Genomic DNA, 144,179 nt, shown 5'->3' on the forward strand with positions numbered 1-144,179 from the left:
GGCGGAAGAATACTCAGTTTCGGCCAATGTCGAACGCTCTAAAAGATAGGAGACGAGGTACTGGCGGAAGTAAAGCTGTGAGGACGGGGCGTGAGTCATGCTTGGGTAGCTCAGTTGGTAGAGACCTTGCCCGCAAAAGGCAAAGGTCCCGAGTTCGAGTCTCGGTTCGGCACACAGTTTTAATCTGCCAGGAAGTTTTATATTCCACAATTCTCAACTTCCGACACTTTTCACCAACGCTTTAAGTTAGTGACTTAATCATGCAGACAAGCAGGGAATACTGTTCGAGAGTGTCTCATATTTATCATAATTCAATAGAGTCATGATCTGATGCCCTTGCCAGTCCCTTTATTATTAATACTAATGTTGGTAAGCTAACGTGTAATTGCTCATATCCTGGCACCTTACAACGTAACTGGTCTAAGAGGTTGATAATAACTGCCTAGATGGTTGACATCTATTATGATATGTTGCCGCAGACAGCGTGCAAGAACGAACTGCGTTCATCACAGACTTTCCATACAACATGAGTATGTCGGCTTTTCCTGCTTGGTAAATCCCATAGTCCACTCACGACCTGCTGCTAGGACTGTCACACATTAACTGACTAGAAAGTTGAAATACACTCGGGGAACACATAAGCAAACAGTAAGCAAACGTAACAACATCGTACCTAGCACTACCCAGGTTGAATGGCACAAAAAGTCGTCGGTGTGCGAACTCTCCAAAATACGGTATCTCGTAAACAACTCGCACTAGACTCCTGCAACAGACACTGCTAACATTCTGATTTACCCTAATTTTAGTTTGCTAATGTCAATAGCAATTGTTCCATTTGCACAAAAAATACACATTCCAAGCATTATTGTAATCTGATGTAACTCTTCAGGTTTTCCCGGCGATCTACTGACATCTTGGGTTGTCGGGTGTTCTGCAGCATATCTGTGTCGTTCTTGCACGATATTTCGGTAACGTAGCTCGTAACCTTCATCAGGTCGCACCTGCAATCTGTTTACTGGCTATCAATACGAGCTCCTGGCTACCAATCCATTCTGTGAAAATGTGTATGTAGATTGAAGATGGCGATGTGATTCAAATGGGATTCGACAAATAAAGCAAAGAATATAGCAGATTTTGGCGGAATATAGTGACATTTTCATGGTTCCGGACGTCAGTCGGTAGAAACGGAACTTTGTTGTCCTTCTGTCTGTCTGTCCGACTGTTAAAACCCTTTTTCTCAGGAACGAGTAGACGTATTTACATCGCATACGGTCCCATCACGGTGTAAGAAGTTGAAGCTTTGAAGTCAATGCAGCCAAAAAATACGGCTATTTATGTCACATATTTGATATTAGCAAAAGCATTCATCAAAATCTATAGAGTACTTGCCGTTGACCTAGAATCATGAAATTTGGCAAGAAGCAAGGTTTCACAATACAAGTAAAGGAAAAAATCCCAAAATTGTTAATTTGTAATAGTATTACACGAAAAAATATTTCTTTTGTCATTTGATATCCGACGTCGAACTTGAAATTAAAACAGTCAATAGTTCCGCACTCAGGCTGGCTGGGTCGCAATGGTGAAAGTCAAACATCAGGCAAGAAATGAATTTATGGCTCGTATGACGAGTTTCCAAATTTATCCGTCATCAGATGTCCAGAAGCGAATGCTGCATTTAGATATGGCGTTTCAAGTTGTATCTGAAACAAACATTCGCAAACTAGCATGTCCTTAAAACCAATGAATTAATTCCGAAATGCGTCATATGAGCAATAAAGACATTCCTTACCTGCTGACTCTTGACTTTCACCACTGCGACCAGTCAGCCTGAACGCAGAAATATTGATTATTATAATACTGTGTGACTTACGGCAGATAAATATTATTCAAAATAAAACATTCTCGAGAATCTTGGAAACCCAGGGACCTATATAGTGCCAGAATCAATGTCGATACAGGCAAAAATGGTCGAGGCTGTCGATTCTCCTAATGGATGAACGGTTTGAGTTTGTACGGAACCGTCAGTGCGCGAGTCTTAGTCACATCAGGCCTTGGTTGGGAAAAAAAAAAAAAAAAAAAAAAAAAAAAAAAAAAAAAAAAAAAAAAGAGAAGAAGCTTTAGAATACTGCTCTCGCAAAACATTTCCTTGTTTACCACGTAATCTTAATAACAAGAGATAAACAAAAAGTTAAGCAACCCACACATGGGTAGTCACAAAGTTTAAATTATCACCTCCAAACAGTAAAGTTACACACTGTCTTGTTTGTTTGTAGTTGCGTGTATGCTGCCCTATTAGACACTGAAATACCGGCACCGCAGTACGATAGTACGCCGCTACCACGTGGCGCAGTCAGTCTCCACTGTACCATTTTGTTTTGGCTCGCCGGCCGTGGTGGCCGAGCGGTTCTAGGCGCTTCAGTCCGGAACCGCGCGACTGCTACGGTCGCAGGTTCGAATCCTGCCTCGGAAATGGACGTGTGTGATGTCCTTAGGTTAGTTAGGTTTAAGTAGTTCTAAGTTCTAGGGGACTGATGACCTCAGATGTTAAGTCCCATAGTTCTCAGAGCCATTTGAACCATTTTTTTGTTTTGGATCCTTTAGCGGCGTGCTGCGGTACTGCGCATCAGGGCTGCGGTCCCGTATCTGCAAACAAACAAGTAGCTGTGTCAATTTACTTTTTCGATGTGATCATCAAAAATTTATGGCTACTCCTCATATAGTCAAATGGTTCAAATGGCTCTGAGCACTATGGGACTCAACTGCTGAGATCATAAGTCCCCTAGAACTTAGAACTACTTAAACCTAACTAACCTAAGGACATCACACGCATCCATGCCCGAGGTAGGATTCGAACCTGCGACCGTAACGGTCGCGGTTCCAGACTGAAGCGCCTAGAATCGCTCGGCCACTTCGGCCGGCACCTCATATAGTCAAATTATCAGCGACAGGTTTAGGTGAAGCAAGAGTTATATGTTGTTTACTCTGTTTTCTTTCGGATACAGTTATTTAGCCGGCCGGTGTGGCCAAGCGGTTAAAAGCGCTACAGTCTGAAATCGCGTGACCGCTACGGTCGCAGGTTCGAATCCTGCCTCGGGCATGGATGTGTGTGATGTCCTTAGGTTAGTTAGGTTTAAGTAGTTCTAAGTTCTAGGGGACTGATGACCTTAGAAGTTAAGTCCCATAGTGCTCAGAGCCATTTGGACAGTTATTTATAAACTAGTAAACCAATAATCTTTAAAAAAATTAAAAGAAATAAATGAAGGTTCACCCTCTATTTATATTGCTTCATTTCTCATTTCTGACACAGAAACACACATGTGCACGTACACCCCCCCTCCCCCCCCCCCCAAACACACACACATACATACAAACAAACACACACACACTGATAGATTTTGTCAGGACTGTGACTATACTGCTGCCTTTGTATTATGTTCTTTGCGTTTTCCCACCAGTCTGTCTGAAAAAGTGGGTCAAAGGCCCTCCACAACTGCTCGAGTTGTTGAACTCTTAGATAAATGGTTAGCATGTTAAACGTCGTAGGTCCTGAACATAACATTTTACACTAAGATGCACTAAATTTTAACTGTTTACTGCAGAATGACATAGGTGTTTATTACGGTGGGAATTGCCATTTTCACTGATCTGCAGATGTTGAACTACTAATTGTTCCAGTCTGCTCGCTGTCTGGTCCTCTGGTACTGTGAGTAAAATGAAAAATGGCTCTAACCACTATGGGACTTAACATCAGTCCCTTAGACCTAGAACTACTTAAACCTAACTAACCTAAGGGCGTCACACGCATCCATGCCCGAGGCAGGATTCGAACCTGTGACCGTAGCAGCAGCGTGGTTGCAGACTGAAGCGCCTAGAACCGCTCGGTTACAACGGCCAGCATTGTATCTGGCTCACGTCATCTGCAGTTATTGTGAGCTTCTCGCTTTCTTCGACTGTGGGTGGCGACACCTTGGGTAGTGTGAGTCTCCCGCCCACATCAGCTGTAGGTGGCGATGCCTCAGTACGGTGAGCCTCTCGCTCATATCGGCTGCAGGTCAATGATGCCTCTCTCGTGCTCAGTACTGGGATGATTCCACTGATTTTCCAAACACCTATTCCTGTACTCTGTGTCCCTTCCCTCTACACCACTTACCGATATGACCCCACACCTGGCGCAAGTTTGTCTTCTGCTCCGTGGGCCACTTGTAGAATTCCAACACTGTTGGAGACAAGCTGTAAGTGCTGCAGCCTATGGTACTCGGTGAGCATATTTTCAGGAAGCAGGGTAGAAATTTTATTTCCCTTGTTAATGAACATAGAAGACTCCTGTGGCACTACCACGAAATCCGACTTCCCACCAGTTTCCCATCTACTGCTGTTAGTGTATCCCTATAGCGACGGCGAGTGCTGAGGCTAGAAAATCGGCCCATGTCCGACGTCCGGCGACATGCGATACAGAGACGGTGTCGTTTGGGTACTGCTGTTCCCTACTTCGTCCTGTGTTGATGTGCTCCCGTTTATATGGCTCGTAGGCCGTCGCAAGGATGTTTCAAGAACAATCTGTGATGCTCTAGGTGGAGCTGGTCACGTACGCAGTACGCTTTCATTACCACATTAGGCTAGGTCTGGAAAATTGCCCCAGAGCTGCCCAAGTCTTTGCTTCCTGCGGGTTACATAGCCCTGTCTATGGAACTTCACATGGCGCCGCGAGGTCGTCTCTGGTTGTTATCGCTGCCAAACACCGAGGCAACGCTTCCTGCCCATAGCCGGCTTCGGCGCTGCTCCAGTGGAGTAATTCTCAAGTGTTCTGATGAATATATCTGACGGGATTGAGATTCACAACACTGGAAATAGTTCCTTCATTTGAATGTAGAAACCTTCATTCTAAAGAAACAGTTCGAGATATATTCTGTTATTTCAGCTGGTTCAGTGTTATCACTACTTGGTTGTACAGATATGTCCATGCCGGTAGCCTTCGAATCTAGTATTGCTGCGCTACTATCGGAACGATGTCTCCGTGTATCTACAGAAACTATTTCCGACGCTGCGATCGAGCTGGGAGCACACGCAGCCGTTCCTCGCTTGTGTACAGCGAGCCTTATATTAATGAATTTCCCTATCTGCGGCCCATATCGTCGATAGAATGATTACCCATTACAGTGTGCTCAACTTTCCTTACCATGTCACGTGCTCGTAATGTCGACAGGAGGAAGTCATAGGCATTCCCGCGGTGGGGACTGGTCAGACTGCTTGCCCATCAGTGGGTTTCGTGGAAAGAAGCGAAATTTTGAAATAAGGAAGTCTGAAAAGAAATCTTACAGAAATCAGACGCATTTTTCCGTCCAATTCTAGAAACAATGTCGGCTTATGATCGATGGTGAATTGATAGAAATTGAAATAAATACACTCCTGGAAATTGAAATAAGAACACCGTGAATTCATTGTCCCAGGAAGGGGAAACTTTATTGACACATTCCTGGGGTCAGATACATCACATGATCACACTGACAGAACCACAGGCACATAGACACAGGCAACAGAGCATGCACAATGTCGGCACTAGTACAGTGTATATCCACCTTTCGCAGCAATGCAGGCTGCTATTCTCCCATGGAGACGATCGTAGAGATGCTGGATGTAGTCCTGTGGAACGGCTTGCCATGCCATTTCCACCTGGCGCCTCAGTTGGACCAGCGTTCGTGCTGGACGTGCAGACCGCGTGAGACGACGCTTCATCCAGTCCCAAACATGCTCAATGGGGGACAGATCCGGAGATCTTGCTGGCCAGGGTAGTTGACTTACACCTTCTAGAGCACGTTGGGTGGCACGGGATACATGCGGACGTGCATTGTCCTGTTGGAACAGCAAGTTCCCTTGCCGGTCTAGGAATGGTAGAACGATGGGTTCGATGACGGTTTGGATGTACCGTGCACTATTCAGTGTCCCCTCGACGATCACCAGTGGTGTACGACCAGTGTAGGAGATCGCTCCCCACACCATGATGCCGGGTGTTGGCCCTGTGTGCCTCGGTCGTATGCAGTCCTGATTGTGGCGCTCACCTGCACGGCGCCAAACACGCATACGACCTTCATTGGCACCAACGCAGAAGCGACTCTCATCGCTGAAGACGACACGTCTCCATTCGTCCCTCCATTCACGCCTGTCGCGACACCACTGGAGGCGGGCTGCACGATGTTGGGGCGTGAGCGGAAGACGGCCTAACGGTGTGCGGAACCGTAGCCCAGCTTCATGGAGACGGTTGCGAATGGTCCTCGCCGATACCCCAGGAGCAACAGTGTCCCTAATTTGCTGGGAAGTGGCGGTGCGGTCCCCTACGGCACTGCGTAGGATCCTACGGTCTTGGCGTGCATCCGTGCGTCGCTGCGGTCCGGTCCCAGGTCGACGGGCACGTGCACCTTCCGCCGACCACTGGCGACAACATCGATGTACTGTGGAGACCTCACGCCCTACGTGTTGAGCAATTCGGCGGTACGTCCACCCGGCCTCCCGCATGCCCACTATACGCCCTCGCTCAAAGTCCGTCAACTGCACATACGGTTCACGTCCACGCTGTCGCGGCATACTACCAGTGTTAAAGACTGCGATGGAGCTCCGTATGCCACGGCAAACAGGCTGACACTGACGGCGGCGGTGCACAAATGCTGCGCAGCTAACGCCATTCGACGGCCAACACCGCGGTTCCTGGTGTGTCCGCTGTGCCGTGCGTGTGATCATTGCTTGTATAGCCCTCTCGCAGTGTCCGGAGCAAGTATGGTGGGTCTGACACACCGGTGTCAATGTGTTCTTTTTTCCATTTCCAGGAGAGTATATTTTCCAACTTTACATGCCGTCTACATTACTTATCTTCATCGCAAGTCCGAATACGGGTTTTTGTTCGTATGTTAGTGTGCATCGGATAGTAAGATATGGCGTATTCCTATTGGTCTAACCTCGTCTTTCTTTGACTATATGCTGCAGGTTCCCGAGTATTCTGATTAACGTGGACCCAAGTCTGCACCTACAGCGAAAAACGTTAAATAGTGTATTCTCAACGAAAATATTCGCTTCAATTACAACATACTAGTGACCAATCCCTGCTTTGCATATGTAGCACTAGATGTATACCACTGGATGGCGTATTATATACAGAAACCTTCCTCATGAATGTTTCTTTATTAGTGAGACTCCTATCAAAAAGCCGGCCGCGGTGGCCGTGCGGTTCTAGGTGCTGCAGTCCGGAACCGCGGGACTGCTACGGTCGCAAGTTCGAATCCTGCCTCGGGCATGGATGCGTGTGATGTCCTTAGGTTAGTTAGGTTTAAGTAGTTCTAAGTTCTAGGAGACTGATGACCTAAGATGTTAAGTCCCATAGTGCTCAGAGCCATTTGAACCATTTTGAATCCTATCCAAATGCCTACAGTAATTTCTCAGATTAGCTATCACATATAGCTAGAAAAACACGGTGGGGACTTTATTTTATAATATTTTTAGAGGATACTCACAAACCTTCCTCTCGTGAATCTATGTGTCCACCTCTTTCTCCCTCTGTCCAACCTTTCACCTTTCCATGTCTCTTCCTCTACGCTCGTTTTGTCCATTTTTCCACCTCCCCTCTCTCACCATCTCTTCCTCACCCTCCCTCTGACCATATCTTCCTCCCCCTCCCTCTTTCCACTTCTGCCTCTTCCTTTTCCACCTGCCCACTACCCCTCTACACCTTCTGCCTGCTTCATGCATCTACACCTCCTCCACTCTCTTTGCCCATTCCCTGCACCCCTCTTTCCATCTTCTCCTCTATCCATTTCGTCCTCTCCCCAGCCATGGTCATCGGCACACATAGGTCATACAACACAGTTCAATAAAGTAGGCCATTACTTCACTCAATACTTGCCTGTCATGCAGAGAAGGCTACATATCAGGTGCTTGAAAATCATTTATTCACCCCTGACATATGGACCACCATGCAGAACAGGTCGATAAAGATGCTGATACTACTCTGACACAACACATTTGTCATGCAGGGCAGCCTACATGTTGTGGCCCTGAAAACCGTTTCTTTCCACTGACATGTAGACTGCTCAGCAGGCCAATACTGTTCCCAAACAACATGACTGTCTAGCTGGGTAGCCTATAGGCAAGCACTTGGAAAAAATGCATTTTTGCTCGTATCTCCACTCCTATTTGAGCTAGGAGGTTATAAACATAATGCTGATACTCACAAGGCCTGCTGTTTCTGCGCCAAATTTGGTTGAAATCGAACCATGGGACTGGGAAGAGATCCTGGACATTAACACATACACAGCCCACTACACTCACGATGTGTCCACGATCATATCGTACATGTGGTTCACTCTGAATCCCAGTACCATGCCAATGGTCAGTACAAGGTTTGGCAACATTCCTTCTCTTTGTGATAACTTAATCTGCCTTGGGAACATGTAACAGTGTGTACATTTACACATAATATTTATGTGTGATATTTTTTCATACCTTCATGTTGACCAACAAGGATCATGTAAAAACTTCAATTCCTCTTCCTTCTCTGATATTCAGTACTTTATCAGTACTCCTTCATCTCCTCCCAGTATTGCTTTTTCTTTTCTTTTTTTCATATTGCTCCTGATTTATTTCTTCTGTCTTGAAAGCCTTCTAAGTCTACTCATGGTATTCTGTCCTCTAATAATTCCTTTATGTTATTTTCGATTCTTTCTAGCTGTTTTCTTATTTCTGTTATCTGTGTCATTGTTGACCACTGTTCCTGAAATATAAGAATATTTGTTTCATTAGCCTTTTCTCTGTTGTTCCTTAGGGGTGTCCGAAAATATTAACCATCACTTTATGTTTGCTACTAATACTTTCTTTATACTTAGTAGATCACTCTTATAACTTCTCATTTTTCAACATCTGTACTTTATTTTTTTTAATAATTTGCCTTTCACGCATCTCTATGCTGTCCAGCTAATAATTCATTGTTAAGTGTTCTCATGCATAAAAACATTTTGGTCTTACAACTGTAGTACAGTATTTTACTTCTGTTTGTCTAGAATTGGTAGTTATTTTTAGTTAAGTTGGATGCTGTTTCCATTTTATTAACTCTTACAACTATGGTAAATTTTTCTACTCCATCGTGGTAGAAATTATTCTTAAGAAGCTCCAGAAAGGTTCAAAATCATGAAATGTTCAATTTTTAGTTTTTTGCATTTTAAAAATCTACAAACTTCCCCCTTTCAATTCATACATAATTTATTCACTCCATAATACAACTATTTTTAAAATATTTTTGAAATATATTCTGCATAGGCGTGACCTACTTTGGCCCTGTTAAACTGCTGTCAAATGTTGTTCTCCTGAATCTATTTGCACATCATGTACATTTTAGTGCTGTGATAGAAAATAAGTGTTACAAAATAAATGTTGTATCTGACCTGTGATAGTTCGATATCTATTGCTCGCTCAATTAGTGTGTTTGTCTTGTTTATTCACTCTTTTTTAATCGTGAAAATATTGGTAGTGAATTCTGTTTATTGAAGTTTTTTTGAAGGATAAACAGGGTAAACGTAAAGTGACTAGAAATCCTTTTCAGGAAAGGAGAAATGTTGGATAGCCAAAGGTAGGTGTTATTATCGTAAACAATAAAGTTGATAACCTTGCTGGTACACCTGCCCATTCCAACGAAAGTGAGAAAGAAAGTACTTTGTAGAGGAAGCTTGGTTCAGTTAGTTAAAAGTATAAATGTTTTATGGGGGAATCGGATGTGAATGAAATATTTCATATGTCAGTTCTCAAGGGAATTTTTGCAAATTGTGTAAGATTTATTCACTGTAGTGAATATTCAGTGTAGTGAAAGCAGTCTGGAACTCTCTATAAGAAACAGTCCGACTGATTAGCTGGGTGGTAACATGCTCGCCTCCGATGCAAGCTGGCCCGGGTTCGATTCCCGGCCAGCTTGGAGATTTTCTCCGCTCGGGAACTGGGTATTGTCGTCATCATCATTTCATCCTCATCACTGGCGCGCAAGTCGCCCAATGTGGCGTCAACTGAGATAAGACTTGTACCTGGCGGCCGAATTTCCCTGGATGGGGCCACCCGGCCAACGATGCCATTTGCTCATTTCATTTAGTGAAATCAGAACTTGCCAGCGAAATGGAATTGAACTGTGGTAAGTGTTCATGCATGCCCAACTCCAAAGGAAGAAAATGGTAGCAAAATCTATGAATATTAGATTTGTTTATGCCTTGTGTACAATTGGTAAGGGTGCTACTGCAGATGCAATTTTCTGTGGCGTGGTGAATCTCCCAAATCCACCAACGAAGTTTACGAAGTTAATAATTTATAGGGTTTGCATAGAATCTATGAAAAAAGCTGTGGAACTTGACTGCAGCATTCGATGGTACCTGGCATAACTGAGGACACACATCTCTTCATGTTGTAGTACCTGCCACCAGTATGCATACAGAGAAAGTTTTAGATGTAGCAGTAATATGTAAATATCCTAGGTGGCCACAAAGAAAATGATGGTGCACTTGAAACTAATTGTACAGCTAATTATAGTGACAATAGTGGAGGAATGGAAGTGACTGGTATTTCTAGTACATTTCAACGTCCTATTGAGTGTGATAAAGTGCGATATGTGAATTGCTTTGGTGACGGTGGTTCTAAAACTTTCAAACATAGTCAAGAACTGAAGTCCTATGGTGATGATGTTGTAGTGCACAAATCTGAGTGTGTTGGACACTAATAGAAACGAATGGGATAAAGACTATGGCGACTGATAGCTTCTTACGAAAAACAAAAACCCGTGATGGTAAAGGGTTCGAAGGGAAGGGAAGGTTAACTGACGAACTACAGAACAAGTATGGAATGGCTATTAGGCAAAAAAAGACACAGTGTCGATGAAATGAAGAAGGCTGTTTGGGCTCTTTTCTTTGATACTTTTTCAATCAATAAAAGTCCCCATCATTACCTGTGTCCAAAAGGAGAAAACTGTTGGTGTAAGTACAACAAGGAATTGATAACTGGTGAGGTGTACGCTCATAAACATAGTCTGCCTGATGCGGTAATGGAGGTGAGCAAATCTGTTTTCAGGGACTTAACAGCACCTGAACTGTTGAAAAAGTTTGTTCATGGAAGAGCTCAAAAGCCCAACGAAAGTGTAAATTGTACTATATAATCAATAATCGCTAAGACTGTGTCTGTTGAAGTTGAAACACTTCACTTTGGTTGTGTATGGCTCTGAGCACTAAGGGACTTAACAGCTATGGTCATCAGTCCCCTAGAACTTAGAAGTACTTAAACCTAACTAACCTAAGGACATCACACAACACCCAGTCATCATGAGGCAGAGAAATTGTGTATGTAGCTGTTGCCACTTTAGATCATGGCAATGTTGTAAGGTGCTGAGAATTTGGACATATGGGAACAAAGATAGGTTTCAACATGGTGCGAACGATGCTTGCATTAGACAAGTAACGTCTTCAGGCTGTTGACAGGGCTGTAAATAGCCTAGAAATACAGGGTGTTACAAAAAGGTAAGGCCAAACTTTCAGGAAACATTCCTCACACACTAATAAAGAAAAGATGTTATGTGGACATGTGTCCGGAAACGCTTAATTTCCGTGTTAGAGCTCATTTTAGTTTCGTCCACCTACGCTCAATGGAGCACGTTATCATGATTTCATACGGGATACTCTACCTGTGTTGCTAGAACATGTGCCTTTACAAGTACGACACAACATGTGGTTCATGCACGATGGAGCTCCTGCACGTTTCAGTCGAAGTGTTCGTACGCTTCTCAACAACAGATTCGGTGACCGATGAATTGGTAGAGGCGGACTAATTCCATGGCCTCCACGCTCTCCTGACCTCAACCCTCTTGACTTTCATTTATGGGGGCATTTGAAAGCTCTTGTCTACGCAACCCCGGTACCAAATGTAGAGACTCTTCGTGCTCGTATTGTGGACGGCTGTGATACAATACCCCATTCTCCAGGGCTGCATCAGCGCATCAGGGATTCCATGCGACGGAGGGTGGATGCATGTATCCTCGCTAACGGAAGACATTTCGAACATTTCCTGTAACAAAGTGTTTGACGTCACGCTGGTACGTACTGTTGCTGTGTGTTTCCATTCCATGATTAATGTGATTTGAAGAGAAGTAATAAAATGAGCTCTAACATGGAAAGTAAACGTTTCCGGACACATGTCCACATAAAATATTTTCTTTCTTTGTGTGTGAGGAATGATTCCTGAAAGTTTGGCCGTACATTTTTGTAACACCCTGTATAAGCCAGAGTAAACAGGAGGAGGCGAAAGAGGAAGCTAGAGGAGGAGTTTACAGAAGATGAAGATATCCTCCTGCGGACTTGGTTGGTTTGGTTTGGTCGTTCGGGGAAGTAGACCAGACAGCGTGGTCATCGGTCTCATCGGATTAGGGAAGGATGGGGAAGGAAGTCGGCCGTGCCCTTTCAGAGGAACCATCCCGGCATTTGCCTGGAGTGATTTAGGGAAATCACGGAAAACCTAAATCAGGATGGCCGGACGCGGGTTGGAACCATCGTCCTCCCGAATGCGAGTCCAGTGTCTAACCACTGCGCCACCTCGCTCGGTGCGGACTTGGAATGCACTAAAAAGGTAATCCAAACTTCGTTTCTCGATTCCCAAAAGTTTTATTTTTTCTTACAGATTTCATGTTTTATCAGGATCTATCAAACCAAATTCCTTCAAATTTTTAGGAAATGTTACGCAGTCCCTTCTTCTTAATACAGCCTTTTTTCCAAAAACGTGTACAGTGTAGAATTCATAAACAAAAATGGCGCAAAACTAGTGAATTTTCGTTACAATAGAAAAAATTATTTCTAACAACTGAATTCAAATTTTTAAAAATCCCTGTGTTAAGTTGTATCCAGTACTCCAATAAAAAAACCTCTAAAATTTCAACTTCCTGGCTCAAATACTTTCTGAGAAAACGTGTAATTTATAAGCGCTTTTGTAACATTGGAAAAAAGGGCTTTCCGGAGACCTTAAGAAAAATATTATATGCGTTTCCCCGTTTCCGAGTTATTTAGCAATGACGTTAGCCAGTAAGGTCGTCGTACACGCAAATTCAAGCTGTCTACTAGAGACAGCATCGCGAGATCTGTTTTTCACTTGGTTTCAAAAAATGTGTGAAATCTTATGGGATTTAACTACTAAGGTCATCAGTCCCTAAGCTTACACACTACTTAACCTAAATTATCCTAAGGAGAAACATACACACACATGCCCGAGGGAGGACTCGAACCTCCGCAGGGACCAGCAGCACAGTCCATGACTGCAGCGCCTTAGACCGCTCAGCTAATCCCGCGCGACACACTTGGTTTCCTCAAGACGAAAAAGCGTAGCTTTTGTTCAGTAGTTTAAATTTATCTCTTCAGAAAAAGGCTCATTTTAACTGGTAATGAGCATTTGAAGAAGTGGCAACTTGCGGATCTACAGATAAGAGGGCGTTACTTCCTTTTAGCTCCTGAAAGTGCTTGAATTTTCGCCCGCAACGACCTGTTTGACTAGCTTCATTCCTAAATAACTCTGAAACGAGGCGACGAACCGAAATTTTTTAGTAAGGATTAGTTATCAGCACAATCTCCGCTGCAACACTCTAACAAACTTTTTAGACTGTTTCTGACCACCCTGTATAAAATAGATAACAATGCGTATATTACACACTCATAATTAGTACGTAATTATATAGGCAAACCTCCTATGTGAATCACTCTGTCGATTAGTGAAAACCGCATCAAAATCCCTACAGTAGTTCCTGAGATTAGCTTTCACACACAGAGAGCAAAACGTTGCGCGGCCTTTAATCTGCGATATGTGGATAAAATTTGGGGCTACTTTTCTGTTTTTTTTCCAAAAATCGTTGAGCTGCGCTCTACACTGTAACTCGAGAATCATGAGGTTCTGTGTCATTAACTGCAATTATAGTTGTTTAGCTTGGAAACAAAGGAAGAATGCTGAATAGGAATCATTTGTGGCCTATCCGTTCTTCATATTCCTCATTACATCACTTTTATTTATTTTTGGCTTCGTGAGATTTGACTAGAGCTGTTTGAAGCCGGTGAACGGCTAACTCGGGGAAAGCACCGAGCTACGTCAGTGCCACGCGCAGAGAGAATCCTCACAAAAACACGGGATGCGGTAGCCGGGCGGAAGAGACAACAGGCCTTCATAAGCGACCGCGTCCTCGTTTTCAGTTGGTCGTCGGGCGCGCTCTGTTGTTTCTAATTAGGACGTCTTCCGTCTTAATACCGGCGCCGCCCTTTTGTTTAGAAAGCCGGCGCACAAAAGCAGGGACGGGTCCGGCGGCCCCCGGGACGCTGCGCCTCGGCTAAATACACAACACCCTTTCTGCGCGGCCGACGAATGAGACGCGCGGGCCGCTCATTGTTTGTCACTTCTGGAGGCGCCTCTGCGGGAAAACAGGAGGGCCGCCTGGATCCACTCAAGTGATGGATCAGGCGGAAGTGGACGCGCGGGAGGGGCGGCCGAAGAAAGCAGCTGTCCTTTCTCTCCATCACGGGCAACAAAACGACTGTCGTCTTAGCGGTGTGCTTCTCTCCTGTGAAGACAGCAGGAGCACAGCCGCGCAAAGGCATTGTCTCCATAGACCATTGTCTTCATGGAGAGAGACGGTCAAGAAAATTCCTGTCCTCATTTTTCTTCCCGTTTTTGGATGATTCGGTAATCAGTCAGACCTTTATTTATATACTTTCCTGTCACAGCTGCATACATGCTCCTTACTGTTGACTAGTTTCGAAAGAGTCCGTTCATTTTTGAACCACTGCCTTTGTCTTTATCGTGTGATTGTAAAAGAATTATTGTGTAATATGCAAAGTAATTCGAAGTCCTTGTGTCGAGCGCCTAGGGATGATATATCACACAATGGGAAACAACTTTGGTTGGAGACAAAATCTTCGCTGACTCTTCTCGTAGACTCTAGTCTTTTTTTCACTCGTTTTTCTCCCAAGATGCGACAGAAGGTAAGCACTTACAAGGGAACCTCCCCATCGCAACCCCCTCAGATTTAGTTACAAGTTGGCACAGTGGATAGGCCTTGAAAAACTGAACACAGATCAATCGAGAAAACAGGAAGAAGTTGTGTGGAACTATGAAAAGAATAAGCAAAATATACAAACTGAGTAGTCCATGCGCAAGATAAGCAACATCAAGGAATGGGTGAACTCAGGAGCGCTGTGGTCCCGTGGTTAGCGTCAGCAGCTCAAGTCTTCCCTCGAGTGAAAAGTTTATTTTCTTTTTTTTCGCAAAGTTATGATCTGTCCGTTCGTCCATTGACGTCTCTGTTCACTGTAATAAGTTTAGTGTCTGTGTTTTGCGACCGCACCGCAAAACCGTGCGATTAGTAGCCGAAAGGACGTGCCTCTCCAATGGGAACCGAAAACATTTGATCGCAGGGTCATAGGTCAACCGATTCCTCCACAGGAAAACACTTTTGATATATTTTATACGACACTGGTCACGGCATGTGCGTCATATGACAGGAATATGTTGTCGACTCACCTAATTTGTACACTTGGCGAATGTGTAAAAAGATTCTTCTACCTTGCCCGATTTAGGTTTTCTTGTGGATGTGATAATCACTTCCAAAAAAGTCATAAAAACATAAATGCAACAAATGAATGCAACAGTTTCAAAGTCGCACAGTTTTCCCTGTGCTCTGTCAAAACATATGTTTTTAACGTTTTCAAATTTTTCCGTGTGTAGACCGTCAAATACTGCATATGTCCAAGCAAATCTGAACATGTCCAGGAATTTTGGAGAGCGAAGTTGATTATGTGTGAGTGCCTGAACTTTGATAATAGTCTGAAAATAAAAAATTAATCATTTCACTCGAGGGAAAACTTGAACCAAGGGCCTCTCGTTCCGCAGCTGCTCACGCTAACCACGGGACCACAGCGCTCCTGAGTTCACCCATTCCTTGATGTTGCTTATCTTGCGCATGGACTACTCAGTTTGTATATTTTGCTTATTCTTTTCATAGTTCCACACAACTTCTTCCTGTTTTCTCGATTGATCTGTGTTCAGTTTTTCAAGGCCTATCCACTGTGCCAACTTATAACTAAATCGAGGGGGGTGCGGTGGAGAGGTTCCCTTGTTAGTGGTGTGCGTATGAATGTATGTTGACTTTTACGCCTGAAAGACGGTAGGTCGATCAAAATTAAATTTCATGATTCACTTCTAAAATAAGCTCACTACACAAAATATTTGTCATCTCAGTGCCCACGCACAGATGAATCCTTAAGAGGGGACGTCATGAAAAACACACACTATTCAAAAGATGGACCATATCAACAGTTTTGAAGATACGACAATGAAATTTTATACGATGCCTTCCATGAAATTAACACATTTTGGTTTATATATATTTACTTTTTATGCAACTTAAAAATTTTATTTTCAAAAAGATAACATATGCACATTTTTCTCAGGAACTATTCAAGAGATTGTTCTGTGTTCTGGGTTTAATCTCTTTGCATACAGGAAGCTTCTCTCACGATCTTTTTGAATAAATCGAATAGGAGAATTTTAATAATTATTTAATTATAATTCGACAAGTAAACTAGAAAATTGATGCCAAATTCCAGGCACTTAGCCTCATGTCTCAGCTTACACCTATAATTCCCAAATTTATTCTTGAGACAACATTTATTGGGTTTATAGAAATAAGCGTACAAAATTCCATAGTTCTAGCCTTCATAGATTCTGAGAAAAGAGATGTATAAACTTTAGGAAACATAAATTTCACGAAATGCAATTCAAAGTGCAACCTAACGTTTTTCCTTATGTCACCTCTTCAGAAGTCCTCAGATTTGTACTCAGGGTTCTCTTTCCCTTCAAGGTTCCTCTTCTAGTTTCATGTTTTCTGCCTTCTTTCCTTTACCAAGTCTTCAACTGACTTTTCAGCTGCAGAGAAGCACTGTAAGTATATTTTTCTCAAGATGTCTTGAGTGAAATTTTCTCTCTTAAAGTCCATTCTCTCTAATACATTCATCCCCTCTACATTCCCTTCATTAAATTCTGACAACTGTAGCAGATGGAAATATGGTTTTTGTGCATCGTTTCTACACGAGTGAATTTAGCGAATCATTTGGATTCTGTCTTTTGCATGAACACACATTTTTAGAAGTGAAGGATCGGCCATAAACCTGTAAGTAGACTGGACAACATCCAGGATACGATTTGGAAGCCTCTACTTGTCAATACAGCAACTGTTATCCCTCCGAGCATGTACACATTTACAGAAGCTAATGTGGCACAGATGATGTATGGGATGTTCATCTATTGACACCAAATGGAAATATGTAGGTTATATTGAACTCTTGATATCACTTACACTGGATAGATTCGATGTCTGATAGCCTTGTTATAATCATATTCTTTGTAAGTCAGTTGTGTCCACCAATTTCCTTTCCCTCTTTCAACTTTTTGCCCTTCGTGTCTTTGACTAGTTTCCTGAGTCTACAGCCCGTTCTCTCCTGTATTTGTCCAATTCTTTCAAGTTTCTCAAGCAAAAGTTTGCTTCAAAGTAATCCACGGAATTGTTTCTCACCGAGCTAGTGCTGAAGTGTTGATTCAAAAAATGGGCGTCGCAGGAAGGTCGTGTCACAAATTTAATTACTTTTCAAACACTTGGGATATTTCATCATTTCAACTTTGGGTACTTATTGCCCATGAGTTCTAATAATAAAAAAAATTGAAAACTGACATTTTCGATCAATTACATGAGCGCTCCTCCTTAAGCATTTATAGATGGCGCAGTGATGGAATCAGCCGCGCGCAGAGGCCGCGCGGTTAGAGGCACCATGTCACGGATTGCGCTGCCCCTTCTGCCGAAGGTTCGAGTTCTCCTTCGGGCATGGACGTGTATGTTGTTCTTAACATAAGTAAGTTTAAGTAGTGTGTAAGTCTAGGGACCGATGACCTCAGCAGTTTGGTCCCTTAGAAATTCACACACATTTCATGGAGTTACGTGCTCGACCGTGCGCGCACAACCTCTACGTGAACATAAGACAGAGGTGATTAGCGAGACTTTTACGTTTCAAGCAGACATCGCAGTAAAGATGGGTAAATGTAATGATGTTAAAGAGTGCCAAAAAGGTACAGTCATGTTCGACCGTGCCCACGGCCATTTTGTCTGTTAAGTTGCTGGATTTGTTGGTGTTTCGTGGCGGACTGTTCAATGTATATACACGCAGTGGTTTAACACAAGTGACCACGTAAAATGTCATCAGAATTGTAGTGGGGAAATGGTCCTAACTGTGAGAGTTCGTAGAGGCGTTTCACGGTTTGTGATTCATAATCGCTTCAAAATACGATAGGAATTGTTGTAGGCAGTGAATTAAGGCCCATCCTAATCTGTTAACGAGAGAACATTGCGACGGAAGCGGCAAGCAATACACATTTGGAGTTAGTCTCCTCACGAGAAGCAATTGTCCACACAGGCACATAAAGCAACAACGGATAAGTCCATCCGGCTGGAACATTATATGACTGATTTTCTAGACACTTCCCCACCCTGTCACATCTTGACTGGCCTGCAAAATCACCTGACCCGAGCATTATAGAAAATCTGTGGCACATGTTCGAACAGCGGGTAAAACGTCAACATCAACATCCTCGTAATCTGGTAGAACAGCGCGATCGAATTATCACCGAGAGGATTAACCTGGATGCAACGTGCCTGCACAACCTTGTGGGCTCACTTCTAACCGAATCCAAGCGGTTCTCAAGTCCAGGAGAGGAATTACACGGTATTGGTTCAAATGGCTCTGAGCACTATGGGACTTAACATCTGAGATCATCAGTCCCCTACAACTTAGAACTACTTAAACCGAACTAACCTAAGGACTTCACACACATCCATGCCCGAGGAAGGATTCGAACCTGCGACCGTAGCGGCCGCGTGGTTCCAGACTGAAGCGCCTAGAGCAGCTCGGCCAATCCGGCCGGCTTACGGTATTAAATTAAGCTTGTGATGACGCTTTTGATTGTCCAGGACATAATGACACATGCTGGAGTGCCCTTCGGCGAGAATTTCAACAAACTAATTAGTTGTATTAGTAACATTTATTTATAATCTTTTGTCCTATCAAATGCTATAAAAAATTCAGGGACGCCACACGCGTTTGAATGAAGAACGAATCTCAAAAGCTTAATGCAATGAACCACATAAACTTAAGAATCTAGAGAAATAGTTAAGTAATAAATGGAGGGAAGGCCACGGCTGAATTAAGAAAGCGAAACAGTTTGGTGGCTTCAAAAATCACGGCACACTACCTCGCAAACCAGTTTCATTAAACGAGTGACAGGAGTGACCATGCAGCTCAGACAGAATAAGAAAGGGAAAGAAGAAGATTGACAATATTTGACTAGGCTCGGTTTCCCGTTTGAAAGTTCCCGAGATTATCTATGTTGAAAGCCATCCCTAACCCTTCAGAAGTACGTCCATTGCTCCGTATTGCGCAGTTCTTGCAGTGGGTGACTCGCGGATTACAGGATCCGGCGTCGGGATATGAATGCAACTCTCGCCTCCGCCTCCTGCGCCGGCGGCGTAAGCGAATTTCGTGCGTCCGCAGTCTGCTTCCATCGACACCCACTCATATGTCCAAGAGGGAATAGCCCTCAGATTCGCTCCCACCTATGGCAGAAAGTGCACCCAAAAACTAAGCTTCCAGATAAAGGACGGTATCAAATTTCCGCTCCGAAGAATGTAAATAAATGTCAAGCTTGTTTTCTGATCGCCCGAGCTCGGTGAAGATACTATTAAACCCTGAAAGCTCCGTAGCTTGGATTTCTCCGTCCAAGGATTCAAAAACAGCGTTAACTGGCGCCTACCCATACGACTCCCACAACTGAAGGTAAAGTTCGCGTCATAGTTCCACCCTTCAGTACTGTCCGCCGTTGTGTCTGGGTGAAGGGCAGGCACTTGCTACCTGCAAGGGTGACTGCCACGCAGCGTTTGAAGCCGACTGCACTTTCCTTAGGAGCATGCCTGGATGCCATCACCAAACCAGCCACCATCCGGACAATGGAATCACTTTCCAATTAATCCCGCACAACAGAACCCAGGGAATCGAGGCGTTGTCCCAGAAAAGCTACCCCTGAGTAACACATGCACTGTTGGAGTCTTAACTGCAAGGTAAAGACGTCAAAAGAAACTCGTGGCCACTCACTTATTGATCGAAAACGAAATTTAAACTAAAAGGAAAACAAAATCGCATAAACTAGACTGTGTTTTATATCAGTATGGAAAGGTGTAATGACCAGCAGTCTATTGCTCTTGGAATAACAATATTTAGGAATGTACAACTGTATCTTAACGACAAACATGAATACTAACAACAATATACAGTTTAACCATGAAAGAATTAATTTTATCTTCAAAGGAAAAAGAAATCTCTTATATTGGGTGTGATTGTGTATGCAACATTGTGTTGTAATATTACATACTATCTGCGCAATGTGTCTTGGACGCTTACCATACCGTTTAGCCCAGGTTGAAGCAGAGTGGTCGGAAATCTCATTCTGGAAACATCCTCCAGGCTGTGGCTAAGCCATGTCTCCGCAATGTCCTTTCTTCCAGAAGTGCTAGTCCTTCAAGGTTCGCAGGAGAGTTTCTGTGAAGTTTGGAAGGTAGGAGACGAGGTACTAGCAGAAGTAAAGCTGTGAGGACGTGGGCTAAGTCGTGCTTGGGAGCTCAGTTGGAGCCAGCATGGTAGCTCAACATGTTCGGTCAGAGGGTTAGCTACCCTCTGTTATAAAAAAAAACTGAGTTACTGGATCAACGACAACTTGAATGGGTGTCATGTACAACGTACATTCGTAAGTACCAAAATAATTACAGTACCGGCAGAACAGAAGCTGTGAGGAGGGTCGTGAATCGTGCTACGGTAGCTCAGATGGTAGGCCACCTGCCCGCGAAAGGCAAAGGTCTCGAGTTCGAGTCTCGGTCCGACACACAGTTTTAATCTCCAGGAAGTTTCATATCGGCGCACACATTCTGGAAGAACGTTTTTCTTTTATTTTTGGAGTAGTTACAATGAGTATGAGCCATGCTACGGCTCACGTTGGTGCTGTTTGTAGGTTTCTGTTGGAGGCCGGGCGGTATCGTTTAGTTGACATGATTGTGGTTGTTTGTCTTTTTCTCGTGTTGACTGACGCCACTTGGTTTCGCAAGCGTTGCCTGTCCTCTAGTGGCAGCAGCGGCGGTTATTGATGTGTAGTAACTGTGGCCCTATCTTTGGTGCCACGTCGTGGTTCTTCCGGGTTGTTTCTGTGTGCACTTCGCTTGGGGACTGAGGAGGAGCCAGGTCCGCGCAATGCAAGAACACGCTGAGACCGGCACGCATGGACTGCTGGATGGAAGGGATGTGGTCATGAGGGTGCACGACCTCGTCGTAAACCAGATACTGTAGGCTTTAAGATGAGTGCATTTCAATTCAAATAGAGAAACCTCCACCATTGTGACATCTCGCGATTCTCCAGTGACTTGGGTTCGTGTTGCTGCTCGTAGTGTCGCCAAGGCGAAGAGCAGCGAGTGGAGTGCTTGAGGAAAGGGGATCTGATTAGCTTTCCCCAACTTCTTATTACTATTTACTGCGTTCAGCTTGTTAAAATTTGTTAAGTTCAACCAGTGGTATTTTTCCTGCCTGGTGGCCGCTAACGCCCCAGTTACCTGCCCTGGTGGTTAGTATATGTAAAGGCAGTGTACGTTTCCTCGCCTTGCCGCTGCTGTCCGGTAAGGCGTGTAGTTTTGAAGCTTTCTTGATTGTAGGCTGTTTGTGATTCTTCTTTTTTCGTTCCGGGCGCTCTAAGCAAAGTATGCTGGGGGCTTAGTGTAGTCCGCCAGTTCTGGCTTTGGCGTATTGTTCCTTTCTTGCATGTGGTTTATTGGACGTCAGGTAGCTTCAGCAAGATTATCATTAGTCATTCGTTAGACTGCCACTAGTGTGAGTTACCATCTTGTGAAGTGAATGCAACTCTTGGTTTCCTATCTCATCGCTCGCGAAAGTGTTTGTTGCCGGACCTTTCAGAGGTCGATTCCTGGAGCACCGTATGTGACAGGCCCTTGTGTTTTATTATTGTGTTTTTTTATTATTGTATTATCAAGTTACCATCATTTGTCCCAATTGTTTGGGGATAAGGTGCTTGTTCTTTTGAATTAACGCCGGCCGAAGTAGCCGTGCGGTTAAAGGCGCTGCAGTCTGGAACCGCAAGACCGCTACGGTCGCAGGTTCGAATCCTGCCTCGGGCATGGATGTTTGTGATGTCCTTAGGTTAGTTAGGTTTAACTAGTTCTAAGTTCTAGGGGACTAATGATCTTAGCAGTTGAGTCCCATAGTGCTCAGAGCCATTTGAACCATTTTTTGAATTAACCTTGTTATTATATTTGCTGTTTTATTGTATGTTCTAAATTTTTTTAATATAATTGCCACTCTTGGCGTTACAGCAACTTAAACGGTTGTGCTACCAAGTTTATAATCATTTTATCTCACCTGTTTGGTGATCAGTTGCCTGTCTTTTAAATTAACTTTTGCTACTGCATTGCTGTTTGACAGTATGTTTGTTAATTTTTTTAAATAATTGACGCTCTTAGCGTTTAAGGTCTTCAGACGTGAAATAATTCTTAATTTATTTCCAGTAAGGCCTTCAGCCGTGAAACAATTCTTAATTTATTGCCATTAAGGCCCTCAGCCGTGAGCATGGTTACTTGTTTTAAAATCCTAATCTGGCAATTGCATTTTAGCAGTGAGTTTTAAGATTGTTGGTGATTTGTCTTTAATATTTTAATAACTGTAATTGCAAGTTACAACAAGTTTAAACATTCTTAATTTATGCCCATTAATGCTTTCAGCAGTGAAACAATTCTTAAATTATTGCCATTATTTTAATTTGTTGTTGATTTTAAATGTACTGTGTGTGATAAAAAAAAGCCAACCAATAGTAACTGATTACGGCCCCGTCCACAATCATAACCGAATCCTGCCTTCGTTGACTACCAGGTTTCAGAGTAGTCGCCATCTTGTTGGAGGGAATGCGAGTGGCTGAAGTTCGGTTACTTCACCGAACGGTTCTTAAAACGAATTGCAGAGTACTAGCTGCAACTACATGACGTGTAAGAAGGTAGGCACGGAGACGAGCGCAGTTTGTTTCTATGGTGTCACCGCCAGACACCACACTTGCTAGGTGGTAGCCTTTAAATCGGCCGCGGTCCCTTAGTATACGTCGGACCCGCGTGTCGCCACTATCAGTGATTGCAGACCGAGCGCCGCCACACGGCAGGTCTAGAGAGACTTCCTAGCACTCGCCCCAGTTGTACAGCCGACTTTGCTAGCGATGGTTCACTGACAAATTACGTTCTCATTTGCCGAGACGATAGTTAGCATAGCCTTCAGCTACGTCATTTGCTACGACCTAGCAAGGCGCCATTATCATTTGCTATTTATCTTGTGATACATGTACCGTCAGACCGATGTTCACCAATTATGGATTAAAGTTAAGTATTCCAGAAGCTACGTACCTTTTTTGCTAGTCTCTATTCCTTTAACTGTTCCAGCCCTCACGCCAGCCTGCGTGAGCTTAAACGCGTGCCCTTCGGCCTCCCGTCCTAGTGGATTGGCTGTCTTGCCAGTCCACAAAAGTTTCCATGTTCTAAAAACATTCTAACATTCAGAAGACCAGTCAGACATACCATCTTCTCCTCTAAGACGTGAAATGAACAAAGGAGTAGCGTACCTCGTTCGAGACGCATGTTAGAGTATCATTTTTCTTCCTGCAAAAACTTACTAATTGCTTCTAAATGTTGCTAAATCGGTTTTATGACTGTCATGTTAAGATTTGTTCTAAACACTCTACAATTTTCTGGAAAAAACAAGTGCTTAAAATTCCAACTTAGACCGGTGCCCTGCCGAAGTTGGTTGCTGTAGGCAAATTTTGTATATGTTCTCGTTGTGCGCACAGTGTTACAGTTAGGTTTTACAAGTAATTTGCATAATAAGGAAGGCCTTGCAACAGTTCGAACGGCAAATGGATGACTTTTGTCACGTTACATACTTAAAATTTATAATCACAATCTGCAGCGTTTCTCCCCCCAAACCACACCACCAACCTCCCCGAAAAGGAAAAAGAAACGCACATAAGAGCCCAGTAGACCAATTAAATTCCTTGATGAACAGTGATTTAATGGGCTTTAATGAAGCGTACTATTGTGCGTTGAACGTATATCAAAATTCTGGAAGAAATGCTTGTTATTCATTGTTACTGTGGAAGGCGCGGAGCTGTTTCTAGAAGTGGTGTCTACAATGACGCACAGAGATTCCTGCTGACATATCTCTTCTTTTACTGCCCTCATTACTTCGTACGTTCATGGCGTTCAGTTATGCCACAACAACTGCAGCACACTCTAAACCAGAAAAAGAGCAACGACCGAGCGAGGTCTCTTAGTGGTTAGCACACTGAACTCGCATTCGGGAGGACGACGGTTCAAATACGCGTCTGGACATCCTGATTTAGGTTTTCCGTGATTGCCCTAAATCGCTTCAGGCAAAGGCGGGATGATTCCTTTGAAAGGGCACGGCCGACTTCCTTCCCCATCCTTGTCTAATCCGATGGGAGCGATGACCTCGCCGTTTGGTTAAAAAAAATGTTCAAATGTGTGTGAAATCTTATGGGACTTAACTGCTAAGGTCATCAGTCCCTAAGCTTACACACTACTTAACCTAAATGATCCTAATGACAAACAAACACACCCATGCCCGAGGGAGGACTCGAACCTCCTCCGGGACCAGCCGCACAGTCCATGACTGCAGCGCCCTAAACCGGCCGTTTGGTCCCTTCCTCCAAATCAACCAAGCAAAGAGCAACGTTGCAAACTAACGGTAGATGTCATTGAGACAGTACTCGCAGACATCGCTTACTGAATCTTGTGCGAAAATGCCAAGAAATTCAAAAGCGTCTAGACCAAATGGAATGCTGAACGTAGGACGATTCAGCACCTTGAAAAAAACACAGTGAATGACCATACTGTGAGTTGCTACAGTCGTAAAATGTTCCTCCAAGAAGGTCTATTGACTACTGTATGTGACGAGACAATGCCAATCTACAGACAGCACTGACGAACCTGATCTACGTTACGCACGGTCCAATCACATTAATGTGACCACTGCCTGCATTCGACGTTAGCTGGAATCAGAACTCACAGAAGAAAGGTGGCAGCCCAAGCAATGGGGAATACATAAAGTGTGTCCGGGGGACACGGAAAACACTACAGTGGTTGTAGTAACGCAGAAAAGGAGCATTTTGTCTGCCGTCAAAAGGGCGTTTGATTGGCTTTCGGGCAAAGGGTGAAAGCATTTCCGAAACGGCTAAGTTTGTAAACCGTTCACGTGCCACTATGATCGAAGTAACCCGTTCCATGGCAAAATGGCGCTATTCAAAACCGGCGCAGAGGCAACTGAGGTGCACCGCCGGCCACAAAATAGTTCAAATGGCTCTATGTACCATGGGACTTAACATCTGAGGTCATCAGTCCCCTAGACTAGAACTATTTAAACCTAACTAACCTAAGGTCATCACACTCATCCATGCCCGAGGCAGGATTCGAACCTGCGACCGTAGCAGCAGCTCGGTTCCGGGCTGAAGCGCCTAGAACCGCCGGCACCGCGGGCCACAGTTGATGGGGGTGGACGACGTCTGTGGGGATAAGTTTGGGCAAGTAAACAGTTGAAATGAACCATGGTGCTACCAACAGTGTCTCTTCAATGACAGTTCAGCGAAAGTTGCTGCTATGGGCCTCCACAGCAGACGCCTGGTTCATGCAGCCATGCCGATTGCTGTTCATCAGCGACAAAGGCTGCAATCTATACGCCAGTGCCGCAACTGGACGTCCAATGAGTGGCGACAGGTGGTCTTTTTAGATGTATCTCGTTGTATGTTCCACTGGATTGAACGGCTGAAAGCGAATACCCTGCAACAATCGTCGGAAAGGTCCAGGCTGAAGGAGGGAGCGTTATGGTCTGGTGAATGTTTTCGTGGCGTTCCCTGGATACACTCGTTATTCCGAAAGGCACAGTAGATGAATACAATTATACATCTACTCTTGGGAACCATGCAATTTCTTTATTCTCGGCACAATGGCATCTACCAGCAGGACAATACAATGTGTCACAAAGTTAGCAGTTTATGTACGTGGTTCGAAGAGCACCAGTATGAGTTTACCTCACTCTCCTGGACATCAAGCTCGCCGGATGTAAACCCAATCAAGAATCTATGGGTCCATCTCTATCGTGCTGTTTGCGCTGTGGATCCTCAGCCGAGTAACCTAGTGCAGCTGTCCACCTCAGTGGAGTCGATGGTTCCAAATCCCTGTCGGTACCTTGATCTCCATTGACTCTCTGTAGATCCTCAACTGAGTAACCTAGTGCAGCTGTCCACCTCAGTAGAGTTGATGGTTCCGCATCCCTGTCGGTACCTTGATCTCCATTGACCCTCTTTGGATGATCAACCGAGTAACCTAGCGCAGCTGTCCACCTCAGTGGAGTCGATTGTTCTACATCCGTGTCAGTACCTTGATCCCCATTGACTCTCTTCCTACAAGCCTCGCAGCAGTCTGTGCTGGAAAAGGTGGTAATCCAGGCTTTTAACAGGTGTTAACATTAATGTGGCTGGATAATGTATTTCTAACTTGTTTAAGAAGATTCCTGGTTTCATGTCTATCTAGATACGAACTTACAAGTTTTCAGTTTCGAGTATCAGGAACAACTTGTTGAGCACATGCGATCCTCGTTGTCACTGGATGGTGTGCGGTCACAGTACGGACTTTCATTTTCGTTTCCTCGCGCAATATTAGTGAATGATTGCAGGTTAACGCCAGTGATAGTCAGGTCGCCCATAAGTTGGGTTGATACTGTATTTTGTCATGCATGTACGAAAACTCTGGATAGGATGGAAATACGACCGTGCAAAATGGTTCAAATGGCTCTGAGCACTATGGGACTCAACATCTGTGGTCATCAGTCCCCTAGAACTCGGAACTACTTAAACCTAACTAAGCTAAGGACATCACACACATCCATGCCCGAGACAGGATTCGAACCTGCGACCGTAGCGGTCACGCGGGTTCCAGACTGACGCGCCTAGAACCGCACGGCCACACCGGCCGGTTACGACCGTGCAATCTGGGGACGTCGTTGCTGATGTCGCTCGTACCAAACCAGTGTTCGCAATGCTTCGTCAGTGGTAGGGTCCGAAATATTTAATGCCTAGCAGCACACTTACTCATTTCGGCGCAATTCTGACCAAACGGGTATGATTATGGAGGTATCATACGACGTCTTATCATGCTACACCCTCAGGCTATAGCTGTTTCCCATTCTTAAGTAATTAATTAATTAGGGTTGGATAATAAGTGTTTATACTGTGATAAATTATTGTGTCGGACTTGCTAACAAACCGTTATTTGCATATTGTTGCATGTGGAGGGCTACATTGACCATCTCATAACGAGAATGTCCAGCACACCTTAAGTTCCCTGATTCACCATTAAGAGATTTGATTATCTCTTGTCTTGTAAAGTTGTCTCTATGTCCCATAATGTCTTCTCCACTGATAATGTGTCCTAACATGCATACAATCGAGTGTTAAAAACTGAGTGGCAAGGCTGCGTTAATGAATATTTCGAAATAATGGGATGCGACTATGATTTTTTAAGAGAAAAAATAAAAAAATAATCTTTAGAGTCAATCTACCAGAAAGTTCGCGGATTCTAGTCATCACATATCAAGCACCGATTCAACTCCATAAATCTATCTCCACACGAATTCAATGACGGAAGCCACATACTAGCGAATTCGCATATAAATGTTTTCCGAGACACTTTACATCTACATCTACATGATTACTCTGCAATTCACATTTAAGTGCTTGGCAGAGGGTTCATCGAACCACAATAATACTATCTCTCTACCATTCCACTCCCGAACAGGGCGCGGGAAAAACGAACACCTAAACCTTTCTGTGCGAGCTCTGATTTCTCTTATTTTATTTTGATGATCATTCCTACCTATGTAGGTTGGGCTCAACAAAATATTTTCGCATTCGGAAGAGAAAGTTGGTGACTGAAATTTCGTAAATAGATCTCGCCGCGACGAAAAACGTCTTTGCTTTATGACTTCCATCCCAACTCGCGTATCATATCTGCCACACTCTCTCCCCTATTACGTGATAATACAAAACGAGCTGCCCTTTTTTGCACCCTTTCGATGTCCTCCGTCAATCTCACCTGGTAAGGATCTCACACCGCGCAGCAATATTATAACAGAGGACGAACGAGTGTAGTGTATGAAGTGTTGGCAGAAGAGCCAACACCGTGTTGCTAGAGGAAGCCAAAATACACGCGTTTAAGCTCACGCAGACTGGCGTGAGGTCTGGAACAGTTAAAGGAGTTGAGTCTAATAAATAAAGTACGAAGCTCTTGGAATACTTAACTTTAATCCACAATTGGAGAACATCGCTCTTGTTGATACATGAATTATAATCTCAATATAAACTGGTAATGGCGCCTTGCTAGGTCGTAGCAAATGACGTAGCTGAAGGCTAAGCTAACTATCGTCTCGGCAAATGAGAGCGTATTTGTCAGTGTAGCATCGCTAGCAAAGTCGTCTGTAGAACTGGGGCGAGTGCTAGGACGTCTCTAGACCTGCCGTGTGGTGGCGCTCGGTCTGCAATCACTGACAGTGGCGACACGCGGGTCCCGCGTATACTAATGAACCGCGGCCGATTTAAAGGCTACCACCTAGCAAGTGTGGTGTCTGGTGGTGACACCACAGTGTAAGCTGTCTCTTTAGTGGACTTGTTGCATCTTCTAAGTGTCGTGCCAATGAAACGCAACCTTTGGCTCGCCTTCCCCCCAATATTATCTTTGTGGTCTTTCCAACTGAAGTTGTTCGTAATTTTAACACCCAGGTACTTAGTTGAATTGACAGCCTTGAGAACTTTGAAACAAATCGGTCAACTGGAGTCTGCCAGTAACTGACTGACTGTTTTAATGTTGTGTTTCTTACACTACACTGTTCAGGTAGTTTAGAAACACCTCTGTGAAGCAATGTTTGAGCAATTGCAGTTGTTACAAAGTAAAGAGTTTCTCACCCCTTCTTAGATTTTCGTATCACCGTGTCCCGACTGAGTGTGGACGCTTTTCTTCCTTTAGCCCAGTCGGGACCACACTTTTGTACACTTTTCATAAAAGGTTGATAACGCCTGCAAGGTTGGAGAAGTTGATCCCTTAGAAATACAGCGACTTTCGTGGCGTGTGTGGCGAATCAGCGCCACGACGAAGCGAGACGCTATTGTGAGAGATGACGTCCTGTTTTGTCCGCCCGGGAACGAGACAGTTATAAATCCAGGAAGTGTTTTCGTAATACGGCCGGCGAAACACGGTTGCTTGTCCAGGCGCTTACCGGAAGAGTGGGACGCAAAGTTCTCAATTAATTAATGGTCAGATATCACTTCGTAGTGTAAATAACGCGTAGAACCATCACAACTGTTGTGATAATTATAAGAAATATTAAATAACTTAATTTGTTAAATATTCTGATTCGCTGAACAATCTAATGTATTCTGAGTAGTTATAACCAGTAAACAGACCCGTTTGAACTTTTAATCACTAACTCAATTTTAGATGCTTAATATCAGAACTTGTAAAGCACATATACCGGCCCCTGAAAGCTGGTTACGAACTACCTAGTAAATGTTTCCAGAGGCTGATTATGATTTAATTTGAACACTGTAAAATACTTACTCCCATTGAGTATATGTTGTCAGCACGAATACCGGTCGAATGCTGTCTGCTGATTTACTGACCCAGCTTCAGTGTGTCACACCTGCCTGCACATGGCGCATTTCTGATTGATCTGCAGCTGGCCGCGGCACTGCAGTCGTCATGGCTCCACATCCCTGTCGGTACCTTCCGGAACATCATTGACTCACTTGCTGCACGTCTTGCAGCGGTTCGAGCAGAAAAAAGTTGGTTATTCGGGCTTTTGGAGGAGTTCACATTAGTAGGACTGGACAGTGTATTTGTAGCACGTAATTTAAAATACGAAAACAATTACATATATACTCCAACTGCAAACGACGTTATCCTACTTGTAGTCAGCAAAGTTGTGGTTGTGTCGCAGAAAGCGATATTCCATCTCACGACGATGGAAAAATTTGACGAATCGGATTCTACTCTTCAGACTTGGGAGTGCTCCGGTACGTGAACTAGCGCGTTGTGGTGTCGCAAAATATGACCAGCTCCGCACCTGCGTTGCGTTTCCTGTTCCACGCGAAGACGGCTTAATGTTCTAACAGGAATGGGAGGGGTAATAGATAATTGCCTTTAAAATAAAGAATTTGAGTAAAAGTTTTAGAACCAAGTCGGCCAACTACACTTGTACGCTACTGTGGAAACGACTTTAGGAGATATCAAGTCAACTGACAGGATGCCACCCTCATTTGCGATGACGATAACATGCCTTTAACCAATATCCTGGAAATGAAATCGAATTAAGACGCTGAATGTCTGGAATAATGCTGCATCCAAAAAATTTATCTCAGTACCAGGTATGATTTTGATTGAGCATACGCTAATATGTCTTTATGTTGCAGGAACTTCAACTGAAAACATTTGTATAACGTTAACTTCTGTGCACTACCTCTTATCCGTTTTTCTTTTTTACTTATAGTTTAACACAGTCCTACACAGAGGTGACTCAGTGTATCTGAAGTAGTCATTGCTAGAAAAACATGAGCGGCCTTGCTCGAGGAAATCTCCATTCATTCAGCTGACGTCTCAGTGAAAGAACCGAACATTGTGTCCAGGTCCGCAATGCGACTTCGACCAAATACTAGTCCAGTATTAAGTAGACTGTTTGATCTATCGGAGCCGTTTACGGCAGTATGTGGATTCTAGTGCCTTTCCTTTTAGAAGCTGCTTGCCTTTGTTTGCCCGCATTCTGATGCACAGTCACGCAAAAAACCGAGACTAGGAGAGCTATCGATGACGTCACAATTCCAGCTCAGACTCGGCTACTACGCACGAGTGATTCTCATCTTGGTGGCGACTTACTGGAGCCAGCGGTTCCCCCTGTAGCGGGATATCCCATGCGCCACCGCAATCCGTTTCGAACTTTTTCCTTCTCACGCAACTAACCATGAGATATGAATGTTGTATAAGACGCTGTATTTAAATCATACGAATGCTATACGAATGATTTTATTTTACTCAAACGCTGAAAATGGCACGTCAGCTATGCATGGACAACTAAATTTCATAGAGAGGGGAAAGCTTCTCTCCACAGATAAACACGGATTTAGAAAGCATCGCTCATGAGAACTTCAGCTTGCTCATTTCTCACACGATACCCTCCGAAGCATGGACGAAGATCAACAGATTTCACATTTCTACATTACCGAAAATCGTTTGAAACTGTGTCACACTGTAGACTATCAGAAGATACGGAATAGGTTTTCAGTTATGCGAGTTGTTCGAAGGCTTCTTAAGTAACAGAAACCAGTACGTTGTACTGGACGCGAGTATACATCAGAGGTAAAATATAATGCTTTCCTTAACACATTTCTCATGTTCTTTGAGAGCTACTTTCCATTAGAACTTTCCAAACGGGATAGTAGCAGTAAAAGGCAGCCTGGATGGTAGATTAGTGGGATGTCGAACAACGAGGGAATTATATCAAAATGTAAGAGGTAGTCACAATCGGGCTATAGCAGCCCATTACAAATAGTACTGTAATGTGCATAAAAATGTTATTAGGATGGCAAAGAGTATGTGGTACGCAAATAGAATAGCTAATTCACAGGATAAAATCAAAACCATATGGGCAGTTGTGAAGGAATGTGTGGCCAGCAGCACAAGGTTGACGATATAAAGTCAGTTCGTAGTAAAAATATTTCTGTTAGTAATAAATCGGATACATATACAGTATTTAACAATCATTTTCTGAGTATTGCTGGTGACTTAAACAAAAATTTAGTCTCTACAGGGTATCATAAGTCTCTCGACAAATGCCTTTCCGAGAGCCGGCCGGTATGGCCGCACTGTTCTAGCCGCTTCAGTCTGGAACCGCACGACCGCTACGGTCGCAGGTTCGAATCCTGCCTCGGGCATGGATGTGTGTGATGTTCTTAGGTTACTTAAGTTTAAGTAGTTCTACGTTCTAGGGGACTGATGACCTTAGAAGTTAAGTCCCATAGTGCTCAGAGCCATTTGAACCATTTTTGAAGGAGGTTCCCCAGAACACACTGCCTTCTTCTGCGACCAATAAGTGAACAATAGACATACATTACACTTAGACTACAAAGAGACAAACACATATGTACAGAGCAATAACACATGAAGAACAATGGGCACATATTAATGAAATGACAAATAGTGTTTCACAAAGAATACATGAAAAGTACTTGCGGACACGACATAATAGATATGCCTATGTGGAACGTAACAACAATCTCCAGAGGGTGGACAGCGATACCCACGGTCACAGAGACAACAGTGATACTGAAGAGGAACAGTAGGACGAGGAAGATGAAATGTAAAAGTAAATAAGACACCTAGGATTGTGAATCAGACATAACATGCCAAAATGCACTGACTAATTGCACATATCTGTCAAATAAGCTGACAATTACTAGAGTAAATATAGTGTAAAATGCTGTCAATCTAGCCAAGAAAGCACCCAAAGTTGTCCACCGATGAGAACGAATATTAATGCATAGTATTAGGAATACCATTTCTTTACTTAGCTAGAAACAATTTTGTTGTGACTGGCGGTCAACAACTCGAAGAAACATTCCGAGGTACTCACCGCCAATCACACTAGCTGATGGCACTAACAAATCTCTCCTCTATCCTATTGTGTTTTGGCCGAGCGGTTGTAGGTGCTTCAGTCTGGAACCGCGCGACAGCTACGGTCGCAGGTTCGAATCCAGCCTCGGTCATGGATGTGTGTGATGTCCTCAGGTTGGTTAGGTTTAAGTAGTTCTAAATTCTAGAGGACTGATGACCTCAGATGTTAATTCCCATAGCGCTCAGAGCCATTTGAACCTATTGTCTTTTTACATTCCTCTTAAAACAGAAAAATTTTGTATATATTTCAGCCTAAAGTTATTGTTATTTAAAAAAAGTATTATTCCTTGTCAAATGTTGCAGATAAAAAGAAAACGAACACAAAAAAGATAAGAAACGGAAACTTTAAAATGTACGACCGGTTTTTAAATATGAGGTAGCAGGTCATTAAATCTACAACAAATAGATTATCATTCACAGTTCTAAAGAAGAATTATGATTTAATTGACGCTCACTTCGTAGGATACGCACAATATTGCTCACGTTTAAATGGAAAGTGGCGAGTGATGGGAGGAACATGGGCAGCGCCCGAGCTATCCTCTGGCCATAACGGAAGCAATAACGAGACATGACGTTGCAGCTGGATGTGTGTCTGCTTACAGTAGTGGAGAGGAGGTTCAGTACGGAAAATGTAATGAAGACCGTACCGACAGCCGGCAGTCAGGTTTGTGTGTGTGTGTGTGTGTGTGTGTGTGTGTGTGTCGTGTTTTGCTGTGCCGTGTATCGCGGCTGGGCTCGGCTGGGACGCGCAGGTCCCGTCCGGTTCGATAAGAGGAGCGCGGGGCAGCGGCGGCGAACTCTTGCACAAATATTGGCTTTTAATTTGCAAAATGCGTGCTACGTGTTACTCCCGGCGCCCACGCCGGCGCCGTGTACCTGCCGCGCAAACCGGCGGGCCCGCCGCCCTCCAGAGGAGCACCGGCCACTTGTGCGATACTGGTGCAGGATTCTAGCTCGGAAGTGCTGCTGCCTGACTACCCACCGTACAGTGTGCTGCGGGCGCTTGCGCATGAGATTCTCATCGTTAACCAATACTTGAGAAGCTATCGCTATTTTTCTACAGCTCACAAATGTCACATCAGAAGAACATAGCAATAATTTTTAACAATATCTGTAGGAACAGACATTGATAATGATCTTGGACTTGTACTAAATTTACGAAATTTATTCGCAGTTGTGGAGTCTTACTGCTGTTACCTGCATTAGGTTTGAAGATACTACTTACTGGCGACAAATGAAAGTTGGTGCTGGACCGTGACTCGAACCTGAATTTCCCTCTTGCGAGTGGTGCCCTTAACCATTGCTCTTTTTACAGCAGCACGAATCTCTAACTTTTGCCTGTCCTCATTCTCCCGATCTTTCTTGTACCGAGAGTGCAACTGTCTTTGCTTCCTGAGCATTCTCCGAATGGCGCTGTTAAACCACGGTGGGTCTTTTCCGTCCGTAACCCACTTGTCCATGCATCAGCATGGCTTTAGAAAGCATCGCTCCTTCGAAACGCAACTCGCCCTCTTTTCACATGATATTTGAGAACCATGCATGAAGGGTATCAGACGGATGCCATATTCCTTGACTTCCGGAAAGCGTTTGACTCGGTGCCCCACTGCAGACTCCTAACTAAGGTACGAGCATATGGGATTGGTTCCCAAATATGTGAGTGGCTCGAAGACTTCTTAAGTAATAGAACTCAGTACGTTGTCCTCGATGGTGAGTGTTCATCGGAGGTGAGGGTATCATCTGGAGTGCCCTAGGGAAGTGTTGTAGGTTCGGTGTTGTTTTCTATCTACATAAATCATCTTTTGGATAGGGTGGATAGCAATGTGCGGCTGTTTGCTGATGATGCTGTGGTGTACGGGAAGGTGTCGTCGTTGAGTGACTGTAGGAGGATACAAGATGACTTGCACAGGATTTGTGATTGGTGTAAAGAATGGCAGCTAACTCTAAATATAGATAAATGTTAATTAGTGCAGATGACCAGGAAAAAGAATCCCGTAATGTTTGAATATTCCATTAGTAGTGCAGCGCTTGACACAGTCACGTCGATTAAATATTTGGGCGTAGCAATGCAGAGCGATATAAAGTGGGACAAGCATGTAATGGCAGTTGTGGGGAAGGCGGATAGTCGTCTTCGGTTCGTTGGCAGAATTTTGGGAAGATGTGGTTCATCTGTAAAGGAGACCGCTTATAAAACACTAATACGACCTATTCTTGAGTACTGCTTGAGCGTTTGGGATCCCTATCAGGTCGGATTGAGGGAGGACATAGAAGCAATTCAAAGGCGGGCTGCTAGATTTGTTACTGGTAGGTTTGATCATCACGCGAGTGTTACGGAAATGCTTCAGGAACTCGGGTGGGAGTCTCTAGAGGAAAGGAGGCGTTCTTTTCGTGAATCGCTACTGAGGAAATATAGAGAACCAGCATTTGAGGCTGACTGCAGTACGATTTTACTGCCGCCAACTTATATTTCGCGGAAACACCACAAAGATAAGAGAGATTAGGGCTCGGGCAGAGGCTTATAGGCAGTCATTCTTCCCTCGTTCTGTTTGGGAGTGGAACAGGGAGAGAAGATGCTAGTTCTGGTACGAGTACCCTCCACCACGCACCGTATGGTGGATTGCGGAGTATGTGTATAGATAGATGTATAGATGGCTATCAGAGCATACTTCCAGGACAGAACCTAACTTCCATATGCCTACGACCCCATCGCTCGCAACTTTATTTGGAGTCTCGCAATAGGATTTCAATGCAACAAACGTATTCAACGTCATAAGCCTCGAAGGGTAAAATGACGATGGTAATACTAACGCTGACTACGTTGCCTCCTTGAGAACTTTTGGCGGAAATCCAAATAAAGTGTTGAGCGATAAGGCAGTATACAGTGTAACATATGGACTTTGTGGTCAGTTCTGAAAGCGTCAGGTAGCCAAGCTGTCAAGTCTACCGTTCGCGACAAGGGGGAAATTCGGGTTCGACTCCTGGTCTGGAACAAAGTTTCATATGTCAGCAATAGATAATACACTCATACATAATACAACTAATACCAGAAAGACTTCGCAGTTGCGAATAAACTTCATAAAAAAAATTGTAAAATGGAATTTCGGGCTTACTCTGTATTTTGGACTGTAGTAAACAACGAACAGCTGTATCTAAAATCCTTTGGGTCAAATTGAAACAGGTGATAGTGAGTCCACAATTTTTAATATTGAAATAGTAAACCAATAGTCAGAAATACATATTTATTGTATTATGGACATACACAACGTACACGGAATAACAACGACGTAGCTCTTAGGAACTGTTCAAAGTGACGACCGCCAGTCCCAATGCATGCTTGGGTGATGTTCTGCCACACTCTCTCTAAGACCCCTGGTATCTTTTGTAGCAGGAGAAAGGCATTTGGAGCGGAGCGAGCAAGTCTTCATCGGTTTCTACGGAAATTTTATACGCCAACATCTTAAAGTAACCGCAGAGGAAAAAGTCCTGAGGTGTAATATCCGGCGGTCGTGCTGGCCATCGGACGAGACCTCTCCTTCAAATCCAACGATCCGTAAGTGCTGTTCAGATACCCGCGAACATTAACCTCGAAGTGGGCTGATGCACAGTCGTGATTAAACCACATCCTTTCGCGGGCCACAACGGATACAGTCTCCAAAAACTATGGCAGCACATCTACGATGTGTGATCAAACGTATCTGGACACATGGCTGAAAATGACTTGCAAGTTCGTGGCGCCCCCCAACGGCAATTCTGGAATTCAGTATTGTGTCGGCCCACCATTAGCCTTGATGACAGCATCAACTGTCGCAGGCATACGTTCAATCAAGTGCTGGAAGGTTTCCTGGGGAATGGCAGCCCATTCTTGACGGAGTGCTGCACTGAGGAATGGTATCGATGCCGGTCGGTGAGGCCTGGCACGATGTCGGCGTTCCAAACATCCCAAAGCTGTTCTATAGGATTCAGGTCAGGACTCTGTGCAGGCTAGTCCATTACAGGGCTGTAACTGTCGTATAACCGCCACAGGCCATAAATTATGAATAAGTGCTCGATCGTGTTGAAAGTGGCAATCGGCATCCCCGAATTGCTCTTCAACAGTGCGAAGTAAGAAGGTGCTTAAAACATCAATGTTTATCTCAGTTGTGATAGTGCTACGCAAAACAACAAGGGATGAGGCCCCCTCCATGAGAAACACGACCACACCAAAACACTACCGCCTCCGAATTTTACTTTTGGCACTACACACGCTGGCAGATCATGTTCACCGGGCATTCGCCATACCCGCACCCTGCCATCTGATCGCCACATTGTGTACCGTGATTCTTCACTCCACACAACGTTTTTTCACTGTCCAATCATCCAATGTTTATGCTCCTTAGACCAAGCGAGGCATCGTTTGGCATTTACTGGCGTGATGTGTGGCTTATGTGCAGCCACTCGACCATGAAATCCAAGTTTTCTCACCTCCCGCCTAACTGTGATAGTATTTGCAGTGGATCCTGATGCAAATTGTGTGATGGACAAATGACTGCCTATTACACATTTCGACCCTCTTCAACTGTCGGTAGTCTCTATCAGTCAGCAAACGAGGTCGGCCTCTACGCTTCCGTGCTGTACGTGTTCCTTCACGTATCCACTTCACTATCACATCGGAAACAATGGACCTAGGCATGTTTAGAAGTGTAGAAATCTCGCGTACTGACGTAAGACACAAGTGACACCCAATCACCTGGCCACGTTCGAAGTCCGTGCGTTCCGCGCAGCGTGCCATTCTGCTCTCTCACGATGCCTAATGACTACTAAGGCCGCTGATATGGAGTACCTGGCAGAAGGTGCAGGCCAAATGCACCTAATATGAAAAACTTATGTTTATGGGGCCGACCGGATACTTTTGATCACTTAGTGTAGCAGCAGCGCCAGATAACGTAGACCAGTCAAACAGGGAAGCAGCAAATAAGTTCCTATCAGCCGATCTTGGAGTATGTGCGCCCATACGCTGACAAAGAATCGTTGCATGGTGATCACCGATGTCAGTGGCGTGGGGATTGTCGCCACTCCGGATTTACGCCGTTGCAATAAACGCATTGAGACTGGTGGTCGTCGCTTCAAACATACTATGAGCCATATTGTTGTTATGCGCTATGCGAGATGTGCTTTGTATGTCCGTAACACAATAAATGCGCATTTCCGAAGAGTGAACCCAATGTCACGTGTCTCAGTTTGACCTAGAAGTTTTGAGACACCCTGTATTTCGACTGACAGACTTCCTTTTCCTTTGTCGTTTTTAAATGCGCCATGAAGGGGCGGGTTGGCTGCGTATAAAATTGCTCTTCAGTCAAATGTTCCACAGATTTAAAAGATGTTTTAAAATACATAAGTAGATGATAAATATGTTTTAATACATTAACAATGTTATGATAACGATACATTGAACTCATAACGAAGATGATATGCTGAGTTGCAGACGGGAACAATGAAAAGTCTGTTACACATTGATATTTCGGCCAAAGCCTTCTCCAGAAGAGAAGACACAAAAACACATTCACACAAGCAAGGACATTCAATCAAATGACTGCTATCTTCATCCACTACTGCCATCGTGCTTACGTGTGTGTGTGTGTGTGTGTGTATGTTTTCTTTTCTGAAGAAGGCATTCCGAAAGCTCAATGTGTAACAGTATTAGTGTTGTGCCTGTCTGCAACTCAACATATCATCTTTATGGTGAGTAGCAATCTATACTTTTCATAATATTTGCTATATTCCAACCCCAAATTTCCATTGTTTGTTTTTTAATACAATGGTTGACAAATTTACGATTATTAAACATTTTTGATGACTTTACATTGGAGTTAAAACATAATCACTGATGATGCTATGGCGTAACAGTGATGCTGTGGATGCATGAAAATGATGATGATGATGATGATGGAGTGGGATGATGAATATGACTATAAGACTCTGTGGAACTGATGGTACCAAATAAAGATCAGCAGGGTGGAAGAAGTGGAAAGAAAGGAAAATAGAAGGATGAGATGAGGTGGAGCGCTATAATTAGTTGATCATGAAGGTGGGATGGTGAGTATGATTATAAGGCTCTGTGGAACCAATGGTATCGAAAAAAGGTCAGTGGGGTGGAAAAAGTGGAAAGGAAAGAAAATTAGACGGATGGGATGAGGTGGAGCGGTATGATTAGAGTTGAAAGGAGGGGTATACCTCGGGATGCATTTTATTGTTGAAACCGAGCAAGATGGCTCAGTGGTTAGCACACCGGACTCGCATTCGAGAGGACGACGGCTCAAACTCGCGCCCGGCCATCTTGATTTAGGTTATCTATGATTTCGCTAAATCGCTTCAGGTAAGTGCCGGGATAGTTCCTTTGAAATAGCATGGCTGATTTCCTTCCCCATCCTTCTCTCATCCAAGTCTCTATTCCGTCTTTGATAACCTCTTTGTAGACCAGACGTTAAACACTTGTCTCCTCATACTCCTCCTCCTCATCCTCTTCCTTATTGTTGAAGATTGGTAATTAGCTGAAATGAAGGCAGGAGAGGATTGAAAGGCATGAGGGTGCGTGGAAGGTAGAATATGGATGTAGTCGCTCAGTAGGGTGATTATTGGGTGGGATACTGGGTGCCAGGGCTGGACTTTGCGATGAATGCATTGCATCCGAAGGTGCTCGAGGAAGAGAAGGAGGTGTGATAAGTAAATGAGTTGGTACAAGATGCGAGCTGGAAAAAACAGGTGGTTGTGGGGGCCTAGGCGAAGCGCAAATTTTCCAGTAGTTCGACTTGTAGAATTCAGGGGAAGTAAAGATCAAGGCAATGTTAGCGTAAGTGAGGATGGGACAGATGAGACATTTATAGGGAGGATAATGGTAGAAGAACGTAGACCGTAGGTACGGCCTTTCAGTGGACTTAGTCGGTTTCGGACTTCGTGTTGGATTGTAAGGAGTCGTAAATTCCGCAGTTTACTGCCGAACGTTAGTCGTACATAAAAGGGCCAGGCAAATGAAAACAAAGCAGATGGAAAAAAATGAAGTAAACTTCCAGTGCAACCCTGGTGTGCAATGTGAGTTGCGTATCTGTGATGGTAATCAATGTTTTGTTTGCAATGGCGTGGTCACTCCCAAACAGCAATTAAATTAGCCCTGACACTGACAACCTGCAACCAGGAATAACATGTGAATTAGTCCTCGGAGTTGTGGTAGTACTCTACTTAAACTTAATCAAGATCGGTATTTGGAGCCTAATTCTAGGACAAGTAGCACATCTGGTTACTGTAAAAATAACACTCAAAGGAAAATATGCAAAATGCCCTGATATTGCCTATTAGTTATCTAAATTTGAGATCGGGAAAAACATCTACGGCATCGCAATCGCGCCTCCGTTTATTCGATGGTAACCCTACAAGGTTGATACTGGATAGCTTCGAAGTTAAGAAAGCCTCTCTTCTGCCTGACACTCATAGTACAGAGCTCTATGATCAAAACAATAGAACTTAGCACATTCACTGTGAAAGACTCATCTGCTTAGCTGTCGCGCGTATATCACTGAATTCACTGCTGGGAGGGGCAATTCTGCAGTGCCGATCTGCGAAGTGTTGCCGGCCGTCATCAGGACGAAGTGGGTTCCATAGCTGTGAATTCAAGGTACACAGAGAAAGTGAAATGGCGTCCGCAAATTCTTTAAGGTCTAAACTGCTCCAGTACAATGCCGGACTGTATCGAAAGTTCTGTTGGCTCATAAGCCAGGTGCAGAGACTTGATTCACGTATGCAGTCGTAAAGAAGAACTTCGTAATTCCTCAGTCTCCACAAAGAAACACAAATGCGCTTTCCTGCTGACAGAGAAATGAATGATACCGTTCCTAATGGCAAAATTAGCACATTATCAAATCTAATAGTGGAGACTTTCACTAGCGGCTTACCATCAACGTTTCACAACGCTGGCCGGTCGGAGTGGCCGAGCGGTTCTAGGCGCTACAGTCTGGAACCGCGCGACCGCTACGGTAGCAGGTTCGAATCCTGCCTCGGGTATGGATGTGTGTGATGTCCTTAGGTTAGTTAGGTTTAAGTAGTTCTAAGTTCTAGGATAACGTTCTACGAGTCGGAGCATGGAATGTCAGAAGCTTGAACGTGGTAGGGAAACTAGAAAATCTGAAAAGGGAAATGCAAAGGCTCAATCTAGATATAGTAGGGGTCAGTGAAGTGAAGTGGAAGGAAGACAAGGATTTCTGGTCAGATGAGTATCGGGTAATATCAACAGCAGCAGAAAATGGTATAACAGGTGTAGGATTCGTTATGAATAGGAAGGTAGGGCAGAGGGTGTGTTACTGTGAACAGTTCAGTGACCGGGTTGTTCTAATCAGAATCGACAGCAGACCAACACCGACAACGATAGTTCAGGTATACATGCCGACGTCGCAAGCTGAAGATGAACAGATAGAGAAAGTGTATGAGGATATTGAAAGGGTAATGCAGTATGTAAAGGGGGACGAAAATCTAATAGTCATGGGCGACTGGAATGCAGTTGTAGGGGAAGGAGTAGAAGAAAAGGTTACAAGAGAATATGGCCTTGGGACAAGGAATGAAAGAGGAGAAAGACTAATTGAGTTCTGTAACAAGTTTCAGCTAGTAATAGCGAATACCCTGTTCAAGAATCACAAGAGGAGGAGGTATACTTGGAAAAGGCCGGGAGATACGGGAAGATTTCAATTAGATTACATCATGGTCAGACAGAGATTCCGAAATCAGATACTGGATTGTAAGGCGTACCCAGGAGCAGATATAGACTCAGATCACAATATAGTAGTGATGAAGAGTAGGCTGAAGTTCAAGACATTAGTCAGGAAGAATCAATACGCAAAGAAGTGGGATACGGAAGTACTAAGGAATGACGAGATATGTTTGAAGTTCTCTAACGCTATAGATACAGCAATAAGGAATAGCGCAGTAGGCAGTACAGTTGAAGAGGAATGGACATCTCTAAAAAGGGCCATCACAGAAGTTGGGAAGGAAAACATAGGTACAAAGAAGGTAGCTGCGAAGAAACCATGGGTAACAGAAGAAATACTTCAGTTGATTGAAGAAAGGAGGAAGTACAAACATGTTCCGGGAAAATCAGGAATACAGAGAAACAAGTCGCTGAGGAATGAAATAAACAGGAAGTGCAGGGAAGCTAAGACGAAATGGCTGCAGGAAAAATGTGAAGACATCGAAAAAGATATGGTTGTCGGAAGGACAGACTCGGCATACAGGAAAGTCAAAACAACCTTTGGTGACATTAAAAGCAAAGGTGGTAACATTAAGAGTGCAACGGGAATTCCACTGTTAAATGCAGAGGAGAGAGCAGATAGGTGGAAAGAATACATTGAAAGCCTCAATGAGGGTGAAGATTTGTCTGATGTGATAGCAGAAGAAACAGGAGTCGATTTAGAAGAGATAGGGAATCCAGTATTAGAATCGGAATTTAAAAGAGCTTTGGAGGACTTACGGTCGAATAAGGCAGAAGGGATAGATAACATTCCATCAGAATTTCTAAAATCATTGGGGGAAGTGGCAACAAAACGACTATTCACATTGGTGTGTAGAATATATGAGTCTGGTGACATACCATCTGACTTTCGGAAAAGCATCATCCACACAATTCCGAAGACGGCAAGAGCTGACAAGTGCGAGAATTATCGCACAATCAGCTTAACAGCTCATGCATCGAAGCTGCTTACAAGAATAATATACAGAAGAATGGAAAAGAAAATTGAGAATGCGCTAGGTGACGATCAGTTTGGCTTTAGGAAAAGTAAAGGGACGAGAGAGGCAAATCTGACGTTACGGCTAGTAATGGAAGCAAGGCTAAAGAAAAATCAAGACACTTTCATAGGATTTGTCGACCTGGAAAAAGCGTTCGACAATATAAAATGGTGCAAGCTGTTCGAGATTCTGAAAAAAGTAGGGGTAAGCTATAGGGAGAGTCGGGTCATATACAATATGTACAACAACCAAGAGGGAATAATAAGAGTGGACGATCAAGAACGAAGTGCTCGTATTAAGAAGGGTGTAAGACAAGGCGGTAGCCTTTCGCCCCTACTCTTCAATCTGTACATCGAGGAAGCAATGATGGAAATAAAAGAAAGGTTCAGGAGTGGAATTAAAATACAAGGTGAAAGGATATCAATGATACGATTCGCTGATGACATTGCTATCCTGAGTGAAAGTGAAGAAGAATTAAATGATCTGCTGAACGGAATGAATAGTCTAATGAGTACACAGTATGGTTTGAGAGTAAATCGGAGAAAGACGAAGGTAATGAGAAGTAGTAGAAATGAGAACAGCGAGAAACTTAACATCAGGATTGATGGTCACGAAGTCAAAGAAGTTAAGGAATTCTGCAGTAAAATAACCTATGACGAACGGAACAAGGAGGACATCAAAAGCAGACTCGCTATGGCAAAAAAGGCATTTCTGGCCAAGAGAAGTCTACTAATATTAAATGCCGGCCTTAATTTGAGGAAGAAATTTCTGAGGATGTACGTCTGGAGTACAGCATTGTATGGTAGTGAAACATGGACTGTGGGAAAACCGGAACAGAAGAGAATCGAAGCATTTGAGATGTGGTGCTATAGACGAATGTTGAAAATTAGGTGGACTGATAAGGTAAGGAATGAGGAGGTTCTACGCAGAATCGGAGAGGAAAGGAATATGCGGAAAACACTGATAAGGAGAAGGGACAGGATGTTAGGACCTCTGCTAAGACATGACCTCTCGACGCCCGCCAGAGAGCCTCTCAGCCAGGCAGTGCCCAGTTCAGAGGACACCTCGCCTTCTTAGCGTACACTCTCCACGCGTCCAGTCACCGCAACCGTTACATACAGAACACCTCCTACGTTACCAGTCATGAAGCTGTCTACCAACCGCCTTCATCTCAGTTTAGTGGAAACTTCCAGAACTAATTGTAACTCCTTCTCCGACTATAAATTCAGGCAATGAGATTCATTTCACTGCCTCGTGGGGGAGTGAGAACTTCCACGACCATTAGCTCGCCTCTGTGGCAGGCATTCCTCTGATATACTTCCGTGCTAGAAAGGCTGGTGGCGGCGCTTTTAAGCTCTCTCTATGATCTTAGACTTTCAAATTCGTCCCGCACCCAATTCTTTCATAGCAATGGCATCGCAGCTAATAGGAGCCCATTCCACCGTCTTCTCAATGGAGCAGCGGTCCTAGACAATAAACGTCCCTATCGTCTTACTTATTTCAGAGCCAAAAAAACTGCTCTGCCTTCAGCTCTCGGCCTCCATCGCTTTCGAAGACTGCGGAGGTACTCATTATCCCTGCTGTCAGAACCAGCACGAAATTATTCACAAAGCATGCAAGTATACGGAAACGAAAACTATCCAGTACCAACCAGTAAATTATTAATAATTCGATAACTCCACCTAAAGATACTATGCCATACAAAGTAAATGTGAAATATGAATTCTTAAAATTATTCATGTATGGTGGCAAAATCTTGCCACCTTACAAACTGTTTATCATTTCAAAAGTAAGCGTCACAGCTGTTAATAGATTTAATGTGAGACAAGACGGTCAGTGCCTTCATGGAAAAATATTTGCTATTGCTTACCAAACTATGATTATACCCGCCGGCCGGGGTGGTCGAGCAATTCTAGGCGCTTCGGTCTGGAACCGTGCAACCGCTACGGTCGCAGGTTCGAATCCTGCCTCGGACATGGATGTGTGCGATGTCCTTAGGTTAGTTAGGTTTAAGTAGTTCTAGGGAACCGACGACCTCAGCTGTTAAGTCCCACAGTGCTCAGAGCCATTTGAACCATTTTTTTTATGATTATACCCAGATGTGCGTCTCTTCATCCAGTGCAAATCGACAGCCGTGAATGTCTTTCTTCAGGGCTCCAAAAATCGCCTGGGGAGAGACCATGACTGTATGGAGGATCTATATGTGCTTCCCAGCAAAACTTCTGTAGTGTAGTTGCAACAACCATGGCAACTTGTGGGCCCATCTCACGTTTCGTCGGGAAGGCCTTACACATGCTCCATCAGTCTCAATCCCTCCCCAAGCCATTTCCATACTTTTGGAGCCCTTTAGAAAGACATTCGTGGCCATCGGTTTGCTTCAGATGAAGAGGTGTGCCCCTGGGTACAATCATGGCTCCGTAGGCGACGGGAAAACATTTTTCCATTAACGCAGTATTATCTGGTCTCACAGTGAGATAAATGTATTAATAGTTATGGTGAATAATTTTGAAATTATAAACAGTTTACTTACTTTATTCAAGCTGTCCTCGTTTTCAATTGACTGCCCCTCATGCTTCACGTATTAGTCAGAGGGATCGTTTGTAGACGGAGAGGTGGAAAGCGTCGAGTGGAGCAACCAATGATGGTATCTTGGTTTTTCTGTGGATTTACTTGAAGTTTCCATGTATCATATTACACTACCCAACAAGGAGATTCAAGTGGCGTTGGAGGGAGGCATCAGAGAGTTGGGGGGTTGTCATTAGTTATATAGGTGGTGTCATCAGGATACTGCAGGAGGTACGTGGACAAAAACTTCGCTTGTCGTGCATGTTTTTAGCGCATTGTGAGTGTTCTGCACAGGGCTTGCGATCGACGTGACAGATTGACCATATTACAAAGTGTGTAGCTCCGTCACTGGTGGAACAGTGGAATTCAGCTACACTCAAGTCACCGCTTGGCCTCCATTGTCGTACTCCTTTCGAGCAAATAATGGAATTGATCGGGTTCCACGCATTATCCAACTGGTAACCACTAACACAGTTCATCAGATTTTCCACCATGTGAATTTCTACAGATTCTTTAATAATGAAGTCCCACAAGATTTTATTATGACCAAAATTATTGTTTTCTTTATTTCCACGGTAAACTAAATGTTCTTATGAATGGAGTTGAGGCGATGTAAAACTTACTTTCATGTTTCGCATGAGACAATACATCTCTAAAATTGCGATTCCACCGCTTTCTCCTCGAAAACTTTTATTTTCGCGAGAAATTAATATGATTGTTTGCATGTTACTGTATATCAGTTATTATATGTCAATAGTTATTATATATCACCAGCAGCAGTTATTACATATCAATTAATATTAGATTTTCCATCTTAAGCTTACTGCAATCAAAGAGAATTTTTCACTGTATGGAGTGCACTTTTATTTTCAAAGCATCTTCTGTAGTCATTCTGGTAATATAATATACATGTCTCTACATCTTGGTACTTACAGATTAAAAACAATATATCTCTGTTCAAAGGTTAACAATACTGACAACTTACACAGAAAACAAATGAATAAGCATACTGTGCTGAGTGTGCAACATGTGAAACTACTTTATTATTTCTCTTGTCTACTTTACAGAGTTGAGATGAATTGGGAGAAAACGCGAAAGCAGCGTAAGAAAAACCGATTTCAAAAAAGGCGAAAAATTGCGAAAAGTGAATGAATGGTCCTTCAGTTCTCGACCTAAATCTGCGTTAACAACGAAGGGGAAAGTTGTAGACTTCACAATATGTAAACAAGAGAAATGTCACTTAAGTAAACTGTACTCCAATTTTATAAACTTACACTATTTTTAATTTATAAATACCAAAATGTAGAGGCATATTACGTACAGCATATTTCGAAGGACATTTTTTTTAAATTTATAAATACCAAGACATAGAGACATATTATGTGCAGTATATTTCGATAGAAGATGCTTTATAAGTAAAAGAGGAATTTGTCCGGTGAAAACAACTGATTAAACTGTTGGTCAAACAGAAGAATATAAGGAGAATTTTCTTCTCCAAATTATCTGTACTTTCTGCAGGTGACATTTGTGCATCCCTAAAAAATTCTCTATACACCTACACAAGAATAGCTGTTAAAAATAAGTTTTTATTTCACCTATTAGCAGTTGCTCGTGAAACACGTCCAACAGTCAGTCGATAGATAGCATGTGAGCGTTTGTAATACATGTGACGAGCAACTTCGGACTCCGAATTCAAACAAAATAACAATGCTAGCCCTGTAATTACAGAGAAAAACACAAACTTTACAGCAGAGTGTTGAACATACATCAAATGTGATCAAAGTTAAAATAATCTACTCCATAAAGGACTAAAATACAACATAATCCCAAATCTAAACAAAAAATAAAGCAGGTCATAGTTGCAACTAAAAATGCAGCTAATGCCGCAATATTCAATACAAGTAGAAAACCAACAATAGGTCACAAAGTGAGTAGGATTCTTTAAAAAGAAAAGAGGAATGGTCTGGTTTTAATATATAATAAATGACACTAAAAATTAAAATCCATAAATAATGAACTGATAAGCAATCACAGTTACAAAGTCAGACAAAGGTAGTATACTATTTATAATGAAAGAAGGTACTCAGATAAAACATATGAATTCTTTGATGCTAATAATACACAGTACACAAAAAATACCCATCGAAATAACTTCAGAGGAAAATTAACGATGAATTAAATAATATACATTTCCTCTTGACTGACAATGAAAAGAAATATGTCACAACATGAACCAAATATGCATCACATTTACGGGTACAGCCAAAAATACACAAAGAAGAAATCCATAAGCCCTTAGCCAACTCTTTAAATTCCTGCAAGATACAAACTGCCTCAGAAACTAAATAAAATATTGATGAAAAGTTATACAAATGTTACAAAACATTCTATAAAAAAACAGTAGGGGATAATCTGAAAAACTGAAAGATACGAAACTCCTTCACGGTGCTCATTTTTTAATTCCCGGATGTTGCCAGCCTTTACTCAAACGTACCTGTATGTGTAACTTAAATATAACTGTTCATCATCATTTACAACTTCATCCATACTCCACACATCAAGTTATTATGTGCAGTGGAGGAAGGGGGTTCTCCTGTAACACCTACTATATACTACCTTTTCTGTTCAGTTACTGAACAGCGTGTGTACTCTCGGCACGCCTCCACAAAAGCGCAGTTTTTCCATCATAGATCTATGATGGTACACATGTAAAAGGAAGTTCAGGAGGTTGGAATGCGTCGCTTGTACCGTGCGCAACAGGAAGTTTCCAGTCAAACTCGATACACACTCTTGCTTACTAAACGAACTCTTAAAGGAACATGCTGATCATATTCGGACTGTCTGTATCTACAAAATTAAAAAAAGACTAAACTCTGTGATCACGCCCATGACTGTAGGATGCTGACTATCCGCCACCTGATCGTCTGCCAAATACGATCATCCTCTCTGCTCGCCGTGGTCGGCTTTACAGATCCTGGAAATTGGCATCACGAGGTTCACTTCGGTCATGTACTGCCAGATAGTTTATGGCTGTTACAATTTTCAGTGATTTATCGTCAATAACACAATCGAAAAGTAACGGACTTTTCCTCCAATTTATACGCAATACATGGCAAGTTGCTACACCAAGCGTCAATGCTCTGCTGTTTTCCAGCATTTCACTACACTTTTCTGGCGTGTAAACCTTCCCATATATACATGAATTATTTAGAACGATCTCATGGAACATCAAGCATCAATCATTATGCTTATGCACATCGTGAAGAGCAGAGGCCTCGTGACACTGGTTTGGGGTAGGCTCTGACGATTTCGTCTCGGTAAGAACATTGTCCTGAATACTGTCAACGAGTAAATCCCTACTCCAGTCAAAGAGCTGTCTCGTGTTTCGTGACAGGGCAGAACTGTATCCACTACCTTCCGGAAGTCGACGAACATGACATCAACATGAGTGCCGTTGTCTACGGGTTACTGAACCTCATGGACAAATAGACCGAATTCAGTTTCACAAGACCTGGGTGTGCAGAATCAATGCTGATTCGCAGCGAGGAGATTTTCGTTCCGCTATTACGTAAGCATAAAACATATTCAATAAATTAACACGATTGGCATCAGGATGTGGGAATGTTCGTCTTTCCAATGACCCTTTTTGAAATCAGGACTGACCTTCACTTTTTTATAATCGCCTGGAGCCTTACGTTGCTCCAGCGGTTTACGATAAATTGCTGCTAGGAGGAGAGCTATCTCTTTCACGACTCTAAAGACACGTCCTCCAACATAATCCTGATAGAATCATTCAGGTATTTCAACAGGTTGAGATGTCTGTCTTCTGCTAAGCGATTTTTATTGATGTTCTGATTCGCAGTCATTTAATACGTGTCATATCGCGCTTGTACGTTGCCTGAAACAAGTTACCGTACTACGATTCCCCGTAGTGAATTCAGTATTTTGGCCTTTTGTTTGCCTTCTTCCCTTCTGGTTGTTGTCAGTATGATCACTAAGCGAGTGAATAAACCATTTTGCTCCATTTGTACACCAACAAAATTTTTCATAGATAAAATGGTCGTTTTATATTCATTGAAAGCTCCTCACACTGCGATCCTCGCAGCTTTGTTGAAAGGCGACTGCCGCAAGGATAAACAATTGAAAGTGCTCAAAAATTTATTTTCCGTAAGAACATTCACAAAAACGTGACAGTCACAATGGGCTCTTGGAAATGCCCTCAAACCTTATGAAGGGACCACCATCGAACATTGATGAATCACTCACCACTGATGTGTGTTGCCACATGCCAAATACAGTAAGGAATAAAGAGTGAAGTTTGTAATTACATTTTTTTGTCCAGTATGTTGACCATGATGGTTCAAGCTATCCGCAACTGTAGTGATTAGTTAGAATCAACTAACAGCACCCGTTTGAATATCGTTTTTTACCATTATGACCATGAAATTGTAGCGTTAAAGCATAAAATTCAAACTGAATGAGGAATTTTTTCCAGTTGTATTTACTTACACAACGTGAGCCTCAACTACAGTCAGAAATCGTAATACTGTACTCCACTGAAAACAACAAGACTAATAATTTCAGAGATGATTCTGGGATATTTTCTGAGTATTTAGGTACAAGGGAAACCCGCAGTCTCCAATGGCTCGTTACAGATTAATACAATAACTATGATTTATTTCGGTTCGTTAATCCAGTTTCCATTGTTTCTGTGAATTTAACACCTACCAGACGAAACACGTACACATTGTATTCAAAATGTTCTGTCAGTGTACAGCACAGCACATAAAAAATGCATAACTGTTCCCTTACGGATATTGTTCAAATTGTAGACCACCATGATCTCGGAAAATTGACACACAGAAGAATCCTACGACTTTGGTGTTTTACTTCCGAGACTGTGACAATCATAGCAACAAGGTCCACATGTTCAAGTGAATATCCTCCGGAGCCATGTTAACTAGGCTCTCCAGTTGCCTGTAGAAGAAAGCCTCCATTGGATGACTTCTAATAACGAGCTGGCCATGGCACAGGACCACCGCGAACAACTAGCTATACCTATTAATTTGGATGGGAAGCCAGGTAACGTTGAAAACTGTAAAACTTTTTGCACCTGTCGCTGTAGGAGACGACTATGTGTCCATTTCTTAGTGCAGGCCTTTTGGATCAGCGGCTTGATTTCATTCTGTTTTCTAGATTAAAAATGACTTTATGTCAAAGAGATCATCGTATAATCATTCGCTTATTTCAATTTCGAGCTGTTCAACCCACTGACGAGGTGGAACATGTAGTGAAGGTGTACTGCGACTACAATGTATCCTGCAAGAGTGCGACAGTTAAAAAACCGAAAAGAAACTGTGATAACGCACTTGGAGCAAATTGTTGTGGAGGACAGATATCTACTCAAAAACAAAGATTCCCAATTAATATGTACAGCCAGAACTGAATGTGAAGGAAGTGTATTTAAGGTTGGGAATCGTGAATGTTGATCGACACAACATACTACGGATCGCCTATTCTCGTGTGATGTGGTCACGCGCTAATGGTACATTCTATTGATCCATTATTGAAATGGGTAATACGTGGACACCATTTCTCAATTCTGAAAGAAAACGGCAGCGGTCGTAATAAAATCAATGGACTGATCATCAGAGAAGGCATTTCTGTTTACCATTAATACGAAGAAAATATGGTTCTTGTATTTTGGAACAGTGAAGTCATTGTCCTCTATGGTGAAGACTGTATCCCAAGAACTTCGAGACTCAAGCTTCTCCTATTATCGCAATAAAAACGATGGCAAAAGTATGTTCATTTGCTTTTTCATCAAGGCACTCATCGGGCAACCTGGAGTTGATCAGTAGCAACAATAATGAATTGGTGCTTGGTGCCACACGCCTTATCATGTCGCCTCGACTACCAACAGCGAAAGACACTCTCTATGGCAACCAATTTTGCATGTAGACCGCTGTTTTATGAGAGGCTTTTCATGGGAGAAACAGACACCTAAAGATACAGTCACAGTTGCCATGGAGTTGTGGCGTCATCAACCGCAGTGGATAATGTTTCGTTTAAATGGAGACTTTGTTGAGCAGTAGTAGAAGTTCAAAAATTTTGATGGTAGTAGTTCGTCTGAAGATAACTGACGATCTTTAGAAATTGAAATCGCCTTTTAAGGTTTACGTCGTCTGCATTGGTGGCTGCTCACATCCCATTTATATTTATATTTCTTAGATTTCTTTCACTTCTTTTATAGTTTCTTCGATGTTGTGCAGAAGAAAGAACAGAAATGATCGGCTGCAAACGTCTTTCTCGGTGGTTGACACTAACTTGCCTTTTTTATATTTTTTTTTCAATATTTCCATTTGGTTTTTTACATAAGATGATGTCCACTTTCTTATTCGTGTTTCTCCTAGTTTATTTTATGGTATAACACAGTTGGTGTTACTTCTGCCACTGCTCTACGATGTCTGCTGTCGTGAAAGCCTACCGTCGCCTTGAAAATGTTACTGTATCTCCTGTTAAATTGTGAAGCAAATGTTACTCTGAATTTTGGACAAGTATGAAGGGGACCTGGACGTCATAAGGGCCCAAAAAAGATTTTTTTTATTTAAGTAAATTCGGTGATTCTTCCTGATTCTAAAAATATATGCTTTATGTATAGTACCTCATCATTTTCGTGTTTAAATGCCTTTCTAAAGCAGATGTGGCATGTGAAACCTTAGGTGTCATACTACAGCCAAACACAAAACCTTGCCTACAGTGTCTCGTTATTCAATTTTGGCGCCAGTATTTCCACAGCACTCGTTTGTTTAATACCCTTGAAGAATATATCGTCTGTGCTGGGAGCATGAGTTTGTTGCAGTCGATCTTTCTGTAGATACCAGTAGACTACGTGAATTTACTTACGTTTCTCAAATGCGTTTGTGTTGTAAGCTTATTGTTGTGACTGGATATTTCAACCATTTTGCACCATACAATTCCAAAACTGAAGACGTGTAATTGCAGACGAAAATTTTACGGCACGACACAAGCGTGTTGTTGGGAATCGTGAAAAAAAAATTATTACGCCGCAGCGAAGTGAGATTAGGCTTAAAGGTTCATTATGCTTCAAAATGTAAGCTGAAATATCTTAATGAAAATAAACAAAATGTTGGTGATGCAAATATTGAAAACAACAAACCGTTATATTTTAATTAATAAGTGGAAGCATTCAGAATTTCTTTCACCCGTTTCTAAATTTAAATACTGTAATAGTGAAAACTCCCTTACGTTTAGTCAGAATGTAAGTAAGAGAAAAAGCCTGTCCAACAAAATTGTAACGGAATGTCAAGTGTGTAAAATAACGAAATGTACAATGGCATCTACTGTAGCATGCACAAAATATACTGAAGTGAATATTAGCCTTTCTTAGGCAATTAGGTGTACTGGTAAGCGAAGAGAAGCAGCCCAGGTATTCTGAGCTATGATGGGTCTCCCATAGCCACCTGTCAAATTTCAGAGGTATTATAAACGTTTGCATGCCCTAGCAGAAGTTGTTGAAGCATCTATGCACAAAGCAGCGAAAGAAACTGTAGATATTTACCAATATCCTGATATTGTTGCTGCACTGGACGATTCCTGTCACAAGAGAGGCCATACAAAGTACATCGCTGAATGGAGTCGTGACAGTTACTTCTTCTGATACAGGCAAGGTGCTGGACTAAGAATGCCTGAGAAAACGCTATCCAAGATGTACCAATTAGGTAAATGATCACACTTGTGACCAAAGCTTTGAAGGAAAGCAACAGGAAAGTCTCCGGTTTTGGTAGATCAGTTGCTAGACGTGGTCTGCGACACACTCACTGCCTTGGTGGTGGTGACTCTAAACGCTTCAGTAGTGCTGTGGCTGCCAAACCATTTGGTGGAAGTGAAATTTTAAAAATGGAATGTCGATGACATGTGCAAAAGAAAATTGGGGCAATACTTACGAAACCTTGTAAGGGCACGTTAGGAATAACCTCTCTGATGGCAAAGCAGGGCAAAGCAGACTCATCAAATCAGAAACAGAAAATCTTACAGAATATTATCGACTAGCCACCAGGAGACACACCGAAAATGTCAGTGAGATTAGAAAAGTAATTTGCGCCATTCTGTTTCACAGAATATCCACTGATGAATATGTAAGTGGGCTGCTTCTGTGTTTGCAGCGCTGTGTAGCGCTTTGCATTGGATTGTCTGCGCTTTCTTTGTGAGAGACTCTGTGGCTGGTCGGACTCGTTGTTGGAAGTTAATCGCCAGTAGTGTTGGGCAGTTGGAAGTTAGTCGCCAGCAGTGATGGAAGTACTGTTGGGAAGTTGGAGCTGAACAGCCAGCAGTGATGAAAGTAGTGTTGGGCAGTTGGAGGTGAACAGCCAGCAGTGATGGATGTTAAATGTGAGAAGTTAGCATTGATGGAGGTTAGAGGTCTGAAGTATTAGCCTAGGCTAACGATCTGTACGTGTTCGACTTGGAGATTGAATATTATTCATGATTATATACCTTTGTGCTAGATGTCAATGACGATTTGTATTCGTGTTTGAACTGTACGTGTTCGACTTGGAGATTGAATATTATTCATGATTATATACCTTTGTGCTAGATGTCAATGACGATTTGTATTCGTGTTTGGACTGTATGTCACATTATTCAGGTAAAATACACATTATTTGGTTTGCAACAAAATCTTCTTTACTAACCACATGCCTATTAGTAGCTAATGGCTTTAGTAGTTAGAATCTTTTATTTAGCTGGCAGTATTGACGCTCGCTGTACTGCAGTAGTTCACTTAATGAAGATTTTTGTGAAGTAAGTGCTTAATGAAATGTATAGGTCTGAATATCAAGAGCTGAATATCAAGAGCTCAGCTGGAAACCCAGTTCTGGGCAAAGAAGGGAAAGCAGAAAGGTGGTAGGAGTATATAGAGGGTCTATACAAGGGAGATGTACTTTAGGGCAATGTTATAGAAATGGAAGAGGTTCAAAAATGGCTCTGAGCACTATGGAACTTAACATCTATGGTCATCAGTCCCCTAGAACTTAGAATTACTTAAACCTAACTAACCTAAGGACATCACACAACACCCAGTCATCACGAGGCAGAGAAAATCCCTGACCCCGCCGGGAATCGAACCCGGGAACCCGGGCGTGGGAAGAAATGGAAGAGGATGTAGATAAAGATGAAATGGGAGATATGATACTGCGTGAAGAGCTTGATAGAGCACTGAAAAACCTAAGTCGAAACATGGCCCCGGGAGTAGACAACATTCCATTACAACTACCGACAGCCTTGGGAGAGCCAGTCCTGACAAAACTCTACCATCTGGTGAGCAAGATGTATGACACAGGTGAAATACCCTCAGACTTCAAGAAGAATATAATAATTCCAATCCCAAAGAAAGCAGCCGTAGACAGATGTGAAAATTACCGAACTATCAGTTTAATAACTCACGGCTGCAAAATACTAACGCGAATTCTTTACAGACGAATGGAAAAACTGGTAGAAGCTGACCTTGGGGAAGATCAACTTGGGTTCCGTAGAAATATGGGAACACGTGAGGCAATACTGATCCTACGAGTTATTTTAGAAAATAGATTATGAAAAGGCAAACCTACGTTTCTAGCATTTGTAGACTTAGAGAAAGCTTTTGACAATGTTGACTGGAATACTCTCTTTCAAATTCTGAAGGCGGCAGGGGTAAAATACAGGGAGCGAAAGGCTATTTACAATTTGTACAGAAACCAGATGGCAGTTATAAGAGTCGAGGGGCATGAAAGGGAAAGCAGTGGTTGGAAAGGGAGTGAGACAGGGTTGTAGCCTCTCCCCGGTGTTATTCAATCTGTATATTGAGCATGCAGTAAAGGAAACAAAAGAAAAATTCGGAGTAGGAATTAAAATCCATGGAGAATAAATAAAAACTTTAAGGTTCGCCGATGACATTGTAATTCTGTCAGAGACAGCAAAGGACTTGGAAGAGCAGTTGAATGGAATGGATAGTGTCTTGAAAGGAGGATATAAGATGAACACCAACAAAATCAAAACGAGGATAATGGAATGTAGTCGAATTAAATCGGGTGATGCTGAGGGAATTAGATTAGGAAATGAGACACTTAAAGTAGTAAAGGAGTTATGCTATTTGGGGAGCAAAATAACCGATGATGGTCGAATTAGAGAGGATATAAAATGTAGACTGGCAATGGCAAGGAAAGCGTTTCTGAAGAAGAGAAATTTGTTAACATCGAGTATAGATTTAAGTGTCAGGAAGTCGTTTCTGAAAGTATTTGTATGGAGTGTAGCCATGTATGGAAGTGAAACATGGACGATGGAGGGTAAAAATCGTAGAGGGAGACAAAGAGATGAATACACTAAGCAGATTCAGAGGGATGTTGGCTGAAGTACGTACTGGGAGATGAAGAAGCTTGCACAGGATAGAGAAGCGTGGAGAGCTGCATCAAACCAGTCTCAGGACTGAAGACCACAACAACAACAACAGGTTATTGTCAGGATTTCTTCTTATTCAGGACAATTCTTTTGTATTAATTTTTTGAAGTCAGGTTGTAATTTTTTTTGAGAAGTCAGATTGCGTTGCGCTAGAATATTGTGAGTCAGTGTTGACGTGATAAGAAAAAGTAAAGAGAAAGTAGGCTCTGTACGTTCAGTTTTACTCAGCTGTTTCAGAGTCAAATAACGTAGAAGTTTCATCTTCTCAGTCATTCTGCAATTTAAGTACAGACACAGACATTTAAATAAAGAAGTTTCAAATTTCCACAGCATAGCCTCTGCCATAAAACTAACACTTCATGGTACAAATACAACAGATGTGAAGCAAATGAACAATAAATACGCACAACACACTCACCACACACACACACACACGCACACACACACACACACACACACACACACACACACACACAGCAACAACAACAACAACAACAACACACCAGAAACTGTTACGATAGAACTAAAGCCAATATACAGAGATCTTTCAGATTCTAAACTTCTGGAAAAGTTTTTACACTGCATAACACAGAATTCGAATGAAAGCTTCAGTAGTTGTATTCGAGAACGTTTGACAAAAACTGTTTTGGTAGCATTTCAGCTTTTAAGTTTGGTGTAATGGACGGCATAGTACGTTTTAATGATGGAGTAACAACTGCATTAAAAACCATGAGCAGAACAGGCATCAAAACTGGGAACAACATGAAAAGTGAGCTGCTGAAAAAGCTGCTGAAAGCGTGACAAAGGAGGCAAAAAAATACAAAGAAATTAAAGGAAAGTAAAGAATATGAAAAAGACACTCAGAATGAACAAGAAATGGAGCAGGAATGCTTTAACATTTTATCATTGAGGAAAACGACATGCAAGTCTTTAGTTTCAATTTTCTGTAACCAACTTTCATTACCTCATCCAATATTAAAGCTACAAAAACAAAATTTTTCATAGTACTCGCCTCGCACTGGACAATATATCAATATTAAATAGTTTAATTTGGAGCATGTCGTATGTTCTTAAATTGTTGGAAGAAAAAACTGACTTATATTTTAAAAAATGCGCGAAAGAACAAATTGATAAATATTCTTGGCTTACTGTTTCAGCAAGTTAAGAATTAAAAGAATAAAGTTTGCTTTGACCTTTTATTTTGAACAGTGTGGAAGTACAGTGACCTAAAATAAAAATTACACGTAATTCAGTACACATGATAAAAATCAGTATTCACTCCGCTATGTATTTGTCAGTTTTTAAATATTTTTCACAAAGAGGTCACAATACACTAATTATTTGGTTAAAGTTTCATTCCCATGTCTATTAAAGTTTTTGAGTTATTTAATTTGGAAATACTACTAAAAACTACAGGCCATGACGTCTAGGTCCCTTGAGGCATGGTTCCCTGATAATAATGCCATTTGATTCTAAATTTCAACGACGATGGTAGTATTTTCGCAAGGGCGACGAAAAAGTACATTTAAGAGTTTCTGAAATAATCATTTTTATACGCTTTTCACCACAAAACTGATGTACACTATCCGACCAATAGTATCTGAATACCTAGTAGTAGACACTAATGTAGGGAGTGTTCTCAGACTGCCTCTTTATGAAGGCTTGAATTCTACTGAGGACATTTCCAATGAGATGTTTGAATGTCTGTGGAGGAATTGCCGGCCATTCTTCCTCAAGGGCCGAAATCGAAGTAGTGATGCTGGGTCAAAGTCGACGTTCTAACTCATACCAAAGGTGATCCATTGGGTTCAGCTCGGGACTCTAGGCAGGCAGTGAATTTCAGGAATGTTATTGTCCACAAATTACTTTCTCAAATCTGCTGGTTTTTTTTTTTATTTTTGCTTGGTGCGTTGTCATGCTGATACAGACATCATCTCAGGAGCGTTTCTACCGTATGCAGTACAGAATGCTCCGCAAACTGCGTTCATATCATTCCCAATTTAGTGTTTTCCAAAGCACAATGAGATGCCTAACCACGAAAAATATTGTCATACCGCAACACCACCTCCTGTTGGCACTACACATGATGGTAGGTAACGTTCTCCAGGTATCCGACAAACTGAAATCTTTCCATCGGAATGCCATAGGACACAGCGAGATTCATCACTCCAAATGACTCGTTGCCAATCATCAGCTATCCAGTGGAGTCGCTCTACACCAGCTCAAGGGTCCCTCATCACTGGCTGAAGAAATATGTGGCTTATCAGGAGCTGCTCGACAAGCGTTCCACATTACTTTTTTAATCCCCTGCGCAAATCATTGTGCTAGCTTGACTACTCGTAGCACTTGGAACTCACGAATCATTCCTTCCACTGATTTCGTGCTCATCGGTCCCTGTATGCCAGTATATGAGGTCTGTATTTTTTTTCTTTTTTTTAGGTGTGATTGTTCCTTCGCGTTTTCACCTTACAATCACAACACAGACAGCCGACATTGGTAGCCTTAGATCGGCTAGAATGTCCCTGATGAATTTTTCACTCTGGTGACATCCACTGACTGCTCAATGTTGGAAGTCACTTAGCTCTCCTGACCAATCATTTCTGCTGTTACTGCCCCCCCCCCCCCCCCCCCCCCCCAGTGACAACATGACACCCCGCCTCCTTTTGTAATGGCGGATCCTCATAAAAAAAAGGTTCATATGGCTCACAGCACTATGTGACTTAACATCTGAGGTCATCAGTCCCCTAGACTTAGAACTGCTTAAACCTAACTAACCTAAGGACATCACACACATCCATGCCCGAGGCAGAATTCGAACCTGAGACCGTAGCAGCAGCGCGGTTCCAGACTGAAGCGTCTAGAACCGCTCGGCAATAGCGGCCGGCCGGGTCCGCCTCTCCTGACGCCTAATTGTCATTTACGCAATATATAGGGGAGTCCGATCTGATAGTGTATTAATGCCTGACTGTGAAATGAGTTTCGCCTTACAGAAGAAGATCGTGCTAGACAATATAGTTGCCATCCGAATATTATGATGTTAATCTCCCTGAATAAGAACTTTCAACTCATAACAAACGATAACGAATATTATGTTGAAAACAATGATCTGGCGCTGCTGCTGCTCTGAACTGCACACACAGCAAACTCCGACTGGACAATTTACTGTAGATAGCTGTAAATACTCTGAAAGACAGGAGGAGAATCCATATCGAAGTAAAGGCTGTGCATTCCTTAGGATGGCGAGACAATAAAACGGAGGACCATACTACAGTGGTGGATGTGTATAAAGTCACGTAGAGGCTAGGTTCGACAAAGGTAATGAAAAGTAATGAAAAAATGAAAACCAAATTTTGACGGAAAAATATTATAATACCCACAAATACTGCACGTGTAAGGTGAATCTATGTGGGTGTTTGCAACCCGTTTCAAATACCGCGCAAAAGTCATCAAAATATCGGTATATCACATGACCAAAAGTATTACATTAACGACATTACTCTTGTCTTTCGCCGAGAGAGAGAGAGAGAGAGAGAGAGAGAGAGAGAGAGAGAGAGAGAGAGAGGGAGAGAGAGAGTGTTTACCACCGATATTCACAGGTATGGTTATTCCAAACAGACGCAAACAGCCGGCCGGCATGGACGAGCGGTTCTGGTTCAAATGGCTCTGAGCACTATGGGACTCAACATCTGTGGTCATCAGTCCCCTAGACTTAGAACTGCTTAAACCTAACTAACCTAAGGACATCACACACATCCATGCCCGAGGCAGAATTCAAACCTGAGACCGTAGCAGCAGCGCGGTTCCAGACTGAAGCGCCTAGAACCGCTCGGCAATAGCGGCCGGCCGGATCCGCCTCTCCTGACGCCTAATTGTCATTTACGCAATATATAGGGGAGTCCGATCTGATAGTGTATTAATGCCTGACTGTGAAATGAGTTTCGCCTTACAGAAGAAGATCGTGCTAGACAATATAGTTGCCATCCGAATATTATGATGTTAATCTCCCTGAATAAGAACTTTCAACTCATAACAAACGATAACGAATATTATGTTGAAAACAATGATCTGGCGCTGCTGCTGCTCTGAACTGCACACACAGCAAACTCCGACTGGACAATTTACTGTAGATAGCTGTAAATACTCTGAAAGACAGGAGGAGAATCCATATCGAAGTAAAGGCTGTGCATTCCTTAGGATGGCGAGACAATAAAACGGAGGACCATACTACAGTGGTGGATGTGTATAAAGTCACGTAGAGGCTAGGTTCGACAAAGGTAATGAAAAGTAATGAAAAAATGAAAACCAAATTTTGACGGAAAAATATTATAATACCCACAAATACTGCACGTGTAAGGTGAATCTATGTGGGTGTTTGCAACCCGTTTCAAATACCGCGCAAAAGTCATCAAAATATCGGTATATCACATGACCAAAAGTATTACATTAACGACATTACTCTTGTCTTTCGCCGAGAGAGAGAGAGAGAGAGAGAGAGAGAGAGAGAGAGAGAGAGAGAGAGGGAGAGAGAGAGTGTTTACCACCGATATTCACAGGTATGGTTATTCCAAACAGACGCAAACAGCCGGCCGGCATGGACGAGCGGTTCTGGTTCAAATGGCTCTGAGCACTATGGGACTCAACATCTGTGGTCATCAGTCCCCTAGAACTTAGAACTACTTAAACCTAACTAACCTAAGGACATTACACACATTCATGCCCGAGGCAGGATTCGAACCTGCGACCGTAGCGGTCACGCGGTTCCAGACTGACGTGCCTAGAACCGCACGGCCACACCGGCCGGCCGAGCGGTTCTAGGCGCTTCAGTCTGGAACCGCGTGACCGCTACGGTCGCAGGTTCGAATCCTGCCTCGGGCATGGATGTGTGCGATGTCCTTAGGTTAGTTAGATTTAAGTAGTTCTAAATTCTAGGAGACTGATGACCTCAGATGTTAAGTCCCATAGTGCTCAGAGTCATTCGAACCATTTTGGATACAAACAGGCACAGCCATCTACTGGCCCATGTGGTTCTAATCTCATCATAAAGAAAGTAGGTGTTCGTCGTAATTTGAACAAATACAGGTCGCAAGATTTTATTCTGTATAAACATGTTTCAAAGGTATGATGATCCGTAAGAAGCAAAAGCGATGCATGTTACATGTACCTGTTAAGCCAAAGGCATGTGACGATCTCACCCATGTACGTGAAACATACAGCATTGTTGATGCAATGGAAATGGATGATGGCTGGCTTTATTATGCAGGCACAATATTTGTTTTCAAATCTTACAGTTCTGCATACATGTATGATATTATTTACGAAAAGAAAGAAATATCAGTTCATTATAACGTAAGTAAGTCAAAACTATGAAAACTGTAGAAACTGTAGGAAAAACTATTTTCTTATAACTTTGGTTAGAATTTAAATGTAGGATTAACTTCTTGTATAGGGTGATTGAAAACTTGTTTGGGCTGAAGAAGCTGATAAGGTTCTTCTTCAGATGTGGGATGATGCTGATGTCCATTATGGAAGTATTTCTGACCTGAATGATGATGAATACTTGCCCTCAGATACTAAAGAGAAGGAAGGCAGTGATGAGGGGGAAGAGGAAGATAATGAAGATGACGACATTCACCATGACGATGCTGTATGTACCCTTGTACGTGAAACACCAGTTTTTAACCGCAGATCTGCATCGTTCGTAAATTTTAATAAAAAGACGTATCACACGAAAGCAGGCCCAAGAGCGCCTTTCTCGTGAGACCACGTTGTCTCAATTCAAAATTTAGTAATGTGTCTTTTGATTTGTTCGTACAGGGCAAGACTTTGAGTTTAGAGACGCACACCACGTGAGACTGCCCAGCGATAATGCCCGAGCCGGCCATAGTAATGCCACCTGGCAGACTACTTCGGTACAAAAACAGAACTTAAGTTCGTGGTGCACTTGCACGTTCAATTCAAAGGAGTGGTCGCGAGCAGCTGACGCCTTTTGACCTAATTAACGTAATAATCTCTTCTTTTAGTGTGACACTTCTATATTTTGAGTTCCATGTCACCTTTCGCAGCTTTCAGAATTTTTATATGATCCTCGTCTCTGGGAGGAAAGTTACTGACTTACATCCGACTTCGCGTCAATGATTAAACTTTAAATGCCTCCAAAGTGCGATATGGACTGAGAGTATGTGGTATTCCATCCATAGGAACAACACACAACAACAAGCACTCGTCCACACGACTCATATACACATTCGACATTTCACAACAGGTCGCAGGGGGCAACAGCGAAGCACTAACACTGGCGTCCTGGCAGGGACGTTAATGTGAGATCCCCACAACAGTCCCAAAATTACATTTCCTGAAAATGAGACTGACTTTTGATAAATACTAATCAGGCGTTCCAGGATATTTTCTCAATTTTTCTTTTCCTTGTGTTTAGACAATGAATGAGGCGTCGAAGAAGAAATGAAGACGGAACCCATCCGCTTTAACACGTGGCATCATCGAAATGGTGGATATAGTCAGCGAAACCTAATATGCACAAAATAGGTCCCATAACAATGCTGCAGTAATCTGATGTCATCATGCTCCTTGGCTTCATCAACTCACAACCAAATAGTCACCATTCAACCTTCGTTCCAACAAGTATTGTGCAGAGTGAATCTGAAATCTATAGGTAAAAATTTCGGATGTTGTTTAGGGATATTTTCTGAGTATTAAGAGGGAATTCCTGGTATTTCAATTTAAATTATCACTAGCTAACGCAGATGGGGGGGGGGGGGGGGGGGACAGTAAGGAAAAAAGGTAAGCGAGCTACTAGAGGTCCGAGAGTTTTGGGTCCCGGAGTATTCATAGTCACGTAATTGCACATTCAAGGTACGCGCACCAATTTCCGTGCGAATCAAAATACAGCATTCTAGAAATTCAAATGACCTTCAAAAAATTAGAATGGGAATTGGCCAGAACCCTCTCTTTGTACCGCAGAGGAGCACAGGGACGGTCAAAAATTTGACCACCCCTTTATAGACTGGTTTGGGAGGTAGACGTGGTCTCATACCGCACTTTGGTAACGTATGTGGTTGGTATGGATTAGTCAAGGAAGTTGAATTAGTAGTTCATATATCTGTAACTAGTGCAGAGATGTGTCTTTATTTAGAGCTGCAAATATGCCATTATTCATTTTAATGAAACTTTATTATACCACATTCACTATGCGATCAAAAGTATCAGGACACCCCAAAAGCATACGTTTTTCATATTGGATGCGTTTTGCTGTCACCTACTGCCAGGTACGCCATATCAGCGACCTCAGTAGTCATTAGACATCGTGAGAGAGCAGAATGGGGTGCTCCGCGGAACTCATGTACTTCGAACGTGGTCAGGTGATTAAGTGTCACTCGTGTCATACGTCTGTTCGCGAGATTTCCACACTCCTATACATCCCTAGCTCCACTGTTTCCAATGTGGAAACATAAAGAGACACATATAGAACAAAATCGTACAGGCCGACCTCGTGTGTTGACTGACAGAGACAGCCAACAGTGGAAGAGGGTCGTAATGTGTAATAGGCAGGCATCTATCCAGCCCATTACAAAGGAATTCCAAGCTGCATCAGGATCCACTGCAAGCACTGCAAGTGCTATGACAGTTAGGTAGAAGGTGAGAAAACTTGGATTTCATTGTCGAGCGGCTGCTCATAAGCCACACATCACGCCGGTAAATGCCACACGACGCCTCGCTTGGTGTAGGGAGCGTAAACATTGGACGCTTGAACAGTGGAAAAACGTTCTGTGGAGTGACGAATCACGATACACAATGTGGCTATCCGATGACAAATGCCTCTGAGCACTATGGGACTTAACATCTTAGGTCATCAGTCCCCTAGAACTTAGAACTACTTAAACCTAACTAACCTAAGGACATCACACACTTCCATGCCCGAGGCAGGATTCGAACCTGCGACCGTAGCGGTCACGCGTTTCCAGACTGAAGCGCCTAGAACCGCACGGCCACACTGGCCGGCTATCGGATGACACAGTGTGAGTAAGGCGAATTCCCGGTGAACGTCATCCGCCAGCGTGTGTAGAGCTAACAGTAAAATGCGGAGGCGGTGGTGTTTGGTTGCACCCCCTGTTGTTTTGCGTATCACGGTCACAGAAAAGGCGTACATTGATGTTTTAAGCAACTTCTTCCTTCCCACTGCTGAAGAGCAATTCGAGCATGGCGATTGCATCTTTCAACACGATCGAGCACATGTTCATAATGCAAGGCCTGTGGCTTAGTGGTTACACGACAATAACATCTCTGTAATGGACTGGCCTGCACAGAGTCCTAACCTGAATCCTTTAGAACAGCTTTGGGATATTTAGAACGCCGACTTCGTGTCAGGCCTCACCGACCGACATCGATACCTATCCTCAGTGCAGCACTAAGTGAAGAATGGGCTGCCATTCCCTAAGAAACCTTCCAGTACCTGATTGAACGTATGCCTGCCAGAGTGGAAGCTGTCATCAAGGCTAAGGGTGGGGTAACACCATATTGAATTCCAGCATTACCGATGGAGGGCGCCACGAATTTGTAAGTCATTTTCAGCCAGGTGTTCGGATACTTCCTATCACAAAGTATATTTTTAAAGCCCCTACTAGTCGACTAGTTAGGCTGATTTGATAAGCAATTCAAAACTAGCATGCCCTTTATTCAATCAAGTACAGCGGTTCCAAACCTTTCTGAAACAGTTACCTCTGCGTGCAATTAGACATTAAATATCATCGCTCCTGCTTCGCCTCTTACCCCAATACCGTCAGCATTAGCGCCTAACTAAACTTTAGAATGAAAAAGAGTTTATTGAGTTTTAAAACGACGGGAGGTAATTGAAATTTGGGCTAATGAATCAATGAGACAATCGGTACTGCTTATTTCTAACGACCTTTTGTTATAAAATGGTGAAGCAGTTTTCATTGCATCGTGAATCCTACCTACAACTCCTTCTCAGAAAAGAGATCCAACGATCCACATTGAGAGTAGACTCTTGTTACAAAACATACTTCCTCTGCACATCAAAAACTTTGTCTCTCCCGCCGCCATGCTGGTCTTCGACGTCGAAATCACTGTTCTCGAACTGTTGAAACCATTCCCTGCACATTTTTCAATAATATGTGACTCACCGTAAGTCTTGCACGGCATTATACGAGCATCAGCCGTAGATTTCTTCATATTAAAGCAGAAGGTTAAAACTTCCAGCACAACTGGGCTTGGAAGTTGACACATTCAATCGAGAATAACTTTATGATGCAACCACAAACTGACTAATATTTTTATGTTCACAAATGCCTAAGCTTATTGTATGACACTTCCGACCTATCACCTGCACCTGCACCACCACTTTCCACTACTGCCCTCTATGCACAACGGTGGAAGCATAGTTGTAGACCTCTTACGTCGAGTACGGCTCCATTGAGTGCAATAGAATAGCGGCACAACGATGTTATACTGACCTGTTATCACAGCAACAGCAGCTACAGAACAGTGCATTTGCATCTTAGGATTGTTGAATTACCTGCGCTTTGTGTTGGGCGTTTTGGTGATCGTCCCATATTCGCCTCTTCACTGTTTTCATAGAATTTGAGCAGGAAGAGGTGATATAGGTAACAAACCGAATAAAAATTTAGATAACAGGCCGAATAAATCATAGAAACATTATTACTCAGTAACGAGCCACCGGAGACGACGGGTCCCATAGAACAAAATACTCACGAGGGAGGTGAGAAACCACGGTCGCTCAGAGCAGTACGTAATGTGCTTAGAATCATAATCGCTGATCCCAGAAACAGTGGTAAGGGATTTTCATGCAAAACTGCGCTTCTTATATTTTGATGAATTTGAAATATCATCTGTTCGTGGTGTACTTTGGTGACACAGTGAAAAAAAAATATCTATGTAATGAGACCAAAACTACACATATTTCTCTGGCATGATTTATTACAATATTCCCTAACATTTTATTACTGACCTGATATTGATGCAGTGTATGGGATTGCAGTGAAATGGTTGAAGCAAAGTGGAGCAGAACAATATGCAACATTTGATTAAAGCCACGTTTTCACATTAAACATCATTTCTGCATTCAAGCAGTCCAATAACAAACACCACATTGTTTACGGTTTTAGGTAATGATGCTGATATGTCAATCTCAAAAGTGATGTTGAATGTGAAAAAGCAACTTTAGTTAGATGTGCATATCGGTCTGCTCCACTCTGCTCGGATCATTTCATTGAAATTCCACAGCTGTACTTTGAAGAATGAATAGCTGCGCAACACTAGTAGGTCAGCAGAAAAATGATTGTTGTTCAGATAGCGTAATTATTTTAAGCAGAGGGAAATGTAGCGATAAAAGACAACACAGAAATATGTGGGTTTTTGGTCTTATTGTACCAGTTTTGTTTCCGGGTGTTACTCAAGTTTCTGTGATAGTGCTTTAACAGATGATCATTCAAATGTCTCTTGTGCTAAGACGCGCCGTTTTGTATGCGAGTGGCTCATACCGCTGTTTTTTGGGTGAGAGATTTAAATTGTAAGAACGTTTTCGTACGGCTCAGAGCGTTCGAACCATGTACTTCCCTTGTCGACAAGTACCCCAGAACAACTTTCGAAGTTTTGTCAGTGGAGTTCAGGTTCACCCGCAGGAGCAAAATAATGTTTTCATTATCCTGTTCTTATTTCTTTTTGCGCACACGAAATGTTAGCACATAATATCATCATTACGCAGTAAAGCCAGAGTCAGGTATAGGAACGTTCAATGTGCCCTTGAAATTACTAGTCCTCAGGAGAGTCGAGTTCAAAGAAACGTTTTTGAAACCCTCCGTTGCCAAGTTCATTGTAAATGCTATGCGATGATCATTTCTCTCTCTGTCTCTCTCTCTCTCTCTCTCTCTCTCTCTCTCTCTCACGCACACACACACACACACTCACACACACACACACACACACACACACACACACACTCACATAAACCCTTTCTGTGTCTCACACCATCTCTCATACACACGATTTCTCTCACATACACTCTTTCTGTATCTCTCACACACACACATACCCTCTCTCTCACAGTCGCTGTCTCACACCATCTCTCATACACACGTTTTCTCTCACATATACTCTTCCTGTATCTCCCTCACACACACACACACACACACACACACACACACACACACACACACACACGCACGCACACACATACACTCTATGTATCTCACTCTCTCTCTCTCTCTCTCTCTCTCTCTCTCTCTCACTCACTCAGTTATTCACACACACACACACACACACACACACACACACACACACACACACACACTCACACACACACACACACACACACACACACTCACATACACCCTCTCTCTCATAGTGTCTCACACCATCTCTCATACACGTTTTCTCTCACATATACTCTTCCTGTATCTCCCTCTCTCTCACACACACACACACACACACACACACACACACACACACATACACTCTCTCTATATATCTCTCTCACTCTCTCTCTCTCTCTCTCTCTCTCTCACTCACTCAAACACACACACACACACACACACACACACACACACACACACACACACACATTTCACGAACAAATAGACCCATTTCCTGCCTACCACTGTGTCCCACCCCAGGTGAAGAGGATGAGGTTGTGTCAGAGATAATGACTGGTAGGTAAGCCAGCGCGCCTTGCGACAGGTGCGGTGTTGTGCTACGCCGCGCATCACGCACGGCAGTTTATCGCGTCCCGCCAGCGGCGACCGCCGGTGCCGTCGATGTGTTTATCGACCGCGGCGGCCGCCTTTCCGCTCGGCTTCTTTGTGATTCCCGGACCGCGCCGCGCCACAGCGCGATCCGCCTAACCTACACGGTCCGCGGAATTCAATTTACCGCTCGCCCGCCTCCCCCGGGTCTCCGTCTCCGCCCCCGCCCCGCCCCAGCCACCCCCGCCACCCCCGCCCATCCCGCGAGCGGCTGTCCTACTCCTGCCGCGCCGCCACGGACGTGTTCGATCGCTCAGGAGCGCACAGGCACTCGTGCTCCACGGCTACTCCCGATATTAATCATTAGTCCTTAACGGTAGATTAAAACTGCATGTGGCCTCGGAATAGATCATCTAGAGCGATAGAGACGCCGTAGATAATTTGTAGGAGATTAAAGCCGTGCTGCCGTCCGCGAGGGGCGCTCCGGAAGGCTGGCCCATGCGAAGGCAGAAGGATGCATCACCTCTCCACCTCACACAAAGTTATAATCCAGACTGATTCTACTGCTGAGTTAGTAGCAATGACACGGATGTCGTTCATTATCACTGTACCTGTTCCTATGCTGCAGAAGAACATCCGCAACTTATACAATGTAAATTTACTTGTTTCTTCTTTCAGAAAATATTTTAGTTCTGGATAATACTAAATTCTTTCTGTTACTTGCAGGTAAAAGGGGAAAGTGGGAATAATACTGGAAGCCCAAATTAAACCTAGACAGTTGCACTGTTAACGTATGAGGTGTGTCAATAAAGTGATGAGACTGATTTTCTTTGCGAGATGTGTCAACCCTGCAGGCTTGCATAGTCCCTATATCTTTGACCTTGGTCTATCAGCTGCTTCTAGTCCAAGCGGCACATCGATGCATCTGCTCAGTCGTGAGTTGTGCTGTAATAAGTTAACAAGTGTTTGTATCTCTCGTCACGGAAATGGAACTGCATAATATTGCGCAACGGTATGCCATTTCTTTTTGCGTTAAATTGGATGAAAACGCGACGACAACTTACGGCAAGTTTCAGAAGGGTTTTGGAGAGCAGGTTATATCAAGAGCTCGAGTATTTCGTTCGCATAAAATGTTTAGTGAAGGCAGAACGAATGTTGAACATGAAGACCACAGTGGACGACCATCAACCTCACGGATGGATGTCAACTTGGCCAGCGTGCGTGAACTCGTACGATCTGATCGAATATTATCCGTGAAAAATGATTGCAGAAGAACTGAACATCAATCGATAAATGTTTCGTCTAATAATAACTGAAGATCTTGGTATGAGAATGATTTGTGCAAAAATGGTCCCCAAAAATCTCACACCACAACAGCGAGAAACACGGAAACATGTGGCAGCCCATCTGTTACAGCAAACCGAAATCAATCCAGAATTGTTGAGCCGTGTTATCACTGGTGATGAAAGTTGGTTTTTTCAGTACGATCCAGAGACAAAACGCCAAAGTTCGCAATGGTGCTCAAAGGGATCCCCAGACCATAAAAAGCTCGCATTTCAAAGTCAAAAGTTAAATGCATGCTTGTGTGCTTCTTTGATTCCAAGGGAATTGTTCATAAAGAGTGGGTGCCTCCTGGACAAATAGTTAACCAATATTACTACAACGAAATTCTAGAAAGATTTCGTAAAAGAGTTCTTCGTGTCCGTGCCAACATTGCTGATAATTGGAGTCTGCATCACGATAATGTTCCATTCCATACTGGTGTCAGTACAGCAATTTTTAACCTCAAAACAAATTTCAGTACCACCTTATTCACCAGATACCGCTCCGTGCGACTTTTTTCTATTTCCAAGAGTCAAAACGGCGGTCAAGGGACACCATTTTCAAACAACACAAGATGTCCAAAAAGCTGTGACGGTGGTCTTGGAGGATATTACAGAAGATGAGTTCCAGAAATGTTACCATCAATGGTCAGGCGCGAACAGCCCGATCAGGTTATCCCACAGATTCTCGATTTGTTTTAAACCCGGAGAGTATGGTGTCCATGTGAGAGTACAGTAAACTCTTCAAATGTGCATCAACTGCAGAGGCCCACATGCAGCAATGTTCACTAAAAAGTCGTTAAGGAGACACTGTTGGCAGTGACTTGCTTCATCTTGGCGGTAAATTGCTCAATAGTTGCACGTCTATTCGCCCATAGACATCTCTCTGCAGTCGTCGTTCAGCTCTGTCATCTATAGCCCGTAGTACAGCATAGCTGCCTTGGTGCCGGTTTTGCATAGCGCCATTTTGCCTTCCACAGTAGCCGGCCGGTGTGGCCGAGCAGTTCTAGGTGCTTCAGTCTGGAACCGCGCGACCGCTACGGTCGAAGATTCGAATCCTGCCTCGGGCATGGATGTGTGTGATGTCCTTAGGTTAGTTAGGTTTAAGTAGTTCTAAGTTCTAGGGGACTGATGACCTCAGATGTTAAGTCCCATAGTGCTCAGAGCCATTTGAACCATTTGAACCTTCCACAGTATACTTTAATCACGGCGGAAAGCGAATACAGACACACAGAATGTAAACATACAAAAGACAATCGCACAGAACACAAACACAAGCAAAATATTAAAAAGAAAGAGCCACAACAACAAGAAAATCGTACACTCTCACTTACAACGACAAAGCAGCCCACGGGTTAGGCAACATACTCAAAACCTAACGACTAGAAATAATCATCAGAAGAAATAACTCAGTATAGAGAAAAGTAATGAGTACCAATACAAGCTCGACACACCTGGTATTTAGCAACTGACTTGCCAGGAGTGGAAATAGCTGATAAACAAGAAAAAACTTTAACATTAGACACACAGAACACAGAAGAATATTAAACAGTAAAAGCTGTCGTCCTACATTTGTTGAACACCCTACAGACATGAAACTCAGCCCAACGCACATCAACATCGACTTGAACTGCAGCGACAACTCCATACAAAAATTAGTAAATGAAGAAACCTACCAAATACAAAAAAATCTTAGTCAAAGGAAAATAAATAATAAATGAATACGTGGATCTCTGCACTGGAGCTCTGTTCTCTCCCTCAAAGAACTATGAGACAATACACACACACACATACACACAATTAAGCACACAAAATTTTCCACAATTCCAGTAGTGAAATTTTGACCTAGATAATTGTTTAGATTAATTTCTTTATAGTTGTAGATGACAGATTGTGAAAGGGAAACAACTACAATGCAAAACATAAAAATCCAGGAAAATTACAGAACATATATATATATATATATATATATATATATATATATATATATATATATATATATATACAAAATTTTGTTTCTGAAATTTGTAAATACTTTTTCAGAAATTCGAATTTGTTTGTTTACATGTAATAAAAACGTTTCTCCTGTTTAAAAGAAAGGATATAAAAGCTCACTGATGATGCTGCAACTTCTGTGAAACATGTCTGGGTAATAGAAAACAAAGGGAGAAACGTCTTTTGCTCAAGGCAGACCCCTCCAAAAACAAATTTATTTTGCAAGAAAACACATACAGAAGAGTTTTTACCTCAAGATGACTACTGATTTTATCTATTATTAACTTTTCTGAAGATCACTTCGTGTACTGACTCATTCCATGACTGTGGAGACTTGCTCCTCAATATGGTCCTACGGAAGTAGACATGTAAAATAATCAAATAAATCAAAAATACAAATGGATTGGCCTACACAGAGTTCGACCTGATTCCAATGGAATATCTTTGGTATGAGTAGAATAGGAACAGCCACGGCGTGCCCAACTTGGCGCATGTAGCGCGTGCAGGCTCAGCTTTGCACGGCCATTCCCGGAAGTACCCGGCTGTGCGCGACATTGCATTAAGGTTGCGGTGCGGCGTTTTTCAGCAGGGCTATTTATTCGTGGTATGAAGGACGTTCACATGTCCAATGTTTCTTCGTACAAAAAGAGGCAGTCTGACGCTCTATCGTCACAATCCTATAAAATAAATGGCAATGACAGAAAAGGGGCACGACAATTCTCAATTCGCATAAGCCATAGGTACTGCGTATTTGCTGTGAAACGACATTACAATACCATATAGAAACAATTTAAAGATTTAGTTGACAATGAAAGAGAAAGAAATTACAAGGATCGGCAGACGGGATTCATTGTTCTATACATCAAAAAGCACTTTGTGCTAAAGTTGCAGGCGTGGAGCAGGTGAAGAAATTGGTGGTACGAATAGTAATATTTTTGAAGTCGCACACATTATTCCATTGCCAGTTGCAGCAGTTTTCAATGGAACTGAAGGAAGTGTACGGAGACTTACTGAAAAGTACGTTGGTTAAGTCAAGGGGCATGCCTGGAACGATTTTTCGATTAAAAATCGCTATTGCTCAATTTTTTAGGGAAAAAGGAATGCAGGAACGAAAATTAGAACATCCAGTATTGATTGCAGACTTTGCATTTTAAGTGATCTTGGCTGCACATTGCCCATAATAAGACACTGTAAGGTAACTTCTTACTGATGGGGATACATTTAAAAGGAAAATAGAGTTGTGGAAGGGACACAGTCTGACGAAGATAGTCATTTCCCTAAGCTCACTGGCATTAAAAAAAAAGGCGAAGTCTGAAGAATCCATTGTGGCTTGAAAGAATTACAAGGATAATTTTATAAACATTTTGAGTCCACTACCAATCTTACTTATGTTCCCGAGATGTTCTCGAGACCGCTTGCCGTTTCAATGTGCCACGCGGAGTGGCCGCACGGTTTGAAGCGCCATGTCACGGATTGCATGACCCCTCCCGCCGGAGGTTCGAGTCCTCCCTCGGGCATGGGTGTGTATGATGTCCTTAGAATAAGTTAGTTTAAGTAGCGTGTAAGTCAGCAGTTTGGTCCCTTAGGAATTCACACAGATTTGAACATTTCTTTAAAAGCACCCCTGTGCATGTGCTGACGAAACTAATTGGCCTGCAAGGTAATATCCAGTTTGAATGACAAATATTGTTGCATTAAAAATGTCCAGGACGTCTACATTGCTTTCCAGGGAGTTTCCAAGTCTCTGTAATGATGTTGCAAAAGTGCTATAATATATCTATCGACATATTCGTGTGAAATACCTTTTTTCGATTATGAAACTAGTTTGATTAGGTGGCAACTTGTGTGCGAAACTCTGTGAAATTTTCTGCGTCTGACCGTATGCAGACGGTTTGTGCCAGATAAAAATTATGTTATGTCTTCAGCGCGCCAAAACTAATTAAATAATACAGAAAATTTGGTTTGTTTGTGCTCTATGTTGTTGAGAAACGTGAATTATAAAACGAAGTAGTATGCAATGCGACTACACTGTCATTTCCTCTCTTCCCCGTCCCCGCACTCAGCCTGGCGTGGCGGTGGGGGACGTGTGAATCGAGGCTGAGCGACTTGGCACCTCGTGCCTAGCTGGGCACAGCCTGTGAGCCGAAATCTTGGCCACGCCGACTTCGCTGCAGACTCCGGCATCCGACATCACTGCCTCTTATTGTTTCGGCCCTTGAGGAAGAATTCACCATCAGAACGGCGAAAAAATGTCCGGTGATAAGAGCCTGGATACTTTTGATCAACTAGTGTGTATTACTCCCAGTGACGAATACTACCTAGTTTTTCTGTGGTATATTTGTATCAGCATGTTGTCGTGGGCACTGTGTCTGAGCCGTAGCGCTCGTTACTGGCGCGCCAGTCTCTTGGATGTCCATGATCGATCCTTCGATGTTTCTTATCATTGCTTGCCTTGTTGTTTTCCGCATTCACGGGGCGAGTGGCAGTTGACGTTTGCTCGGGCTACCTGCTGAGACGCCGCGAGGTACGAGGTGGGAAGCAACCACGTATATGTGGAGTTGGTTGTACGCGGTCTGCTCGTTCAGGATGGAGGATGTGTGTTGGCTGCCTGCCTGTCTGCTCTCCTGATTTTGCTCGCCGTGCCTTGCGACCGCCTAACTTGGGTTGCTGCCTGGTGTATCCTACACGAGCCATACCGGACGTCCAGCAGAAGTTAAGCAGCCTTGTGTTTCTTTTAAAGAAAAGGAGCAAATGTATAAGACTTCCGTATCCAATTTTGTGGCCTCTTAAGTGTGGCCTTAGCGTTACACTGCCTTTGTGGAGAGCTGATTCTTTTAAATTTATAATCTTTTGGGGGTTTTGTTTGAATTTTCTCTTTGGGGTTCCTTCCTTGTGCTAGGTTAAACGTTTACCTGTATAGCGGGAAGTGACGCCTGGTTAAAACTCGGAGAAGGTGTTTGATGTTACTGCCGCCTCCGGCATTCGTCTTTTCAATTAAATGTTGTCATCCCTTCGAGCGACCTAGTGTCACTACTCGTTAATTAATGCTGGTTTATGTGTACTTAATTTTGAATTGGCCATTTGAATTTATATTTTGGAGCGAAGTATAGCACTAAAGGCAACCTCATTGTATACCACCTTGTGCCCCGGTCTAGTACCTTAATTTTCAGTGGCACGAGTTAGCTCCACTACCGGTTTTACTGATGTGCTTCCTTCAAAATCTTGTCTTGTATAAGTTTGCCACATGTGTGTCTGGGAACACAGAGATGAGCTTTAGTGTGACTTCAGTGTTAGTAAGTTAATGGAATCTTCATTTTGGCTTGGCTTCCGCTGAAGAGTTTGAGTGGAGCGTATTGTTATTCATTTAATTACTGTAAGTTTGTTTATTTAATGGGGAGCAAGACATTTAAAGACTGTTGTTATTAACTCCCCTAGTTTCTGGGTGTTGCTAATTCGTTCCAAATGGCCTACTTCTTATTCAATGGCAAGGTTATTGATTAGATGGTTACTGTGAGTACAAATTCACGCTATTTATTTGTTGCCGAAATTTTTAAAGTGTCTGTGTCGTGATCCAATCACTAGCTACGTGTTTGAGCTAAATTGATATAAACCTTACATTGCCTCCTTAAAATTCGTTGCCAGCAGAAACCCTTAAGGGGCTCCGGAACGCCCTATACTTGCAATGTTAAAATAACGCTTATAAATTACATCTTTCCTCACAAAGTATTTGAGGTAGGAAGTTGAACTTTTTACAGATTATTTATTGGAATATGGGCTACAACTTAACACAGGGATTTTACAAAATTTTAGTTCAGTTATTAAAGATGATTTTTTTTCAATTGTAATGAAAATTCACAACATTTTTTGCAATTTTTTATTTATATATTCAAAAATATACAGTTTTTTGGAAAAAGGCTGTGTTAAATTGTGCAGAAGGTACTGTGTAACATTTACTGAAAGTTTGAAACAAATATGTTTGGAAGAACCTTAGAAAACATGTAATTAGTATGAGAAAATAAAAGTTTTGGGAATCGAGCGACAAAGATTGGATTAACTTTTTAGTGCATTCCAGGTCCATAGGATGGATTATCTTCATCCTCTGCAAACTCCTCCTCCAGCTTCCTCTTGTTCCTCCTCCTGTTTACTCTTGCTTGTATTTCTAGACTCTTTACAGCCCTGTCTGCAGCCCGAAGGCGTTCCTTGTCTAAAGCAAGTATCGCTCGTTGTTGTGTTCGTAGATTTTGCTACCATTTTCTTCAGTTGCAGTTACTGCAACACTGCTCCAAAAGGTGGTCATGTATGAACACTTATCACATTTCAGTTGTATTTCATTAGCAAGTCCTACGTGCTTTATTATGGAGAGTTCCAGACCAACTTCACTACAATGAATACATCATACACAGTTTGAAAAAATTCCTTTGAGAACCGACATATCAAATATTTCATTCACATCCGATTCGCCCATAAAACATTCATAGTTTTCACTCATTGAACCAAGCTTCTTTTGTGAAGTATTTTTTTTCCCACTTTGACTGCTATGGGCAGGTGTACTTGAGAGGTTAGGTTCACTCACTTGGTTATCGTCTTTATTGTTTACAGTAATAACACATACCTTTGGCTTTCCAACATTTATCCTTTTCTTAAAAGCCTTCAGAGGATTTCTAATAACTTTACTTTTCCTCATTATTATACTTCAACAAAACAGAGACTCAAGAAACAGAATTAATTACGAATATTTTCGAGATAACGACAGAGTAAATAAACATGAAACAATCGACAATCACACCAGCGATATATATTGAACCATCACAGGTTAGCCACAACACATACTTTATCTCACATCACTAAAATGTGCCTGATGAACACGGACGTTAATAATAACATCATTTGACAGCAGTTTAACAGCGCCACAGTGGGTCACGCCCATGTAGAACACATTTCAGAACAAATTTAAAAATAGTTGTAGTCTTCGGAATTGAATAAATTATATATCTATTAAAAGGTAATAGTCTGCAGATTCAGAAAACGCAAAAAAGTAAAAATTGAACATTTCATGATTTTGAGCCTTTTCGGAGCCCCTTAAGAGAACTAAGTTTTGTCACTGCTTGTGTTAACCTTTACTGGGAGCAATTTTTCATGTAGTTAAATTTTGTCTTAAAATGTGTATTTCTCTGATGTAATAAACGAGTGATAAAAGAAAAAAGCAAAGGGGCCTGGTCCTTCCTATTGTGGCCGGTTTGTAACACGTATCAGGGTCTGTAAATACACTCCTGGAAATTGAAATAAGAACACCGTGAATTCATTGTCCCAGGAAGGGGAAACTTTATTGGCACATTCCTGGGGTCAGATACATCACATGATCACACTGACAGAACCACAGGCACATAGACACAGGCAACAGAGCATGCACAATGTCGGCATTAGTACAGTGTATATCCACCTTTCGCAGCAATGCAGGCTGCTATTCTCCCATGGAGACGATCGTAGAGATCCTGGATGTAGTCCTGTGGAACGGCTTGCCATGCCATTTCCACCTGGCGCCTCAGTTGGACCAGCGTTCGTGCTGGACGTGCAGACCGCGTGAGACGACGCTTCATCCAGTCCCAAACATGCTCAATGGGGGACAGATCCGGAGATCTTGCTGGCCAGGGTAGTTGACTTACACCTTCTAGAGCACGTTGGGTGGCACGGGATACATGCGGACGTGCATTGTCCTGTTGGAACAGCAAGTTCCCTTGCCGGTCTAGGAATGGTAGAACGATGGGTTCGATGGCGGTTTGGATGTACAGCCCTCTCGCAGTGTCCGGAGCAAGTATGGTGGGTCTGACACACCGGTGTCAATGTGTTCTTTTTTCCATTTCCAGGAGTGTATTCCGCAAACACATATCCAGTGACGCTACCCGTCAGCCATACGGGTCTGCACACGCTACATGACGATGGTAAAAATCTCCAAATACATTGAAAAATATCGTTATGAATACACTCTACCCCATTAAATTTTGCACATCATCCCACTTGATATACATCATTACGTATTTGAGTAGTACTGAACTGAAATGTGCACTAAGTAATTGGGGTGAGTACCGTGATGGCACGTCTGTTAGGCCACAGGTGGACACCTGTGAAAAGCTGAATTACTGTAACGGCTTTAATTACTCTATTTGCAATGGTATAATAAACATTAAAAAAAGTTGTCCTCGAGTGTGTTATTTATTTTACAATGTTGGCATTTTACGATGTGCAGGGGCGGGAGAAATGCTCTTTCAGCCGTTCCGCACAGAATTTACGCTACATCGTTTGTAAAAAATCCTGCCACACAATCTGGGCGGACGTCTAAATTAAGCTTGTTGTTCTGTGGAAATGCAAATGCATAGTTAATAATCATGTAACGACTACTCAGCTACAGGAGAAACACACCAGTTCAGTCGCACTACTGCCACCCGTTTCTCCTTGTTTACAAGCAGTGTAATTTATTTTATTCCACGACGTGGGTATATTGCCGACAGCGACGATTAAGAGACGATAGATCAAAAAGAGTAATCAGTTGATAGAAGTTAGCAGCATAGGAAAATGCGCTGTACTAGTAATGCTTCAGCCAAGTGCTGTACACATCATTAGCAAGAAAACAATACCCCGCGTATTCAAAAGTTTTCAACTACGTCAGCCGCGTTTGGGTATTGAAAATTTGTGGCCCACTGGGACTCGAACCTCGGTCTCCCGCTTGACGCAAACGGTCGCTTTAATCAAATGTTCAGCTGTGTGTGAATTTCTAAGGGACGAAACTGCTAAGGTCATCGGTCCCTAGACTTTCACACTACTTAAACTAACTTAAGCAAAAGACAGCACACACACCCATGCCCAAGGGAGGACTCGAACGTCCGGCGGAAAGGGGCGCGCTCGCTTTAATCGCACGGTCGTCCTAACAGGCTTCCCATCCGACACAAATTCTCACCAGTTGCACACTACCAGCGTAGCGTCACCCTTACTCGCCATTTCAGATTCCCACAAGAGGTCGGCTTAGTGTGCATCTACACTGAAAGAACACGCACCCATATATGTATACATCAATACACTGCGACGACCAGAGCTCTACTGCAAGTAGCCTATTTATGTGTTTGTATGTTGGCAGCGCCATGCAGCGCTCTGCATTAATATCTCTGACAGCGCTGTGCGCCCTCTGTAAGAGACTCTGTGGCTGGTCGGACTCGCAGTTAAAGGTGCATAGCCAGCGGTGATGGAGGTTGGATGTTAATAGTTAGCAGTGATGGAGGGTAGAGGTCTGAAGTGTTAGCGCGAGCGGACGGTCTGGACGTGTGTCCGTCATGAACTGGATGTCACATAATCAAGGTAAAATCTAGTAAATACATTGTTTGATCTGCAAAAAAAAACTTTCACTAGCGAACCACATGCCTATTAGTAGTTAAAGCCTTCAGTAGTTAGAATCTTTTATTTAGCTGGCTGTATTGGTGCTTGCTGTATTGCTGTAGTTCGTGTAATGAAGAGCTGGCCGAGCGGTTCTAGGCGCTACAGTCTGGAACCGCGCCACCGCTCGGTCGCAGGTTCGAATCCTGCCCTGAGCATTGATGTGTGTGATGTCCTTAGGTTAGTTAGGTTTAAGTAGTACTATGTTCTAAGGGACTGATGACCACAGAAATTAAGTCCCATAGTGCTCAGAGCCATTTTTGAAGATTTTCTGTGAGGTAACTCACTTATGAAACGTATGGGTTATTGTTAGGATTTCTTCTAATTCGGGGCCATTCTTTTGTGTTAAGCAATAGTCAGATTGCGTTGCGTTTGTTTATTGTAATTAATGAATAGGAGAAATTCTGTGACATTTGCATTCAATCTCACTCAGCAGTTTCAGAATTAAATAAAGAAGTCTCACCTTCCCAGTTATTGCAATTTAAGTAAAGAAAATTACTAAACAATGAAGTTTCACACTATCTCAGTGCGGATGCACACCGACCCCAAACTCTTGCGGGAATCCGAAATGTCACTCTCTTGACACTGTGGACCCCCAAATATTGAATTACCTATCAATTTCTGGAATATAAAGTCCCATGTGTCCAGATCCAACTACCATTCTGCATTCAAAATCTGTTAATTCCCATCATGTGGCCATAATCACTCAGAAAACTTTTCACATGAATCATCTCAGTACAAATAACAGCTCTACCAATGCACCGCCGTGGGTAGTTGACGCTACGCTAGTAGTGTGTCAGAGGCTGCGCCATTTGGACCGGTTGAGAAGCGTACTCGGATGGCCGATGCAATTTTGGTGATCTCCCGCCTTAAGCGGAAGATTCAGGTTCGAGACGTGGCCCAGTACAAATTATTATCACTGATTCATTTCAATGCCCAGATGCAGCTAACGTTGTTGAAAACCTTTGAATATGTATTTGTATGGCCGCTGCATCATATGAGGTATCACATCTTTCTGACTTGTCCAAAAAAGTTGCAGAGGGCAGTGACTGCATACTACTTTGAATTGCAACCAGTATCCGGAAAAGTACCGTTTCCGTGCAACAATTTCCGTGCTACAACCATTTAAAAATGTAATTGCGTAGGCCTCCGCAGCCAGTTAGTCGACATAAAAGTTTTCTTAGTATGGTACCGCGTCATAATGTATAAAACTACTGCTGCTGGAGAAAAACCAACGTTTCGGCCACGGTTGCAGCGGCCTTCTTCTTGGTCTAATGGTGCGTTCTAGCTATGAAGTGTCCTTTATATTTTGTTTTTTCTCTTCACTGCGCATGCCATTACGTCCGTTCATTGACAATCCGCGCGCAAGGGCTAAGTGATGCTCAAAACATTACACCTGAGCTTAAAAGGCTACTGACAACGTTTCTATCCAATGGCTACAGTCATAAGTCGATCCACACAGCCTTTTCGACGAACACAAGTAAGAAAGATAAGCAAGAAATAGATGAACTGCAGCCAACAGTGAGCTTACCTTATGTGAAAAATGTTACTGACAGAATAGGCAAACACCTTCGCCGCGGTGGGTTGCAGCCTGTCTTCTATAGTGGTAGTAGGATCCAGGACGTGCTAGGCTCCACTAAGGACAAGGTGGATGCATTACACACTGCAGGCGTTTACAAGGTGAAAGGCGAATGTGGAGAGGCATACATCGGCGAGACTGGTAGGCCAATAGCAAGGCGCATTCGAGAACCAGAGCGCTATATTCGTCTCGGGCAACACAACAAATCTGCAGTGGCAGAACATCAGCAAGACTGCGGAAAAGAAATAAAATTCAACGAAGCCTGTGTCTTGGCCATGCAGCCGGTTATGACGAAACGCAAAATCAGAGAGACCATCGAAATACTTAAACACCCTAGTAACATGTATGAAACGTCCCCTTTGAAAAATTATACATGACTGTGCTTAAACTGACACACAATATTTTTTTAGCGCAACGCAATCTGACTTTCAGTAATCCCTACAAGAGAATGGCCCTGACTAAATTAACCTGTACGTTGCACAAATCACTTACCTCACAAAAATCTTCGTTACTCGAACTACTGCAATACAGCGAGCGCTACTACTGCCAGCTAAATAAAAGATTCAAACTACGGAAGGCACTAACTACTGATAGGCATAGTTAGCAAATGAAAGATTTTAATAGAGAACAAACAATGTATTTACCTTAATAGTCATAGTATATATAGCAGTTCATGACATCCATTCTTACAAATGTACTGTTTCTGATGGACACACCTCCAGATTATCCATTCTCAAAAATCCGCCATCTCACTTCCACACATCCACCACTGCTGGCGGCTCGCCTCCAACTGCGCAACGCTACGCGCTGTTAACATCCAGCTGCCCAACACTACATTGGCAGACAACAATGCAAACTAGCCACAGACTGCACACAGCACAGCCAGTGATTTTCATACAGAGCGGTATGTGGCGTTACCAGTATAAAAACCTAAACAGCCTACTTACACATGAACAGGATGGACGCAGGCTTGCCCCATCTTGGCTGCCAGCAACCGGAGCCCAACAGACCGCACTGTCAACACGAGGCACGAGCACTACCGGCGAGTAACTGCCGCCGCGCGGCCGACATCTAGCATTTGGTAAACAGAAGCCAACTCCTGATTCGACGGTGACCACCAATCATGGCACATAACACACGAGCCAACAGACAACAAAGGTTACGTTCTCCCTCCACCGCAATTACCTACTAAAATAAAGTTCCCTCTCCTTCTTCCTTAAGTGACCAATGAAACTAACTACCTTTTTAAAATTTTGATGTAATGGCATGCGCAGTGAACAGCAACAACAAAATATAAGGGACACTGCCCAGATAGAACGCACCATTAGACCCAGAGGAAGGCCGCTGCAACCGTGGCCGAAACGTTGGCTTTTCTCCAGCAGCAGTAGTTTTATACATTATGACGCGGTACCGTACCCAGAAAACTATTAAGTCATTTAAAAATAATTTACAAGTAATTAATTAGAGGCCACCCAGTATATCACTTGTTTTACAGTTCTACTCATTAATAGCTCGTGTACTAGTTGACGGGTTCCCTTCAACTTGACGCAGTACGGCCTCTTCCAGTTCGGGTGTGTGGCATCTCCTTACGGCACCACAGTCATGCCTGCTGACCTTGAAGATACCCTTTCTCGAAGCCGTCGCTTAATTTTGGAGAAATTGGTATGTGATGGATAACGGTCTTGATAAAGACGACGAACCGTTCTTCCATTGCCATGATCTTCGCCTTTCAGAAGAATCATGTCGGTTAATTCCGCAAACCTGTGCTCAGCCACGTTGCTCTAACACTCACAGACACGTAAATAAGGCTTGATTCATGTCACAGTGGTAGGACAGACTTCAAATAAATGACATCGGATATAAGCACCCCTCCCCCCCCCCACAATGACTACTCGTTGCATACCTACCTAGCACACATATTTTCAAACGGTTGACATTGGTTCCTATTCAAAATATTGCATACTCACTCCCCTCTATAACTAGTAGACGTTTTTAGCGGGAATCCCCAAGCACCCTGGATATGTATATCAACTCCGCGAAGGCAGACTTCGATACCCAGATACGCTGCGGTCCGCTAGACTTCATCAGGTGAAGTATCGGTTTTAGTCAAAGTAGACAAGTTACGAGTGAGCTTGGATAGAAGCTCGAGAAAATCTTTGATCCATTCAGCGATTCAGTTTAGTGCCTCGGTAGCATCGGCTCATGGAGTTGTGCACGAACTGAATGCGAAACCTTACAGAGCAACGATAGTGCTGTGTCGTCCAGAGAAACAAAAGACGGTCATACACAGAAAAAGCGCCACACGACAAAGCCAGACCCCGGAGAGGAGCAACATGGTTACGGTCAGATGCTATAAAGGACGCGCACAACTTATGCATCCACATGACGTCACAGAAATAGATCCCAAGTGAATATCTACCCTCCAAACGCGGATATACTGGTCCTCCGTCAGTATCATAGCAGATTATCGGCGACAGCATCCGGAGTTTGTCAACAGTTCGTTCGTCGCCCAGACGAGCATAACTGAGCATTGTACTTCTTGTATCAGTCATCGTTCACTAGATTCATAACTAGACTACTGTTCAAAGACTGATCTGTCCAAGCGAATGGTTAAATATCTTGTCACACGTCATTTTCATACTTTGGTTGAATGTTATGAAGTTTCTTTTAATAAATTATTGCAAATTGTTGCTAATTTGTGTTGCCTTCAGTTTTGGGACAATACACGTAAATGTGTTTGGCCCTTGACGACGCTCTATATACGAGTGTTGTAACCAATCCAGCCATCGCAACAACAGCAACTGCTTTCGGCGGTAGGGTGTTCTCTTCCTGTCACATTTATGTTTGAGGCCAAAAGTATCTGACGAACGCAACACGTAGTATACAAACTGACTAATTCAAGTATTGTTACTCGACGTCAACCATTCAAAACTCCAAGTGAAATCTTACAGAGTAATGGTAATGTATCGAGTGATCAATTCAGATACTGTTACTAAACAACTCAAGGTGAAACCATACAGAGAAAAGGTAGTATATAGGGTGAGCAACCCAGAGAATCGATATCAGTGTATTCAAAACTGAAACTTTACAGAGTAACAGTGGGGTGTCTAGTGATGAATGCAGTTGCGACAATACGTTCGAGCATTTAACATACGCCTGAGATCCTAACAAGACCTGAACTTGGTTACCTATATAGTGCACAGTCTGCTCCCGTCACAACATGCGAAATGTTATGAAGAAAAAGTTGCGCAAGGGTAACTAATTAACATCTGAAATGAAACAGCGATGGCCCATTTAAACATGGAACGTGGATACCATAGCTCACGTAGATGTAGTGAGGAAGAAGTTTCATCGAACTAGGAAATGAAACCAAAGTTCACCATAAAATCCTTTTTACTGCGAAGATTCAAACCCTCTGTTGTTCGCGCATATGACACTCATCATCCACATGATTTTTCCGACTGGGCTGCACTGACTTGGCGTCATTTTCAGTACCTTTCTCGAACTCTCTGTCCCTTGGCTTCAGCCATCGTTGGCTTTCAGTTACGCAGGGCTGCACTTTTTATGAGATATTACTGTAGCTGGAGGTCACAGGTCGTCTGCATGAGCTCCGCTGCTGCAATCTGAAACAAAGTAAATGTATTTTACTTTACTGTTTTCCTAAATTAAATTCAACTTTCATGTCCGTAATTTCAGGCATATCGCAACTAATTACAGTTAATTTGCTTTTTACCTAGAATACTTACCTACCAAAATGTAAATAATGTCAATACTTTTAGTTTTTCGAACAAATATCAAAGGCAAAAAAACCTATGAGTTAGTCTAGCACAGAACTTTATGTATGGCTGGAATAGTTCCATGAGCTGAGTGATAAAAATCCTCACAGTGGTATTGCTGATTCAGAGGACGAGAATTGTGTAAATGAAAGTAGCCATAATTCAGGAACTGATTAAGAATAGTCAGAAAATGATCAATTTGAATTACAGGAAGAATAATTCAAGAGGACACATTGCTTTTGAAAAGACGAAATAGCTAAATAGAGTAAAATTAAATATCTTATCAATGTTACAACAAGATCTTGTAATATTATTAAGTACTTACCGGGGCCCAAAAATGAAGCTATAGCATAGGTATTACGAAGTTATTCTTGGATGAAAATATAATACCCACTACTGCAACACGCACTACTGCTCTACCATTTACATCAATGAAGTTGTTTTTTAGCGCAAGAAATGCTACAGAAATAGATGCTATAAGGATCATAGCTTCCGTTGGTTGGTAATCTCATTGTGGGTGTCTGAGTGGTTCTGTAAAGAACAATGAATTATAGATGGGCCCTCGTTTTTGCAAGTACACTAAACATTGTTTTGTTTAACATCCAAACATATTTCATGACAGTTGTGACATCCTCATGGGGTTTTTTCTTTTATTTTTCTGAAATACATACATATCGATTATTTTTAGGTTGGATTTCATTGTTATTTAAATTATATGTGCACTATCTTTACATTGTATGTGTGTCCTGTCTCTGCCAGTCGAAATTAACCACAGGTTCATATCGGTACACCATGTCTTCTGCAAAGACGGGGGATGTTAGAAAAACGTCTGCATTGAATTTTCGTTGAGAATCCAATCTTCAAAATGTATGTACAGGTAAAACTCGCGGAATGCACCCGTTTCTGGATTTACCATTATATGCCACGAGTTTTACCTGAACACTCATTTTAAATATTGGATTATAAAGAAAAATGTAGTGCAGACTATGTTCTGACGTCCCTCATCTTTGCGGATAACATGGTGTCCTAAAGTGAACTTGTGGCTTATTTCGGTTTGAAGACACACACACACACACACACACACACACACACACACACACACACACAATATGTAAAATAAAAGGAAAAGTGCATATGTAATTTAAATAACACCAAAATCCGATATAATGTATTTCCTAACATAAAAATAATCTGTATGTATATATTTGAGAAAAATGAAAGAAAAACCCCACTGAGGACGCCATAACTGCGATAAAACATGTTTGAATGTTAAAGCAAAACAATATTTTGTGTAGTTTCAAAAAGGCGGAACCGTCCTTAACTCATTGTTATTTTTTGCAAACACGAAACTGAGCTGAAAACCGCAATATGTTAAATTTAGAAAGAGGTTTTCAAAGCTGTGGGACAACTCAAAGGGCAACGGACTTGTACCATGCTATTTATGCACGAGGAAAAACCGATTCAGGTTGCGCTTTAGATGTCTGTGGTTTGACAGTATCTTCGGCACAGATGTTCGCAGAGAGAATGACAAGTTGACTTATATCAGAAAGGTACTGGAACTATTTACGAAACATTGCCAGAAAATTTATCATCTGGCGTACAGCTTGCTGTAATTGTGTAATTAGTATACTATATTTAGGTCTAAATAAAACAACAGTAAAATAATTCATATATACCGTCCAAAGTGTCCAGATAAACTGTTTGTATTGTGGGTGCCATCTGTCATCCACGCGAGTGTCAGGAATTATCGCACAAGTAATGGAGCATTAACTTGACTCCAACCACTGAATAGGCAAAACAAATAATTATGAAGCGCACAAAGGTTCAAATGAATTATAAAAGCTACGCGACTATCCCTTGGCACATGTACGTGGAATGGGAAATGAAATGATACAGTTAGATATTTTCACGTGAAATCCCAATGATTGATGAATCGGACTACAGATTTTTAAAAAAAAAAAATTCATAAAAGTACATGTAAGTACCTTACCGAAGCGCCTGTTGAGTTCAGCTAGTAGACTATGTGAATTACACACATCAAAAAAAGTTTTGCAGCACCCCGGTTGCCAGAACTCCTGAAGATAGGCGTTGACTGTGGATGCTGTATCACAGACACAGTCTCTTTGACTGTTCAGAAATTTCACTAAACCCACCCAAAGATGTAAACAGTCATGCATGAGCAGCGCGTGTTAGACGGAGGGGTTCCGACAGCAGATCAGTTCCAGTCATTCCTCCAGGAAGGAGGTACACAGCTCGTGTTATCTGTAGTTCAACCATGCCTAGACGGTCAATACCGCGAATCGATCGCGTCCGCATTGTTACTTCGTGTCAGGAAGAGCTCTCAACAAGGGAAGTGTCCAGGCGTCTCGGAGTGAAGCAAAGCGATGTTGTTCGGACATGGAGGAGATACACAGAGACAGGAACTGTCGATGACACGCCTCGCTCAGGCCGCCCGTGGGCTACTACTGCAGCGCATGACCACGACCTACGGATTATGGTTCAGAGGAACCCTGAAAGTACCGCCACCATGTTGAACAATGCTTTTCGTGCAGCCACAGGACGTCATGTTACGACTCAAACGGTGCTCAATAGGCTGCATGATGCGCAACTTCACTCCCGACGTCCAAGGCGAGGTCCATCTTTGCAACCACGACACCATGCAGCGCGTCACAGATGGTCCCAACAACATGCCTAATGGACCGCTCAAGATTAGCATCACGTTCTCTTCACCAATGAGTGTCGCATATGCCTTCAACCAGACAATCGTCGGAGACGTGTTTGGAGGCAACCCGGTCAGGCTGAATGCCTTAGACATACTGTACAGCGAGTGCAGCAAGGTGGAGGTTCCCTCATGTTTTGTGGTGGCGTTATGTGGGGCCGACGTATGCCGCTGGTGGTCATGGAAGGCGCCGTAACGGCTGTACGATATGTGAATGCCATCCTCCGAACAATAGTGCAACCACATCGGCAGCATATTGGCGAGGCATTCGCCTTCATGGACGATAATTCGCGCTCCCCACCATGCACATCTTGTGAATGAGTTCCTTCAGAATAACGTCATCGGTCGACTAGAGTGTCCAGCATGTTCTCCAGACATAAACCCTATAGAACATGCCTGGGATAGATTGAAAAGGGCTATTTATGGACGACGTGCCCCCACCAACCACTCTGAGGCATCTATGCCGCGCCGTTGAGAAGTGGGACAATCAGGAGCAACAGTGCCGTGATGAACTTGTGGATAGTATGCCAAGACGGATACAGGCATGCATCAATGCAAGAGGACGTGTTAATGGGTATTAGAGGTACCGGTGTGTACAGCAATCTGGACCACCACCTGGTGGTACAACATGCAAAGTGTTGTTTGCATGACCAATAGAAACGGCGGAAATGATGCTTATGTTGATCTCTCTTCCAATTTTCTGTACATGTTCCGGAAGTCTCGGAACCGAGGTGATGCAAAACTTTTTTAAATGTGTGTAATTCAGAAAAACAAATCTCTAACTCGAAACAAACGACTTCGTTGTCCCCTCGTCACGATTCACACAAATGTGGCTCATGCTTATGAACGTTGATGCAGAGGATGGCTGCTGTGATAGCTGAGTCATATGTTCAGCTGTCATCAGTGATCACCTCTAGAACGAAATTCCCTCCCTATCAGTAGCAATGAGGTGAAGGCAATATCACCTCTCCCTCGGACAGTCCAAGACGACCAAGAAGTTCCGCCACTGGAGATCTAAGACGAATTGTGTATCTCCTTTCCAACTCAAAATGTTTCTGGTTCTGCCAAAACCGAATTCCTGTTAACCAATCGCTCTACACCTCCCCAGTTACGACCAATGTAAAATTGTATAACAATAGCAACAATCTCCATTCTTCTAAGGAATCTCCTGTGATGAACCGGTAAAAGACATTCACTCTTTGAGCGTGCAGAAAGTCTTTCCCACCGTGAGAGTGGTTTCATTTTTTGGCCAATGATAGGGGCTGCATGTACGTACTCACGAGTCTTAATCTGCGGTACGAAAATAATTTTGGTGAACCAACCCGGGACTCCAGAACGAAATTTAAACACTACTTCTTACCTTCTTTGAATCCAACAGATTCTCCTCACTCTGAAAGTCTCGTGTTTTCTCATCTCCATGGATATCCCTGTCGTTTTTAGAAAGCATTCTCACAATGTAATTTCACAACCTGTTTGGATGCCACCTCCAGCCCTCTGCAAGGATCTTATTGGAATGTAGGACACTATCTCTGCCGTCCAGTGCGTACCTCCTTCGAGACTCAGCCTTTCGGTAAAGAACAGTTTTACGACTCACTTGCCATTGAACCCTAGCGGTCCTCCCTCTCCCACAGGGCCAATGCTCGTGGTCTAGTGGCTAGCGTTGCTGCCTCTGGATCACAGGGTCCCGGGTTCGATTCCGGGCCGGGTTGGGGATTTTCCCTGCCCCGGGACTGGGTGTTTGTGTTATCCTCATCATTTCATCATCATCATTTGTGAGAAAGGGTATATTCGACTGTATAAAAAGCTGGACTGTGTAAAAGTTGGGACTTCGTACGGGCGATGACGACCTCGCAGTTGAGCGCCCCACAAACTCAACATCATCATCACTCTCCCACAGTCAGCCAGTCGACTCAACTTACTCAAAACATTACACATATCTTTCATCGAATAGAAATGAAAGTGAGAAGTACTTATTAGATTCGCTATCAATGGTGTTAGTTTCAGTTACATCTGCACCTTCATGCCCACTGGTGATTTAAATGAATTTGGTAGGATTATTTGGAATAGTGGGCTACAGAGCAGATTTAGACAAAACTGTCCCTGTATTCAAAACTCAAAGCGAAACCTTACAGAGCCCGCATCTCGTGGTCGTGCGGTAGCGTTCTCGCTTCCCACGCCCGGGTTCCCGGGTTCGATTCCCGGCGGGGTCAGGGATTTTCTCTGCCTCGTGATGGCTGGGTGTTGTGTGCTGTCCTTAGGTTAGTTAGGTTTAAGTAGTTCTAAGTTCTAGGGGACTTATGACAACAGCAGTTGAGTCCCATAGTGCTCAGAGCCATTTTTTTGAACCTTACAGAGTAAAGGTAATACATCGAGTAAACAATTCAGATATTGTTGCTCGATGTCAATATTTAAATTAGCTATTGAAATGAATTGATAAAGGAGAAATTGCTATGAATTTGTAAACATACACAAACTGGCAGTACGATCAATGAGAATCCTCATCAGTGACAATAAGAGCCTTGCTTGATGTGAAAACAGAAGTGTGGTGTACATTAAATGCAACACCAATTATTGGACCATTTTTTCTACCAAATTATAATTTCTGATAGGTATGTAAGCAATATACTTAAACCTTCATTCAGAGAGCTAACAGCTAATGGAACGATCTATCGTCATTTCATGCAGAACTATGAGAGAACACATACCGCCAATGTAGTATGATAGTATCTGTCCGTATCATTAAATTGAAGCCCGCTATAGATGTAGTGGCTGCCTTCGGTTCTCTTCTGAAAGAACTAACGTGGCCTAAGGGGTGGTAGAAATCTAAATGGCGACCTTACTTCCGAGTCCCATTTAGCAAGTACATTTCAGCTTACCCGCTAATCTTCTGCTATCTTGACCGTGGCCAACATCGGACGTCATCTCTTTTAGCAGGAGTTTCTGATAATTAATTAAAGGGATATAGAGAGCAGCAAGGGAATTCTAAAAATCAGAAATCGGACAAATCTGTTAAAAACCTGCGTATATTTACATAAACAAACATATGTAAATTCGAGGTAACCTGTTACAATTAAAATATCGAATATTTCACACACACAGGAATAGCTTAAACCTACACAGAAACCGTCTCGTTATAGGGCAAGACAAAGGGAACCATTTGCAATATAAAAGAGCATTCTATTAACTCGTCCAACCCTTGAACGGAGTGTGTGTGTACTCTGAGAGATGAATTGTAATGATTATTATTATTCACGAGAAAGAGTAAACTGAAACCCATGCACGGTCAGCACATAGTACTGTCGAGCAGTCATTGTTATTTTTGTCCGATCACCGATCGATACGCAGAGCGCTGAATTTTTGATAATTTACGACCAAAATAATCATGGTTGCATAACCTTTAACGCGAAACAGTTGGATCTAGAGTTTTCTATGGTTGCTACTGAGAACAGTAGGCAAGCACAGAAACATACAAATAGTGACAATTTCTGTGCAACTGAACTCCTCAGACCTGCTCCAACTAACCAATACAAGCGAGTGAGGATGAGAGCGCCTCTCCCATCAGTTTTGTTACCGATAGTACCGCAGCCCAGTAAGCGTCCGCTGGCAGAAAGAAGAGCCCGTGGCCAACCTCATCAGAGTGATGTTTAAGTTTTTTTCTGGCCTGCAAGGCCTGGTCTTACGGTTCCGAAGTTGGGTTCCCTGGAGTGGGTGGTCTGGGATCCTAAATAACGCCTCGAACAACCTTTGTGGCTTTTCATCATATTGAAAATTATTAAGAAATTTAAATCAAGGCTCGGAAAATTACACCGCCCCCACTAGACAACAGTCCTCTGGTTAGGGAAGCCTACGGTCGTATCAAACTGCCGGGAAAAATTAGTTTGATATGGTTTAATTGACGATTAATTTCATCGTCTTTATGAATATTAATTGTATCTACCTTTTGTGATATAAAAATGATTCGTAAATTTGCGTATAGTCTGAATCTACCGTCATAAAAATAAAATGTACTTTGAAATTTCCTAGCAGATTGAAACTGTTTGCCGGATCGAGACTCGAACTTGGGACCTTTGCCTTTAGCGAATAAGTGCTCTATCATCTGAGCTACCCAAGCACGACTCACGCCCCGTCCTTCTAGCTTTACTTCTGCTCGGTCCCACACAGTTTGTAAGTAGGCTGTTTAGGTTTTTATGTTGGTAACGCCACGTAGCGCTCTATATGAAAATCACTAACTGTGCTCTGTGAAGGCTGTGGTTGGTTTGCATTGTTGTTGGCTATTGTAGTGTTGGGCAGTTGGCTGTTAACAGCGTGTAGCGTTGCGCAGTTGGAGGTGAGCCGCCAGCAGTGGTGGATGTGGGGAGAGAGATGGCTGAATTTTGAGAGCGGACGATCTGGACGTGTGTCCATCAGAAAGAGTAAATTTGTAATATTGGATATCATGGACTGATATGTATATATATAATGACTTTTGAACACTATTAAGGTAAATACATTGTTTGTTCTCTATCAAAATCTTTCTTTTGCTAACTATGCCTATCAGTAGTTAGTGCCTTCAGTAGTTTGAATCTTTTATTTAGCTGGCAGTAGCGGCGCTCACTGTATTGCAGTAGTTCGAGTAACGAAGATTTTTGTGAGGTAAGAATTCATGAAAGGTATAGGTTGATTTAGTCAGGGCCATTCTCTTGTAGGGGTTACTGAAAGTCTGATTGCGTTGCGCTAAAAAATATTGTATGTCAGTTTAAGCACAGTCATGTATAATTTTTCTAAGGGGACGTAACACGTTTTAATCTGCCAGTAAGTTTGATATCAACGCACACTCCGCTGCAGAGTGAAAATCTCATTCTAGAATGTAATTTGCTATGACGCTCTCTCCTTGGGAGAAAGGCTATACAGCGTGGCGGTCGTTCCTACCGCACACCTTGTGGTTGGCGAGAGAAAAGTCTCTGCTCTACACCCTATTCTGTTTTTGGTGAAATATTTGAGTTACACAAAGGAATTTTGTCCAATTTTCCACAGCCGAACGAAGAGTGTGGCATGGGCAACTGGAATAACAAATTGACCTACATGAGGTCCAGTTTTGCGAAAAAGGTTTAATTACTTGAAAGTAACTAGGGTAAATAACAGAATTAGTGGTTTTAGAAGAACTAAAAATAGATTGCAAGGATACTTTAACTTGATCCCAATCATTGAGTGGGCAAAACACATAATTATGAAATAAACAAAGGTTCAAAAAATGTGAAATCACAGCACAAGTTAAAACTTCCCTGCTTTCTCTCGGCCTATAGCCACTTCACAATAATAGAATAACGATCGATATTTAATTTTGTTATATTTCATCCTTTATGAACAAAAAATAAAACAAATATTGAAAAAAAACTCTTAAATGAGTCGTGAAATTATTTGTCTAAAAGTAAGAAACAAAATAGATTTAGAAACATTTGATGTGCCTTTGAATTATGCTCGAATTCATGTTCAGCAAATGACGAACCGACTGACAGTTTAAATTTCAATGTATAGCTTACAATTCTGGAATTTTAAAGAGAACTAGCGCGTATTTGTGACTCATGTGTGAGAATTTGAGCTGCTTTGCATCATTTAGAGCATGTTTCAAAGCTGCTGTGCATCATGTAGAGCATGTTTCAAAGCTTCAACAAATGTTCCTTCAATCTATTTTATTTCTTACTTTTCGACAAATGATCTCACGCAACACGGACAGTACTTTTCTTTTTCCAAACAAAGTCTACACGATTCACAGACAGACAGAGCACGCAACTTTCTTCCTTTAGGTTAATTAACTACTGTGTCGACAGGAACGGTATCTCACCACAAAGTTGAAGTATAATACATTGCCAAATTATGAAAAAGCTGTAACGAGATAAACGCTGTTAAAGAGTTTGTACAGTCCTCCTCTACATGCACTATAAAGTCTGTCCAAACCGAGTATGTAGTGCATAAACATATCGTATGAATCGACCAGAGATATCTCTTGGTATGAATCCTACAGCGAATGTCAGGAATGTGTTGGGGAGATGAATTGGACCGTAGACTTTCGCTCAGAGCTGACTCTGGAAGAGGACCTCTTAAAGAATTTTCCCGAGTCCCGGAGAGCGTCGGAAAGTGAATACGTGTGCTACGTGGTCGCACCGCGCACGGGACACGAGAACGCGCGGGGACGTAGCGAATACAAAGCAGCAGATCTTCCGACGCTTGCAACGGGACAATGTGAAGGAAACGTACACTGCTGACTGGGAACTGATCCTGTATGGAACGAACGTTGAAGCAGCGTCACGTTCAGTGTGATCAAGCATATTACGTAAGCATGCACAAATCGCTCTTGTCCCCTTACAGTCCAAGTATGCTTTTACACTAAGGTGGCGAAAGTTACGAGATACCTCCAAATACCGTGTCGGACCTCCTTTTTCCCGATGTAGTGCAGCAACTCGAAGTGGCATAGACTCAACAAGTCGTTCCGAATTCCCCTGGAGAAATATAGACCCATGCTGAATCTATAAAGCCGTCCATGATTGCGAAAGTGTTGCCGATGTAGGATTTTGTGCACGAACTGACATCTCGATTATGTCCCATAAATCTTCGATAGGATCCGTATCGGGCGATGTGAGTAGGCAAATCATTCACTCATATTCTCCAGAATGTTCTTCAAACCAGTGGCGAACAATTGCGGACCGGTGACATGGAGCATTGTCACCCATAAAGCACCCATCATTGTTTGGGAACGTTAAGTCCTTGAATGGCTGCAAATAGCCTCCAAGTAGCCGAACATAACAATTTACAGTCAATAATCAGATCAGTTCGACCAGAGAACCCAGTTTATTCCCTGTAAATACAACCCACACCATTATGGAACCACAAGCACCTTGCCCAGTGTCCGGTTGACACTGCGCCTTATTCGAAACCTACCATCCTCACTTATCAACTACAATCAGGACTCATTTGACCAGGCTACATTTTCCAATCGTCTAGGGCCCAACCAATATGTTCACGAGACCAGGAGAGTCTCTGCAGTCGATGTCGTGCTGTTACCAAAAGCACTCGCCTCGGTCTTCTGCTGCCACAGCACATTAAACACAAATTTCCCCACACTGTCCTAATGGATACGTTCGTCGTACGTCCCAAATTGATTTCTATGGTTATTTCATGCAGTACTGTTTGTCTGTTGGCACCGTCAACTCTACATAAACGCAGCTGCTCTCAGTCGTTAAGTGAAGGTCGTTAGATTTCCGAAACTGAATGTGCTCCAACTACCGTTCCGGGTTCGAAGTCTGTTAATTCTCGTCGTGCTCCTATAATCAAGCCGGAAACCTTTCCACATGAATTACCTGAATTCAACTGACAGCTCCGCCAATGCACTGCCCTTTTGTACCCTGTGTACGCGACACTATAACAATCTGTTTACGTGCAGTTTGTGGGACTCAGTGTACATGCGAATATATACGAAGGGTAGTTATATAGCTTCGAGTGTCACCTTAAAGAAATAAAGTTACATAATTAATTTTTACTTTACCTGCAAGTACATGTCTGCAAAATGGCGTAGCCCATCTCCGCTTTGCGACATTTTGTTTCGGCTCGTCTAGCGGCATGCTGCGGTACCATGTTGTGGGGATTTCAGCATGTACCAAGACTGCAGATATGTATCTAAAAATAAACAAATGATTAATTACCTAACTGTTTTTTCGAGGTGATAATTAATAATGTTTACCCCTCGTAGCGTTTATACAACGACTATTTGCTCGCATTTAACAGATTTGCCGTAGAGGCAAAAATAATATATGGAAAACGTGATATCTGGTGTACGACGTTTTCTTATGTCCTCTGTCTCCTTACTACTTTAACACACCCGCCTTGACTTCCACTCTTGTGCCATCCCGTTCATCTCATAATGGCACTTACACCCTGAAGGTTCTTAGGCTGGTGATTAAATTGTGAATTGTCCCCAGCCCAACACCAACTTATATTTCTAGGGGAAGTGGGTCCAACCCTCCGTAGATAATATAACCAAATCATAGAATACTTGACGAGCGAGTGTAATATTCATTGTTATCAAAGTACAACAATTAAAACAAAATCGTACTGATGCCAGACTCGTTGCTTTCACAAAATAATCAGTGAATTATCCTTGCACTTGACCACAGTGCACAAGAAGAACACCGACCGAGGTGGTGCAGTGGTTAGAACACTGGGCCCGCATTCCGGAAGACGACGGATCAATCCCGAGTCCGACCATCCTAATTTAGGTTTCCTGTAATTTCTCTAAATCGCTTTAGGCAAGTGCCAGGATCCATCCCTTGAATGGGCACGACCGCCTTCCTTCGCTATCCTTCCCTAATGCGATGGAACTGATGACCTTGCGGTTCGGTCCCCTTCCCCGAATCAATCAGCCAAAAAGAATAACGCCGACACATTGAGGTTAAGCAACTGGGTATACATGAAGTTATATTTATTTTTAATGGATCGTTTTTCAGGAAAATCTTGAGCCAGTTTGGTGCTGCCTCGACCTCGAGTGCGATAGCTCAAAAAAAAATGGTTCAAATGGCTCCGAGCACTATGGGACTTAACTTCTGAGATCATCAGTCCCCTAGAACTTAGAACTACTTAAACCTAACTAACCTAAGGACATCACACACATCCATGCCCGAGGCAGGATTCGAACCTGCGACCGTAGTGGTCACGCGGATCCAAACTGAAGCGCTTAGAACCGCACGGCCACACCGGCCGGCTGCGATAGCTCGCTTTGATTTTACATGTGCTATCAATCGCCTAAAGTTGTCAGCGACTGCTCTGGTGACGCCGCCGTGTTTTGGCGAGGCTTCTTGTAGCGCTGAGCTGAGGCGCTGGTGAGGAGTCCACCGGTGATGCGAAACAGTGAAATTCTGCTCCATGGCTGTGATTTCTTGTCGGCATCAGTACATGTTTATCTATAGAGTTGCGCGCAGAGTCCGTAAGGAATGTAGGCGCAGCCGTGGTAACGTTGATGTTCGAGTCTGCTATGTGCAAGGGGCAAAACCAATTATCACTCAACTATGGACAGCCTGTGTGTCCTCGTCCCCGGTATTGGTAGAGCTGAGTCATTTGTTGGACGTCGAATGTACTTGGTAATTTTGGGCGAGGTATGACACGCTACACTCTGCAATATGGTGGCCGCAGATGAGGAGGTCGTTTGTAAAAATGTTTGACCCAATCTGCTATACGCATCGTTTGGCAGGGTGCTCTATGCAAAAGGTGAGCGTCAAGTGTGTTCAGTGCATGAGCTGTTCACTTGAAAACGAGCAGCTCCTCCTATCATTGTTCTAAGGATGCACTGTTCAAAATGGCTCTGAGCACTATGGGACTCAACTGCTGTGGTTATCAGTCCCCTAGAACTTAGAACTACTTAAACCTAGCTAACCTAAGGACATCACACACATCCATGCCCGAGGCAGGATTCGAACCTGCGACCGTAGCAGTCGCACGGTTCCGGACTGCGCGCCTAGAACCGCGAGACCACCGCGGCCGGCGGATGCACTGTATTTTGTGGTTTTAATTATCTGTCTCTTGAGACCATTTTGCTCCTGCTTAATTTCTAAGTTGTTGAACACTAAGCTTATCCCGAAATGTAAGCTGTCGAGCTCAAATTTCTTGTTTATCTCATTGTGAACTGTTGTGAACTTTAACAGCTCCATGATTGTTAGTCATTAGTACATAAGCTGTTTGGTGCAGTAACTGAGTTTGCTGTAAAGTTTAGCTTAGTTAAATTCATAAGTTGAAATTTTCCAGTAGGTCAGTGTTATTTAAATATTCTTAAAGAATACATTACCGACTGTTAACACCACAGGAATCATTTTATTTGTTGTTTCATTTTTTAATGTTCCTTGTTTAAAAGATTTTTTTATCATCCACAGCAAAACTTAAAAGTTTCATTATTTAACGTCTTGTTGCTCAGTAGTTAGAATTTAACTTTCTACGTTATTTGTGGCCGATTTAGGGTGGCCTTAAGATATTATGGTTGGCGTTTTTTACAATGTATCTTCTCTCTGTTTTAGTTGTGTCTTAAGTATCCAAGGTGTCAATCTGAAAATCCGTTCTCTGTGGGTCGGAACTGCTTCATTGTAAAATTAAATTTAAGGTGTTCTTCCTGTTATGAAATGCTAATGTTGGTAATGAGATGTTGCTCTCTTTGTTCGCTGATTCACTTGTGCTGGATGTATTAAATATTTTCAAGGATCAATAAGGAGACTGTTCAATGTTGTTAAATATTTTCGTGGCCAAGATGCTTACCGTTCAATTTAAATACTCGATCTACACCAAAGTTAAAGGTTCTTGAAATTTAAGTCAAGTCTCTGTATAACAAGAGTTTATTCTTTATAGGCATCAAGAAATTTATAACAAATTGAGAAAGAACAAAGTTTTCTGACCCTTATCCGTGCACCTCATCAGTTCAAAGAATAATTCAAAATCACAGTTTAGGGTAAATAAAACTGACAACACGTGTGCATTAGGAACTCACAAGTAAGGAGCTGCTGAGAACACGGATGACGCTACCGCATATGGCGAACTTACGTTTCCTCATGAACAGCAAAGTGTGTCCAACGGCATCAGATAGTCGCTAGGAAGCAACCCCAGAGACTACCTCACCAGACGGTAGCCGGCCGCCAATTCCTTCTAAGATTTTTACTGCTTCCCAACTAGCCATTTCAAAAAACTCCACCAATTCCAGTTCGCAATGTGATGGGCGACAATTCTTGCTAAATTCATGAAAATGCAAGGGTAAACCCTTGTAAGTTCCCTCATTTTGCATACAAGACGGGCATTTCTTAGGACAGAGTTGGTACCGAATCGAAGCAGTGCCTTCACGATTGGTCAGCCGTACACACTAATAACGCTCTCCAGAGAAACAAGTTGTATTGACTGAACCAAACTCTTAGAGTAAATGCAACTGAGTTTCCCACGCTGGTCGTATGATGCCACACTAGCTCGCCCTTTGATGTCTGCACAGAAGGCAAAAACATTGTTCTCATTTATTCTCTGGTAACTGAACGTCAGCTGTGGTATTCACTGACGACAGGAGGTGCAGGGCCACGCCCGGTGTTTTGAAAAGCCACGGAGCGGGTCTCTTTCCGATTTCCGCGAAGACTGCCCATATCCCCAAAGCAGGAGCTCTTATCTAATGAGATTCACAGACTGTCTTCTGCCGACATAAGAGGCCACAGAGGCGTTTCCGGCGACACACGGCCAACAGTGGAGGGCACAAGGATATCTTTCTAAGCACACAGATCCAGTATTGTGACCAAAAACAACCACGAAATAGCGGCAGAAAATTAATTAATAACGCATATCGATATGTGACAGTAACGTCACAGGCAAATGCCCTGAAATTTTTGTTGGCTGTACAGGGTGAACCACAAACAACAGCGAAAACTGACATAGATTAAAGTGCATGATAATAGAAAAAAACTTTACAGTACACAGGGGTGCACAAACGAACCGTTTGCAAGTAACTGTGAAGCTCTGCTTTTGAACTACTGGTGAGTACAATCTGAAACATTGTCTTAGTGCCGACCGGAGTGGCCGAGCGGTTCTAGGCGCTACAGTCTGGAACCGCGCGACCGCTACGGTCGCAGGTTCGAATCCTGCCTCGGGCATGGATGTGTGTGATGTCCTTAGGTTAGTTAGGTTTACGTAGTTCTAAGTTCGAGGGGACTGATGACCTCAGCAGTTACGTCTCATAGTGCTCAGAGCCATTTGAACCATTGTCTTAGTACAAATCTATTGGAAAAGTGAATGTAAGTGACAGATTAAAGACGGAAAGCGCGAGATTCAGGCTGTAGGGTGGATGAGGAAGAACAGTCCAATGAAGTCGTGTGAGCTCCTCTCGGGTGTGCATACTTGTGTGAGGCCTGGTGTTGTCACGGAGAAGTCCGTTTGCATTTTTGTGATGATAAACACGCTACAGTCGATTCCTGAATCTCCTGAGAGTAGCATAATACAGTTCAGAGTTGAATTTTATCCGTAGCGAATGCTGTCGAACTCCGTCACTGTTCCTTTATAGGGTAAAGGAAAATATCCGCTACCAGCCACAATAAAAGGTTATTTATTTGTCACACGACCGGTTTCGAGCTTGCGCCCATCCTCAGGTGTTTAAACATTCATGTACACGTTTGTACTGTTGGAGATCACTGTATAAATACAATATATATATATATATATATATATATTTCCTGGTGACTACACAGATACAAGTGGGACAACTAAAAGGCAGCATTTCACGAAAATATATCTGTACTTACATAAAGATGTAGCACCATTATTACAGTTATTCTGTGGTGATAGTTTTGCCACTTTGTTACACACTTATTGTCATTTAGTTACACACTTATTGTGATTTTCACGTCCATGGCAAAATTATCACCTTAGCATAACTGTAATAATGGCGCTTCATCTTTATGTAAGTACGGATATATTTTCGTGAAATGCTGCCTTACCTCTTACAATTGTCCCACTTGTATCTGTGTAGTCACCAGCAAATATTTTTTTGTATTTATACAGTGATCTCCAACAGTATAAACGTGTACTTGAATGTTTAAATACTTGAGGATGGGCACAGGCCCGAAACCGGTCGCGTGACAATAAATAACCTTTTATTGTGACTGGTAGCCAGTTCAGAGGTGATTGTTGCATCACGAGGGAGAACATCAAGCGGAATAATCCCTTCAGAATCCCAGAAGACCGTCGCCATGCCGGCCGTGGTGGCCGAGCGGTTCTAGGCGCTTCTGTCCGGAACCGCGTGACTGCTATGGTCGCAGGTTCGAATCCTGCGTCGGGCATGGATGTGTGTGATGTCCTTAGGTTAGTAAGGTTTAAGTAGTTCTAAATTCTAGGGGTCTGATGACCTCAGATGTTAAATCCCATAGTGCTCAGAGCCATTTGAACCAACCATTTGACCGTCACCTTTCTGGCTGAGGATGCGATTTTGAACTTTTTCTTCGGAGGAGAGGTGACACGGCGCCATCCCATTATTGTTCTTTTGTTTCTGCTTCGAGGTGATGAACCCAGACGACGTTCGATAAAAATTTGCCACAATCAGCCTCGTAACGCGCAAGGAATTCCGCACAGATGGTCCTTCGCAGCTATTTATGGCCTTTTTTTAGGAAGCGAGGAACCCAGAGGGCAGATACCTTTGAGAACCCCAAGTGTGGACGAGTGTGTCAGAGCTACCAAAATAGACTTCCATTTGTGCAGTGAGGTGTTTAATTGTGATCCGTGGATAACCTCGAGTGAGAGTGTCCACACGTTCCAGCACTGCAGGCGTCACAGCTGTGTGCGGCCGGCCGGCACGTGGGAGATCGGACAGGTTTGCGCGACCTTGTTGCCCAAGGTCTCAACGTGCTTTTGTCCACTGTCAGGTCTCCTCAGATATTCTGAAAGCGCTTAGGAATATCTGCTGTGTCCTTGTTTTCCGCCAAAAGAAACTCAAAGGCAGCTTTCTGATTGGAACGCATCTCGGTTACAGTTGCCATTTTGGAGACTACATATGGCACCGCCAACAATCGGAACTTCATTACATTACAGGAGCTGGAGTGCGAATATTGAACTATGTCCCACAAAAAATTCCGCATTTTTTCGACTGAAATTGGCGGAGAAAAAAATGTGTTGCATTACTTACTGAACGTCCCTCGTACTTGAGAAAACATTTTCACTTATTTCAGATGGTATTATTTGGTATCGCTCTACACAATACCGCAACGAAAATTCTCACAGTAAACATGTTTTGTAAACCCCGTACTTCATCGGTTCACACGCTCAAACATGTGGTCAATGGATGCTTTCGTAGATTTCCATGACTGAAAATAGACCAAGCGTCAGGCAGCTTGAACAATCTGGACGTTTGCGAGAAATTACGAAGCATCCTTACACAAAAAGTTTGATGGTATCAAGCTTGCAGTTACGCATGTGTCCACCTTTAGGGGAGGACTTTACCATTGTATACAAGCAAGAACCACTTTGTCGATCTTCTCAGTTGCAACAATAGCAACTGATGACGACGACAGATTCCATCACGGAAATATTTTAATAGCAATGCCGGCGGTATGCGCTGTGTGTCTTATTTGGAAAAAAATTTTGTGCCACTACTCACCGTACTTGCTGTTGGTAACAGTAACACCCGCTTTACTCTTCGCCCTCATGCTCGTCTTCAGTATTGCTCCGTTCCGTTTCGGATGTATTTTTCCGGCAGAGCTAGTTGTATGTTGCGATACACAGCCATCTGAATAGGATTACTGATGAAGGGATGGCCGATGCGCACGACTTCAGCGAATGCAATCGAAGAGCGGCACAATGACCTTATGTTGACATAACATCACAGTACTTCTGCATCTTATGATTTCTGCCTCACCCATGTTTTGTGTCGTACGCTGTGGTGATAGTATGTTACTGGCTTTTTCAGAGTTGTGAAGGCTGGTTGGTTGATTTGGGAGAGGGGATCAAACAGTGAGGACATCGGTCCCATCGGATTAGGGAAGGATGAGGAAGGAAGTCGGCCGTGCCCTTCCAACGGATCCATCCCGGCATATGCCTGAAGCGATTTAGGGAAATTACGAAAAACCTAAATCACTATGGCCGGGCGCAGGTTGAATAGTCGTCCTCCCGAATGCGAATCCAGTGTGTTAACCACTGCGCCACCTCGCTCATCGTGAAGGCATATTCAAAGAAGCTACTGTTACTGGCATAACAAACTATGTAAATTATAATATATTGTTATTCTGCAAAGAGCCTCCGGGTTGATTATACCAAAATACTCTGAAAATACTCCTGACAAATATTTGAAATTTTGTCGATTGAGTTGGGATTGACCGTGTATATTGTTGTTTTCATTCATGGTTCCCATCAGTATGAACAACCAAAAACTTCTTTTATTGAGTTTTTCTCATGCTGCACCGCTATTGCCAAAGTTACACTGTGTATATTATCCCTCCCTTTCTGTGGTTATTAATTATTATTATTATTAAGTGAAACACAGGAAAGGAATAATATAAGAAATATATATGTATTGATTTCTAGGTGGCCAAAGACAAATATTAAGTTATGTTTCAAATGAGCGCCGGGGTCCCTACAAATTAATTCAAATGCTTTCGGCGAAATGTAATTCAGGCTAAGTTCACGGACCTAGAATAAATCGTATCTTTGAAAGTATGCATTTTTTGACGAAATAAACTCAGTGAAGCTTTGCACTTTAGTTAACTGAATAACTTGGAATGATTCTTTCTGCTCCGGCTGTGGTAATATGTTACACAGTAAAATAAATTTAAATACGCCGCGTAATGGCGGCCAATTGTTGCCAGTCAAAGATCACCGCTGCTCGCTTCGCAGAGACTGAAAAAATACTAAATGACTTCTTGCAATTATTAATTGAGGAATAATTGTTTGCATGGGTTCTTTAAGTAACACAATGCACTCACGTTTTGTAAATATATTTCCACTAATCACAGAATACACACCTGGAATTAATCGCTACGTTCGAGAACAAATAGAACAAAAGCTACCGCTTTACAATAGCAAGCGTACCTTACATACACCAGAAGAAATGATCTGACTCGAAGTGATTTTAAATATCTTTTTTTGAAGCTAATTTAATACATTTTTCATAATTAATTTGTCGTTTATGTCCATATAATATTATTCAGAGTCCTTTTATTATTTCAAATATATCAGCTTGAATATTTCAAAAGGGACACTATATGTGCTATGATGTTTGATCTGCATTTCTCTTACCGATAGCCCTTTTACAAGAAATGAATGACTTTCTTAAGTGAAAATTACAATATTGTTTCCTTCTGTTATAGTACCTCTTAATGACAATGAACGTATCGCCTGCGCCGAACGGGATTAGCCGAGCGGTGTAATGCGCTGCAGTCATGGACTGTGCGGCTGGTCGCGGCGGCGGTTCGAGTCCTCCTTCGAGCATGGGTGTGTGTGTGTTTGTCCTTAGGATAATTTAGGTTAAGTAGTGTGTAAGCTTAGGGACTGACGACCTTAGCAGTTAAGTCCGATAAGATTTCACACACATTTAAACTTTTTTTTTTGTATCGACTGCAAATGTAATACACTGACGAAAACAAATCGCACCATCAAGAAGAACTTGGATAACAAACAGGAAAGTTGCTAGGTGCCCGTGTTTCTGCATCTGAAAGATGATGTCTATCCAGATTTCTTGACAGTCGCATAACAGTGGCGCTAGTTGTGCCACTATGAGGATGCAAATCAGGTTTCCTTTAAATACACGCTCTTGCGGTCGTGAGCGTTAGTTACCTTTGAGATTGGAGGTGGTGAGTTGATGTCAGTCAAGAGTGCCTTTAAGCGACAAAGACCCCATTATCAACACCTCACTGAGTTTTAACGAGATCGTGTAATAGGCTTAAGAGAAGGTGGCTGTTCCCTCGGCGATTCTGCAGAAAGACTTAGTAGGAACGTGGCCTCTATACAATATTGCTGGCAGCGGTGGTCACTGGAAGATACGGTCGCAAGAAGAACCGACTACGGACGGCTACGTAGCACTACCGAGAGGAAAGACCCCTGTGTTCAGGGTATGGCTCTGGCACATCGTACTGCATCTGCAGCAGCAATTTCAGCATTAGCTGGCACCACAGAAACACAACGAACTGGTACAAATCGGTTTCTTCAAGTGCAACTCAGAGCCAGACAGCCTCTAGCGTGCATCATTCCACTGACCCCAAACCACCGCCATTTGCGACATCAGTGGTGTCAAGCATTAGCTCATTGGGGGGCAGGATGGAGCCTGCTGTATTTTCTGGATCTGTCTCAGTGTCACTAATGGCCGTATGCTGATTCCAAGGAGGCCGTTTGAGGTCCTACAACCAACCTGTCAGTACTAGACAACCTGACCTATACCTAGAGTTGTAGCTTAGGATTCAATTCCGTGCGACAGCAGGAGCACTCTCATGGTTGTCCCACGCATCGTGACTGCAAAATTGTACGTCACTCTGATGATTCGACCTACCGTGCTGCCTTCATGAACAGCATACCAGAGGGTGTTTTCCAACAGGATAGTGCTAGCCCTCATACCACTGTTGTAACCCAAAATGCTGTGCTCAGTGTCGACATGTTGTCTTGGCCTGCTTGATTACCAGGTCTCTCTCCAATCTAGCATATATGGGACTTCATCGGACGAGAACTCCAGCATCATCCACAAACAGCATTAGCCGTCCCTGTATTGACAGATCAAGTGCAACAGGCATGGAACTCCATCCGGCACTTGTACAACAGAATGTATGCACATTTGCTTGAGTGCATTCGATATTTTGTCGGTTACATCTGTTATTAACGTAGCAGCATTTCACGTTTGCAATGGCTTATCTCGCTCTTACATTAACTTGTTGATCTTGCAATGTTAACCACTTAAATACACTACTGGCCATTAAAATTGCTACACCAAGAAGAATAGCAGATGATAAACGGGTATTCTTTGGACAAATATATTATACTAGAACTGACTACATTTTCACTCAATCTGGGTGCATAGATCCTGAGAAATCAGTACCCAGAACAACCACCTCTGGCCGTAATAACGGCCTTCATACGCCTGGGCATTGAGTCAAACAGAGCTTGGATGGCGTGTACAGGTACAGCTGCCCATGCAGCTTCAACGCGATACCACAGTTCATCAAGAGTAGTGACTGGCGTATGGCGACCAGACGTTTTCAATTGGTGGGAGATCTGAAGAATGTGCTGGCCCGAACAGCAGTCGAACACTTTCTGTATCCAGAAAAGCCCGTATAGGACCTGCAACATGTGGTCGTGCATTATCCTGTTGAAATGTAGGGTTTCCCAGGGATCGAATGAAGGGTAGAGCAACGGGTCGTAACACATTTGAAATGTAACGTCCACTGTTCAAAGTGCCGTCAATGCGAACTAGAGGTGACCGAGACGTGTAACCAGTGGCACCCCAAACCATTACGCCGGGTGATACGCCAGTATGGCGGACGACTACACGCTCCCAATGTGCGTTCACCGCGATGTCGCCAAACACGGATGCGACCATCATGATGCTGTAAACAGAACCTGGATTCACCCGTAAAAATTACGTTTTGCCATTCGTGCACCCAGGTTCGTCGTTGAGTATACCATCGCAGGCGCTCCTGTCTGTGATGCATCGTCAAGGGTAACCGCAGCCATGGTTTCCCAGCTGATAGTCCATGCTGCAGAAAGCGTCGTCGAACTGTTCTTGCCGACCGCGGTGGTCTCGCGGTTCTAGGCGCGCAGTCCGGAACCGTGCGACTGCTACGGTCGCAGGTTCGAATCCTGCCTCGGGCATGGATGTGTGTGATGTCCTTAGGTTAGTTAGGTTTAAGTAGTTCTAAGTTCTAGGGGACTGATGACCACAGTTGTTAAGTCCCGTAGTGCTCAGAGCCATTTGAACCATTTGAACTGTTCTTGGAGATGGTGGTTGTTTTGCAAACGTCCCCATCTGTTGACTCAGGGATCGAGACGTGGCTGCACGATCCTTTACAGCCATGCGGATAAGAAGCCTCTCATCTCGACTGCTAGTGACACGAGGCCGTTGGGATCCAGCACGGCGTTCCGTAATACCCTCCTGAACCCACTGATTCCATATTCTGCTAACAGTCATTGGATCTCGACCAACGCGAGCAGCAATGTCGCGATACGATAAACCGCAATCGCGATAGGCTACAATCCGACCTTTATCAAAGTCGGAAACGTGATGGTACGCATTTCTCCTTCTTACACGAGGCATCACAACAACGTTTCACCAGGCAACGCCGGTCAACTGCTGTTTGTGTATGAGAAATCGGTTGGAAACTTTCCTCACGTCAGCACGTTGCAGGTGTCGCCACCGGCGCCAACCTTGTGTGAATGCTCTGAAAAGCTAATCATTAGCATATCACAGCATCTTCTTCCTGTCGGTTAAATTTCGCGTCTGTAGCACGTCATCTTCGTGGTGTAGCAATTTTAATGGCCAGTAGTGTATGTTACCTAGACAAATGTATTCCTGAGGTTTCATTATTCTATTTTTAGTGTTGTGATTTTTTCTGTTCGTGTGTCTCCAGATTCGTCTATATGATATGGAAAGTCATACGAATATTGGTGGACAAAGTATCAAACCCTGTGGCGCGCTGGCTGTGAGTCATCGTCATCCAGTAGATGATTTCTTTAGGCAACTGCTCAAGCAACCCAACATGAATCCAATACTTAAATTTCTCTAAAACTAATATGTAACTTCCATTGCGCAGGTTTCGAGAATACAAAAAACATGAAGGTGTAGGAAATGCGGTACTTTTAATCGGGAAGGCATCAAAAGGCTGCGATCAAAATACTGCGGAGAGGCGTGTGTTTAGACAGAACCCCACAAAAATGCTTCGTCTGGGGCCGCTCGCTATTAGCAGTATCGAAGTTTTTGCCGGGTTGCAGCAACACCGGCATTAATCGAGTACACGAATTTGGGTCCGGCCCCCTCTCTCGCGAGTTGTTAGCGCCGTGGCGGTGCGCCGCAGAGACGGGAGAAAATAAACACGAGCCGGGCCACACCTCCCTTAAATAAACCCCGCCGGCGCGGCGGGCCCCGCCGTTGATGGGCGCAGCCTGATGCGCGCAGAGCTTTTCGCGTCCATAAACACGAGGGGTTCCGCCAGGACAGCCGCACGGGGCGAGCTGAGGGCCGCCACCTGCCCTGCCTACCGAGGCACTCGCTCCCCAACTCCTCATTTTTTCCTTCGCACTACACGCTTCAATTTAATTTCGTGCAGTAGGAGCACAACAGGAAAGAAACAAGTACATACAAACAAAGTTGTAAATCAGCTTCATCTTAGTTCTCATACTCTACTAATACTGAAAATAACAAATGGTTCACGTCGCTATTTAACAAAAGGAATTCAAAATTGTGCCTATTTTTTTCTGAGTAGAGACCATTAGCGGAATTTCTAAAGGTTCTGTCTTTGGTCAGATAGTCTTCTTCCTCTTCTTCACTTTAATATTTTGCAGCTTCATAAGGTAGTGCCTTTGGATCTTGTCACCCTATTGTGTGTCTTAAGGTCACATGTCAGTATGACATCAGTGGATAGAGTGGAAGAGGTGCTATGGGGCTTAAAGTATATCCAACTTACTAATGGACACCGTCATTGGCCCATCCCGCTACTGCTCACCCACTGAGCTCCACGATATACTTAGCCATTTGTGTCTGCTATGGCAGAGCAGTAACTTAAAACTGCCCGCCAGGATAGCCGAGAGCGCTAACGCGCTGCTTCCTGGACTCGGGTGAGTGCGCCGGCCGCAGATCGAATCCGCCCGGGGGATTAACGACGACGGCCGGTGTGCTGGCAAGCCTGGATGTGGTTTTTAGGCGGTTTCCTACTAGGTGAATACCGGGCTGCTCCCTACGTCCCGCCTCATTTACTCGACTCGCAGACAGTTGCAACCCATTCACACTATTTCACGATTTACACTAGACGCAGACAGCTGGGGTACACTAATTCCGTCCTGGGGGGTACGGGGTGGCAGCAGGAAGGGCATCCGGCCACCCCTTCAACTCAGTCATGCCAAATCCGTCCTTAACCCTGCCGACCCTCCGCACAATGCGGCATAAAGGCAGTAGCAAAAGAAAGATAGAAAGAAAGCAGCAGCTTAAAACTGAACGCCTTGAATCCATATCAACAAAAACATGTGAGCAAACTGTCAAAAGATCGTTTATTACGAGGCTAAACCTTAGTTTTCATGATGCTGTCGTGTATTAACAGCACCAGTGAAAGATTTCACAGAACCAGTGAGCTGAAATACCTATTCTACATCTACATCTATACTCCGCGAGCCACCTTACGGTGTGTGGCGGAGGGTACTTATTGTACCACTATCTGATCCCCCCTTCCCTGTTCCATTCACGAATTGTGCGTGGGAAGAACGACTGCTTGTAAGTCTCCGTATTTGCTCTAATTTCTCGGATCTTTTCGTTGTGATCATTACGCGAGATATATGTGGGCGGTAGTAATATGTTGCCCATCTCTTCCCGGAATGTGCTCTCTCGTAATTTCGATAATAAACCTCTCCGTATTGCGTAACGCCTTTCTTGAAGTGTCCGCCACTGGAGCTTGTTCAGCATCTCCGTAACGCTCTCGCGCTGACTAAATGTCCCCATGACGAATCGCGCTGCTTTTCGCTGGATCATGTCTATCTCTTCTATTAATCCAACCTGGTAAGGGTCCCATACTGATGAGCAATACTCAAGAATCGGACGAACAAGCGTTTTGTAAGCTACTTCTTTCGTCGATGAGTCACATTTTCTTAGAATTCTTCCTATGAATCTCAACCTGGCGCCTGCTTTTCCCACTATTTGTTTTATGTGATCATTCCACTTCAGATCGCTCCGGATAGTAACTCCTAAGTATTTTACGGTCGTTACCGCTTCCAATGATTTACCACCTATGGCATAATCGTACTGGAATGGATTTCTGCCCCTATGTATGCGCATTATATTACATTTATCTACGTTTAGGGAAAGCTGCCAGCTGTCGCACCATGCATTAATCCTCTGCAGGTCCTCCTGGAGTACGTACGAGTCTTCCGATGTTGCTACTTTCTTGTAGACAACCGTGTCATCTGCAAATAGCCTCACGGAGCTACCGATGTTGTCAACTAAGTCATTTATGTATATTGTAAACAATAAAGGTCCTATCACGCTTCCCTGCGGTACTCCCGAAATTACCTCTACATCTGCAGATTTTGAACCGTTAAGAATGACATGTTGTGTTCTTTCTTCTAGGAAATCCTGAATCCAATCACAAACCTGGTCCGATATTCCGTAAGCTCGTATTTTTTTCACTAAACGTAAGTGCGGAACCGTATGAAATGCCTTCCTGAAGTCCAGGAATACGGCATCAATCTGCTCGCCAGTGTCTACGGCACTGTGAATTTCTTGGGCAAATAGGGCGAGCTGAGTTTCACATGATCTCTGTTTGCGGAATCCATGTTGGTTATGATGAAGGAGATTTGTATTATCTAAGAACGTCATAATACGAGAACACAAAACATGTTCCATTATTCTACAACAGATTGACGTAAGCGAAATAGGCCTATAATTATTCGCATCTGATTTATGACCCTTCTTGAAAATGGGAACGACCTGCGCTTTCTTCCAGTCGCTAGGTACTTTACGTTCTTCCAGCGATCTACGATAAATTGCTGATAGAAAGGGGGCAAGTTCTTTAGCATAATCACTGTAGAATCTTAAGGGTATCTAGTCTGGTCCGGATGCTTTTCCGCTACTAAGTGATAGCAGTTGTTTTTCAATTCCGATATCGTTTATTTCAATATTTTCCATTTTGGCGTCCGTGCGACGGCTGAAGTCAGGGACCGTGTTACGATTTTCCGCAGTGAAACAGTTTCGGAACACTGAATTCAGTATTTCTGCCTTTCTTCGGTCGTCCTCTGTTTCGGTGCCATCGTGGTCAACGAGTGACTGAAAAGGGGATTTAGATCCGCTTACCGATTTTACATATGACCAAAACTTTTTAGGGTTCTTGTTTAGATTGTTTGCCAATGTTTTATGTTCGAATTCGTTGAATGCTTCTCTCATTGCTCTCTTTGCGCTCTTTTTCGCTTCGTTCAGCTTTTCCTTATCAGCTATGATTCGACTACTCTTAAACCTATGATGAAGCTTTCTTTGTTTCCGTAGTACCTTTCGTACATGATTGTTATACCACGGTGGATCTTTCCCCTCGCTTTGGATCTTAGTCGGTACGAACTTATCTAAGGCGTACTGGACGATGTTTCTGAATTTTTTCCATTTTTGTTCCACATCCTCTTCCTCGGAAATGAACGTTTGATGGTGGTCACTCAGATATTCTGCGATTTGTGCCCTATCACTCTTGTTAAGCAAATATATTTTCCTTCCTTTCTTGGCATTTCTTATTACACTTGTAGTCATTGATGCAACCACTGACTTATGATCACTGATACCCTCTTCTACATTCACGGAGTCGAAAAGTTCCGGTCTATTTGTTGCTATGAGGTCTAAAACGTTAGCTTCACGAGTTGGTTCTCTAACTATCTGCTCGAAGTAATTCTCGGACAAGGCAGTCAGGATAATGTCACAAGAGTCTCTGTCCCTGGCTCCAGTTCTGATTGTGTGACTATCCCATTCTATACCTGGTAGATTGAAGTCTCCCCCTATTACAATAGTATGATCACGAAACTTCTTCACGACGTTCTGCAGGTTCTCTCTGAGGCGCTCAACTACTACGGTTGCTGATGCAGGTGGTCTATAGAAGCATCCGACTATCATATCTGACCCACCTTTGATACTTAACTTAACCCAGATTATTTCACATTCGCATTCGCTAATAACTTCACTGGATATTATTGAATTCTTTACTGCTATAAATACTCCTCCACCATTGGCGTTTATCCTATCCTTGCGGTATATATTCCATTCTGTGTCTAGGATTTCGTTACTGTTCACTTCCGGTTTTAACCAACTTTCCGTTCCTAATACTATATGCGCACTATTTCCTTCAATAAGAGATACTAATTCAGGAACCTTGCCCTGGATACTCCTGCAGTTTACCAATATTACGTTAACTTTTCCTGTTTTTGGTCTCTGAGGACGGACGTTCTTTATCAACGATGATAATGTCCTCTCTGGTAAGCCGTCAGGTATTTTATCGTTTCGCCCAAGGGGGGGGTCCCTCTAACCTAAAAAACCCCCGTGTGCACGCCACACGTACTCTGCTACCCTAGTAGCTGCTTCCGGTGTGTAGTGCACGCCTGACCTGTCTAGGGGGGCCCTACAGTTCTCCACCCAATAACGGAGGTCGATGAATTTGCAACCATTATAGTCGCAGAGTCGTCTGAGCCTCTGGTTTAGACCCTCCACACGGCTCCAAACCAGAGGACCGCGATCGACTCTGGGCACTATGCTGCAGATATTAAGCTCAGCTTGCACTCCGCGTGCGATGCTGGTTGTCTTCACCAAATCAGCCAGCCGCCGGAAGGAACCAAGGATGGCCTCAGAAACCAAGCGGCAGGCGTCATTCGTTCTGACATGTGCTACTATCTGCAGCCGGTCACACCCAGTGCGTTCAATAGCTGCCGGAAGGGCCTCCTCCACATTACGGACGAGACCCCCCGGCAAGCACACCGAGTGCACACTGGCATTCTTCCCCGACCTACCCGCTATTTTCCTGAGGGGCTCCATAACCCGCCTAACGTTGGAGCTCCCTATAACTAATAGGCCCGCCCTCTGTGACTGTCGGGACCTTGCCGGAGAATCGGCCACTGGCCCAACAGGCGAGGCATCCTGTGGTGGCTCGGAAACGATGTCATCACCACTAGGAAGCACCCCGTACCTGTTGGAAAGGGGTAAGGCAGCTGCCACGCGGCCAGATCCCACCTTCGCCTTTCGGCCAGGCACGCGCGAGCCCACCACTGTCCGCCATTCACCCTGGAGTGATGGCTGACCGATAAGATGCTCACTGCCGGAAGACGCAGCGACATCAGGGGTTCCATGTGATTCCAAGGCCACCGAAGTAGGCATAGGTCTCACCACAGTTGCCCCAACGCCACTACGAGCCGACGCCTGCGCCTCGAGCTCGATGAGCCTAACAGACAAAGCCTCCACCTGCCCCCGAAGAGTGGCCAATTCTCCTTGCGTCCGCTCACAACAACCACAGTCCCTACACATGACTATGTTTACCCTACTCTATACGGTGACAAATTCCCAAGATAATCTTCTGATGAGCTACTCTGATAATCAAGAAACACTCACTGAAATACGAGACGCGAAAACTACGCTAGGTTTTCCCAGAAAAACTATTTAAAAGCTAAGCGCAGCAAATAAGTACAAAAACGCTTTATACAAACAGTACTCGCTGCTGCTGGTGCTCTCGCTCTGGCTGTCACAAGACAACTGCTGATTCAAGTGACTAGTGGCTAACGGCCGCGAAACAAACAAAAGACGGTTTTAGGGCGCTTTCTGTTCTAAACGATCAAGAAAACACTAAGAAATCTAACACGAAAACTACGTAAAGTCGTTAAGTAGCTTTAAGCTAATCACAGTGACTCCTCAGCAACAACAGCAGAGTAGGGTAATCAGTATTAGGTAGGAAAAAGATTTCACGGTAATATCTAAGCTACAGGAAAATTACCGGTGTTCTTTAGAAGTCTTCAGTAACTAAATTTCAAAGTATCTGCTGCAGCAGCAATAGATCAGACTGAAAGTTCTTCTTGAGCAGTGCTTCTTACGGTAATAATTTCAAACCTGTCATTTGTTATAGAGACAAAAATCATAGCATATTATTTATTATACTCTGTTATATGGCAGCTTATTGCCAAACTCTCATACGACAAATTTCATTATGTTGTATCATTCTGAGATTCATGTCGCCAGTGTTTTCCATGTGCTCTTCTCCTCGCCGATCCTGCGAAGAAGCACCACATTTCTTATCTTATCAGTCCACCTAATTTTCAACATTCTTCTGTAGCACGACATCTCAAAGACTTCGATCTGTTCTGGTTTTCCTACAGTCACAATGCTGTGCTCCAAAAGTACATTCTCAGAAATTTCTTCGTCAAGTTCAGATCTATGTTTAATACTAGCAGACTTCTCTTGGCCAAATTTGCTTTTTGCGATAGTGCTAGTCTGCTTTTTACAGCCTTCTTGCTCCATCCATCATACATTATTTTGCTTCCTTAACTTCATATACTCCGTGAACATCAATCCTGATGTTAACTTTCTAGCTATTCTCATTTCTGCTACTTCTCATTACCTTCATATTTCTTCGATTTTCTCTCAGTCCATATTCTGTACTTATTAGGCTGTTTATTCTATTCAGCAGATAATGTGATTCTTCTTCACCTTTACTGAGGATAGCAATGTCATCAGCGAATCTTCCCATTGATATCCTTTCATCCTGAATTTTAATCTCTCTTGAACCTTTCTCTCATTTTCCTCATTGCTTCTTTGATGTATAGATTGAACAGTAGGAGTGGAAGACTATACCCTGTCTTTTTAATCTGAGCACTTCATTCTCAGTCTTCCAGTCTTATTGCTTATTCTTGGTTCTTGTACACATTGTATATAACTCGCCTTTCCCTACAGCTTACCCCTATTTTTCTCATGCGCCATTTTACATTATCGAACGCTTTTTCCAAGTCATTGAACATGTCTTGATTTTTCTTCAGTCTTGGTTTCAAAGTCAGAACTGCCTCTGAGTGCTTCAAGCTTTCGTAAAGCCAAACTGGTAGGCATCTAACAGATCCTCAATTTTCTTTTCCATGTTTCTTTACATTATTCTTGTCAGCAACTTGGATGCATGAGCTATTAAGCTGACTGTGCGATAAATCTCCAACTTCTCGCCTCTTGCAATCTTTGTAATTGTGTGGATGATGTTTTTCCGAAAGTCTGATGATACATTGAGAGATTGTAGGGTACTCTCACTTCTGATTCAGTCATGCCACTTAATGTTCTTAGAGGAGGATCTTTATTATGATCTGACTTCATGCACCATGTTGAAATGGTGGGCAGTAGTTAACGCTCTTGCCGGCCGGTGTGGCCGAGCGGTTCTAGGCGTTTCAGTCCGGAACCACGCGACCGCTACGGTCGCAGGTTCGAATCCTGCCTCGGACATGGATGTGTGTGATGTCCTTAGGTTAGTTAGGTTTAAGTCGTTCTAAGTTCTAGGGGACTGATGACCTCAGACTTTAAGTCCCATAGTGCTCAGAGCCAGTTAACGCTCTTGCCTGTGCCCTCTGGTGAAGGAATAGCAGTAAGCTTTACCTGCATTTAAAGGAATAGGGTGCCGATTTAAACGACTGCAGTAAAAGCATACAGCGACTGTGGGCCGAGCGTTTTTTCTGTGGAACGTGGGTGGAAATATTTCCGGACTGCCAAGTTCCGTGGTCTCACTGTGCAGATACGTTGGTTGGCGCCAGTCGGTCAGCAACCACATCCAGTTAGACTGACTAGCGCCGAGAAGTCGCCACGGCAGTGGCCAGCGCATTGTAGACTGGCAGTAAAGCAGAGGTTGGGCCCTTGTTAGGCAGGAAGCCAACAAGACACCTGTGAGCGTTCTGTGAATTTCTGAAGGACAGGTCACTGACGTCCAGTTACAAAATATATTTGTGAAGGCACGAGCCTTTTAGCAAGTTTATGGCTGGTCTTTGGAAACTTCGAAATGGACGCAACAGGGAAGATAGCAATCTTTTTATGGAGGATTGTGTTAGCGAAAGACATGGCGTAAACATGTGGGAAAGAGGCCAATGAGATGAACCTTTTTTTTCTTTTCTCCCAATTAACTTTAAAGTCTCTGTTTGGTCAAATCGGTGTATGCAGAGCAAGGAGCAGTCTATGATCTTGGAATGTAGCGCTCCAGCTAGTGATTGGCTTGTGCTAAAGTGGGAGAAGTCTAAGATGTAAATGTGCTTTGCTACCGAGCTGGTGAGGGAAGTGGAGAGAAAGAGAAACGGTCACTCTTGTGCTGGCGCTTTGGTAGTAAAGAACTGCAGGTCTCTACCTGAACGGTGAGACTTGTGTCCTTAGCTAGTGTGCCACTTAGAGCCTGTGCCAGTCACCTTCTGAACCATCAGAGGTACTGCTTCCAGTATCACGCACACAACGAGTGATGCGTGGGTATACTTATTTGTCTTGAGTCGGCCGTCTAAACATTTGACATATTCCGTCATGCATAGTAGTGGGACGGAGTCAAATTGGATTGGCAGACCAGCAAACTGGTCCACATACACACTGGAATCCACCGGGGTTTCAGAGGCTCATAGGGAAGTAACTGCGTTTCGAATTACCCGAACGTGAGACCGCGTACTTGCCTTTTTCGGGCGCGCGTCATTAATGACTGACTGCTGCCGTCCATGACTTCAGTCGCCAAACGCATCGTGGTGTGCCGCCATGACTAGCACTAGGGTAAAGTATTCACTGCTATGCCATAGGGCTCCAATATATGTTTCTCAGCACCCTGTTCGTTCGAACTATATTTTTCTTTTCGGAATAGTACAGTATAGATGCTTGACGGTGGCATAGTTTTTGTGCCATACCCGAGATTCACGTGTATGAAGTCAGATAAAGCGATTATTGTTCTCTTTAGTGTTGTGTGTTGATCTGCAGCTGATCACTCTGTCCACCATAGAGCCCATATTAGTGAAAGCGTTTATCAAATGAAAATGTTTGTGTGACGTTTCTTTAGCTATTTTTTTGTCTTGTGATGTTAAGAATGAATAAAGCTATTGTTATATAGATTACAACTCCTCCCTGTGTTCTGATTAACATTTACCTTGCCAATTTATCAAAGTTCATATTACAAAAGAGTAGTAATTTTGCAACATTGCTAGCTTCATACATTCTACACACAATGTGAATATTCGTTTTGTTGCTACTTCCCCCAATGATTTTAGAAATTCTGATGGAAAGTTATTTATCCCTTCCGCCTTATCTGATTTTAAGTCTTCCAAGGCTCTTTAAAATACTGATTCTAATACTTCCGAGTCTTGTTTCTTCTTCTGTCGTGTCATTAGGTAAGTCTTGGCGCTTGTGGAGGCCTTTCCACCTTTCCCTTCTCTTTTCTGCATTTAACAGTGGGATTCCCACTTAACTTTATCGCCCTTGCTTTTAATTTCACTGATGGTTGTTTTGACTTTCCTGTGCGCTGAATCTGCCCATCCAATAATCATTTCTTTTTCGATTTCTTCACATGTTTCATGCAGCTATTTTGCATCAGCTACCCTGCACTTGCTATTTATTTCATTCCTTTCCTAAGTGACTTGTATTTCTGTACTCCTGAATTTACCTAAACATTTTTGTACTTCCTTCTCTCATCGTCAGATGAAGTATTTGATTCGTTGACTTCTTCGCAGTTGTCTTCCATGTATTTATGGTTTTCTTTCCAACGTGATTGGCCTTTTTAGAGGTGCCCATTCCTCTTCAACAGTTACTTACTGCCTACTGAGCTATTCATTATCGCAGTGTCTACAGCCTCAGAGCAGTTGTATCTCCTCATTTCTTACTACTTCTGTATCCCACTTCTTTGAGCATTGAATCTTCCTGACTAGTCTCTTAAACTTCAGCCAACTTTTTATCATTACTAAATTGTGATCAGAGTCTATAACGGCTCCTGGGTACGGCTTACAATCCAATGTCTGATTTCGGAATCTCTGCCTGAACATGATGTAATCTAACTGAAATCCTTCTGTATCACCCGGCCGTTTCCAAGTACACCTCTTCTTGTGATCCTTGAACGGAGTATGCACTACTACTAACTGGTATTTATTACAGAACTATATTAGTGTCTCTCCTGTCTCGTTTCTAAGACCTAGCCCATATTCTCTCGTAACCCTTTCTTCCACTGCTTCCCTTACAACTGCATTCCAGTCCCCATGACTGTTAGATTTTCATCTCTGTCTGCGACAAGGAATTACTCGTTCAATATCCTCATATATAGCCCATATTCTCTCGTAACCCTTTCTTCCACTGCTTCCCTTACAACTGTATTCCAGTCCCCATGACTGTTAGATTTTCATCTCTGTCTGCGATAAGGAATTACTCGTTCAATATCCTCATATACTTTCTCTATCCACAGTGTCAAAGTGTGCCGAGCATACAAAATCTGAGGTATTACTTCTTAAAAAGGACAGCGCAATGGCTGACGACCTTCACTTAACGACCAAGAGCAGCGTCCTTTGCACACAGTTGTCAGTGCTTACAGAAAACCAGCACTGCGTGAAATAACCGCAGAAACCGATATGAAACATATCACGAACAGCACGACATCGCCTGTAGCGCCTCTCCTGGATTTGTGACCGTATCGGTTGTACCATAGACGAGCGGAAAACTGTGGCCTGTTCAGATGAGTCCCGATTTCAGTTGGTAATAGGTGGTGGTAGGGTTCTAGTGTGGCACCAACCCGACGAAGTCCTGGACCTAAGCTGTCAACGAGGCAGTGTACAAGGTGGTGGTGGGTCCATAACGGTGTGGGCAGTGTTTACGTGGAATTTACTGGTTCCTCTGATCCAACTGAATCAATCATTGACTGGTAATGGTTATGTTGGGCTACTTGGAGGCCATTTGCAGCCAAAATACGATGGAATCTTTATGAATGCAAATGCGCCATGTCACAACCCTTCACGACTGATTTGAAGAACATTCTGGACAGTTCAAACTAGTGATTTGGCCACCTGGTTGCCCGACGTGAATCCCGTTGGACATTTATGGGACATAATCGAGAGGTTGGTTCGTTCACAGAATCCTGTGGCGGCAGCACTTTCGGGATTATGGGCGGCTATAGAAATAGTGTGGCTCAATATTTCTGCAGGTAACTTTCAGCGTCTTGTTAAATCCATCCCACGTCGAGTTGCTGCACTACGCCGAGCAAAAAGAGATCCAACACGATATTAGGTGGTATCCCATGACTTTTGTCACCTCAGTGTATGGGTGAAGTGGTTTTAGATCTTTAATAATATACATTCTCTTTATTTTTCCATTTTCATTTTCCCCACATAGCTTTACTTGACTTTGTAATTTACGATTTTCTTCCATCCAAATCCATTCTCACAAAGGCATAAGAAATGCTGTTTTATATGGACTTCGAATTTTGTTTTATTTCTTTGGACTTACGTCATTCCCATTGTCAGATTGCTGATCGTGTGGAACTTCCCATATGCCTGGTAATGTTGCAAGATTTTCCGGTACGTATTTCTTTTTAACCGACTTTTATTTGTATTTTTGAGATGACGTCTTCGAATGAGTGTAACACTTTCCGACACAGGTGTGAGACACCACAACCGTGATAACCTGATTATCTGATTGTCAGGCATTTGTTCACTGTTGTGGCCTACCTCTATTACACATCAAGTAGTGCGCTGTACGTTACACTACAATTTATTCTCGCTACAGGCCCTGTGTGACCTTAAACCGACTGGATGCAGCGACAACTAGGTTTAGTGGACCACTGGACCCACAGGAAGAAAATAACGGTCAATGCAGAGAAAACCAAAGTTATTGTCTTCACACGTCAGAGACCCATCGTCAATGAACGCCTACGAATATCAGACCAGCCACTCCCCTGGGCAACAACTGTAAAATACCTTGGAGTGCATCTGGACGCCAAACTGCTGTATAGTCATCACACTAAGGAGAAGTAGACGTCTGGCCTCAAAATGCTGGGAGCCCTTCTCCCATTTCTGAAGAGCTCATACCTCAACGAACGCACGAAACTCCAGTTGTACCACGCCACAGTCGAACCTTCTATTTTGTATGGATCGACCTCTTAGGGTACTACGTGTGCCACTAACTACAAGAAGTTACAGGTTATACAAAGCAGATGCCTACGATGGATCACTGGAGCCCAAAGGTGGATACGGAATCATGATATTCATCGAGCCTTAAGCGAATCTTACCTCTCAGACGAGGTCAAGGAGAAGGCACGAACCTTATTTCGGAAATTGGACATGATACGCAACAGTACGCCACAACTCACCACAGTAGGTACGGTATAATCCTTACGCAACCACAAATATAAAGTACCGAAGTCGATGGTATTTGAGCCTCCGTATATGTTATTCCTACATAATTCTCGATAATTTAAAAACATAAAGTCCTTTAGCACTTCTACACACTGTTTTCAAACAAACACCAAAAGCAGCGAGTTAAAGGACTCTTCTGTGTCCAAACTAAAGCTGAAAGAAGAATAAATAAATAAAGCGAAAATTTTTACCCTTTCCATTCCCTATAGAAGTAAAAATCAAAGGAGCTGACCACACACACACACACACACACACACACACACACACACACACACACACACAAATGAAACCGGCTATGTTTAAACCAAATGCCTCTGCAGGAGCACTTACCGAGGTCGATACCACTTTGAATTTATAATGTTCCGTGGATGAATAACGTAGAACTGGCTGGTAAGGAACGCAACAGAAACGTGGCGGTATATTTGCGGATAAGCAACGTTAACGTTAGGAAGCAACGTGATTCCAGCAGAAACGGGTGTAAAAGCCCACACCGCGCGCGGTTTAAGTCCATTCGAATGCGCGCAGCCGCCACATTGGCTGCTTTGGGCGCCGGCAGCGCGTTCTAGCGGCGGAAAAGCGCGCGCTTACCGCCCCCCAGCCGGCGATGTAATGCATAAATAACAACAGCCAACAGCAGCCACGGCTCGTATCGACTCCTGCTTTGTCTGCCCCGCGGCAAGGGAAGGTCTGCCGGTTTGATTACATCCATGCAAATCCCGAGTCGTCTCCCGCTACGAAAACACCATTTCCGTAATAATAGCGAAGCGCCATAGCAAAATGAAAAGAGTCGCTACGGGTTCACATTTTGTATGGCGAGTTTTCAGGAGATTCGTTGCAGCGTCACTGCTTGTAAATATTACAGTGCACGCGCGAAATAACGGGCTAGTGCAAGCATTAACACATATGTGTAACATCAGCTCTGCAGGATCAGAATTGCGCGCGAAGCGCCAGAGGTGGAATTGCGTTAGAAATAAAGCGTTAACGACCACCCTTTTACAGTATTCAGGAAATTTACTCAGCACAAAAACAACAGAGCAATGTCATATGTCACTGGGGTATCTTGCAACCGACTGCGTTCTACAACACTTTATTACTAACGGCATTCGTATTTTTGTTTTCCAAGGCATTCGCATTCGTTCGTATGCCACGTCTTTCAATGGAGTACCCGAAAAAACATCGACGAATGTAGTAGGTAAAGTGCGAGCGTATAGATTTATATTATTTTCTTTATTGTTATTTCATCGCCTTGTCAGTGGTAACCCATCCTCTATTCGTAGAGAATTAAAAAATACATGAAAGTGATACAAAAAATATTGAAAGACATTAAATTATATAATGTTTACATATTAAGAAAATCAATGAGTTTCCTGAGTTTTTCTTAAAAGGCAAAGCCTATTTATTGTGACTGGTAATGATGATGACGATTTTGGAACTGTCGTGTAATAATGATGCATGAACAGTGGAATTTGTTGGTTTTGAGAAAGACATCAGAAAAAACTGGCGAAGATTTTTGGGTTAGTATGTTCTATAAATAAGTGGGAGGCAATTGATATTGATCAGAACATCACAACAAGCTGCTGGAAAAGCAGGGAGAAGAAGATCCCTGATGTGGAAAAGGAAACGAGTAGTCTAATAGATCTGGAGGATGGTTGGATCTGTAGTCAGATTTTGTGGATAGTTAGGATGGAGCGGTTAAAGACTCGTGGGATTATTATTAATTCTTAATTTTCGACTTTCGGCCTGTGGACATAGAACCATCTCTCATTGTTTTAGGTATTTTGTAGAATTTTTTAGAGTAGGTTTATAGATATTAAAAAATTTCCTAATTATTTTTTAACTTAATGTATTCTTTTGTTGAAGGAAAAATGCTATATTGATGGGTTAACGTTGATTATATCTGATCAACTGTTGCAAGAAATCCGTTCGCTAGTTTGCATACAGTCTACATGCGAAAAAATGTATTTTATATCGCCTATTATTTCTCGATCAAATTTACAGTAAGCATTACTTCGCACATTTATTCAGCGGAGTTTAGAGAAGATTAAACATTATACGGATTATGGAAGTTATAAAATTTTTTGTCTTCATTCAGTGGAATCAGAGTTTCGAAGAAATGAATTATTATATTTGTCCACAATATTTCTCTTTGCTCCGCTTCGATAAACGACTTTCAAATTCCCATTGGCGTCTTGCTCTTTCATATTATGTAGTCTATGGTCTGATGCCCCTGGTTTTACATTGTAAATGTCCCGTTTTCAGTGGCAGCTTTTGTTGAATTATCGATTATTTTGTTAAGCATACCTTCATAAATCTTCTTCCCAAGATTTTCGTTTTTTTGGTGTCTTTCCCGCAGTTCATTACTGGAGGATTAGTTTTCTGGGATCTGCATATCTAGCAGTAACATTCTACATTTGGCTGGGATAGGATATCAAGTATCAGTAGGTGTAAGGTTGAAAGGCTGTGCTGATACAAGAGCAGCATATTACAAGGTTTGGTAAGCAGACATGAAAGAACTGATGTCAAATTTGCGGGAAGTAAAGGAAATATGGCAGTGTTCATTAAGGTAGGGGAGAGGGAAAGGCAGACATTCAAAGAGCGAGAGGGATTAAGAGGCCTTTAATGAGTCGTCTTATTAGATAAGACGGTTTTAAATGGTCAGGTAGAAGTTACGTGGGCAGAGTGCGCAGGTACTTCGTTCTGTTATTGTTACGCGATAATGGGAAAGTTCATTTCAAGCAACCAGCACCTGCATCAGTATGAGATAAAGAGCTCACATGCAATGCTGCAATTTTTTCTTATCTGACGAATTTCAATTTTAGCTGGATTGACAACCGAAGTATCTGCATGCAAAGAAAGCGTTGAATGAGAGAAAAAGACTCATTTTTCTCGCTGAGAGCTACAGTGTCCTTCTAAACCACATCAGTGTTCTAACTGAATAGGTGCTGCACAAATGGAAACCAACGTTAGCAGATCCTGATGACTATACACTGCATTAAGTGACTATAATTGGGTTGCTTTGGGAGTGTGTATGCAATTAGAGTATTGTAAAACATGTCTTAAGTATTAATAACTGAGATCACAGAATGCATACACAGACCAATATATTTTACTATATTTGCAACTATGTCCTCTTGTGTCGCTAGAAGAGCTTATATTTATATAATGCCTAATATTTAGTCTGATGCCCTCGCTGATCCGTCCCATATGCACAAATACTGTTTCCAGTCGCCGGCATTGAGAATGGCTAGTTTCTAGCTGAAATCCAGATCTGCCAATAAAATTTAAAAAGGACACTGATAGCCGAAATCTATTATTTACAAGCCAATGTAACAGTCGCTGCGTGCAACAGCCTTCTGAATGGAAGGTAACCCGCCGGCCGCGGTGGCCGAGCGGTTCTAGGCGCTTCAGTCTGGAACCGCGCAACCGCTAAGGTCGCAGGTACGAATCCTGCCTCGGGCATGGATGTGTGTGATGTCCTTAGGCTAGTTAGGTTTAAGTAGTTCTAAGTTCTAGGGGACTGATGACCTCAGATGTTAAGTCTCATAGTGCTCAGAGCCATTTGAACCATTTTTTGTTTCCAGTCATCATTTACATGACCTCCTGTAATGTTGCTGTAGTTAAACGGTGCTTGTGTTGGAAATAATAGTTGTTTTTATCAGTTTCATAAACCGATTTAAAAGGTGTCTAGACAGTAAACTAAAAAGCTGTTAATAAAGGTCAGAAGAAAGAGGAAACCAAAAATTTCTATGAATCATTGGAACATATGCAGAAAGGAGCCAAAGACAGTACTTTAAATATTTCAATTTATACAGACTGTCTTGTAATACAACAACAACAAAAATTTCCGATTTGAGATTTACCATCTGCATGGTCTACGTAAATAATATGATAATGAGCTTCTAAAATTAAGGCTAAAGTTATTTCCTTCTAGGAAAAAATTCTTGTCTGAACTACACTATCTCCGAACATGTTAATAAAGACCGAGATGTAGTATTGGCTAACTTTGGAAATGGAAAAGGCGATCAAATAGTTTCCATTTGAGGACGTTGTTGCAGCTTACACACTCAGGCGACAAAAGTCGTGGGATACCTTCTAAAGCCTTGTCGGACCTCCTCTTGCCCAGCGCAGTGAAGCAACCCGATGTAACATGGATTCATCAAGCCGTTGGAAGTCCCATGCAGAAATATTAAGCCATGCTGCCTCTGTAACCGTCCATAATTGCGAAAGTGTTGCTGGTGCAGGATTTTGTGCACGAACTGACCTCTCAGTTATGGCCCCTAAAGATTCGATTGGATGCACATCTGGTGATGTGGCAGGCCAAGTCATTCGCTCGAATTATCCATAATGTCCCTCTAATCGCGATCAGTTATGGCCCACGGTCATGGCGCATTGTCATTGATGTCCGTGAATGGCTACAAATGGTCTCCAAGTAGCTGAAAATAGCCATTTCCAGTCAATGACCCAGTCCATTCCATGCAAACACAGCTCACACTATTAAGGAACCATCATCAGCTCGCACAGTGCCTTGTTGACAACTTAGGTCTATGGGTTCGTGGGATCTGCGCCACACTCGAACCCTACCATCAGCTCTTGCTAGCTGAAATAGAGACTGACAGGACGAGGCCAGGTTTTCCGATCGTCTGGGGTCCAACCGTTTGGTCACGAGCCCGGGAGAGGCGCTGCAGGCGATTTCATGCTACTGCCAAAGTCTCTAGCGTCGGTGGTCTTCTGCCGTAGCCCATTAACGCCAAATTTCGACGCCTGCCCAAACTGATAAGTTGATTCCTGCAGTTATTTCATGTAGTGTTGCTTGTCTGTTGGGACTGACAACTCTACCCAAACGCGCTGCTGTTGCTCGTTAAATGAAGTCTGTCGGCAACGGCGTTGTCCATGGTGAGCGGTAATGCCTGAAATTTGGTGTTCTCGGCGCACTGTGGACACTGTATATCTCAGAATATTGAATTCCTTAACGATTTTCAAGATGGACTGTCCCGTGTATCCAGCTCCAACTACCATTCTGAGTCTATTAATTCCCGTCGTGAGGCCGTAATCACGTCGGAAGCCTATTCACATGAATTACCTGAGTACAAATGACAACTCCGCCATTGCACCAAACTATTACATTTTGTGTACTCGATACTACCGCCACCTGTATGTGAACATATCGCTATCCGATGACTTTTTCACATCAGTATATGCAACGCGCCATGACGCACTAGCTCATATATAAGCATCGACATATAGGTGAGGGATTAGTGTGGCATTTGTGTCTCTGCGCGTGCATTCGGTAAAGGTACGTAAACTATGCGTCCAAACATAACCAATATTATCCTCTTCTTAGTTTCGAAAGACAAACACCGATAGACATTGATCGGAGTATGAAGAAAATGAATGAGGCAGCATGTCTGCCGAAGACCACAAATGTGTAATGGTGCGCCAAGGTCTGTTCTGCTCGCAATTTGAAACAAGACACCGGGTCTATGTGGGAGGGGGGGGGGGGGGGGGGAGGGTCAACGTCAACGACAAGACACCCAAGCACCCGCCCTATAGTCTTGACCTCTTACCATGTTATTAACACACCTTAGGTCCCTTAAAAAGGGGCTTGAAGGGTCGACGGTTCCTGTCGCAAGAGGATGTGCAGCAGGCATTTACAGTCTCCTACACACAGCATGACACGTTTTTATTTATTTTTTTTTTTTTTATCAAAACGGGTATCTTCAACCTGGTGCATCAGTGGTGAAATGCCAGACGAAAAATACACTTGAGACATTCACGTAGGCTCTGTGTTGGGTCCTAGCAAGGTTAGATTTTCTTCTGGAGGAGGCCGAGCAGATACTGCAACACTCACAAAATACAGGGTGCCACAGAAAAACGGGAACATTCGCACAATCCAATAAAACTAGATGTGATGAAGGAGAGAAATTACATTCATAGTAACAAAACATCTTACAACTTTGCCATTTACAAAACACTGATGGCATTTATCATTTTTTTAAAAAATTACGGCCTGTAGACGGCGTCCTCCTGTACGAATACATTCGTGAACTGTGCTGTTGCGATTCCACATTGACCGCTGCAACATCTCAGCTGGGATACTGTGAATTGCATCCCGAATTCGATGTTCTAACTCATCCAGGGTTCTTGGTCGAGTCGTGTAGCCTTTGATCTTGAGGTGGCCCCACAAGAAAAAATCACAAACGGGTAAATCTGGCGATCTAGAGGGCCAGGGAATGTTACCATATCGTGGGATCACACGTCTTGATGTAGCCCCACAAAAAAAAGTAAATAAATAAATAAAAATCGCAAACCAATAAATCTGGCAATCTAGGGGGCCAGGGAATGTTACCGACCCTCTCATGGCTGCCAAATAATTCTCACACATATGCCATGGATTGCCGTGCAGTGTGTGATATCGCTCTGTCCTCTTGAAATCAGGCTTCTTCAACGTTTGGAAAATAATTCAATGAAGGTGTAACGAAAGTTTGTTGTAACATCTCCACGTAACGATTTGCATTGACAGTTATTGCGTTTCCCTGTTCATTTGCGAAAAAATACGGTCCGATAATCCCATGTGATGAAACACCACACCATACAGTCACTTTACTAGCGTCTATAGTGCGGTCGTGAACGTCCTTAGGATTTGTGTTTGCCCAGTAACTGTAGCTCTGTTTTTTCACAAACCTGTGAGAATGCTGTGTACATAGTTCTGCGTAGTCAGCGCGTACACAACTTACTCACTAGAGCGCGCCCCGCTAAGCACAACAGCACAGGCGCAGCACTCGTTCGTCTCCGCACTACGAGACGGACCAAATTCTGCTTCCACCGATCCGCGTATTAATATGTAACGCAGCCAATGAGATTGCTGTTTACGTAGAACCTTTTCTCCTCGCGGATCACACTCGTGCAGTGATACATGAACGCGCGAGGTATTATAACGAGTGTACAGACCTCCGATTAGTCAGTCTGCATTTGTCTGCACCAGTCTGTACCAGACTGCATTAGTCTGTACCAGTCTGTACGAGTTCTACATATGTCTGTACCAGTCTATAGTCAAGTTTCAGTCTGCGCCTAATAAGATTGCCATATTCCTGTACATAGCCATGAAAATAAATGTATAGACACTTTTGTCAAGTATCAGAGATATATGTGAGAATAAGATTAACGTGCCAATACCAAAGGAACTTCAGATTGTCAGTTGTAAATAGCATCCAGAACCAAGTTAAGTAATTTTTATGCTTGTTATTATTTTAATAAATGTGTGCGAAAATTAATCAAGTTCTGTTTAAAGTTGGTCACCGTCAATCTGCTACTCTAAGCTTGCCAGTGGCATTTCTATCGTCTGACTTAATGGCTGAGGATAAACACGCCACGATAAGACCACGAGACATAATGCTGACACTCGCCTACTTCGTTAGAGCGACAAGTCAAATAATCTGATGGTGTGTGTACCGAAGGTCTTACAGTACGCACACCACAGAGATGAAAATGTGCCTCACCTGACACCCACAACTTGTTTAGAAATCCGTCGTCATTGTATATTTTTGTTATCATTTGTTGACAGAATCCTAATCATAACCTGTAATCGTTGTCCTTCAATTGTTGCACCATCTGTACTATGTACGGATGAAATTTCAAATCAAGATGAAGAATTCTGTGAACACTGTCCCGGACATTCTAACCACCGCTGCTTGCTTATGAACTGAACGCCGTGGGCGTAAGACAGACTCGTGTACAACAATAATGTTCGCTGGAGAACCCAGACTTCTTGGCGCCTGTTGGTTTCTTCTTGAGGACAGACCCAGTCTCTTAAAAGTTATTAATCCAACATTTTATGGCGTGTTTTGACGGAACGGCATCATGATGCCCTAAATTGTAATATACACCTTCCAGTTCAAGTTTTTACGTCGAAACTTCCTCTGAGCTGCTACCAAACTATCATTGTTTTTATAAAGCACTTTATGACTAAAGCACGCTGTTGTCCGTTCCACTGACCCATGATTACTGAAATGGCGGACTGTTTACACGTTGTCACGAACCCGCAGTGCTGCCACCTGCCCATGGCTGCCACTACTCATTTCAGAAATTCCCTTTATTCTGTGTCACCCTGTATTAGATAATTTTATTAAAACTTGAACAAGTTAGAATACTTACTTTGGAAATAACCCATGTCTACAGGCATATCACTTACGGGTTTGTCACTGTCGCTAACGCCATAACTTATCACTTGATACAATACAGAAAGACAATGTGTCATGTATATTTATTACTGTCACTGAAAACTAACTTATTACTTGACACACAAGATAATGGTCTCTTCTCTCAAACTACAATTAACTATTAACTTTGACATACAGGTCTGATTGTTAATACAACTCGCGCTGCTGGATCTGAAGTAAGACCATGCTGTCATAATAAATGATGATGTAGCTTGGGAGTGAGTGGCGCTGTGCTCTGACGTAAGTAATCTTCGAACAGCGACGGCGCAAGGAACCCCTTAAGGGCTTGTCTTCGTCAATATCTCTCATTCGTCACTGCGTTTCACAACGCCACATTCCTCTCCCCTCCACCCTCCCTACCCCACCCCCTTGCCCCCAGCCCTCACCAAACCTCTGTACCGTTACCTTGTAGTGCGTTGTCATGTGACGACTAAGAAACAAAACGTAAAGAAAGAGAACAGCTGCAATAATAACATTTCCAACATGCTGCGCGAAATATCGGTGAACGCTGCCATCTTTTGAGTTGAAGTTGACTTATCTGATTTTTTTCGCTGGAACAGTTGACAGCCTTTTTCCTGTACGCCAACACTTTAAGGGCAAATACCCCCATGACTAAATTATTTTAATTCGTATTTTATGCTGCTAACAGATAACCCTATCGAAGAAGAATCCAATGGCACGTCAAACTCATTTTGAGAAAAAAAATTGACTTATCTGGTTTTCGCCCTGGACCCTTCATTTACAAGCCATATAAAAGAAGAGAAGCAGTAATTAGCAGGGAAGGTGTTTGTAGGTTGAAAGACGTGACAGTAGGTACATTAGATACATTGTAAACCATGGATTTGCAGTCGCTAATAACAGACAAAATACCAGTGCAGAACGGATTCCTTATCATAGGAAAAGGATCGCATATCCCTTATGACAGTTTAGTAGGAAGCGACTTCCTGAGGAAGCAGAAGGTTGTGATTAATTGTGCTGAGAAAGAGATTAGAGTACAGGGTCGGAGTATTGCGCTGCTCATGGTGCCGGAGACGGAAGTAACGCCGAAAGCTTTTAGCAAGCACATGGGTCAAGTGGCAACCACGGTGAATGGAAAATGAATTGACAGCCAACCCGATAAGTGATACATATGTTTCAAGAACGTTCGTGAGTCAGATTGTAGAGAAAGTGGAAACGAACAGAAATGACTAAAGGCTAGAATGATCGACTAATAAGAGAGTATGTTCCACACGAAACCGAAATAAAATGAACCAGTCACAGCATGGCGAAGGAAACATGTGCACATCAAAGGTAAGTTGTCCAACAAAAAACGATTAATTATCCTTAAGGCAAAATAGTGGGACACCAGAAAGTGACTTGACAATAGTTCATAGGGAAGAAAAAATTTAAGGGTATGTGTAGAAAATTATTATCAAACAGGAAGTAATGTGAGGCGTGTATATCATAGAATCTACGAGCACGGTATGAAGAGAGCAAGGGAAAGACATTCTCTGTGTATTGAATATGAGTGAAGCCAAATGCGATCTGAGCGCAGTGAAGTTGTTAGGAAAACAAATAGACAAGATAATTCCAATAAGAGCTGCACAGGAAACAGCTAATGGTGGGCAATGTACAGGCACGAATCCCAAGCAGAAGGGCAGCTATGGAGCTGCAGACCTCCCCTAAGAGCTAAACACGTTTCTTCTCAGTCTCAAAAAGAATTCTTTGCAACATAGCTTTCAAACTTAACAGTTTCTTTCTGTTATAGTTGGTATTAGTTAGTCAGTTACAAGTTTGCAGATTATTTAAATGACTCCTTTATCGAAATGACGCGAAACGAGTCAATTTACAGGATATGTATGCATGATTAGTTTTAACATTAATGAATACTTTACTATTTCTAGTCCTACAATGCAACTATACTTTTTTAACAGGCAACCAGTTTTTAAGTAGAAATTCTTCAATGGAATAGGAATTGTTCGGGGGAAATGATTTTAAATTAAATTTAAAACTTGCTTCTCTAGCTGTCAGTCATTTTACTTTATTGTGGAAAATTATCAAAAACTTTTGTTGCTGCATATCGAAGTCTTCTCTGAGCCGCTGATAGCTTTAACTATGTGTAATAGAGATCATTTCTCCTTCTAGTATTCTAGGTATGTACATCATTGTTCTTCTCTAATTGTGATAGATTATTTATGACGAATTTCATGAGCAAATATATGTATTGTGATGTCGCAGTTAAAACGTCTATCTCCTTGAAGAGGTACCTATGTGACGTCTCTGGGTGAACACCTCATATTCTCGTTATGGCTCGTTTTTGTTCACTCAATATTTTCTTTCTAAAGTCATGAGTTAACCCACAAAATTATTCTGTACAACATTGCTGAGTGGAAATACACAAAATATGTCAGGCAGTTGACACGTTTCCTTCGACCATTAGCAATTATACTAAGGGCAAAACTAACTGAACTTAATTGTTTGAAAAGCTCAGTAATATACTTCCTCCAGTTCAAGTTTTCATCAATACGGGCACACAAAAATTTGGAGCGTTCTACCCTACTTATTAATTCACATGCTATATAAATTGCTGGGATGACTCTGTTTGTTGTACAGGAAAGAATGCAGCATTTTTTCTCTTTAAATTTAGGAAGAGTCCATTTTCAGGGAACCACTTTATATTCCCTGTAAAATACCATTTACCAACTCTTCTGCTGCTTTCACTGTAATGGGATCTGTTATAATGCTAGTATCTTCTGCAAAAAGTGCCAATTTTGCTTACTGGATATTAAGTGGAACGTCATTTACATGTACAAGGAATAAGAGTGGACCCCAAACAGAACACTGTGGGACCCCCTTAGTAATTTTTGCCCCCAATTAAGATTTTCTACCTTTCTGCCATTGTCCGAATTATTCAACACAATATTTAGCAATCTGTTTGTCAAGTGTGATTCAAACCAGCTATGCCTAAAGCCATCACTTCCATAAAACATGAGTTTTTCTAAGAGTCTATCATGATCTACACAGTCAAACGTCTTAGAAGGATCACAAAAAATTTCAACTACAGATATATTATTATTTGAGACTTGTACTATTTAATGAGTGAATGTATAAATAGCGTTCTCAGTCACATAGATCTACTGCAATCCAACCTATGACGTTGTTGTTGTTGTGGTCTTCAGTCCTGAGACTGATTTGATGCAGCTCTCCATGCTACTCTATCCTGTGCAAGCTTCTTCATCTCCCAGTACCTACAGCAGCATACATCCTTCTGAATCTGCTTAGTGTATTCATCTCTTGGTCTCCCTCTATGATTTTTACCCTCCACGCTACCCTCCAGTACTAAATTGGTGATCCCTTGATGCCTCAGAACATGTCCTACTAACCGATCCCTTCTTCTGGTCAAGTTGTGCCACAAACTCCTCTTCTCTCCAATTCTATTCAATATCTCCTCATTACTTATGTGATCTACCCAACCTATCTTCAGTATTCTTCTGTAGCACCACATTTCGAAAGCTTCTATTCTCTTCTTGTCCAAACTAGTTATCGTCCATGTTTCTCTTCCATACATGGCTCCTCTCCATACAAATACTTTCAGAAACGACTTCCTGACACTTAAATCTATACTCAATGCTAACAAATTTCTCTTCTTCAGAAACACATTCCTTGCCGTTGCCAACCTACATTTTATATCCTCTCTACTTCGACCATCACCAGTTATTTTGCTCCTTTACTGCTTTAAGTGTCTCATTTCCTAATCTAATTCCCTCAGCATCACCCGACTTAATTCGACTACATTCCATTATCCTTGTTTTGCTTTTGTTGGTGTACATCTTATACTCTCCTTTCAAGACACTGTCCATTTCGTTCAACTGCTCTTCCAAATCCTTTGCTATCTCTGACAGAATTACAATGTCATCGGCGAACCTCAAAGTTTTTATTTCTTCTCCATGGACTTTAATACCTACTCCGAACTTTTCTTTTGCTTCCTTTACTGCTTGCTCAATATACAGATTGAATAACATCAGGGATAGGCTACAACCCTGTCCCACTCCCTCCCGAACCACGGCTTCCCTTTCATGTCCCTCGACTCTTATAACTGCCATCTGCTTTCTGTACAAATTGTAAATAGCCTTTCGCTCCTGTAGTTTACCCCTGCCACCTTCAGAATTTGAAAGAGAGTATTCCACTCAACACTGTCAAAAGCTTTCTCTAAGTCTACAAATGCTAGAAACGTAGGTTTGCCTTTCCTTAATCTTTCTTCTAAGATAAGTCGTAGGGTCAGTATTGCCTCACGTGTTCCAACATTTCTACGGAATCCAAACTGATCTTCCCCGAGGTGTGCTTCTACCAGTTTTTCCATTCGTCTGTAAAGAATTCATGTTAGTATTTTGCAGCTGTGACTTATTAAACTGATAGTTCGGTAATTTTCACATCTGTCAACACCTGCTATCTTTGGGATTGGAATCATTATATTCTTATTGAAGTTTGCGGTAATTTCGGCTGTCTGATACATCTTGCTCACCAGATGATAGAGTTTTGTCAGGACTGGCTCTCCCAAGGCTGTCAGTAGTTCTAATGGAATGTTGCCTACTAACGGGGCCTTGTTTCGACTTAGGTCTTTCAGTGCTCTATCAAACTCTTCACGCAATATCTTATCTCCCATTTCATCTTCGTCTACATCCTCTTCCATTTCTATAACATTGCCCTCAAGTACATCGCCCTTGTATAGACCCTCTACATACTCCTTCCACCTTTCTGCTTTCCCTTCTTTGCTTAGAACTGGGTTTCCATCTGAGCTCTTGGTATTCATACAAGTGGTTCTCTTTTCTCCAAAGGTCTCTTTAATTTTCCTGTAGGCAGTATCTATCTTACCCCCCATGTGAGATAAGCCTCTACATCCTTACATCTGTCCTCTAGCCATCCCTGCTTAGCCATTTTGCACTTCCTGTCGATCTCATTTTTGAGACATTTGTATTCCTTTCTGCCTGCTTCACTTACTGCATTTTTGTATTTTCTCCTTTCATCTATTAAATTCAATATTTCTTCTGTCACCCAAGGATTTCTACTAGCCCTCGTCTTTTTACCTACTTGGTCCTCTGCTGCCTTCACTACTTCATCCCTCAAAGCTACCCATTCTTCTTCTACTGTATTTCTTTCCCCCATTCTTGTCAATTGTTCCCTTATGCTCTCCCTGAAACTCTGTACAACCTCTGGTTTAGTCATTTTTTCCAGGTCCCATCTACATAAATTCCCACCTTTTTGCAGTTTCTTCAGTTTTAATCTACAGTTCATAACCAGTAGATTGTGGTCAGAGTCTACATCTGCCCCTGGAAATGCCTTACAATTTAAAATCTGGTTCCTAAATCTCTGTCTTACCATTATATAATCTATCTGAAACCTTCTAGTATCTCCAGGGTTCTTCCATGTATACAAACTTCTTTCATGATTCTTGAACCAAGTGTTAGCTATGCACTGTGCTAACACTTGGTTATGCTCTATGCCAAATTCTACCAGGCGGCTTCCTCTTTCATTTCTTAGCCCCAATCCATATTCACCTACTACGTTTCCTCCTCTTCCTTTTCCTACTGTCGAATTCCAGTAACCCATCACTATTAAATTTTCGTCTCCCTTCACTACCTGAATAATTTCTTTTATCTCATCATACATTTCATCAATTTCTTCATCATCTGCAGAGCTAGTTGGCATATAAACTTGTAATTCTGTAGTAGGCGTGGGCTTCGTGTCTATCTTGGAAAGAATAATGCGTTCACTATGCTGTTTGTAGTAGCTTACCCGCACTCCTATTTTTTATTCATTATTAATCCTGCACTACCCCTATTTGATTTTGTATTTATAAGCCTGTATTCACCTGACCAGAAGTCTTGTTCCTCCTACCACCTAACTTCACTAATTACTACTATATCTAACTTTAACCAATCCATTTCCCTTTTTAAATTTTCTAACCTACCTACTCGATTAAGGGATCTGACATTCCACCCTCCGATCCGTAGAACGCCAGTTTTCATTCTCCTGATAACGACGTGCTCCTGAGTAGTCCCCGCCCGTAGATCCGAATGGGGGACTATTTTACCTCCGGAATACTTTACCCAAGAGGACGCCATCATCATTTAATCATACAGTAAAGCTGCATGCCCTCGGGAAAAATTACGGCTGTAGTTTCCCCCTGCTTTCAGCCGTTCGCAGTACCAGCACAGTAAGGCCGTTTTGGTTAGTGTTACAAGACCAGATCAGTCAATCATCCAGACTGTTGGCCCTGCAACTACTGAAAAGGCTGCTGCCCCTCTTCAGGAACCACACGTTTGCCTGACCTCTCAACCTATACCCCTCCGTTGTGGTTGCACCTACGGTACGACTATCTGTACCGTTGAGGCATGCAAGCCTCCCCACCAACGGCAAGGTCCATGGTTCATGGGGGGGGGGGGGCAACCTGTGATATGCCAAGTAAACTGTTTCCACTTAAGTGCGCAACTACTCTAGAGTATATGACTTTTTCGAACATTTTAGGAAATGAGGTCACTAAGGAAACCGTACAATGATTATTTAAGTCTGTCTTGTCATTTTTTTATGATGTGCCTTACTAATTTCATTTTTAACCTCTCTGGTAAAATACCCTGTGCCAATGATGCATTGCATATATTGCATATATCACTAAGGACATTACTTATTAATTGGGAACAACTTTTCTCGAATTCTGATTGAAACTCCATCAAACCAACAAGGGATTTTATTTTTTCAGAATTGTAGGTTTGTATTATTTTCAGTGACAAATGTTGCGGCTACTTTTAGTTGCCTAAAGTTTTGTGGAATGTTGTTTTTATGTATTCTCTTGCTTCTTTATCTGAATCATAATGAGTGGGATCTCGTACCTGAAGATAAACTTTTCAGTCTTATCCAGAGCATGCCTCAGAGTCGAAGAACTCATTCGTGTATGGGGAGGAAATACTCACTACTAAAGACCAATAATCATTATCATGAGATAAAGATTTCCACTCTTTTGGTTTTCAAGATATACACTTAAGAGACAGGCTGCTTTGTTTTGTAATGATTTCTTTGTTATTAACCAAAATAGTTCTTGTTTTGAGAAGGAATTATCTTTATTTTGTTAATAAGATATTGCATAAACTTCATTGGTCGTACTAAAAGAAGACTTTATAGTAAACCCTTTGAAATTCCAAACTTTTGTTGAGGTGTGTATTTTGCTGCACCCAAGTTAAAAACTTGGCTATTGTAATTAGCTAACTGTTTCTTCTCGTCGGACAGGTAGCTCAGTAATACATACATCTATAATTCTAAAGGGGATCTTTAGACCGTTACAATTATCAGAAAAGCATTCTGCAGCAGCAACTCAAAAACACATGCTTCTAGTTCCAGCAATTCTCGGGTTTGCAGCCGGATCCCATCAACAATGCAGACCCGAAAATTACTGGAAGAAGAAATACTCCAGGAAAATTCCAGAAGTCACATGCTTCTAGGTTCTGATCAACACAAAAACTATTTGTTTCAATATTTTTGACATTCTGTAAAGTTTTTACATATTTGGAACTTGTCCTCTTCCCATGTTACTTTGGAGAATTTGGAGACGGCATAGCCACACAAAAAATTGTATGAGGTCAGGCCTAACCACCACACCAAAACCCTGGATTCGACTCTCGACAGATATGAAATTCGCACTGCAGGAGTAAGGGAAGTGATCCAAACGGATCATTTCAATAAAGAAGGGCGATACAAATTTGAAAAACTCTGTAGCACTGGCCGGGTGGTACCGTTGATATATCGCGATGTTTCGGAAGGTGTCATACTACCCATCTTCTGGCGAAGTTTCGAGATTTGTGGAGAGCGGGGTATTTATACGCGCAGTCTTCCCCCTCCACTAGTCCTCCGGAGGCTGCAGTGGTCCGGCAGCGGGCGCGCGGTGGTGGGGGTAGCGGCCGCTCCCCCGGCGGTCGCGTTCGGCTATCGGTGAGGGCACTCTGCGTCTGCGGCGGAGGTTGTTGGTGAGCGCGCTTCCTACGGATTGCCGCTATCGCAGGGTTTCACGCAGCGCTTGGTTGGTATCCTTCATCCCTGATGACCGCATAGTCGTGAATCCTCATTTCTAGGGATTCTTTGATAATACTTTTCCAGAAGACAGATGCTCGACACACCACCTTCGGGTTTTCGAAGTTGAAGGGGTGTTCTTCCTTTATGTTGTGTTCTGCTATGGCTGATTTTTCTGTGTATCCTAGTCGCACACATCTGATATGTTCTTCACAGCGTTTAGATATACAGCGCTGTGTTCGTCCAATGTACTGTTTTCCCCATTCACATGGGATGCCGTATATTCCTGGCGTGTTAAGCGTCAGCGGATTTTCGGCAGAAGCTAGAAGCTCCCTCGTCTTCGGTGGTGGGCAGAGAACGGAGATCTTCGCCAGAAGGTGGGTAGTATGACACTTCCCGGAACGTCGTGATAGATCAACGCTACCACCCGGCTGGAGAACCGAGAAACCTTCATCAACAGTATACACCAGGAAAGCCTACAGTCACATATACGGTAAGGCATGTGCTCCCAGTATTTCCAGAATACGATACGCAGGTTGTGAATACATATCCATATAGTATACCGAAAGCTTCATTGGTTGGTTGGTTGGTTTGGGGGGAGGGGAGCAAACAGCGAGGACATCGGTCTCATCGGATTGGGAATAGATGAGGAAAGAAGTCGGCAGTGTCCTTTTAAAGGAACCATCCCGGCATTTGCATGGACTGATTTAGGGATATAGAGGAAATGGCCGGAGGCGGGTTTGACCCATCGTCCTTCCGAATGCGAATCTAGTGAATTAACCACTGCACCACCTCTCTCGGTAATACTGTAAGTGTAAAAGTCGGTGTTACAGAAGCAAATCGAGAAAATGGTGAACGAAGATATAATCGAAAGCAGATTCTATGGAACACACATGTAAGGTTATTTTTTTATTTTCTTTTTACATTTGAAGTCTCATTTTAATTCAACTGCATATAAAAATTATTTTTCCATTTAGACGGGCATGGATGTGTGTGGTGTTCTTAGGTTAGTTAGGTTTAAGTAGTTCTAAGTTCTAGGGGACTGATGACCTGAGAAGTTGAGTCCCATAGTGCTCAGAGCCATTTGAGCCATTTTCCATTTACAATGACAAATGAGATATATTTACCTCATAATTCTCTTTTTATATCGCTTTATGGCAATATCTGCCTATATACAGGGTGTTTCACTAAATGTGTTTGCCTCTGTAAGTTATGAAGTAATAGGCAACGGAAATATTTATTGTGGTAGATCACCATAAGAAACGTCACACTGTCTGCGGAGCTATGAACGTAGTTTATTGTGTTATCATCCAAAGAGTTACAGCAAAAAGATAATTTTTTTTTTAAATGGAACAATAGTTGTTTCTATCATGCACTGGAATCAGTAACACCAGATGTGTATACATAAATTTAAATTACATTCCTATAACTTTTAGTTTGGGAGCTACAACCCTTCAAAGTTTCAGGGGCAGATACCACACACGCTGCGAATAACGCAATGCGCCATCTAAATGTGGTGCGGCCGAGTTGCAACGTCGCCGGTGTCACGGAGCGAGAAGCCTCTTCCATGCGCTGCCGACTGTCACCGCACATGGCCGTATACCCGACAGTTCGAGCCACACAAACAAACAGGGCTCAATATACTACAGTTACATGAAGATCTCATACACGAACAACGAGTACGTTGACATGTTGCTGATGCTGGGCGAGTGCCGACACGATGCCACTGAAGCAGCCATGGCGTACGCCGTGAGATATCCTAGGCGAAGAGCTCCGGCAGCCTTTACGTTCTTACATGCCGAACAACGACTCCGGGAAACAGGCATTTTGGTAATGCGCCGCAGTAACAGACGAAGAACTGCAAGAAGTGAGGAGACAGAGGTGTTTGTTTTAGCTGCAGTACACCACGATCCTCATGTCATCTTACGAGCCGTTGCTGCAGTCGCTGGTATCAGTCTCACATCCCTGTGGCGTATAGTACACGGCCACAGGTTGCACCCATACCGCCTGTCAGTGTCCCAGGAGTTGCATGGGAACGATTTCCGTGGAAGAGTTACATTCTGGAAATGGGCCATGCGTAATTTCACGCTGGAGTCTTTACAAGGTATTATGTTCTCTGATGAGTCCACGTTCATAAATTATGGTGCAGTGAATCGCCATAACGTCCACCACTGGGCGGCAGACAATCCTCGGTAGGTACGGCCTGTCCACCGTCAACGTAGGCGGTCTATTAATGTATGGTGTTGAATCCTGGGGGATGAAATCATTGGTCCACACTACTTCCTAGGTACACTGACAAGTGAGCTATATCGCGCGTTTATAGTCGACGGTTTGGGAGGTCTCCTTGAACATGTGTGTCTAACACGAGAGTCCATATGTGGATGCAGCACGATGGTCACCCGGCCCATTCTGAGCGTGCTGTTGTGGAAAAACTAAACAACAGGTTTGCAGGAAGGTGGTTGTGGCGCCATGGTCCTCATTCATGGCCAACAAGGTCGCCCGATTTAACACATTTAGTCAAACACCCTGTATGTAGGATCTGAAACTGCTGTGTCTGCCGTTAGATACCGTACAGCTGTATTCATAGAGAGCACCACAGGGCAGGGGCCAGGTAACGTTCTTAATGCATTCAGCAACTCAAACAATTCCATGAGATTGTCACAGGGTATAGGTTGATTCATCGCTTCAAATCACTCGTAATGTCCTCCACTGCCCGGTGGCATCATTCTTTTCACCATCACAAGCGTAGCTTAACATTGAAACGTGTGGATTATGAAGGGTAGCTCGACCATTCTATCGCATTCTTTTTAGCTTCCTACTCACAGCTATTGTGCGAGCTGGATTTCTAGTAGAACTTTGAAACTTACGAGGGATTTCTCCCACTGATTTCGTGCTTTTTATACAATCGCCTTCCACAATTCTCGACGACCTCTTTCCGTCAGTAGGTGACGTCTACCTTGTCTTGCCTTTGTTGTGGTTATTCCTTGGCGCCGCCACTTCACAATCACATCACCAACAGTCGACCTGAGTAGCTGTAGAAGGGTTGAAAAGTCTCTGATGAATTACGGATTTGTTACTCAGGTGACATTCAATAACTAATCCACTTTCGAAGCCTCTGAGTTTTCCTGGCCTATCCATTCTTCTGTTACTGCTTCGTAAAGATAACACAGTACTCGCCGCCTCCTTCCATACTGGTGAATCCACCTCTCAACACATCTAATGGTTAATTTAGCATTACATAGAGTATCTGGATACTTTTGAACAGATTGGTGACACACGGTCAGCAAAGAAATGAATAACTGTCGTGATAGATGTAATATGCAAATAAGACGGAACCTTTAAAATAAGCTTAGCCTTTTTTTTTTTTTTTTTTTTTTGCATTCATTAATTCATTACCGACCTGCGACCGTCACAGAGCTCTCCTGAAGCTGACAGAAAATCATCCAACCATCAGTTAAGATTTTTATTTATAGCTGTATGTTTTCAGAAGTTGTTATTTTATTTACACGAGTAGATTCTGCATGTCATTAATGCCATCTTTAGGGTCCTATGCACTCCATGGATAGAGAATCAGATACATCGATGCATGCGTAACCGGAGCCTTCAATATAAGGATTCTGTGAATTTTTTGTGGAGTGGGAACTTCGAAGACTTGATAACAACCCGAGCTATTATGCATCCACCGGTGTATCTAATTCTCTGTACAAGGAGTGTGTAGGGGCCTGAAGATGGCATAATGAGATGCCGAAACTGATCATGTAAATAAAGTAACAACTTCTGAAAACATATGGCTGTTTGGTGATTTTTCTTTGGTCCACAATGGATCAACAGGTTGAATCAGTTAAGTTAGTGAACTGTTTCCCTATGCAGTTTGCACGTTAACAGAAGGATAAGAATTACCCCCAGTGACGATAGAAGAGGAGTACCTTACGACTCAAATAAGCCTTCGGATTGAAAACCACAACAACAAGAAAAACATGACTCGCTTTCGTCTCGGTGAGAAGCTGCAGATAGTAGTGGCCTGTTCATATTCACAAGCCACGTCACTTAGTACTGTGCACTGAGTTCCCAATATCAGCCTGTGTAAGTGGCTGCCGACTTCATGGTACCGTTGAGAAAGGCGGCGAATCTCCGCGTGAGTGGTAGTTAACACGGGCAGCTGCCTAGAGGAGGAGGCACGATAGTCCACGAACCGATGGTTATCCATCACGATTAAAATACTGGTTATAACGGATATCGATACCTTCAGTCAGAAGTAAAGGTTGAATAATGAACAGTATTACACAGATGTAAGTTTTTTCTATCCAGGAATTACGTACAACAATATTGTTTTAAGTTAAATATTTGCGGTTCGCTCAACACTTTGTTGTATATAGAACAGCTTTTATTTTCAGTGTCATGGCGACAAATTATACGTACATTGACATTAGGTACGCTTCCGTAATAGTGATTGATATAAGACTACGAGACTAGTGCGTAATCAACTGAATAACTGTCACATATAATGATGTATTTGTGGAAGAAATAGATATTTGTTTTCACAGTGTACAAGACCTAGATGCTAGCGTTAAGCTTGCTGGGTAGAGCTCATATTTAGAATCTGTTTGTATTGCAGGTATTTTAAAGAGGCTGTATCTGACTTTTGTTCATCATTTAAATATTGTTCGCAGCGAGTTACTTTATATGTTAGTTGGTTTATAGGAAAATATCCTTTAAAAGTTGAGTTTTATCATGTATCGTAATAAGCCAATACTAAACTATTATTGTTAAGTTGAGTCAGTATTAAAATATAGTGTTGTTAATTGCAAACCAATTAATCAGATCGTTTTTAATAAATTAAACTTTTCTCGTGATTAATGTAATAAAGAATTCTAAACAGGAGTCCATTTATGAGAATCCTCCTAGCCAACAACTCCCACAAACGACATATTGAGAACCACACACAAATACTAAGCATATTTTACAAAATTTCGTAAATAACACTTTTCACTTTGCCAAACCACGGTGCAAATGTTTTTCTTGTGTGTTCAGCCTCAGTTGCTGATCACTTGTTCTGAACTGAGTTCGGCGCCATTTAGTGCTTTATAAATGTTTGTGTCGTCTTTTCCGTAAAGTTCCTTTAATGTTTAACATAATGTGTCTTTGCACAGTATAGTGTATCCGTCCGTAATCTGTTTTCCTTTTGTTAACCCCTTCCGTTTGTGGAAGTTTCCTTCTATTGTTAGTTTATAGTGTAGCCGGTGGCTGGATTTTAGTATTTTTAAACTTATTTCTGGTTTAGTTGCGTGGTTGTTGTGGGCTATTAGGCGGTCAGGAAATGTGCTATGGGAGCTGTTACTTTTTAGAACTCTGGAATGTTCTGAATATTTTGTTTCGAAGTTCCTGCATGATTGTTCTACATATACTGAGTGAGAAGTTTTTCGATTTCATGTAAGGAGCGATCAATATGTAGGCTGTACAGTCCAAAATGGACATGCCACTCAGGTAAAATCAGCGTGAGCATTGAGGTTATCATCTCACCAAAACATCAGGTTCAGGATAGCTGCTTCGTAAAACATCGTCCGTAACTGCCTGCTGCACACCCTCGCCCGACAGAAGTATTCGACCCTTCGAAGTCTTTCGTAAGGTATCGAAGGTGTGATAATCGCATGGGAAGAGATCAAAACTATAGGGCGGGAGCTCGAGGGTCTTCCATTTGAATTGGAATTACTTTTGAGGTACGATATTTGGGATATTGGGATGTGCGTTATCATGAAGCAGCTGCATCCTTTGGCGCACCATTCCCCAACAACGATTTTCGAGAGACATGCTGCGCCAAACACATCTTTCGTTCTCCGATGGATGTTTACTAGTGGTTGTCCTTTGGCAGCCAAGAAAGGATAAAAGCACGTTGGTCCAGTTTGGACGCATTTGGTAATAACGTCGCCATAGTTCACGTTTCCGCATTTACAGCACGCACATCAGGAAGATAAGATTGCTACACTTATCACTTGCCTGCGTATCTGTGGTTACATACCAGCGTCGGAGTCGAGCAATACCCTAAAAAACTGAAACTTTTTGTTCGTTTCTTATATATTCGTGATCTGTTGAATTTATCTGTGGGTGTTTTCTGCATTCCGAAGATTCTCTGCATTATGTTGTTTCTCCTGTATTTTGTTTGAAGTCCGAGTTTCTTTAATATGTAACCAATTCCGTGACATTGCGAGTACGTTTTCATTTCTATCCCGTCTATACACACATCAAAAAAAGTTTTGCATCATCTCGGTTCCGAGACTTCCGGAACCTGTACAGAAAATTGGAGTAGAGATCAACATACATATCATTTCCACCTTTCTTATTGCTCATGAAAACCACACATTGCTTGTTGTACCATCATATAGCGAGACCTTTAGAGCTGGTGGTCCAGGTTGCTGTACACACTGGTACCTCTAAAACTCAGTAGCACGGTCGGAGGATGGCATCTACGCATCTTACAGGCGTTACGGCGCCATCCATGACCACCAGCGGCATACGTCGGCCCCACGCAATGCCACCCCAAAACAGCAGGGAACCTCCACGTTCCTGCACACGCTGGACAGTGTGTCTAAGGCGTTCAGCCTGACCGGGTTGCCTCCAAACACATCTCCGACGATTCTCTGGTTGAAGGCATATGCGACGCTCATCGGTGAAGAGACCGTGATGCCAATCCCGAGCGGCCCATTCGGCTTGTTGTAGGGTCCATATGTACCGTGCTGCAAGTTGTCGTGGCTGCAAAGGTGGACTTCGCCATGGACATCGGGAGTGAAGTTGCGCATCATGCAGCCTCCTGCGCACTGTTTGAGTTGTAACATGACGTCCTGCGGCTGCACAAAAAGCATTGTTCAACATGGTGGCGTTGAACTTAGGGTTCCGCCGAGCCACAATTCGTAGGTAGCGGTCATCCAATGCAGTAGTTCCCCTTGAGCGGCCTGAGAGACGCATGCCATCGACAGTTCCTGTCTCTCTGTATCTCCTCCATATCCGAACAACATAGCTCTGGTTCACTCCGAGACGCCTGGACACCTCCCTTGTTGAGAGTCCTTCCTTGCACAAAGTAACAATGCGTCGCGATCAAACTGAGATATTGCCAGTCTAGCCTTGGTTGAACTACAGACAACACGAGTCGTGTACCTCCGTCCTGGTGGAATGACTGGAACTGATCGGCTGTCGGACACCCTCCGTCTAATAGGCGCTGCTCATGCATGGTTGTTTATATCTTTTGGAGGGTTTAGTGACATCTCCGAACAGTTCATGGGACTTCGTCTTTGATACAATATCCACAGTCAACCTCTATACTCAGGAGTTGTGGAAACGGGAGTGATGCAAAACTTTTTTGATGTGTGTACATTTGTTGGCTTAGGTTCTCTGTCATCGTAACTATTTTCCAAGGCTGTTCGTTTTATTGTGTTTAGCTCCCGTGTGTAGTTCCGTTTGCTTATGGGTGTTCTGTTTAACCTGTGGAACATGAATTGTAAGCTTGTTGGCTTTTGTGCCAATGGGTGGATTAATAGATTGTGAATGGTGGTGCTCAAGGTTTTCAACATCCTGATAATTACTAAGCCACGAGCGTTTCTTTAATTATCTCTCTTTTTTCTGAGAAAGAATACGCAGAAAACAGCTTGTACAAAAAATCTTTTGTAATACGAGTAGACATAGTTCGATATCATACTACTAGAGACTACCTGGCACCTACACGCGTTGTCATAAGCATTCGGGTCTAGGGGTAGCGTCTTTGATTCATAATCAAAACGTTTTCGGTCCCGGGTTCAATCTCCGCCACTGCCTAAATTTTGATAAATAATCGGCATTGGCGGCCGAAGATTTCCTGCATAAGAAGGCACCCTCATTCTGCCAACGGCCTTGTCAAAGAGGGCGGAGGAGCGGATAGAGGTTCAGGACACACTCTTGTCCTAGGGGTGGGAAATTGCCCCTAAAGGCGGAAGAATCAGCTATGATCAATGACATGAGGATGCAGAGGCAATGGAAACCACTGCATTAAAGACACGTAACGTGTATCCACAGGACATGTGGCCTCTAATTGAAGAAGTGTCATGATGATCTCTCCATTGGCAAAAGATTCCGGAATAGTCCCCTATTCGGATCTCCGGGAGGGGACTGCCAAGGGGGAGGTTACCATGAGAAAAAGATTGAATAATCTACGAAAGGATAACGTTCTACGAGTCGGGGCGTGGAATGTCAGAAGCTTGAACGTGGTAGGGAAACTAGAAAATCTGAAAAGAAAAATGCAAAGGCTCAATCTAGATATAGTAGGGGTCAGTGAAGTGAAATGGAAGGAAGACAAGGATTTCTGGTCAGATGAGTATCGGGTAATATCAACAGCAGCAGAAAATGGTATAACAGGTGTAAGATTCGTTATGAATAGGAAGGTAGGGCAGACGGTGTGTTACTGTGAACAGTTCAGTGCCTGGGTTGTTCTAATCAGAGTTGACAGCAGACCAACAGCTTCAAAATTTAAACATAGCACATTTCTGCCAGCCCAGGAAAATTGAACTAAATAGTTGGTTTCTTGCGTTAAGTGTGATCTAGTATGGACCTTAGGCGGCTTGTAAGAGCACCAATTATTCATGAGCGGATCCTGAGAGAACCCCACGAAAAACTAAGATTTTTGGTACTATACGAATTGTGGGGACGTCACTTCCTTAATTTTTGTTCATAGTTGAAATTTTTACACTATGTTCTTCGTATGATGAACTCAGTGAACTTTGTAAGTTTTTGCAATATCATTATCCGTTACCGAGGTCCAGAGAATCAGAGTTACCGCACTTATGCGTGTAAAATATGCACATAATATCCGGTCTGAGGCGTAAATGTAGTTTTAACTGACGTAGTGAACACATGGCAAGCTTTCTAGAGTCAACGTAAGGGTTCTGAGATAAAAAAAATGTGTGTGAATTCCTAAGGGACCAAGCTGCTGAGGTCATCGTTCCCCAGTCTTACACGCTACTTTAACTAACTTATGCTAAGAATGACACGCACACCCATTCCCGAGGGAGGACTCGAACCTCCGACGGGAGGGGCCGCGCAGTCAGTGACACCACGTCCCACACCGCGCGGCTACTTCGCGCGGCTATTCTGAGATCACCAAACTGTGCTTTAGTCAGCATTTCTCATAAATAAAATTTTATGACATCAGAAATGCTTCTGGCGGAATTTCACGCCAAAACAAGTATTTCAAAAGTGGTACCTCAGTGACAGTAATTGTCTAAAGAGGATCTAAACATGCCTGCCAAAGTGTATGTAAAAGTGGAAAGACTGAAAATTTAGTTAAGTATTTCTAATAACTTTTTGCTCTTTAAAGATACAAATCATAAGCCGGGAGTTTTCTAGAAATGCGTTCGATGAGCAAAACACCCAGAAAAATTTAAAGCAAATGCTTTTGTGTTAGTCTTAAATTATGCATGCATATTTGTTGTTTATATGTATCAAAGTGAATAAATGTATCGAAATATGTAAAGAAACTGTCAAAACTTCACAGACCTATAGAATTCGTCTTACACAAGCAGCACATCCTGCTGTAGAAAAAAAATGGAGGGAATCAGAGGAAAAATTGTCTTCTCGGAGCACAAAACAGGGTAATATGTTCCTCTTCAAAACACTCTCACAAAAAAATTGGGAAACCAGCTGCCTCAATGCTCATTCCGCTTTCTTCACCAAAAAACGCATTCGCTTAGAGGCAGTGGAACAGAAAAGCAGATTTGCGAAGACAGCAACAGTGGAAACCACAGAGACAGGAGATATTGATCGTCAGTGGCAATGGCAGTAAAAGAGAAAGAGCGATGGATGGGAAATGAAACAGTTGGAGGATTTAGGATGTTTTGTGTTAAAAGAGCTCCAATATGTTCGCATGCCACAATTTTCGGGAGAAAGGTGGAATGTGGATTGAGGAGCTGATTCCCCTCTTTTTTGTCAGAGTTTGTTGAGGAACATATTCGTTTTTGTTTTTTTTAGCTCCGTCAGAAGCATTTTTCCGCTGGTCAGCTTATGCCCGAACGTTTGATGGATATTTGGAATCACTTACCCCTGAAAAGGTCATTGCTCACAGCAGCACAGAAATTGTACGCCTTGAGTAGGCTAAACAGTTCAGAA

The sequence above is a fragment of the Schistocerca piceifrons genome, chromosome 6, assembly GCF_021461385.2.
Source record: "Schistocerca piceifrons isolate TAMUIC-IGC-003096 chromosome 6, iqSchPice1.1, whole genome shotgun sequence".
NCBI classification, from domain to species: Eukaryota; Metazoa; Arthropoda; class Insecta; order Orthoptera; family Acrididae; genus Schistocerca; species Schistocerca piceifrons.